The sequence below is a fragment of the Phyllobates terribilis genome, unplaced genomic scaffold, assembly GCF_046119375.1.
Source record: "Phyllobates terribilis strain yellow unplaced genomic scaffold, ASM4611937v1 Scaffold_11__3_contigs__length_659146591, whole genome shotgun sequence".
NCBI classification, from domain to species: Eukaryota; Metazoa; Chordata; class Amphibia; order Anura; family Dendrobatidae; genus Phyllobates; species Phyllobates terribilis.
In genome coordinates this window covers 539,811,304-539,954,852 of record NW_027362771.1, presented here as the reverse complement: position 1 = coordinate 539,954,852, position 143,549 = coordinate 539,811,304, and the positions used below count along the sequence as shown (strand labels likewise).

General features: G+C 47.5%; 2 protein-coding genes across 6 annotated transcripts; one reads left to right on the top strand and one right to left on the bottom strand.

Annotated features, from left to right (window-relative positions):
• Nucleotides 1-24,848: 24,848 nt before the first annotated feature.
• On the top strand, nucleotides 24,849-92,045 carry EVI5L (ecotropic viral integration site 5 like). Of its 5 annotated transcripts, XM_073653875.1 has the most exons (20): nucleotides 24,849-24,972; nucleotides 31,314-31,474; nucleotides 40,420-40,585; nucleotides 43,212-43,436; nucleotides 45,548-45,622; nucleotides 45,720-45,845; nucleotides 47,049-47,192; nucleotides 47,301-47,390; nucleotides 51,325-51,422; nucleotides 51,506-51,566; nucleotides 55,209-55,262; nucleotides 55,820-55,852; nucleotides 74,503-74,643; nucleotides 81,901-82,029; nucleotides 83,161-83,301; nucleotides 83,399-83,563; nucleotides 86,429-86,575; nucleotides 88,929-89,024; nucleotides 89,145-89,240; nucleotides 90,984-92,042. In XM_073653875.1, exons 2-20 carry the CDS (start codon nucleotides 31,314-31,316, stop codon nucleotides 91,269-91,271), a joined length of 2,436 nt encoding a protein of 811 aa, XP_073509976.1. In that variant the 5' UTR covers nucleotides 24,849-24,972; the 3' UTR covers nucleotides 91,272-92,042. The 5 variants fall into 5 exon arrangements, with proteins under 5 accessions (XP_073509976.1, XP_073509978.1, XP_073509977.1 ...); XM_073653877.1 differs by lacking the exon at nucleotides 83,399-83,563 and having other exon boundaries at nucleotides 90,984-92,045; XM_073653876.1 differs by lacking the exon at nucleotides 55,820-55,852.
• Nucleotides 92,046-98,637: 6,592 nt separating this feature from the next.
• TGFBR3L (transforming growth factor beta receptor 3 like) lies at nucleotides 98,638-139,676 on the bottom strand. Its single transcript, XM_073650894.1, has 9 exons — nucleotides 139,614-139,676; nucleotides 139,053-139,131; nucleotides 133,784-133,923; nucleotides 122,864-122,992; nucleotides 121,677-121,982; nucleotides 114,400-114,538; nucleotides 114,296-114,328; nucleotides 98,875-98,976; nucleotides 98,638-98,792 (listed from the first exon to the last, which is right to left on the bottom strand). Exons 2-9 carry the CDS (start codon nucleotides 139,096-139,098, stop codon nucleotides 98,761-98,763), a joined length of 927 nt encoding a protein of 308 aa, XP_073506995.1. The 5' UTR covers nucleotides 139,099-139,131; nucleotides 139,614-139,676; the 3' UTR covers nucleotides 98,638-98,760.
• Nucleotides 139,677-143,549: the final 3,873 nt, after the last annotated feature.

Here is a 143,549-nt window from a genome sequence, read left to right as displayed (position 1 = left end):
CTAGCTAAAAGCGTTGCCGCGCTAACCCGAACTGTGCAGTCTTTACAGGTTTCCACTCCAGGGAAGATCCAGCTGGCATCCGGACCGGAGGACATCCCGTGGCGACGACCAAGGAGGACCCCACCGGCCAGAGGAAGACCCAGCGACCGATACAACGAGGACGGACAACCCATCTGCCGCCGCTGCAATCAACCCGGACATATGGCAAGGTACTGTCCTTTAAACTGGCACAACCTGGGGTAGAGGGCCAAACCCCAGGAAAAAGATCATCAGGCCCATCGAACTGGTGCGACAAATATGTGGGAGGACGTCCAGTCTTGCCCGTGGTACTGGATGGCATCCCCATGAGTGCCCTACTGGACACCGGGTCACAGGTTACCACTATCCCGTACGTGCTCTTCAAGCAGTACTGGAATGACTCGGATATCACCCGCTACCCTGACGACGACTTGAGTATCATCGCCAGCAATGGTCAGCCCGTGCCACAGATTGGATTTAAAGAGGTGACCATTAAAATCGGTAGAGTCGAATTGGCGGCACAGGGACTGATCATTGTAGACATTGACAAGCGCTAGAGTCACCCAAAGATAACTCTAGGAACTAATGTAATTGAAAATTGTCTTGCAGAGGTGATTTTCCTTTTACAGCAGGTTGCCAAGAACGCCAGCTCCGGCCAGCAGCGAGTGCTCCAGAAAGAGATCCGGGCACTGATGCGACGGCAACAGATAGAACTCTCCGGTGGTGAGATTGGTAGCGTAAGAATGTGTGACCCTTTTCCTATTGCCATACCCCCAAAAAGTGAAATGATGATTTGGTGCCGGGCAGCTATTGGTCTGAGAGGTAGAGATTACCAGGCAATGGTAGAACCAGTTTACTCAGACAGTAGGCCCACCATTTTGACAGCACGGGGGGTGGTCAATGTACGCCATGGGAGGGTGCCCGTTCGCATAATAAATATCGGGAAGAGGGAAGTGTACCTGCCCCAGTATGCCACGCTAGCCAAATTGTATACCATCAATCAAAATTCCATACAGTCCGTAGAACCCTTGCCTCCATCTTCCCCGGAGGAAAGTAACAGCTCTAAGGAAACAATGGAGGACTGGTGTCAGCAACTACATTTGGGTACTGACTCCACTCCCTCACACCAGAGACAGGGAGTCTATCGGGTGGTTCAAGAGTACGAGAGAGTGTTTAGTAAACACCCGTTAGACTTCGGGCGAGTCAAGGGGGTAGAACACCACATCCCCACGGGAGACCATCTTCCCATAAAAGAGAGGTATCGACCCGTACCCCCTGCACACTACCAACACGCCAAGGGGATGCTTAGGGACATGAAGGAGGCTGGGGTGATCAGGGATAGCTGTAGCCCCTGGGCAGCTCCACTAGTCTTAGTCAAAAAGAAAGACAACACCATGAGGATGTGTGTAGATTACCGGAAAATCAACCGTATCACACACAAGGATGCGTACCCCTTACCAAGGATAGAGGAGTCTTTGGCTGCTTTAAGATCTGCTAACTTCTTCTCTACCTTGGATCTCACTAGCGGGTACTGGCAGGTTCCTGTAGCAGAGGCGGACCGGGAGAAGACCGCATTCACCACCCCGATGGGACTTAGCGAGTTTACCTGCATGCCGTTCGGACTCTGTAACGCACCAGGAACCTTTCAACGATTAATGGAGTGCTGTCTGGGCCACAGAAACTTCGAAACGGTCCTGTTGTACCTGGACGATGTCATCGTATATTCCAAGACTTATGAGGACCACCTGAAACACCTGGCGGAAGTGTTCGAAGCTCTGGCAAACTACGGTCTAAAGGTAAAACCCTCCAAGTGTCACCTCCTAAAACCAAAGGTGCAGTACCTGGGACACGTGGTGAGCGCTGACGGAGTGGCTCCCGACCCTGATAAGATCACCGCAATTAAGGAATGGCCAAGTCCCTCCAGTGTAAAGGAAGTGCGGCAGTTCCTCGGGTTGGTAGGCTATTACCGCAGATTCATCCCCGGTTTCACCAAAAAGGCAGCTCCTATGCAGGACCTCCTGATAGGCCAGTCCCGGAAGGCCAAGAACCAGAAGCCGCCCTTCAAATGGGAGAAGTTAGAAGAAGAGTCCTTCCGCCAGCTGAAGATGGCCCTCACGGGGGATGAAATCCTGGCGTACCCTGATTACAGCCAGCCCTTTATCCTCTACACCGACGCAAGCAACATCGGGCTAGGAGCCGTACTGTCCCAGATCCAGCAGGGGAAAGAACGAGTAATCGCTTACACCAGTCGAAAACTGCGACCCACCGAAAGAAACCCTGAGAATTACAGCTCATTTAAGCTAGAGTTCCTGGCAGTGGTGTGGGCAGTCACCGAACGCTTTAAGCACTACCTCGCTTCTTCCCGGTTCACCGTGTACACGGATAACAACCCGTTGACACACCTGGACACGGCAAGACTCGGTGTCCTAGAGCAGAGATGGATGGCCCGTCTGTCCAACTACGAGTTCACAATCAAATACCGGGCAGGACGCTCCAATACCAACGCGGACGCCCTGTCCAGGATGCCAAACCTACCGGACGTAGGAGAAGATCCAGTGGGATTGGAAGAAGTCGAACTCCCCGCGTTCCACCGTCATGGGACTATCCAGTATTCCCATCGGGTAAGGAGTAAGCAAGCCGCTACGTTTAACCCCTTGCCTCACTACAACTGGGAGGAAACGCAAGACAGTGACCCTGCCGTCCGACTGGTGAAGGAGATGCTCACTCAGCCAGATGCCCGCCTTGACCCAGACGCTCCGGAGGAAGCCAAACAACTGTGGGCTGAGAAGAGTCGACTGTTCCTTTACAAGGGGAAGTTGTGCCGCAGAATGGTTAACTCCCGGACGCATGAACTAATCTGGCAAGTAGTGGTGCCACGAAGAGACGCAGCCATGGTGATGGAGGCATACCACGACGGGGCTGGACACTTCGGATGGAAGAAGCTGGAGTTCCTGCTGCGCGGGCGGTTCCACTGGGTAGGCATGAGGGGAACCATCGAGAGGTGGTGCAGAGACTGTGGCCCGTGCAACCTAAGAAGGAAGGACCGTGCCAGCCAGAAGACCCCCCTTCAGTCCATTGTCACCAAGCAGCCGTTGGAACTGGTAGCCTTGGATCATGTAAAACTGACCCCAAGCAGAGGTGGCTACGTCTACGCGTTAACCATTGTGGATCATTACTCCCGGTTCTTGGTTGTCGTCCCCGTTAAGGACTTAACAGCTCAAACAGCAGCTAGAGCCTTCCAGCAGCACTTCTGCCGTCCACACGGGTACCCGGACCAAGTGCTGACGGACCAGGGACCTGCCTTTGAAGCGGAGGTCTTCCAGGAATTCTGCAATCTGTATGGCTGCCGGAAGATAAGGACGACACCCTATCATCCGCAAACTAATGGACTTTGTGAGAAAATGAACCAGGTGGTAATGGATCTTCTGAAAACGTTGCCCCTGGAAGAACGCAGTCTGTGGCCTGAGAAGCTGCCCGACCTGGTGGACCTATATAACTACATCCCTGTAGGTTCCACCAACTGTACCCCGGCTTACCTAATGAGGGCAAGGCCTGGTAAGCTACCTGTTGACCTGGAGATGGGAGTCCTGACACCCGAGGACACTTCACCGGAAGCAGACTGGGACACAGAGAGGCAGCAGCAGTACCGGAAAGTACAGGAGAGCGTGGAGCGAAGTCTCTGTCTCGCTAGGGAAAGACAAGAGAAAAATTACAACCAGTATGCTCCCGCTGTTCCCCTGGTACCCGGAGAGCAGGTCTTGAAGAGGAAGAGACGGCTCCACAAGTTGGACGACCAGTGGGAGAAGGACCCGTACACCGTGCTGCCCTCAAGCCACGACAACCCAAAGGTTTGTACCATCAGTAAAGACGGAGGGGAAACCACAGCCATTGTATCCCGGGATCACCTGAAGAAGTGTCCCGAACAGCTACGGAACCCAGAAGGAGAGCAAGAAGACCCTCGACCCGTAGAGGAAAGGGAAGATATGGTTAGTACTGTGCTCGGAGACTTCCCTCGATCCTGGACTCAAGTCAATGGTGCAGTTGTGGTACCCGTCCTCACGTTCCTCCAACCAGCATCCCAAGTGCCTACGGAGCAACAGGTAGAGCTGGAAGAGCAGCCGGTCCAGGAGGCAGCAGACTCCACACAAGCAGAACAGGAGGATCAACCCTCTGCTCATAGTGAGCCTGCCGTACCCCTAGTGAGCCAAAGAGCCCGTAGACAGCTGCCCAGTTTACCCTTGACAGCTCCTACACCCTGTAGTTCAGGGCCAGACAGTCAACTCCGTAGGTCCACTAGGGCCACTAGAGGCCAGTTACCCGCACGTTGGAGGATTTGAAGTGTTTAAATTGTTTTATTTGTGGTCACCTGTCTGTTACTTGTAAATAATTATGTGTTTCTAGTTATTTTTAGGAGTCCTTGGTGGATTTACCGGGAATCCTTGTACAATTGGTTGGAGCGTAACCCAGGAATGGACTAAAAGACTGTTAAGGACTCGGGGCAGGACAGACCCCTACCTGGTTACGTCTCCCTGTTTTGGTGAAATGGACACCTTTGTTTTCTTCAAAGACTGCACCCGGTTGCGGACACGCCGTAACCATCTTTATGTGTTTTTCTTATTGTATTATTATTGTTTATACCTTGTTATGTTTTTCTAAAAATATGTTTAGTCCCGGAGTACTAAATTTCACTAGGGGGGAATGTGGCACCCCAGGGGTCTGGTTTCCACAGTAACAGCAATGTTATGTCTGAGAGCAGGTGGGAGGTCTCTTGGTCAGGGATCCTGTGCATGCCACACCTCCTGCCCAGTCCTGGGAGGGGAAGAACTTCCCCTATATAAACCTAGGGCTGAGGCAGGGTTAGAGAGTAGAGAAGAAGTAGAGACAGAGAAGAGAAGCAGATCTAGGAAAAGAACATCAGGAGCTCTGTGGGAGCAGTGCTATAAGGAGTCAGGGGCTGGCAGCTGCAGAGCTCGCCCTGACTGAGAAGCTATCACCGGACCCGGAGTCCGAGGCTGTGGGGACTAACCTTTACCCAGCAGCAGAAACCGCCCGGCAGGGGATTTCAGGTCCTCTGGCCAAGAAACCCGAAGGCACGGTCACACGCGTGGGACCAGCACCGCCGTCGTGGAGCGGACGCCACTAGAAGGCCCCGAGTCACCGGCCATACGGGTGAGCACCACACGGTACACTCAGGGACGTGGGCTACTTATACCCGCCTCTAGTAGCAAGGTAGCCAGAAGAGTACAGTCAGTTTGGGAGGCCTACAACTCTGCCTGGCCAGGGGAGATCCCATCTGCTCAAGGACTGACCAGGCCCCGATCGCTAGCCAGTACTCCGGGAGGGTCTATCTTTATCCCCAGTAAAGACCCTGAATTACACCGCATCGTCTCTGAGTGATTCCTGCTACCCCCATCATCCACGTCGGCTGCCCTGAGGCCATACCCCTCCCGTTGGGGGTGATACTATCACGCTGCACAATCCTACCACCGGCCTCAGCGGTCTGCCCTGCAGCGGCAGCTCCTTCGCTGCATTCAACGGGTGGCGTAGTCGTCCAACATCTACCGCTAATACATCGCCGCTCAGTTTGACTCCCTGGGCACGGACCGGGTCACCGCCACGAGACTACAACCCTCAACAGATCCGGCTCCGGGTAAGCTCCCGTGCGCGCGATGCCGCGCGACGAAGGCCCAGGGGTGCGTCACTTGTATATAAGGCAAAATAAATAACCCCCCAAAAAAATGCTCCTCCACACCTTGGGCTATGTTCACACGTAGTGTTTTTGCACTTTTGCATTGCTTTCAATGGTGAAAAATACCTTCACCGGTAAATGTCATTTTAACATTTTACTACCTTATCTGGCCATGTGGTGTGTGAGACATCATCAGACACATCCATACAGTGCTGAAAAGACATGGGAACAGCATGGGGAAGACCCCTGGAAGTATCTCTGACTCCCACGGCACTGTCTAAAACCGAGGTCATCAGACATGATCCTATATTACTGCGGTAATAATACAGACATTTTTGGCAATGTGACAAATATTAAACTCCATTTAAAATGGGCAAGGCTGGTGGCAAGGAACCGGGAAGTGAACGTAATGGTGATAGTATACGCAGAGGCAGAGGCCGTGGGCAAGATGAAACTGTGCCTGCTGAGGGAGCACAACAAGCACACACATCATGTCAACCTAGCTTCCTTTCCACTTTCTAGGGGGCCGCGGAACACCATTATTGAAGCCAAAGCAGTGTGAAAAGGTTATTGGTTGGATAGCAGATAAATAAATAATGCTTCCAGTCAGTTTGCAGCCACCACTCTTCTATCTTCCACACAGTCCAGTCTCAGTAGCCGTGAGTCTGGACCACATTATTATTATTATTATTATTATTTGTTATTAGAGCGCTTTACATGTGAAAAAGGGGTATACATAGCAAAAACAATTACAATAATCTTGAACAAAAACGTGACGGCGACTGGTACTGGAGGAGAGAGGACTCTGCTCGCAATGGCCCACAGTCTACAAGGGATGGGTGAGGAATAGGATACAGTAGGTGAGGGTAGAGCTGGTCGTGCAGCAATATGGTGGAGCAAGGGTTACTGCAGGTTGTACGCTTGTCAGAAGAGGAGGGTCTTCAGGTTCCTTTTGAAGGTTTCCACGGTAGACGAGAGTCTGATATGTTGAGGTAGAGAGTTCCAGAGTAGGGGGGATGCACGGGAGAAATCTTGTATGCGATTGTGGGAAGAGATAAGAATGGAGTAGAGAAGAGGATCTTGTGAGGATCGGAGGTTGCGTGCAGGTAAGTACCCAGAGACTAGGTCACGGATGTATGGAGGAGACAGGTTGTGGATGGCTTTGTATGCCAAGGTTAAGGTTTTGAACTGGAGTCTCTGGGCAATGGGGAGGCAGTGAAGGGATTGACAGAGAGGAGAGGCCGGGGAATAGCGGGGGGACAGGTGGATTAGTCGGGCAGCAGAGTTTAGGATAGATTGGAGGGGTGCGAGAGTGTTAGAAGGGAGGCCACAGAGCAGGAAGCGGCAGTAGTCGAGGCAGGAGATGATGGGGGTATGCACTAGTGTTTTTGCAGATTCTTGTTTGAGGAATGCGCGGATCCGGGAGATTTTTTTTACTTGGAGTCGGCATATTCCTCTCCCTGATCCTCCTTACTCCCACCATGCTGAGTGCCCAGAGACAACTCATCTCACACTTTATAGATTCTGACCTGTGGCTCAGTCTGCTTCAAGCGGGGCAACAGAATATCGCATGTACCTATGCCCAAATATTTGAGCAGCCATGGTCACCCAAAGGTGACGGTGGGAAAGTGCATTTACTGTCACAAGAGGTGGATGATGATGAGACACAATGTACAGAAAGGCAGGAGGAGAACCAGGGTGCAGAAGTGTAAGACGAGCTGGTAGACGATGAAGTTGATGGGCCGAACGCCAGGGTCCAGAAACAGTGTCTGACACCACTGCCTCTTCCCCTGTTGTACGTGCACGTTAAGCCTCTGTCCATGATGCAGGCAAAGATGCCTCCCACCCTGCACCTTTCGTTGCACACTTGCAACCATCACCACCAGCAACCACGTCCACGTCCTTGTCCCAGCACAGCATTCAGTTGTCCCTACCCCAGTCCTTGGAACGCAAGCGCAAATATGCAGCCACCCACCCACCCACAGGCCACAATACTAAACTGCCACATTTCTTAACTGCTTGCACTAGAAATTTTGCCTTTTTGGCTCGTGGAGGCGGAAGCTTTCCAAAACCTCATGGCGGCGGCTGTCCCTTGTTACTCGGTCCCCAGCCACCACTATTTCTCCGGGTGTGGCATCCCCACCTTACACAAGCACGTGTCCCAGAACATTTCCCATGCCCTCACCAACGCAGTTACTGGGAAGGACCACCTAACCACAAACACATGGACAAGTGCTTGTGACCAGGGACGGTACATCTCACTGACGGCACACTAGGATAATACTGTGGAAGCTGGGACAGAGTCAGAACCTGGGACAGAACAAGCCCTCCTGACGCAGAGGATTGCGGGTCCTGGATCAATCAGGGTTGCCCCCACATTCTACAGCTCCTGCACCCCCTCCTCCTCCTCTTCAGCCTCCATCTCCATCACTTGATTCATTTTTTCAGGAGATATTACAGATTATGTACTTAAACTTTATGGGTGCTGTAAGGCGGCGGTGTACACACCGTGCAGTAACTGAGGCAGTGACCCAAGCAAGTCCAACATAAGCAGCTTTTGTTCAGCAACTCACGGTTAAACAGAAAGTCCTCCGGTTCGCAGCCGGGTTAACATGAGTCCATAAACAACGGTTGCCGGGGACAACGGCCGCGCCGGGCCTCTCAGAGCCTGACAGGTGCAGAGCCTTCCTAGGCGTGGGTTCAGCCACACTCAGTCCTGCTGAGCTTCCCTGCTATGCTCCTAGCAGATTGCAACATAGAACAACACTAATCCTTAGTGAAGGAGTTTTAAAGGACCTGTGGCAAAAGCCACTGGAAAATCCGGGTTGGAGGGAGGAGGCCGCCCCACTGCCTCCTGTGACCTCCTCCAAGAAATAAAGGCCCTGCCAGGTTTTACTTAATCTGCCTTAGCCAGGTAGCCTGACCAGGTGATTGCTCACCTTCATTCCTGCATTGCAGCTGCAGGTGTGTCTGAGACTGCAATGCACTCCAATGGATTTAATAGGTCTCTGTACACATTCTGGGGGATATATAACGTCCCTCGTATACGATTCCGGTCACTGCCTCACATATCCCCCCTCTCTGTTGAAACTTGTGGGGTTGAACATTTGCCACCATACAGGGTGCCCGGGACAGGGCATCCGCGTTTCCCTGCGACTTCCCAGGGCGATGTTCTACCGAGAAACTGAAATTTTGCAGTGACAGGAACCACCTGGTGACTCGCGCATTCCTGTCCTTGCCATTTCTCATCCATACCAAGGGTAAGTGGTCCGTCACCAAGCGGAACTGACGCCCGAGTAAATAATAGCGTAGTGATTCCAAGGCCCACTTAATAGCCAAACACTCCTTCTCTACCACGCTATAGTTTTTCTCTGCCGGGACAAGTTTTCAAGTCAAGTAGGTGACCGGGTGCTCTTCACCATTCACTTTTTGTAACAATACCGCTCCTAGGCCTACCTCCGAGGCATCTGTCTGTACAATGAAGGTTTCCTTGAAGTTGGGGCTGATGAGGACCGGTTGTCCACACAGGGCCAACTTCATGGACTGAAAAGCTTCCTCTGCCTTAGGGTTCCACTGAACCATTACCGATTTTTTTCCTTTCAAGAGATCAGTCAGGGCTCCCGTTCGCCCAGCAAAATTAGGTATAAACCGGCGGTAATACCCAAGGATGCCAAGGAACGCCCTCACCTGCTTTGTACTTGACGGTTTAGGCCAGTTTTTTATGGCCTCAACTTTATTGATTTGGGGCTTAATAGCTCCTCGGCCTATCACATACCCCAAGTATCGGGCTTCCTCTAGCCCTATCGCACATTTTTTTGGATTTGCCGTTAACCCCGCAGCTCTGAGAGAATCCAGAACCGCTTGTACCTGGGATAGGTGCGTATGCCAGTCAGTGTTAAAGATGATAATGTCATCTAAATAGGCCGACGCGTACTCCTGATGGGGCTTAAGCACTATGTCCTTCAACCTCTGGAATGTAGCCGGGGCCCCATATAACCCAAAAGGTAAGACCACATAGTGGTATAGACCCTCTGGAGTTACGAAGGCGGTCTTTTCCTTCGCCGAATCTGTGAGGGGTACCTGCCAGTAACCCTTGGTGAGATCGAGCGTGGTAAAGTACTGGGCCTGCCTCAGTCTCTCAATCAGCTCGTCCACCCTGGGCATTGGATAAAGGTCAAACTTTGACACTTCATTCAATTTCCGGAAATCGTTACAGAAGCGTAATGATCCGTCGGGTTTTGGAATCAATACGATGGGGCTAGCCCACTCACTCCGTGACTCCTCTATGACGCCTAGCTGAAGCATTTGTTTTACCTCAGCCGTGATGGCTTGCCTCCGTGCCTCGGTTACCCGGTACGGTCTTATTCGTACCCTTACGCCAGGTTCGGTGACAATGTCATGTTGAATAACCGTAGTCCTACCTGGTAGCTCTGAGAACACGTCGTTATTGTGCTGTACCAGCGAGCGAGCCTCCCGTCGCTGCTGTTTAGTGAGAGCATCACTTATCCTGACCTCCCCCTCGGAGGCTTCCCTGGCTAAAGGTAGAGAACTCTCTGGTGATATGCGCGGAGTGACGTCTGTAACTAAACACTCTCGATCTTTCCAAGGTTTTAACAGGTTTACATGGTAAAGCTGCTCAGGTTTCCTCCTTCCGGGCTGATACACCCGGTAATTTACCTCCCCCACTTTTTCTCGAATCTCATATGGTCCTTGCCACTTGGCCATGAACTTACTCTCGGCTGTGGGTACCAGTACTAACACCCGATCACCCTTGTTAGAAGTTCTGACTCTGGCTCTTTTATTATATGTGCGCCTCTGAGCTGCCTGGGCATCTAACAGATGCTCTTTCACGATGGGCATGACCGCCGCGATCCGGTCCTGCATACTAGCCACGTGTTCAATTATACTCCTATGTGGAGTCGGCTCTTGTTCCCATGTCTCTTTGGCTACGTCCAACAGACCCCTAGGGTGTCTGCCGTACAATAACTCAAAGGGAGAGAACCCTGTGGAAGCCTGGGGTACCTCACGGACGGCGAACATCAAATAGGGTAACAACATGTCCCATTCCCTTCCATCCTTAGAAACCACCTTTTTTAACATGGACTTGAGGGTTTTATTGAACCGTTCTACTAGCCCGTCGGTTTGAGGGTGGTACACCGAGGTGCGCAATTGTTTAATTTTTAGCAATTTGCATAGTTCCCTTGTCACTTTGGACATAAAGGGGGTCCCCTCATCCGTCAGGATCTCCTTGGGGAGTCCAAGGCAACAGAACATGGCAAACAGCTCCCGTGCAATCAGCTTTGCCGAGGTGTGGCATAGTGGTATAGCTTCCGGGTACCGAGTGGCATAGTCGACGACTACCAGTATATGTTGGTGTCCACGGGCGGATTTTACAATGGGTCCAACCAAATCCATTGCAATCCGTTCAAAAGGCACCCCTATCACAGGCAGAGGTACCAATGGGCTACGGAAACTTGCAGTGGGTGAGGTCAACTGACATTCGGGGCAGGATTCGCAATACCTTTTGACTTCCGCGTAAACCCCAGGCCAAAAGAACCGCTGTAAGATATGGTCTAGCGTCTTTTTCACCCCTAAGTGTCCACCCAACAGGTGTGAGTGTGCCATCTCCAGAATCTCTCGACGGTACGACTGAGGTGCCACTAACTGTTCTACAATCTCGTCCCTGATCTTATCTGTCCTGTAGAGTAACTCACCGTTGATTACCATGCGTGGAAATACAGTATCTGCACCGGGCTGTTGAGCTACGCCATTTATCTCTAACACGCTTTCCCGCGCCTGAGTCAGGGTGGGATCCCGTAGCTGAGCTGTCCCAAACGTGCCCCGTGACACTTTCAGCTCGGGGATCGATTGGGTGTCCTCGACCTCTCCTGCCAACACCTATAAGGGAAACCTATCGGGGTCACACTCTGTCCCTAGGTTTGACACCCCTACGGCAGGTTCATCGGGCGCAGGGTCGGAAATACATTTTACCGGGGGAGAGTGGATTTTGTTTTTCCACAGAGTCCAGAACAGGGGCAAGTCTCTTCCCAACACAGTCCCATAGGGAAGAGTTTTTACCACTCCCACCACATGTTTTATGTCTCCACATGGCGTGGACAAAACTATCTCTGCAGTTGGGTACTCTCGGAGGTCCCCATGGATACACACAACCCCGACTGGCCGTCCACTGGGGTTGTCTCTTGCCACCAGCGACCCATGTACCAGAGTCACGAGGCTCCCTGAGTCGAGGAGGGCCTCTGTGGGGTACCCATTAACCAGTACCTGGCATAGTTGGAGTTCACTGTCCCGGGATTCGGCGCTCGCTGTGCAGACGGTCTGGGCGTACATTGAGACCCGGCGGCTATATCCGCAGTCCATGGGTTCCGTAGTCAGGGGACAATTAGCAATCACATGTCCCAGCCCCTGACACCGCCAGCACCTAAGGGTGGTGGTACTGTTAGGTCTTATGACAGATTGGGAGGGAACCGGTCTCCTGCCACTCTCACTCCGGGGTTCCCTTTCAGCACGGGTACGGTGCTGACTGTCCCCAGCAGAGGGACGCGACCCCTTTCCCGACTCCTGGGTTGGCAGGGATCGGCGTGACAGCCGAGAGGGGGCGGAGTCTCGAATGAAGTCCTGAGTAGCCGAGTAGCGCTCGACCAAACTGACCACCTGGTCGAGGGTGCCGGGGTCCCCTTGCCCCACCCAACGTTGGATAGCGACTGGCAGAGTCCTCACCAGCCGGTCAACCACCACCCTCTCCACTATCTGGGCTGGGGACAAAGTCTCAGGTTGGAGCCACCTCTTTACCAGCTGCAGGAGGTCATAAGCCTGAGACCGGGCAGGTCGGGTCTCCACATAGGCCCACGAAAACACACGCTGAGCCCTCACGTATGTATTGACCCCCAGCCGGGCAAGTATCTCACCTTTGAGCCTCTGGTAGTCCCGGGCGTCCTCCTGACTGAGGTCGAAACAGGCCTTCTGGGCATCGCCAACCAAAAACGGAGCCACCACTTCCGCCCACTGGTCGGCTGGTAGGTTTTCCTGCTCTGCTGTGCATTCGTAGATGGTAAGGAAGGCTTCCACGTCGTCCTCCGGTCCCTTCTTCCTCAACGCTGATCGAACCTTGTCCCGGGCGTCTCGACGTTCCGGGGCTGATGCGGTCGGTGTCTCCCGCAGGGCAGCAATCTGTTGCATCATCAGTTCATTTGTTTTTTGCTGCTGCTGGTACAGTAGCTGCTGCTGCTGATTGTGCTGCTGTTCCCGCTTCTGCTGTTGCCGTTGGAGACTCAGGTGCTGCTCCTGCTGTTGCCGCTGGAGACTCAGGTGCTGCTCCTGCTGTTGCCGCTGAGACTGCAGCAGCTGCTGCTGGGCGAGTGCGAGCTGCTTTAATAGCTCCTCCATTTTGTCCATGGGGTGGAACTGAAAGGTGGCAGGCCGGATTGTGGTCATGCAGCGGCTGGTGGGGTATGCCTCAGTCACTATGCCCGCATTCTCCACCAAGCTGTAAGGCGGCGGTGTACACACCGTGCAGTAACTGAGGCAGTGACCCAAGCAAGTCCAACATAAGCAGCTTTTATTCAGCAACTCACGGTTAAACAGAAAGTCCTCCGGTTCGCAGCCGGGTTAACATGAGGCCATAAACAACGGTTGCCGGGGACAACGGCCATGCCAGGCCTCTCAGAGCCTGACAGGTGCAGAGCCTTCCTAGGCGGTGGTTCAGCCACACTCAGTCCTGCTGAGCTATCCTGCTATGCTCCTAGCAGGTTGCAACATAGAACAACACTAAACCTTAGTGAAGGAGTTTTAAAGGACCTGTGGCAAGAGCCACTGGAAAATCCGGGTTGGAGGGAGGAGGCCGCCCCACTGCCTCCTGTGACCTCCTCCAAGAAATGAAGGCCCTGCCTGGTTTTACTTAATCTGCCTTAGCCAGGTAGCCTGACCAGGTGATTGCTCACCTTCATTCCTGCATTGCAGCCGCAGCTGTGTCTGTGACTGCAATGCACTCCAATGGATTTAATAGGTCTCTGTACACATTCTGGGGGATATATAACGTCCCTTGTATACGATTCCGGTCACTGCCTCACAGTGCCAATAACAATGAGCAGTACTGTACGCTTAGTTGCCAAACTGCACACCCCTGCAGAGTTGTTGAAAGCTGTAACAGAGAAGGCAGATCTGTGGCTCTCATCGCTGAACCTACAGCCAGGCATGGTCGTGTGTGGCAATGGCCAGAACCTGGTGGCGGCTCTGAAGCTAGGCAAGCTTGCACACGTACTATGCCTGGCCCATGTGCTCAACTTAGTGGTTCTGCGATTTCTCAAAACCTAACCAGATCTGCCAGAGTGGCTTGTGAAAGTACGCCGCGTCTGTGCCCATTTCAGAAAGTCAGCTACAACTTCCGCCACCCTGGCAGTGCTTCAGCAGCGTTTGCAGCTTCCAGCTCACCGACTTGTGTGCGATGTGACAACGCATTGGAAATCAACGCAGCATATGTTTGGAATGATTTGTGAGCAGCAGAGGGCAGTTGTTGAGTACCAGCTTCAACACGCCCATCGGAATTCAGGTCAGCCTCCGCACATAAGAGCTGATGAGTGGGCATGGATGTCTGACATCTGTGCCATCTTCCAAAACTTTGAGGACTCCACCAAGATGGTGAGTGGCGATGATTGGAGACGGTGGTGTGAGGTTCGGATTAAGGAGGATGTTAGTCTTAGATCAGCTGCAGAACGAAGGGCACGGGAGGGGTGACATACAGAAATGAGGGATGAGACATAGGGCGGTGCAGAACTGTGGAGAGCTTGGTGGGTGAGAGAGGTGAGTTTGTATTGTATTCTGTAGTGACTGTTTAACCTAAGCAGTGCAATGACTGGCACAGGGTAGAAGCGTTGGTGAAGCGGCTTGATAGAAATACGACCCTGGCTGCTGCATTCAGAATGGATTGGAGAAGAGAGATTGTTTATAGGGAGACCGATTAGAAGAGAGTTGCAGTAGCGAATAAGAGCGACAGTAAGAGTTTTTGCAATTTCAAAGGTGAGAAAAGGTCGGATTTTGGAGATATTTTTAAGGTGCAGGTGACATGAGAGAGTGAGCGATTTTCCATGGGGAATAAAGGAAAGTTGTGTGCGTTATGGTGGCACCACCTAAAGGAAATTGCAAAGTCAGATATAGGTAGGTTAGTAAAAGTCAGATATAAGTAGGTTAGTAAAAGTCAGGTATAGGTAGGTTAGTAAAAGTCAGATATAGGTAAGTTAGTAAAAGTCAGGTATAGGTAGGTTAGTAAAAGTCAGGTATAGGGAGGTTAGTAGAGGGAGGAATCAGAAGGAGTTCATTTTTGGAGATATTCAGTTTAGGCCCTTGCTGAAGAATTATAAAAAAAAATTCCCATCTGACAATGCTGGTGGCAGAGGTCACAGACAGTTCATTGGACAACCAAGGAGTACAGGCGAGGGAGACACAGGCCAAATGCGTCAGAGGCAGGGGAATGCTGTCAAAGGTCTGGGACAGTTTTCTCAGACCCTCCCAGCGCCGAGGCCCTGATAGATCAGAGACTGGGATTGCCTACTCCCCTACCTGCTAGTCTCGATTAGGTAAGTTCCCTAGGCCTCTACAGGGTTCTTGTCGTTCAAGCTGTCATATGGACGGCACCCTCGGGAACTTCTGGACATTGCAAAGGAGACCTGGAAAGCCAAGGTATAAACCACCGGAGCATCATCAAGCATGTGGCGCAGATGCAAGCCCAGATCGCGAGGGTGATGCCGATTGTGAGGGAGAGCCTCCTTCAAGTACAAGTGGCCCTGGCAAGGGTCTTCAATCGGTCAGTATACCTTTCCCTTTAGGACCCTGAAATATCCTCACCTTACTGCTGTTAATCAGCACTTCCTTGCGGTGTCCTTAAATACACTCAAATCCTCAGAGAGTTGCTGGTGATAGCGTGTTTTACCTATTCAGGCCTGGGATTCTAGTAGTCGACTAGAATTAACTTGGAGTTCCATTGTGGATTGTTGCCGTGCTTTCTCTGGTGTAATCTTGGAGCTAAGTGTATTCCTCTGTATTCCCCTGTTTGTTTTCCCTGTGTATGCTTTAGTTTGTAGTGGGGCTGACTTAGTGCTCCCACTCCCTCCCGCTCCCTACCTAGGGCGTAGCCTTAGGGTCAGCTATGGTTTTCTGCTCGGCGATAGGTGCAGAACCTATTTAGGGTCTATAGGGGAGTTAGGGTTTGTCGTTAGATCTGTTTAGGGGTCTCCACTCTCCTTTCCTTAGTTGTAAAGCTCCCTCCCCTTTTCCCGTCGTTATACGCTGGGTTCTCCCCATACCTAGCTTGACACTGGGTGAGCCAAAAGCCGTATTGGATTCCCAAAGCCTGCTGCAAGGTGATTTCCAAGAAGGTAAGGAGAATGCTGAGCCTGGGCATCATCGAGGAGTCAAAAAGCGGCTGGTCCAGCCCCATTGTCCTTGTGCCAAAGCCGGATGGAGAGTGGCGTTTCCGTAAAGACTACAGGAAGCTGAATGAGGTGTCCAAGTTCAACCCATATCCGATGACCCGGGTCAATGAGCTCATTGAGAGGCTAGGGACAACCAGATAAATCACCACCCTGGACCTAACGAAAGGGTACTGGCAAATTTTCCTGTCCCCAAGTGCCAAGGATAATATGGCCTTCTCCACTCCTGACGGGTGCTTTCAGTACACCAGGATGGCGTTCGGTCTGTAAGGAACCCCAGCTACCTTCCAAAAAGCCATGGAATAGAAATCCTAGCCTCTCACAAAAGGTACGCCACAGCTTACCTAGATGACATTGTGATCTTCAATCCAGATTGGGGAAGTCATCTACAGAAGGTCCAGGCGGTACTGGAAGGCAGGGTTTACCATAAACCACTGAACACTGGGAAAAATGAAAGGTACTCCATAAGTAATACAAATATCCTGCAAAAACACAGGAGTGATATGCCAAGAATAAAAAATCAATCCTTTATTACATCAATATACACACATATAAATATAAGAACAAATAAAAAATGAATATACAAGCAGAAAGTGCCCTGAAACATCAGTAGCTAGAGGATATCTATATACACTGCTCAAAAAAAATAAAGGGAACACTCAAATAACACATCCTAGATTTGAATGCATGAAATATTCTCATTGAATACTTTGTTCTGTACAAAACTGAATGTGCTGACAACAAAATCACACAAAAATCATCAATGGAAATCAAATTTATTAACCAATGGAGGCCTGGATTTGGAGTCACCCCCAAAATTAAAGTGGAAAAACACTCTACAGGTTGATCCAACTTTAATGTAATGTCCTTAAAATAAGTCAAAATGAGTCTCAGTATTGTGTGTGGCCTCCACGTTCCTGTATGACCTCCCTACAACGCCTGGGCATGCTCCTGATGAGGTTGCGGATGGTCTCCTGTGGGATCTCCTCCCAGACCTGGACTAAAGCATCCGCCAACTCCTGGACAGTCTGTGGTGAAACGTGACGTTGGTGGATGGAGAGAGACATGATGTCCCAGATTTGCTCAATCGGATTGAGGTCTGGGGAACAGGCGGGCCAGTCCATAGCTTCAATGCCTTCATCTTGCAGGAACTGCTGACACACTCCAGCCACATAAGGTCTGGCATTGTCCTGCATTAGGAGGAACCCAGGGCCAACCGCACCAGCATATGGTCTCACAAGGGGTCTGAGGATCTCATCTCGGTACCTAATGGCAGTCAGGCTACCTCTGGCGAGCACATGGAGGGCTGAGGGCCCTCCAAAGAAATGCCACCCCACACCATTTCTGACCCACTCCCAAACCAGTCATGCTGAAGGATGTTGCAGGCAGCAGATCGCTCTCCACAGAGTCTACAGACTCTCTCACGTCTGTCACATGTGCTCAGTGTGAACCTGCTTTCATCAGTGAAGAGCACAGGGCGCCAGTGGCAATTTTGCCAATCCTGGTGTTCTGTGGCAAATGCCAAGCGTCCTGCACAGTGTTGGGCTGTGAGCACAACCCCCATCTGTGGACATCGGGCCCTCATACCACCCTTATGGAGTCGGTTTCAAACCGTTTGTGCAGACACATGCACATTTGTGGCCTGCTGGAGGTCATTTTGCAGGGCTCTGGCAGTGCTCCTCCTGTTCCTCCTTGCACAAAGGCGGAGGAAGCAGTCCTGCTGCTGGGTTGGTGCCCTCCTACGGCCCCCTCTACGTCTCCTGGTGTACTGGCCTGTCTCCTGGTAGCGCCTCCAGCCTCTGAACACTACACTGACAGACACAGCAAACCTTCTTGCCACAGCTCGCATTGATGTGCCATCCTGGATGAGCTGCACTACCTGAGCAACTTCTGTGGGTTGTAGAGCCCATCCCATGCTACAACGAGTGTGAAAGCACAACCAACATTCAAAAGTGACCAAAATATCAGCCAGAAAGCATTGGTACTGAGATGTGGTCTGTGGTCCCCACCTGCAGAACCACTCCTTTATTGAGGGTGTCTTGATAATTGCCAATAATTTCCATCTATTGTCTATTCCATTTGCACAGCATGTGAAATTGATTGTCAATCAGTGTTGCTTCCTAAGTGGACAGTTTGATTTCACAGAAGTTTGATTTACTTGGAGCTATATTCTGTTGATTAAGCAGTGTATATATGTCAGCTAATTAGCGGATACTTAGCCGATACTTAGGCTACTTACCTGACATATACATATAGATATCCTCTAGCTACTGATGTTTCAGGGCACCTTCTGCTTGTATATTCATTTTTTATTTGTTCTTATATTTATATGTGTGTATATTGAAGTAATAAAGGATTGATTTTTTATTCTTGGCATATCACTCCTGTGTTTTTGTAGGATATTTGTAGGTTTTACCATAAACTCAAAGAAGTGAACCATGGGAAAAGAAGAGGCAAAATACTTGGGCTACATCATCAGAAGGGGCGAAAAAAAACTGCAAGTAAATTAGGTGGAGGCTATCCAAAATTGTACGGAACCGAACTCCAAAAAGCAACTTCGGGCATTTCTGGGAATTGTAGGATACTATATTTATCTGAATTTCGCCATGATAACCACCCCCCTGACTGATCTTCTTAAGGGCTCAAAGACATCGATGGCCAAATAGTCGGGAACCAGAGATGGTGTTCCAGTAGTTGAAGCTCACCCTATGTAAACAGCGGGTCTTGGTCGCACCTGACTTCACTAAGGAGTTTGTGATTCAGACGGACACCTCCGAGGTCGGTTTAGGAGCTGTGTTGTCCCAGGAAATAGATGGGGATGAACATCCAGTCCTATTCCTGAGTAGGAAACTTTCCTCCTGTGAAAAGAAATATGCCATCGTAGAGAAGGAGTGCTGGGCAATTGACACGCTGAGGTACTACCTGTGAGGCCAGAAGTTCAGGCTAGTGTCAGATCATGCGCCCCTGAGATGGATGAGGGAAAAGAAGGGGAAGAATGCCCGAGTGACTAGGTGGTTTCTAGCGCTCCAAGACTTTAGATTTCATGTGGAGCACAGGCCAGGGAAGCTACATGGTAACGCAGATGCCCTGCCCAGACTTCACTGTTTAGTGAGTGAAGGTTCCAAAACCCCCGGCTTTGGGCAGAAGAGGGGGATATGTGACAAAAGTCACTGGCAAAGTGCTGGAGGGGAGATATGTTTCACTGAGGCTATTAGCTTCAGTGATTTGAAACCCAGAAATTTTTCTCCAGCACACTAAGTGTTGTGAGGGGTTAAGCAGCCATTTTAAGGCTGAGTTTTTGAGAACAACCATAGAGCAGGTAGGAGGTTGTTCTCCATATCTCCACACCAGGGTGTGGTCTGGGGTTTAAATAGACGGCCTGCTGAGGCATCCAGTGTTCAGTATGTCTGGAGAGGCTAGCACCAGAGAGGTGGTGTTATACTACCGTTTGCTAAACCCTGAGTGGGAGGATGCCAACTACCACAAGGACTGTGCTCCAGACTACAACTCCAGACTGCTGTTATAGGGGGGCTCCAGACTACACATCCAGACTGCTGTTATAGGGGGGCTCCAGACTACACATCCAGACTGCTGTTATAGGGGGGCTCCAGACTACACATCCAGACTGCTGTTATAGGGGGCTCCAGACTACATATCCAGACTGCTGTTACAGGGGGTCTCCAGACTACATATCCAGACTGATGTTATAGGGGGCTCTAGACTACATACCCAGGAGAGGAACTAGTGGGAAAGTCTAGGAACACTCTGGTGCAGGGGGTCCTGATTGATGCACCCGAACTACCCAGAGTGTGCTGAACCCCTTCCTGGTGGCCGCAGCGCGCCGTGAGGAGCAAGGAGAAGCCTTGCAGCTGACACCTAACAACGTGAGTAAAGCTTGGAAGACTGCATCCATTGCCTCCGGTTCCTCATTTCAGCGCGACACCACACCGCACCACCCACTACAACCCCCCCTGATCCGTCTTCTCTGCCCTGAGGCCCTGCTCCGCCTGTGGGGAGTAGTTCCATCTTCTGCTGCCATGACATCCCGCCTCAGAGGACTGCCGCAGTGCTGGTGGCGAATCACCAGGCACCACAGGTGGCGTAGTCATTACATCCATTCGATTACCACCGTCCCTCCTGGCCCTTATTTTTACTGTGACGACCCTGGGCACGGGCCGGGCCTAGGCCACGACTGCATCCACCGTACACCAGGAGGCCCGGTTCCGAGTACCCCCATCTCTCAGGGTAGGGCCAGCGAGCGGGAGCGAGGCGTCACAGACCTGGCGTAGTCGGCAGGATTGCGTACCCGCAGCAACGGAAGAAGTTGTCCCCATTGCTACCGGGTACTGCGTGCCTTTACTGAAAGACTGTCGTTTCACATTCCATGTGGCGTCCGCCCAAGAAGAACGGATGCCATTATGTGCAGAAAGGACAGCAACCCAGCACCTCCCATCGTGGGCCTGGCTCTCTAATGGCGCCAAAAGTGCAGACCGCCCCCTGCAGTGGAGACACTCCGCAAGGTAATGTCCGTCAAAGCGGATGGGATGTCCCTGGGAGTGCCCGTCAGCCAGCCGCCCTGGAGCCGCCCCGAAAGGAGGAGGAGACGAAAGCAACAACGAGGTGTGGCCGCAACAATCCCAGACTCACCGCACCCTGCAGCAGTGATGGACGCCGCTGAGGAGAGTCGTTTTAAGCCCTCCAACGCTGGTCCACAAGATGCCACCTTCTGTGGAATGGAAGGGATCCACTTGACCCCGGAGGAGGCCGAGTTCCTCCGTGGAGAAATGAAGGACCTGATACGGAGGGCCGAAGAGTCCGCAGCCCAGGCGGAGGAAGCCCAGGAGGCACCGTGCAGCCCCGGAGCGGGTAAGGAGAAAACCCCTATCCCGGGCGTGGGACGCAACGTGGCCCTCCTGGATCTCATGCCGGCACCCCCATCCCCGGGCCCTATCCTGGGAGCAGTTATTCGCCCCGGATCCTGAGGCCCAAGCCGCCGCAGCCTCCGGAAGCCTGCTATGACTTCCGACTCCCGGTTCAGAGGATCCCACGTTTTTTTTTTGGGGTGACCATCTGCCCCAACCCGGACTGGTCCGCACAAAGTGGAGGACCAACAGCGGCCCCCGTTGGCACCGTTGCCAGTGCCCCCAATTGCTTGCCCAGGAGGAGGGGAGTGTGGACGGGACAACCGGGGGGGGGGGATCTGTTTTATAAGCCCAACGTTTGACCTCAGAAGTAAAACCTGTCTGGAGTGGCTCTCTTGGAGGTCCAACTCAGGATCTCCATGCCCTGCAGCCACCCCAGGGCCTACATTGAGGGTTTGGGACAGGTCCCTCTTGCTGCTGAACTGACTCTTTTTCTATTTTTCTACTGAACTGTCTACGTGCATAATGTCTTTTAATGTTTTATATATTTTATATGTCTTGCAACGTTTAAGAAAGTACCTCCCATAAAGGGAAGATAGTTATACTGTTATGCAAAAATTTAAAAAGTCTGTACCAATGCTTTGCTCTCTTTTCCGCCCGTGGACGTGCTGTGTTTCACCAGGGGGGAATGTGGCGCCCCTGAGGGTTCATTCGCCACAGGGGTACTGCACCTCAGACTGAGGTGTGGTATCTCCTCTCCGAGGTAAGGTGGAGCACCTCTCAGGACTCAGCCATCCATTCAACACTACACCACTCCTGTCCTGAGGGGGGCTTTAAGGCATCATAGTGCTGCCCCAGCCGGGATAGAGGAGATGGGGGGAACCAAAGATAGGGGGAACCATGTAGTGGGTGAGGGTGGAGGATGCACCTTTAGGTTACACTCATCCAATTCATATTTAACCAGCGGCCATCTTAAGTTCAGGGTCTTTGGTTGTGGGTCTTCGGCTGGAAGGCAGCGCAGGGCCTCATCTGGCTGGAGGCTTACGGTCCTCGGTCTCAGGCCTCGAGACAAGGAGCGGGGTGGAGTGATCGGCGGTGGAGTATTGGCGCCTCCACCCCGGCCAGGGTCCCAGAAGCAAGAAGGCCAAGGCAGGGAGCAGAGGAGGAAGCTCCGTAGGCGGGGAGCAGAGGAGAAAAGCTCCGTAAGAGGGGTACCGGCCCCCGATATCTGACTCTGCTACTTCATGTCCTAGTCAGAAAAGCCCGGAGGCTTAGAGGATCCCACCGGGTAACGGATGGAGCGGAGTCGCCACCCGTACCCTTGTTCTGTTTATAGCCAGAGTGAGACCCAGCCTTGTAACACGCACCACATACGGACAGGAGAGGACCTAGTGGGAAAGTCTAGGAACACTCTGGTGCAGGGGGTCCTGATTGATGCACTCGAACTACCCGGAGTGTGCTGAACCCCTTCCTGGTGGCCGCAGCGCGGCGTGAGGAGCAAGGAGAAGCCTTGCAGCTGACACCTAATAACGTGAGTAAAGCTTGGAAGACTGCATCCATTGCCTCCGGTTCCTCATTTCAGCGTGACACCACACTGCACCACCCACTACGACCCCCCCTGATCCGTCTTCTCTGCCCTGAGTCCCTGCTCCGCCTGTGGGGAGTAGTACCATCTTCTGCTGCCACGACATCCCGCCTCAGAGGACTGCCGCAGCGCTGGTGGCGAATCACCAGACTCCACAGGTGGCGTAGTCATTACATCCACTCGATTATCACCGTCCCTCCTGGCCCTTATTTTTACTGTGACGAGCCTGGGCACGGGCCTGGGCACTGCATCCACCGTACACCAGGAGGCCCGGTTCAGAGTACCCCCCCATCTCCCCCCATCTCTCAGGGTAGGGCCAGCGAGCGGGAGCGAGGCGTCACACACCTCCAGACTGCTGTTAGAGGGGGGCTCCAGACTACACATCCAGACTGCTGTTATACGGGGCTCAAGACTACATCTCCAGACTGCTGTTATAAGGGGGCTCCAGATTACACATCCAGACTGCTGTTATAGGGGGGCTCCAGACTACACATCCAGGCTGCTGTTATAGGGGTCTCCACACTAGACATCCAGACTGCTCTTATTGGGGGCTCCAGACTATACACCCAGACAGCTGTTATAGGGGGCTCCAGACTACACCTCCAGACTGCTGTTATAGGGGGGCTCCAGACTACACATCCAGACTGCTGTTATAGGGGGGCTCCAGACTACACATCCAGACTGCTGTTATACGGGGCTCAAGACTACATCTCCAGACTGCTGTTATAAGGGGGCTCCAGATTACACATCCAGACTGCTGTTATAGGGGGGCTCCAGACTACACATCCAGGCTGCTGTTATAGGGGTCTCCACACTAGACATCCAGACTGCTGTTATTGGGGGCTCCAGACTATACACCCAGACAGCTGTTATAGGGGGCTCCAGACTACACCTCCAGACTGCTGTTATAGGGGGGCTCCAGACTACACATCCAGACTGCTGTTATAGGGGGGCTCCAGAGTACACCTCCCGAATGCTGTTATAGGGGGGCTCCAGACTGCTGTTATAAGGGGGCTCCAGACTACATCTCCAGACTGCTGTTATAGGGGGCTCCACACTACTCGCCCAGACTGCTGTTATAGGGGGCTCCAGACTACACATCCAGACTGCTGTTATACGGGGCTCAAGACTACATCTCCAGACTGCTGTTATACGGGGGCTCCAGATTACACATCCAGACTGCTGTTATAGGGGGGCTCTAGACTACACATCCAGGCTGCTGTTATAGGGGTCTCCACACTACACATCCGGACTGCTGTTATTGGGGGCTCCAGACTGTACACCCAGACAGCTGTTATAGGGGGCTCCAGACTACACCTCCAGACTGCTGTTATAGGGGGGCTCCAGACTACACATCCAGACTGCTGTTATAGGGGGGCTCCAGAGTACACCTCCAGACTGCTGTTATAGGGGGGCTCCAGACTACACCTCCCGACTGCTGTTATAGGGTGCTCCACACTACTCGCCCAGACTGCTGTTATAGGGGGCTCCAGACTACACATCCAGACTGCTGTTATAGGGGGCTCCAGACTACACATCCAGACTGCTGTTATACGGGGCTCAAGACTACACCTCCAGACTGATGTTATAGGGGGCTCTAGACTACACATCCAGACTGCTGTTATAGGGGGGCTCCAGACTACACCTCCCGACTGCTGTTATAGGGGGGCTCCAGACTGCTGTTATAAGGGGGCTCCAGACTACATCTCCAGACTGCTGTTATAGGGGGCTCCACACTACTCGCCCAGACTGCTGTTATAGGGGGCTCCTGACTACACATCCAGACTGCTGTTATAGGGGGCTCCACTCTACACGCCCAGACTGCTTTATAGGGGGGCTCCAGACTGCTTTATAGGGGTAGGTTTATGTCTGTTGTGCACTAAGCAGAGACACATCCTGCACATACCATGCACTTGTTTGACGCTGATTATTATTATAGCTAAAGTGAAATATTTTCATCTCGCTTCCCTATTGGTCCACTTATCTGCAAATAAGAAAAATATCTATTATCCTATTGGCTATATACATCGCCTAGCTCTGCCTTCTTCAGGAAGGTAAGCTGCTAGTAACACACTTATCAAGTCCCACCCCGCTGTCATTTTCTCGCTTTCTGATTGGTCATTTTCTCGCTGTCTGTTTCTCGGATTGGCTACACCTCATTACCATAGTTACTAGCTAGCTCCGCCCCACTGTCACCGGTTCAGTCACTGATTGGCTGCGGCGTAAGTCAATCATCTGAAGGTCGAAACCCCATTGCCTGGGTCTGTGTTGGCGTAGGAAAGAAGGCGGGACTATGTCCTGTGTCTGATTTCTCAGCCGTTCGGTGCTGGAGAGCCCCGGGGAGGGAGGAGCAGCGTGACAGCGCCGGGGCCTGAGGTGAGAGCTTGCTGTACGGTACATGTCGCACTGCTATGTAACGTAATGAAGGCATTTGCCTTCTGGGGTGATACTGGACGTCACGGTGACCCCGTAGAGGGCGTGTCCCTGGTGCTGGTGACATCATCATAGGATCAGGTGCTGCAGGCAGATATGTGTGCGGGATAGACGCAGTGTCGTTACCTCATTCATTAATGAGGTCATGAATCATCTCGAGATTCCTCCTGCTGACGTCACTACGTATCCACCTGTCCATCATCACCCCACCTGGCCCCGAGCCCCCTCCCTGCAGCCAGACGTGGTGCTCTGTGGCCAGTACTACTCCCCCCATCCTCTCCTCCCTTATTCTCTCCCAGTGTCCAGTACTACTCCCCCATCCTCTTCCTGTGTCCACTACTACTCTCATCTTCTCCCTTATTCTCTCCCAGTGTCCAGCACTACTCCCCCATCCTCTTCCTGTGTCCACTACTACTCTCATCTTCTCCCTTATTCTCTCCCAGTGTCCAGCACTACTCCCCCATCCTCTTCCTGTGTCCACTACTACTCTCATCTTCTCCTTATTCTCTCCCAGTGTCCAGCACTACTCCCCCATCCTCTTCCTGTGTCCACTACTACTCTCATCTTCTCCCTTATTCTCTCCCAATGTCCAGCACTACTCCCCCATCCTCTTCCTGTGTCCACTACTACTCTCATCTTCTCCCTTATTCTCTCCCAGTGTCCAGCACTACTCCCCCTGTCCTCTCTCCTATGTCCAGTACTACGCCGCCCCATCCTCTATTCCATGTCCTGTACTACTCTCCCCTCCTCTCCTCTGTGTCCAGTACTGCTCCCCCAGATCCTCTGCTCTCCCAGTGTCCAGTACTAATCTCCTCATCCTCTCTCTAGTCCTCTTACTGTGTCCAGTACTACTCTCCCCATCCTCTCCCCCCATGTCCAGCACTACTCTCCCCATCCTCTCCCCCCATGTCCAGCACTACTCTCCTCATCCTCTCCCCCCATGTCCAGTACTACTCTCCCCATCCTCTCCCCCCATGTCCAGTACTACTCTCCCCATGCTCTCCCCCCATGTCCAGTACTACTCTCTCCATCCTCTCCCCCCATGTCCAGTACTACTCTCTCCATCCTCTCCCCCATGTCCAGTACTACTCTCTCCATCCTCTCCCCCCATGTCCAGTACTACTCTCTCCATCCTCTCCCCCCATGTCCAGTACTTCTCTCCCCATCCTCCCCCCCCCATGTCCAGTACTACTCTCTCCATCCTCTCCCCCCCCATGTCCAGTACTACTTTCTCCATCCTCTCCCCCCCCATGTCCAGTACTACTCTCTCCATCCTCCCCCCCCCCATGTCCAGTACTACTCTCTCCATCCTCTCCCCCCCCATGTCCAGTACTACTCTCTCCATCCTCTCCCCCCCATGTCCAGTACTACTCTCTCCATCCTCTCCCCCCCATGTCCAGTACTACTCTCTCCATCCTCTCCCCCCATGTCCATTACTACTCTCTCCATCCTCTCCCCCCCATGTCCAGTACTACTCTCTCCATCCTCTTCCCCCATGTCCAGTACTACTCTCTCCATCCTCTCCCCCCCCATGTCCAGTACTACTCTCTCCATCCTCTCCCCCCCATGTCCAGTACTACTCTCTCCATCCTCCTCCCCCCCATGTCCAGTACTACTCTCTCCATCCTCTCCCCCCCATGTCCGTACTACTCTCTCCATCCTCTCCCCCCCATGTCCCAGTACTACTCTCTCCATCCTTCCCCCCCCCCCCAGGTCCAGTACTACTCTCTCCATCCTCTCCCCCCCCATGTCCAGTACTACTCTCTCCATCCTCTCCCCCCCTATGTCCAGTACTACTCTCTCCATCCTCTCCCCCCCATGTCCAGTACTACTCTCTCCATCCTCTCCCCCCCCCCCCATGTCCAGTACTACTCTCTCCATCCTCTCCCCCCCCCATGTCCAGTACTACTCTCTCCATCCTCTCCCCCCCCATGTCCAGTACTACTCTCTCCATCCTCTCCCCCCCCATGTCCAGTACTACTCTCTCCATCCTCTCCCCCCCCATGTCCAGTACTACTCTCTCCATCCTCCCCCCCCCCATGTCCAGTACTACTCTCCCCATCCTCTCCCCCCATGTCCAGTACTACTCTCTCCATCCTCTCCTCTCCTGTCTGTGTCCATTACTACTCTCCCCATCCTCTCCCCCCATGTCCAGTACTACTCTCCCCATCATCTCCCCCCATGTCCAGTACTACTCTCCGCATCCTCTCCTGAAATCTCAGTTTCTGGTCTCAGTTACTGATGTGATGGACTCATTGACTTCTTCGGAAAATGTGATGAACGTGTTGTTAGTTTTGTGCGTTCTGCAATGTAATGAGTCACGTCTGGCTGATGGCTGGGGGAGCCGACACTCCGGTCCTGGGAAGACATTTAGGCTAAATCCTCTATAGGAACATTAGATAGATTAACCCCTTGTGTGTGTATCCTATTGTGTAACTGCGGCTAAGGAACAAGTCCCAATGCATCGTCATCATCACAACCGAGCCCAGGAATCAGAAATGCTGCACAGGTCTTTATCCAAAAGTCCATTAGACCCAGAACACACAGCAGGGAGGGTTTCGCACCTGCTTTGTCTGTGTTTTCCACCCCAGATGGTGCAGGTGTGAAACTCCCGTTGGTTCTGCCTGCCCTGAGTGGGTGAAACCTGATTCTTCAGGGCTGTAATATCTTTTTTTTATATATGTTTCAGTGGCTTAAAAAATTCTGCACTTTGTAAAAAGAAATTGGCCTGTGTCAGCCATTTATTGAGACCCATAACTTTTTTTATTTTCTCACCACTGGAGCTGTGAGGGCTCGCTTGTGAGTGCTGAGCTGTAGATTGTATTGAGACCACTTTGGGGTATATTCAGTGGGGTGATTGCTCTTTAGTGGAGAGGCGGCGACTGAAAAACGCCCAATGTTGGTGTTTTTACTTTTGCTGCTTATATTTTGGGATCTGATTGGCCGTGGATCTAGTACCTGCACCGCACTGGTGGATTGCTGCTGCCTCTTTGCTGTTTGTTTTTCCGTTCTATCATGTAGATTTTTTTATTTCCTTTGTTTACAGTAAAAAAATGTATAATTTCATAGATCCGGGTTTGATGGACGCGACAACACCAAATATATGTTTATTTTATCATTTCTCTACCTTTAGATTAGAAGGTTTGGAGGGGGGAGTAGTTTTTTTTTTTTTTTTCAATATTTTTATAAACTTTTTTTTTTTTTGTACTTAACCACCTTTTTTTAGTCCCTTTAGGGGACTTCTTTAAATTATATACTGCAGTGCTTGAGTATTGAACATGAAGTCCAACCTAAATGCCGCCGTCAGCGAGTGGTTAAACAGCCGCGATTGGAACTGAAGGAAAATGTTGGCTGTATAACACAGGCCCGCTCCTTACCCGGGCATCCGCCCGCTCCTTAGCCCAGCACCCACCTATTCCTTATCTCGGTACCCACTCACTCCTTACCCCAGCACCCGCTCCTTACCCCAGCACCCACCCGCTCCTTACCCGGGCATCCGCCCGCTCCTTAGCCCAGCACCCACCTATTCCTTATCTCGGTACCCACTCACTCCTTACCCCAGCACCCACCCGCTCCTTACCCCGGCACGCGCCTATTCCTTACCCCAGCACCCACCTATTCATTATCTCGGTACCCACTCACTCCTTACTCCAGCACCTGCTCCTTACACCTCAGCACCCGCTCCTTACCCCAGCACCCACCCGCTCCTTACCCCGGCACCCGCCTATTCCTTGCCTCGGACCCCCAGGAATCGATAGAAAGTTAATGCACACACTTTAACTTTGGCCAAACTTACTGATTTTGGAAGAGCTGGACCACCATTTATGTGTTGGGGGAGTCCACCTCCCGAGTCTTCCCCGGAAGAAAGATTGCACTTGTTGACTTTTAACACCCTTTTTTTTTGTTTTGTTTTCCCTGGGGTTTCTGGTAGTAATTTACGCCCCTGTTCAGAGCATGTCCATTCTCAGCCAAATTGATCATGCATGTGTATAGGTGGCCCTGAGGAATAGTCATCAGCAAACCGTACAATCAGCCAACAGCTTAAAGGGAATCTGTCAGCAGAGGTTTGTTATGTAATCTGAGAGCAGCATGATGTAGGAGTTGAGCCCCTGATTCCAGCGATGTGTCACTTATCAGGCTGTGTTGTTTATTTCAATAAAATCAGTGTTTTATCAGCAGGAGATTATCACTACAGGTCTAGGTGTCTTGTGCCTCCTGGTCCAACCTCGCCCCCACCACTGATTGGCTGCTTTCTGTCTACACAGACAGAAAGCAGCCAATCAGTCGTGTGGGAGGAGTCATACAGGGCGCGACATTCAGAGCTCTGCTAGGTCTGCAGCAGAGAAAACAGGGATTCTATGAAAACGACACCAAGCAGCCCAGCAAGTGATACATCACTGGAATCAGGCTCTCTGCCCCTACATCGTGCTGTTCTCAGATTAAATAGCAAGAAAACAGTGACAAATTCCTTTTAACTATATGTTCATCTTTATAGAGAAGCCAGAAAAAAGTGGAAGTAGAGTGATAAATACATGAAGTGACCAGATAATGACTGGTTCACTACAGATCAGTAAAGTATAGGGTCTTCTCGCGATAGTGACTCAAAAATGCATGGGGGTCCCACTTTTTGGATACCTATCATCTGGCTATTATGATTTGGCTGATCAATTTTATTAGAGAGCAGCCCCTTTAAGTGACCCTCATCTTTTCGACTGCTCTAATGATCATATTGTTATGGGAGGGATTTAAAGTTAAACTTTAGCCTAAAGTTATTTTCCGGACTATGCTAGGAATTCACTTAAGTATCACTTTTAGGTTGTCCAAGGCGGTAACAAGCCACCCATACAGGCTATTACTGCGCTTCTGCAGGCCTCCGATTTTACATGGGGTCTGTTTTAGTCGGATTTCATAGGAATCTAAAAAAAACATTTAATGATGTTCTATAACTGGAGGTTATTAATGTCTGCATTCAACTGGAGGGACCAAAATGTAGGCCGTGCTATATCTTTAGCCTTTCTGATATTTCCTCACTTTGTTGTCATTTTTTTTCTCACTTGTTGCCTTATGGAAACAATCAGCAAGCAGGATTACTGCTGTTAACGGATCTTATTCTGGACTTGGTGCAGGATGTACTTCTACAGGATGAATTAAAGCCAGGTCTCTAAAAATAGGACTCGATGGGTGATCATTTGACTCCTAGGAACTCCCATAAGTGCCGTCTGTGGTCCCTTCTTTGTGCTCACGAATCTGTTCATTCTCTTTTTTTTTTTTTTTTTGACCCCGTACCTCTATTTATCTTGAACATTCATATTTTAGTGCAAATATCAGGCAATTGTTAAAGGGAATCTGTCAGCAGGTTTTTGCTACCCCATCTGAGAGCAGCATGATATAGAGGCAAAGACCCTGATTCCAGCAATGTGTCACTTACTGGGCTTCTTGATCCAGTGTTAATAGAATCACAGTTTAACCACAGTTTGTCCTCCTGCTTTTTTTAGGATTGACCACAGGTTTTGAATGGGATTGAGATCTGAGAAGTTTCTTGGCCAGGGACCCAAAATGTCAATGTTGCTTGTTCACCGAAACATTTAGTTATCACTTTTTCCTTGTGACCTGGTTTCCATCATACTGGAGAAAGCATTGTTCATTACCAAATTGCTCCTGGATGATTGGGAGAAGTTGCTCTTGGAGGATGATTAGATCCCATTCTTCATTCATGGCAAAATTGTGAGTGAGCCCCCTCCATGGATGAAAAGCCCCCCACACACGGATGGTGTCAGGATGCTTTACTGTTGACTCATGGTGGTCCTCACCTTTTGTCCTCTGGACATTCATTCTTCTAGATGTCCAAAATGGTCTAAAAGAGGTTTCACAAAAGAAAATAACTTTGCCGCGATTCCTCTGCAGTCCAATCCCTATACTTTCTGCAGAATTATTTTCTCTGATGAAGCCCCCTTTGTTTCCCTACACAAAGACTCCCTTAAACGTGAACCCCTACTCTGAAGATTTGTGGTGACGCCACCTCTGAGGAAATCATAAAGTGCTTTAATAGTGGGATTTATGAATTTTGGAGATTTATTAAAACAAGTACATGGGGATGGAGTGGTTGCCCATGGAAGCCAATCAGATGTGAGCTCTTATAATCAAGAAGACCTTTGGAAAATGAAAGCAGTGAGCTGATTGGTTGCAAATTGCTCCATTGTGCTCTTTCCATGAAGTCATAGTATTGTGTAAATGAAGTTAAGCTGTCTCTACACCCATCGTGACTCACCGTTTTATTGTTTCAGATGAGCACTCTGGCCCCCCTCCATCTCGCAGACATGGCCAGCCCGGCTCTTAGTCCCGATGATTCGTCCCTGTCGGCGGCTGTGAGCATCTCGCCCTCGGACTCTGAGAACCTCAGTCCGGATGAACTGGAGCTGCTCAGCAAGCTGGAGGAGCAGAACAGGTATGCGGCGTATAATGCTGGATACATATAGTGTGCATAAGGCCATTTATGTCAGTGAGATTACACCTTTGATATGGAATAAATTTGTTTAATTGCCTTTAGTTTATAAAAATGCAGTAAGTTTGATTCTTCAATCTTCACCCAATAAGCAGACTGATCCGAGTTTCATATTTTGGGTGTCAGATCTGTGTGCATCCGGGGAAAATTAGGTCTTCATTAGCTTCTATATCAGCACAGCTTCTATCCTGCACCTATTTCCTCTTCATGTGCTTTCCTCCTTGTCTACAACTAGTCTTCTCTGCCCTCTCAGAGACTGTACATGCTTTCTTCCATGTTCACATTTTGGAGATCTGTATATAATCTCTTATTTCTACCTGCTGCTGTCTCTAACACTGAAATAAAGGAGAAGGGGAGCAGAGAGAACTGTCAGGAGTATCAGCTCTTACAGATTTGCATCTTGTTTTGCTGGTCTTTTAGCTAGATAAGACTTCCAGGCACTCTGCTGCAGCAATATGGACTATTCAGAAAGTTTACTAAGTTAGGGAACAAATAAAAAAGCAAAATAAAATTCTGTGTGAAGGTGTACATAGCCCGTAATGAGACAACCGCCTTAAAGGGTTGTCTAATTAAGGCAACTAAAGTCGTATCTTTTTAGGGCACACAGTGGGGTCAGCCAATTGCAACCCCCCTCTGAAAAAAAACAGAGAATGGCTCTATACAAGCAGCTTTCCTTAATGGAGGACTTGCAACAGAATGTTTGTGTCGGCCTCTAGCTCCTCCCTCTCCATTGAATTTAATGAGCACTAACTGTCATATCCTATCTCAGTAATATGAATATATGTGCTCACCAAAAATAGATTTTACAGCTTTTACCCATTATTTGAGAGTGAAATATTAGACCAGGTGGAGGAAGGAGATTTTTCTAATAAGATATATTACAAAGTTGCTTATTTTCATGACTATTATTGATTTAAACCATAAAAATGAAAACGACGTTTACCCCTTTAAGCCATCCTTGTATTACATGGATGACCAGTTGTCTAAATGGCTGCCATTTTATACTAAAGGAGATTTCTCTAATAAAATATATTACAAAGTTGCTTATTTTCATGTCTGCTATTGATTTATGACATAAAAATAAATAAAAATGAAAATGACGTTTACCCCTTTAAGCCGTCCTTGTATTACATGGATGACTAGTTGTCTAAATGGCTGCCATTTTATACAGCATTTCCCCTACAGCAGGGAAAATGCCTGCCCGCAGCAACTTTCCCCACCACAATGAGCTGTTCGGCAGGAACGGTGGGTAATGGCACCTGGTGCAATCAGTTGATCACCCCAATCATCCCTAAGAGAATAACTGACCTTGTTGTCCATAGCAACCAATCAGAGCTCAGCTTTCCTGTCTTAAACTGCTTTGGTAAGATGAAAGCTGCGCTGTGATTGGTTGCTATGGGTGACAAGGCTAGTGGGCTTTTTGGATAAATGAGGTCCATTGATTTTCTCACGGTAAAAAAAAAATCTGAACGATTTACAGCGAGGGGATTATGAGAAATCAATGATAAAGCCGGGGTTTTCCTCTTTATGCATCGTCTGATGTGTTTCAGTTACTGGACAACGCGGGAATCAATTTCTCTGCTCTTAGCTTAATCTCAGGGGTTTTTTTTCATTCTTCTGTTTAAGAAGGGAACAGTGTGAAGTGAGGTGACATTTTAAAGAGCCCCCTCCCAACCTTAAAATCTCAAGTAAATAAGTCCTTAAAGGGGTTTTCCCACGAACAAAGTTAATTTTAATTAATAAATCTTATAATAATAATAATAATAATAAGTTCCACAATTGGATGTGTTTAAATAAAATGTTCCTGTGCTGAGATAATCTTATAAATGTGCCCTGCTGTGTACTGTGTAATGGCTGTGTCTGACTGTACAGGAATATGGTCTGATCATACCACAGCTCCTGGGCAAGGGAGGAAGCAAAAGAGTATACAGACAGGACAGCACGGGATCACAGCTGCTGCTTTCTGTGAGGTAAAACATGTTTTTAAACAGGCAGGGAAATGTTTTACCTCACAGAAAGCATCAGCTGTGATCCCCTGCTGTCCTGTCTGTATACTCTTTTTCTTCCTCCCCTGCCCAGGAGCTGTGGTATGATCAGACCAGGTTCCTGTACGGTCAGGATAAGATTATCTCAGCACAGGAACATTTTTTTAAACGCATCCAATTGTGGAAGTTATTATTATTCCCAGTGCTGTGAAGTGGAAGTCGTGGAGTCGGTGCTCATTTTGGTGGAGTCGGTATAAAATGGACCGACTCCTAAAATATATAATAAATTGGGTGCAGTAGATCAATGCAGTTTGTGGGGAATATTTTTTCATAGGAATTTGGGAAAGTTATGAAATGTCCTATAAATAGGTGTTCTATTCCTGATCTAAGGCTACATTCACACACAGCGTTTTTGCCGCGTTTTTTTGAGGATACGTTTTTCAGCTGCAAAAGCAGATCAGCTTTTTAAAAAACCGCATCACCTGAAAGGTTTTTGAGCTCATAGATAATGTTTTCAATAGCAAAAGCAGATTAGAAAAACGCCGAACAAACTGACATGCTCATTCTTTGTGAGGATCCGTTTTTGAGCCCAAAAACGGATCCTCACAAAACGATGTGTCTGAATGTCATATCTTGAAACCCATTGACTTTGCTGGGATGCCCAGAGACACTGCATTTTACTGCAAAAACAGACCCCCCCCCCCCTAGAAGCAGGGGCACGCACCTATCAAAACTCACTTGTATGCTGCAGTGCTCCCGTCCTGCACTGGCTCCAGACTGCCGGGGGCAATCTCCCCTCCTCCGTCCTGTCTACTGCTGTCTTCACCAGAGAGAGGGGGGGGGGGTGCCTGCCCTGCATAGGATCCGATTCCTGGGCCCCGAGCTGGAGAAAGTGAAAGTACTACTGCTCATCTCTGTCACAGAAAGGTAACTAATGCTAATATCGTAGGTGATTATTATGTGCTCTCTGTACAATGTGTGTGAACTATATGTGCGATATGTGCAATGTACTATTTGCTGTCTGTATCTGTCATCTGTCTATCCCTCTATCTATCTATCCATCCCTCTATCTATCTATCCATTGTATATTGTATCATAAAAATGATTAAATGTCTGATGTTCACATTGTACTACAATAAATTTTTCACTTAAATATAAGCAATATATGTGGGAGTCGGAGTCGGTGTAAGGGAAATTGAGGAGTCGGAGTCGCAGGTTTGGCTTACCAACTCCACAGCCCTGATTATTCCAAGATCTATTGATTAAAATTAACTTTGTTTGTGGGAAAACCCCTTTAAGTGATGTTATTAATGGGGTTGACTCAAGAAGACAACAGTCCTGATTCATTATTGCCTTTGCGCCTGTTTTCTGTTGATCTTCTAGTGTTTTCCATCTTTTTTTTTTTTGTTTCGCCTTGTTCACCTTTCCATTTGCGCCTTTTTTTAAGTCTATTTTCTATGTGTGTCGCCTGTTTTGGTTTTTTTTTTATACTCCGCCACTGTGCGTTTGGTTTAGGTCTCCACATATTTTCTCCTGATCTATCATTTATGACTTTTCAAAAAGTCGCCAAAATTGTTGCAAACGTACTCCAGTCCCTCTATCCTCCCACCCCCAAAGTGATTTTATGCAGACCAGATACTTTTGCCTAAAAAAAAAATGATAATTTTGTGCTAAAAAGTCGCAGGAAAGGTTAAAAACGAAAATAATAGCCGTTTTTATTTTTGTGGAAAAATTCACAAACTCCGTGATCCCTTTTGAACAATTTGCTATACCAAAAAAAACAGGAAATGAATATCACCAGAAAAAAAAAAGAAAAGTGACTTAAAAAATAAACCGCAAGTGATGGCTCAGGCTGAATGTCTTCTGGAGAAGAAGCCGCTGGTCGGACTGATGTTCTTGCGGAGGCTCAGATTGGACGTCATCCACTGTAGGGAAAATGTAGTACTGCCATGTAATGTACAACTGGCCAGGTCTGCTCTTAAAGGGGTTGCCTGCTTCTGAAATTTCCAAATCGAGAGCGCTGCAGCCAATCAGCCACTGCTGACCTACGCATTGATGGAATGTTAATGAGCTGCAGCCGATCAGCAGCCGATTGTTCTGTCACGTGAGTGCTGCAGTCAAGGCTGGGAGAGTCCGCAACGACCGCTGCAATGATGCTGATGTTGGGATATATGGTCCAGAAACGCGTTGAATGTACAGCATCTCACAAAGAATAAAATCATACATTCATCCATTTTGGAAAGCAATGTCATCTGTCATCCCGATTTACAAAGATGGAGACCATCACAGCACTTATGAATCGTGAACATGGTCATGGGAAACCCTGAAGACCCGAGCAGAAGAGAAGACTTTGTGGAGAGACCCTCATCGTAGTCCCCAGCTCGAATGGACAAAATACTGTCGGTTTTTAGAGGACGGTCAGACCATTGTAGGTGATAACTGGATTGGGTAGAAGTTAACACCTAAGTCGTTGATCAGTGGGACCCCTGAACTCGGCAGTCCCGTAGAGAATGAATGGAGGGCACATGTCCAGCCATCGCTTCATATACACTGCAGAGCCCCATTATCGGGATCGGTGGGAGTCTCACCCATTGGACCCCCAACAATTAGCAGGTTATAGCCTATCCTTATAAAGATGATAATAACACCTTAAAAGGGTTGTCCATCTTTGGGGAAAATTATTTCTCTTGGGGCTAAAAAAAAAAAAAAAAACAATATTTTGCAATTGGGTTTCCTTAATAATCTTGCACAGTCTGCCTTCTGTAGCCTCTGTGCTGCACTGTCTATTGCTGGCTGCAGAATGAGTTAACTGAGAATCTGTCAGTCAGCCCACTATAACTGGGAGTGTATAACTCTTTTATCTATCTGTTTCTGAGCACCTTTCATCTGATTTATGACCACAAACCACATCAAAATTGAATGTGCCGGGAAACAAAGAGCCTGTAGATGCCTAACGGTGCAACGTTTTTTTAATGAAACCCAATTGTAAAAAATTGCTTAAGAAGGATATGGATGACCTTATCTTTTGCAGAGGCTCCGTTCTCTCTGGGACTGTCGGAGATAGCTGAGCTCTGTGCCAACTTAATGATACCAGTGTCACCCGCACCGTCTGTGGGTATCGAGTACACGTATCATAGGTCAGCGAGTAATGTTAATAGAAGTAGAATGGCGGGTGACCGTTCTGCAGGATGGTACATTGCGGTAGGAATTACCCATGTGCCATGAAGCTGGTACACTGCGATGAGCTCGCCCCTAGCTGGTATGAGTGATATGTTTGATCATTTCTGCACAGAGCTCATTAAAATGTGCCGAGACCCCCGCTCTGAAAAAAGCCCTCCATGCGTGTCTGGGAAAGTCAGCTGCAATTCTCACAGCAGGACAATGCAGCATAGATAGCGGAGCCAGGCGGCTTTCATCCTCCGTACAATGGTCTCTTTCAGACGCACGGGGCCGGGTGAATAGCGCAGACTGGCTTCTTTTCCGATTTAATTCACACCAATTAAATCTAGCATTCATTACCGCGTACGAGGCAGAATGGGGGATAGAAATCCACGAGCCGTATATGTAACACATAGGATGGAAATCGCACATGGCGGCAGGGTATACTCCATTACCAAAGTGAAAATACTGCTCTCCTAAAAAGGTTAATACCACTTGCCAAAGGTTACCGGCCGCCTCTGCACTGTATCAGAAGTGGCTGGTTTCCTAGGCAAGGAGGGAAGTGCTTTGCTTTAGAGTTTGTAAGCGCTGCTCTGAAGCTGGCCGGGTCTGACCACTTCTGCTTCGATGCTGCAGAGGGAAAGCTGCCTCCTATTGAAGTATTGGAAAGACAATGGTGCTAGCGGGAACCGTCGCTCTTCAGGAGTACACCCGCAAGCAAGAAGCTGGGAGGCAGGGGAGCGGCGTGCTCCTGATGAGAAAAAGACTTTAAGAGGAATCATAGAATCATAGAATGGTAGAGTTGGAAGGGACCTCCTGGGTCATCTGGTCCAACCCCCTGCTCAAAGCAGGATTCACTAGATCATCTCAGACAGATGTCTGTCCAGCCTCTGTTTGAAGACGTCCATTGAAGGGGAACTCACCACCTCTCGTGGCAGCCTGTTCCACTCATTAATCACCCTAACTGTCAAAAAGTTTTTTCTAATATCTAATCTGTGTCTCCTCCCATTTAGTTTCATCCCATTGCTTCTAGTCTTTCCTTGTGCAAATGAGAATAAAGATGATCCTTCTACAATGTGACAGCCCTTGACATATTTGTAGACAGCTATTAAGTCTCCTCTCAGTCTTCTTTTTTGCAAGCTAAACATTCCCAAATCCTGCAACCGTTCCTCATAGGACATGGTTTGCAGACCAGTCACCATTCTGGTCGCTCTTCTCTGAACTTGCTCCAGTTTGTCTATGTCTTTTTTAAAATGTGGTGCCCAAAACTGTACACAGTATTCCAGATGAGGTCTGACCAAAGAGGAGTAAAGACCGATAATGACTTTGCGTGATCTAGACTGTATGCTTCTGTTAATACATCCCAGAATTGTATTTGCCTTTTTTGCTGCTGCATCACACTGTTGACTCATGTTCAGTCTATGATCTATTAGTATACCTAAGTCTTTTTCACATGTACTGTTGCTTAGCTCTATTCCTCCCATTCTGTATATGCTTTTTTCATTTTTATTGCCCAGATGTAGTACTTTGCATTTTTCCCTGTTAAAAACCATTCTGTTGGTTGCTGCCCACTGCTCCAGTTTATTTAGGTCTTTTTGAATCCTCTCTCTCTCTTCTCTAGTATTAGCTATCCCTCCTAGCTTTGTGTCATCAGCAAATTTAATCAGTTTACCCTCAATTCCTTCATCTAAATCATTGATAAAGATGTTGAACAATACAGGTCCCAGGACGGAGCCCTGTGGTACCCCACTTGAGACATTCATCCAGCTGGATGTGAAGCCATTTACAACCACCCTTTGAGTCCGATCACTAAGCCAGTTATGAATCCACCTAACAGTTGCCTGGTCCATTGCATACTTGGTCATTTTTTCAATAAGGATGGTGTGAGATACTTTGTCAAATGCTTTGCTGAAGTCAAGATATACTATATCTACAGCATTTCCCTGATCCACCCAGTCAGTGATTCTGTCATAGAAGGAAATTAAGTTAGTCTGACATGACTTGTTAGTTACAAACCCATGCTGACTCTGGTTAATCACTTCATTCTTATCCATGTACTTACATACATGTTGTTTAATAATTTTTTCAAAGATCTTTCCTGGTATAGAAGTCAGACTCACCGGCCTATAGTTCCCTGGGTCCACCTTCTTCCCCTTTTTGAAGATAGGAACAACATTTGCTCTTCTCCAGTCTTCTGGGACTTCTCCTGTTCTCCAAGAATTTTCAAAGATTATGGAGAGTGGTTCTAAAATTTCTTCTACGATCTCCTTCAGTACTCTGGGGTGTATTTCATCTGGACCTGGAGACTTGAACTCATTTATGTTAGCTAAATATTCCCTCACAATCTTTCTGTTTACAGATAACTTGGATTCCTCTATTCCTTTAAAAGGACAGTGAAGATCAGTTGATGTTACATTTTCTTTCTGAGAGAAAACAGATGCAAAATAGGAATTAAAAAGTTCGGCCTTCTCAACATCCTCTCTTACCATTTCTCCATTTTCATCCTGTAAAAATCCTATAGCATCTTTGACTTTTCTTTTACTTTTGACATACCCCCAAAATCCTTTTTTATTGCTTTTGACATCTCTTGCAAGCCTTAATTCATTGTCAGCTTTAGCTAACCTGATACGTGCCCTGCAGGATCTGCAGACTGCATTATAATCTTCTTTAGATATGCCTCCCTCTTTCCATTTAATAAACATTTCTTTCTTTCTTTTTAGCATGTGTTTAAGTTCTGTGTTCATCCATCCTGGTTTCCTTAAATGCTTCCCATTCTTCCTACTTTTCGGGATTGTTAACGATTGTGCTTTGAGAATCTCATTTTTAAAAATTTCCCATCCTTCCTGGACATTTTTGTCCTTAAGGACACCCAGCCATTGGATCCCTCCTATTCTCTTTCTGAGTCTCTTAAAATCTGCCTTTCTAAAATCTAACCTTGAAGTTTGAGTCTTCACATGTCTTCCTCCTCTAGTTATCCAAAATTCTAGAATAGCATGATCGCTGCCTCCTAGGAGGTTGCCTTCTTGAGACGTCCAATCTTAGCAAGATATTGGGATAGGTGATGACTGTCCCATCACTAGGAAAGAGGTTCTGCAGTTCACCATGTAGTGACGTGATGGCCATGAATATGTAGCCATAGCTTCATTCAAATGGAGCCCTGTACTAAGGATCACTGGTGGTCCCCACAGCAGTGGGACCCCCTATGGCAGGATTGGAAAGACCATGGTGCTAGCCGGAACGGTCGATCTTCAGGAGCGCACTGTTTCCCGGCAAGCAAGAAGCTGGGAGGCAGGGGAGCAGCGTACTCCTGATGAAAAAAAAAAAAAGAGAAAAAGCCTTTAAGAAGAGGTTTGCCTTCATGAGACGTCCAATCTGAGCAAGACGTTGGGATAGGTGATAAGACATTGATTGATGGCTGTCCCACCACTAGGAGAGAGGTTCTGTAGTTCCCCATGTAGTGGAGTGATGGGAACTTTACAGCCCTGTACTAAGGATCACCGGTGGTCCACACAGGGATGGGACTCCCCACAGTTATCATCAATTCCTCATTTGTAGGCTGATCCCTGCCATGTTTACCCCTTTAAGTCTCATGCTTATCTATTGCCAGACGCCATGTCCATGATCCCGATCATGACACCCCAGGTGCTCGGTGCTCCTCAGCATACTCCCATCACAGCACAAAGTGTGGTTGGAGCATTTCTTTAAGGTTGCCTTTGTCTGATGTGTGTGGTCTTCCTATCGCAGGCTCCTGGAAGCAGACTCTAAATCCCTACGCAGTGTTTCCGGATCCTGCAGGACCAGTGTCACCTCCCCGGGGCCACCACCTCTGGACCAGGATAGCTGGGAGCTTTGGGGACGCATTGTCACTCACTGGGAGGAATGGACCAGGAGGAAGGAGAAGCTTCTGAAGGTCAGTGACGATGAAGAGGAGCTTAGGTATGACCACGCGGGGTCAGGTTACCGGCCTCTAGAAGGAAGAGGCTCCATGATGTTCTGTTCTCTGGGTATATTACATTACAGGACAATGTATTACACTGCTGGCAATCATTAACGCTGATTGTCCTATTACTGAGCAGACGGACGGCTGCTCGCACTTCATCAGCTGAAACCCTATCTGCTTCTTCCTGTGTTAATGGTTACCTCTGCTGGTGCCGGATTGTAAAAGCTCAGGCTCAGCTCCCCGCATGTGACAGCTGCTCTGCCGGCCATACCTTCACATGCTTGTGTACACTCTTGTAATTATCTAGTGACTTTTGCTGTCACTTGCTAAGTATCTCACATTTGCCAGGTTTTTAAGCTGGCAGGTATGCAAATTAGCCGGAAGAATAAAGCTGGTTCTCTAATGCCACCTACGGGAGGAAGCCATCATATTAGTCTGTGTCAACCCTGTAAAGGAAATCTGACAGTAGGTTTTTGTTAAGGAATCTGAGAGCCGCAGGATGTGGGGGCAGAGTGCCTGATTCCAGCAATGTATCACGTATTGGACTTCTTGGTGTAGTTTTAATAGAATCATAGTTTTCTCCGCTGTAGATCTAACAGTGCTCAGAATGCTGAGCTGTCTATAACTACACCCACACCACTGATTGGCAGCTGACTGTGTACATTCTCAGCAAGCAGCCTATCAGTGGTGGGGGCGGGGTTCCACAGTTTAACTGGACTGCCTTGCACAGGACACCTAGTCCTGCAGTGATAATCTCCTGCTGATAAAACACTGATCGTACTGAAACTATAGTAAGTTGCTGAGCCAGTGACATATCCTTGGAATCAGTGTCTCAGCCCCTACCTCATGCTGCTTTCAGATTAAATAGCAAAAACCTGCTGATAGATTCCTTTTAAAGAAAATCCGTTGGCAAGTTCACCCCCACCCCCTTTTAACCATCTATATGCTCATGTAGGTCATTAAAACCATTGATACTTTTCAATTTGCTGTCTGTTGCATTATTGCAATATGCAAATTGTCTCTTCAGACAAGAAGAGGAGTAGAACTCTAGCGCCACCTATTGGAAGCAGCGATCCTAGAAGCCACCATCAACTCCAATATAGGTGCTGTGGGTGAGATGAATTTGTAGGCTTTCATCCCCGGAGAAGCATGTAAAGTTAGGGCCCCGTCAAAGGGGTACGCCTTGTCGCGGCTGATGGGCTGTCACGAGTTGGCCAGTTTGTGTGTTAAGCACTTTCAACATATTTTCTGTAGCAATAACGCAGCTCCAATGTCATAAGTGACGTGACTGCTTACTCCTGTTCACACTTTGGAGGTGCTGGTCATTTTTTTTTCATTTTTGCTGACATCAGGTGCTTTTTGCTTTTGGCATTTCCCTGTTGGTATTTTTCCGGGTGTACAGCATCGATAGGCATCGCATGCGCAGTGGCACGATGAAGCCAGTGCCCTCAAAAGGGCACCCTACAGTGCTGGCGCGAGGACTACGGTGATGTGAGCTGGTGTGATATGCTGCCCAGCGTCTGATGTCAGTGCATCAGCCAGCGCTAAGGATGTAAGTGACCCGCGGATGCAGGCTTTCGTTAAGTGCTCTTTAAGGGGCGAAGCACCGAACGCCTCTTTTACATATTTTTAAAATCTAGGATTTTAGACAGTAAATGGAAAGGTATCGGCGTATTTAGCTTTGTGACCTACATGAGCATATAAACGGTTAAAAGGGGGGTGGGATAAACTTGCTGACAGTTTCCCTTTTTAAAATACCTTGTCACATGAGGTTCAGCCGGTGTCGGACTGGGGTGCCAAGAGCCCACCAGTAACCAACTCCAGGGCCCCACTTTTCAGCTACATACGAATGTGACATTATCCTCAATCACAAATTTATATAACAATGAACTGGGTAGATTGGTAAATGAATAAGATGCTGCCTCTGTCTGTACATAGTTATTAAAGTGTATAGTGCCAAGTACTGCTCATATAAGAGGGGGGTGGCCCACCGGAGGATTCTCCTGCTCTGCTGTGGGCCAGTCCAAGCCTGGAAAAGATCTCCATCTGTAGACAAATGTCTCTGCGTTCTTGTCCCTCGTCCGAGCAAAGTAGGTTACTAGTTGCCCCGGTCAGAGATCTTCAGCAGAGGTCTAAGAGGTGAGTTTTTTCCTAGAGGAAGGTGCTAAGATGGCGTAGAGAGACTTTTAAGCCAAGCAATGCTCCTACTGTGCACTGACCAGAAGCAATAACCTGGGTACATCTCAGCAAATGGAGGCTTTTTCCTTTTTGGAGAAGACACTGGTTTGGCTGAATTTCCCAAAGTCGTGGCAATGATCAGAATAGGGTCACCATTGACTTATAGGGTAGCTATCTCCGGTATGTGGCACGAGGGTGAAGTTTTATGGAAAATGGCTAACTTGCATAGCTTTTTGTCAGGCATATAAGTCTCCCTATGCCAGCTTGGCTCCCTATGGCATATAAGTCTCCCTATGGCGCGCCATGTTTTTGGCGCACTTGCCCCCTAGATCTTAGATGCCGGTACATGTTGTTAGCGGCACTTGCACTTCTTAAAGACTTCTCCCGTTTGTCACCTGCTTTCTCGTGTGTCCCGCAGGAGCTCATACGGAAGGGGATCCCTCACCACTTTCGCGCCATAGTATGGCAGATGCTGTGCAACGCTACAGACATGCCAGTGAAAAAGCAATATGCCGATCTCCTAAAGATGTCCTCACCCTGTGAGAAGCTGATCCGGAGGGACATCGCTCGGACCTACCCCGAGCACGACTTCTTCAGGGGTCAGGACAGCATGGGGCAGGAGGGACTGTTTAATGTCATGAAGGTAAAAAAAAAGTCAATATGGGGGGATTACATAATCATGGAGGCATGAATGAATAAACCAATGAATGAAAGTCACCGTGCCAGCAGCATGGAGGGTCTTGAGAAATGTAATCCTGCCATTCAATTCCCAGTTAAAGGATATAACTTTTGACATGTCAGACATTGTGATCGGTGAGGGTCCTGGTGCCTCCACTGATCACTTACAAGTAGGAGCAGAGCCCCTCAGCTAAGTGCTGTGCCCCTTTATTTCTGACCGGTTTTCCTCTGAGTGTGGCACAGATGGTGTAAGGATCTATTTAGGGTACGTGCACCCGTTAAGGATTTGCTGCATTTTTTCCAAGTTATTGGAATGGGTGAAAAATGCTAAAAAACCCTAACATGCTGCAGATCTGAAACTGCTTCAAAATCTGCAAGGAAAAAATAAGCTTCATAACTCTCATTCACTTTGCTGGGACAGGTAAATTCTGCGTTTTTGGCAGAAAAATTGCTCCGGGGGAAAAAACACGGCAAAAACACAAAAGTGGGCACATACGCTAAAGATCTCAGCACCTGGGTCCCAAATGTAGGTTTATTAAAGGGCCCCTATCCGAGATAAGCGAATTGATTTGTAACCAATCGGATTCATCAAGAATTTCATAGAAAATTCAGATTTGGACTCTAGTCCAAATCTTTTGTGATCCAGCAACATGGCAGCCAGCTGGTCACCAGTTTGCGGGATTTTTTTTGGACTCTGGCAACAGCGTTAAAAAATAATAAAATATTATACTCCCGTGTCTAAAGCCCACCCCCTCCACTGTCCTACCACCGCTCCTCCCCGCCCGCTCCTTCTGTCTTTGAGATTTCCAGCGCTGACTAGGCCTCATGTCACTGACCGGTTTGATTCATCTGAGTCGGAGAAAAAAGAAACTGTCCCGAAAAGATGTTTATTATGTTCTGAGGTCTCTCCAGACTCTGAAGTATAATAAAAGGAGGCAAGGGAAGAGGATAGAATATAATAGAAGGTCGTCCAGCGCTGAGGAGGCCTCACATCTCTGACGCTTGCCCCACGTAATACCATGAAGCCTACTGAGCACTTTGAGACCTAAGGACCTACTGAGCACTTGGAGACCTAAGGACCTACTGAGCACTTGGAGACCTAAGGACCTACTGAGCACTTGGAGACCTTAAGACCTAAGGACCTGTAGTGAAGACCAGACCTAAGAGAAGGGGAGTATAATCTTGTGTTATTTTTTAACCCCTCCCGGACTTTATTATACTTCAGAGTCTGGAGAGACCTCAGAACACAATAATCGTCTTTTCTTGGCACTTTCGATTTGGGTGCGAATCAAATTTATTTTGCGGATTTAGACGAATCAAACCCAGACAGAATGTTAAAGGGGTTATCCAGGACTATTAATTTTTAACTTCGGGCCTAAATATAAACAGGCAGGTACATGCTATCTACCTGCCTGTTGTGCCCGGCACAGAACGGTCACAGACCGCTTCTGCCAGCGATTCTGCGGCTTCCACTGACGTCACGTCGACAGAGCAGCGGCTTCAACTCCGCTCTGCTGATGAGGTATGACTGCTGACATGATGCTGATTGACAGCCGGTTCCCCGCTACCTAACTGCAGGACGCTGGCTGTCAATCAGTATGACGTCAGCAGTCACGCCCTGTCGAGTAACAGGAGTGGATGGTGACCGCTCTGAGCCGGCGCCGGATAGAACCAGCCTGATAGTTCTTTTGGCTCATAGTAAAAAAAAATAATATAGTTCTGGATAACGCCTTTAAAAATTTTACTCATCTCTGGTACCTTTCGATTTAAAAAATATTCGACATGTCGTAGCGAGACTTCTCAATCCTTCTACTTGGTGCTTACCCACCAATCACATTCATCACCTGATACATGTCTGACTTCCGCCTTGTCCTCCACCAATCGCTAGAGGTTCCTCCTGGCTGCGGATGTTGGCCGTACATAAGATCTGCCTCTTCATTCATTGTCTATGGGACTGACCGAGATGGCCGAGGCTTCATCATCATCAGCGCCCGGCTGTCTCCGTCAGCTCCATGGAGGATGGATGGAGACGCCGTCCTCCTTGTATTACACAGAGCTTCGTCTCTCCCACCCCAGGCATACTCGCTGATAGACCGAGAGGTGGGCTACTGTCAGGGCAGCGCTTTCATTGTGGGCCTTCTTCTCATGCAGGTGAGTCGCTTCCTATACGTCTTGTCTCGTATACCCTCACCATTATTATAGGGCCGTGCCGTTCTTATACTGTGTCCATTGCTCTCTGCCCCATTAGATGCCAGAGGAGGAAGCCTTCTGCGTGTTTGTGCGGCTGATGCAGGAGTACCGGTTACGAGAGCTCTTTAAGCCCAGTATGGCGGAGCTCGGCTTATGTATATACCAGCTGGAGTATATGTTACAGGTACGTCGCCCTCCGCGGGGCTTTCTAATTGTCATCTAGGTTATTAGATATTATTATTATCCAATTTCCGATGACATCGGCTAGACGTGTAAATGGTGGGAGGCTTAGGAGGGGGACAGGCCGTCCTGGACCCTTCATTACTTTGGCTTTACCATTCAGTTACATTAAAGGGGTCGACTACTGCTTAGTCAAACCTGAGTAAAATAAGAAACGTTTATTCTCACCACCTCCAACAGTGCCGTTCCAGTGATATTACTCCCGTCTCTCACATGTGATTGTTATGTCAAGTGAGAGCTGCAGTCAATCACCAACAGCTGGCTGCGGCACTCACATGACTTAAAGGTGTATTCCCATCTCCAAAATCCTATCCTAATATGTAGTAGGTATAATAATATTAGAAAATACCTCCAATTAGAAATGTAGTATAGTTCTCCTGATTCACTATGTCGCTTACCCCATGTGCAGGGCATTGCAGTAGCTTGGGTATCCATGGTTACAGGTACTCATATAGTGACAGTTAGTGGTTAGTGGTCGTAACCATGGATTCCTAAGCTGCTGCAATGCCCTGCACATGGGGTAAAGTGATATAGCGAATCAGAAAAACTATACTACATTTATAATTGGAGGTATTTGCTAATATTTTTATTATTACACCTACTATATATTGGGATAGGATCTGGGAGATGAGAATACCCCTTTAATATCACAACACCCACTGGGAACAGCAGCGCCAACATAGACGGAATGGCGCCGCTGCAGAGTAGCTATTGTTTTTATTTTCTATAGGGCACTGAATTGATTAGACAGGAGTTGTTGAGTAGTGGACTAGCCCTTTAAACGAGAAAGGCCATTGTAATCTATGGGTCACAGTTCAGTTTCCTATTCTGCTGCTTGAAGTTACAGGCCCCACAGCTGCAGGCGCTTTGCTGCTGGGGCCCCATGACAACCCTTCCCGTCTTAATTCTGCCCTATCATGGGCACAAATTATGGACTAATACCAAAGTCACAGTTCACATGCATAGAAGTATCACTGTCCCAGCCAGTTATTATGACTGGCATCCATAAAAACACTCCTGTGACGAGGCCGACAAGGTAAGAAGTGCTGTCATGAGGTCTGATATAATGATAACTAAGCACGTATTACCCAACAAAGTATCGGTATGGGAAAGATTTCAGCATAAACGCCTGATGTTCCCTTTTCAGGACCAGCTCCCAGAGTTAAACCTCCACTTTCGCTCTCACTGCTTCCACACGTCTATGTACGCCTCGTCCTGGTTTTTGACCCTTTTTCTCACGACGTTCCCATTGCCTATAGCTACTCGTGTGTTCGATATCTTCATTTACGAGGTGAGTGGCGGCAGCGGTCTCTGTGCTGCCGATGTCTGCGGTCTCTGTGCTGCCGATTGCCGCAGTCCTGGCCGTGAATGCTACCATCTCTCTGCTGTCACCTTCCAGGGGCTGGAAGTCATATTCCGAGTAGGGATGGCCCTGCTGACCGTGAACCAGACCGAGCTGATGCAGCTGGATATGGAAGGCATGTCTCAGGTAAGAAATATGGCCGCCGTCTATGGTGACCATTCATAACCATGTCCATAATCAGCAGCAAGCAAGGCTAAACCATGTGCTGTCGGCCTGGAGTCGCGGGAGCTGAGCAGTGTAAGGATGGTCCCTTATAAATACTCGGGGTACACATAATTGATCTTTTTTTTTTGGGGGGGGGGGAGTGGGAAGGGTCACAATTAATTTTTTTGCTTTTTCTCACTCTATACAGTGGAGTAAGTATAATAAGTTCGATTTTATTCTACAGGTCACAATGGCCGCAGCAGTACCAAATATTTTTTTGGTATATTAAAAGGGTAATTTTTTTTTTTTTGGGGGGGGGGGGGTCGGAAAGACTTTTTAATATATATATTCTAGGTTCTTCAAAGTAGCCGCCTTTTGCTTTGATGACTGCTTTACACACTCTTGGCATTCTCTTGATGAGCTTCAAGAGGTAGTCACCGGAAATGGCTTTCACTTCACAGGTGTGCCCTGTCAGGTTTAATAAGTGGGATTTCTTGCCTTATAAATGGGGTTGGGACCATCAGTTGTGTTGTGCAGCAGTCTGGTGGATACACAGCTGATAGTCCTACTGAATAGACTGTTAGAATTTGTATTATGGCAAGAAAAAAGCAGCTAAGTAAAGAAAAACTAGTGGCCATCATTACTTTAAGAAATGAAGATTAGTCAGTCCGAAAAATTGGGCAAACTTTGAAAGTGTCCCCAAGTGCAGTTGCAAAAACCATCAAGCGCTACAAAGAAACTGGCTCACATGAGGACCGCCCCAGGAAAGGAAGACCAAGAGTCACCTCTGCTTCTGAGGATAAGTTTATCCAAGTCACCAGCCTCAGAAATCGCAGGTTAACAGCATCTCAGATTAGAGATCAGGTCAATGCCACACAGAGTTCTAGCAGCAGACACATCTCTTCAACAACTGTTAAGAGGAGACTTTGTGCAGCAGACCTTCATGGTAAAATAGCTGCTAGAAAACCACTGCTAAGGACAGGCAACAAGCAGAAGAGACTTGTTTGAGCTAAAGAACACAAGGAATGGACATTACACCAGTGGAAATCTGTGCTTTGGTCTGATGAGTCCAAATTTGAGATCTTTGGTTCCAACCACCGTGTCTTTGTGCGACGCAGGAAAGGTGAACGGATGGACTGGTTCCCACTGTGAAGCATGGAGGAGGAGGTGTGATGGTGTGGGGGTGCTTTGCTGGTGACACTGTTGGGGATTTATTCAAAATTGAAGGCATAATGAACCAGCATGGCTACCACAGCATATTGCAGCGGCATGCTATTCCATCCGGTTTGCGTTTAGTTGGACCATCATTTATTTTTCTACAGGACAATGATCCCAAACACACCTCCAGGCTGTGTAAGGGCTATTTGACCAAGAACGAGAGTGATGGGGTGCTACGCCAGATGACCTGGCCTCCACAGTCACCAGACCTGAACCCAATCGAGATGGTTTGGGGTGAGCTGGACCGCAGAGTGAAGGCAAAAGGGCCAACAAGTGCTAAGCATCTCTGGGAACTCCTTCAAGATTGTTGGAAGACCATTTCCGGTGACTACCTCTTGAAGCTCATCGAGAGAATGCCAAGAGTGTACAAAGCAGTCATCAAAGCAAAAGGTGGCTACTTTGAAGAACCTAGAATATAAGACATATTTTCAGTAGTTTCACACTTTTTTGTTAAGTATATAATTCCACATGTGTTAATTCATAGTTTTGATGCCTTCAGTGTGAATGTACAATTTTCATAGTCATGAAAATACAGAAAAATCTTTTTTAATGAGGTGTGTCCAAACTTTTGGTCTGTACTATATTTATATATATATATATATATATATATATATATATATATATATATATATATATATATATATATTGTAAATATATTATAAATATGTATTATTATTTTTATTATATATATTTATATACAATGAAGGAAATAATTATTTGATCCCCTGCTGTTTTTGTAAGTTTGCCCACTGACAAAGACATGAACAGTCTATAATTTTAAGGGTAGGTTAATTTTAACATTGAGAGATAGAATATCCCCGCCCAAAAAATCAAGAAATCACATTGTATAAATCAGATAGATTTATTTGCATTTTGCAGTGAGAAATAAGTATTTGATTCCTCTGGCAAACAACACTTAATACTTGGTGGCAAAACCCATGTTGGCAAGCACAGCAGTCAGACATTTTTTGTAGTTGATGATGAGGGTTGTGCACATGTTAGGAGGAGTTTTGGTCTACTCCTCTTTGCAGATCATCTCTAAATCATTAAGATTTTGAGGCTGTCGCTTGTCAACTCGGAGCTTCAACTCCCTCCATAAGTTTTCTATGGGATTAAGGTCTGGAGACTGGCTAGGCCACTCCATGACTTTAATGTGCTTATTTTTGAGCCACTCCTTTGTCGCCTTGGCTGTATGTTTTGGGTCATTGTCTTGCTGGAAGACCCCGCCACGACCCATTTTTAATGTCCTGGCGGAGGGAAGGATGTTGTTACTCAGGATTTTACGGTACATGGCTCCATCCATTCTCCCATTGATGCGGTGAAGTAGTCCTGTGCCCTTAGCAGAGAAACACCCCCAAAACATAATGTTTCCACCTCCATGCTTGACAGTGGGGATGGTGTTCTTTGGGTCATAGGCTGCATTTCTCTTCCTCTAAACACGGCAAGTTGCTTTAATGCCAAAGAGCTAAATTTTTGTCTCATCTGACCACAGCACCTTCTCCCAATAACTCACAGAATCATCCAGGTGTTCAATGGCAAACTACAGACGGGCCTGCACATGTGCCTTCTTGAGCAGGGGGACCTTGCAGGTACTGCAGGATTTTAAACTTTAAAGGCGTAATGTGTTACCAATGGTTTTCTTGGTGACTGTGGTCCCATCTGCCTTGAGATCATAAACAAGTTCCCCCAGTGTAGTTTTAGGCTGATCTCTCACCTTCCTCATGATCATCAACAGGTGGATATGGCAGAAGAAAGGTGTATAGATATCCGCGCTCCTCCGTGTGAAAGGATGATCCAGGGATCAAAGGGTTAATGGAAATATTTTTTTATTAATAAACTACATTCATACGCGTTTCACGGACATCCTGTCTCCTTCCTGAGTGAGTAGCTGATACACAGATGTTCCTAGTATCCCTTATATACAGGCAATCAAGAGGAAAAAAAAAAAATGTTCCCAAGGCACCAATTCTTTGCATTTGGTATAAAAGCAAATCGATATACATATGTTCAAAATATGTTAACAAGTCTTATGTTGTAATCCAATATAAATGAATTAAAATGAATAAAAAATCTGAAAGTTGTTAAATTGTGTCTTCATGCCGCTCACCCATGTGTCAGAGGAGCAAGGGCAGGAGACATCACGTATAGATAGCATCCCGCACGTATCGCCAGGACGCGAGATGCAGTCATAATCATAATTTTTACATTATTTCTCAATGTGAAAATAAATAAATAAAATAGGGGGAAAAAAATGTAAAAAATTAAAAAAAAATTAAAAAAAATAAATAATAATAAAAAAACATAGAGGGGAAATTCACAAATGTGGTAAGAAGAGTTGCCTATGCTGCAACTCCATTAAACATGAAACACACAAACCGCGCATTACTCATCCTCCCCAGGTCCAGCAGTGGGTCTCTGCCACTGCTCCCGGTATCTTATATGAAGTCCCATTGTCATCAAATGGAGCAACAAAATGCACAAAGGACCACCGTTCCATTCAATCTCGGCCCCACATTTTTCACCTATCCTCCGGATGTATGATTTTTTTTTTCTGGGATCACCATTTAAATGTCCAAGATTGGAGACAACTCTGATCCAGGCTTTTGCAGCGGAGTGTCATTGCTTCTGCAGTCATTTGGTCACAGTCTTGTTCCCGGAGACCTCTGTTTAGTGATATGTCTGTACTGGCATTTCTCAGTATTTTCAGAAGGTGATCCCTCATCAGTTTGACAGCTGCCCGGATAAGCTGATCCATAAGGCATATCAAGTCAAGTACAACCCCAAGAGGATGAAACGGTATGAAGAATCCCATCGCTTTCTCCTCTAAGGATCACTGTGCCACTTTCATGCTGAGACATGTTGATGGTTTTCTCTTTTAGATTGGAAAAAGAATACGCTGCCATTAAGAGCAAAGAGATGGAAGAACAAATCGAAATCAAGGTGAGCACAGTGAACGGTGTCTGACAACCATGAGCTTCTATGGTGAGGCGAAGCTAAACATAAAAGTTAGAGAGTAAAGTTTCTTCTTTTCTTTTTAACTATTTAGCAAGCACTTTAAACGCCTGAGACCCTTACCAATTGCTCAATAGATCCTTGAACAGTGCAGCAGACAGGAGCTCATGAGCTAGATGCTCCTGTCTGCTGATCTATGAGCTCCTGTCTGCTGCACTGTTCAAGGATCTATTGAGTAATTGGTAGGGGTCTCTGAGCACGCACATAGGCTACGATACCTAGGCTCGTTACTGAATCCATACCCGCTCTGTATGCACGCTCAGGAGGAGCCTCTGCACTCCTGTCTGCTGGGCTGACCATTCTTTGGAGGTCTATTGACTGATGGGTCAGTGCCTCACCACCCACCAATCTGCAGGCAATTAAAGTGCAATACAGGAAAAAGTTTAGATACTCTTTAAAGTGTAAAGGGGCTGGCAACAGCAAGGGAGGTCTTTTTTTTTTTTTTTTTTTAGAAAGGAAAGTAGTAACACCCCTGAGGTCACTTTGCTAAATGGCCAAATTAGCTGTTGACCTAGATGTACTGATAATTCTGTTCTTGGTGCTAAAACTGTTTTTTTTGGGGGTTTTCTATTTTTTGGGGAAAATCAATAGTTTTAGAAATTATTTTGCAAATTTCATGTCGGATAGAAAAATAAAATAAAGCACCAGACCAGTCATTATTCCTATTCACTGTCATAGCGAGAAAAAAAACTGAGTTCTTCTATAATTTTATAATATATATAATATTTTAATTTAATTTTATTAAATTATTAATTTTTATTTTATTACATTATTAAATGTATTTAATTTCATTTTAATATTCTAAGAATTCTATGTTCCCCTCTTTTCTCTGTAATTCCCGAGTTAAAGGGGTTGCGACATAAACAACATAAATCACTTACCCACAGGATAGATTATCTAGCAATGATTTGCGGAGGTGCCATTGGCTGACAGCCCCCATTGATTCTGAGAATGAGGGCCCAAAGTCCCCTGTGTGAATGGAGGGTTATGAGCATGTCCCTGCTCCCTTCACTGTCTGTGGTTCCACGTGCTCACTTCACACTGGGGACTTTGGGCTCTCCCTATTCTCTGGATCGGTGAGAGAAAACATTTATCATCCATCCTGTGGATATACAATATATATGTTATTTATGGGACAACTCCATTAAAGGGGTCGTCCAGCCTTAGGCTACAAGTCTCCTGTCACTCTTTGTGACTACAGACTTGTGAATTCTCATATTTTGCGCACTGTGAGGAATCTCCGGTGCCGGGAGCGAGCTGTCATGTGACCGTAGTATGTGATTTGCATACTTCTGGACACATTCCGACTAGATGTGTCCAGCCTCGGCCACTCAAGTCTAGTCGGCATGTGACTGCATGTATGCAAATCACATACTACGGTCACATGGACGCAGCTCCCAGCGCTGGCATCGGAGAATCCTTACAGTACCCAGTGCACACAATGTGAGGATTCACAAGTCTGCAGTCACACAGAGTGACAGGAGACTTGTAGCCCAAGGCTGGACAATCCCTTTAAGTGCATGTGAAAATAGGTTTGAGGCAGCTTTTAATCTGCTTTATCTCAGCCATTCACATCAAGCATGTCTGCCCCTTTTGTTATGCAACAGGTTATTCCTATCTTAGACATTTATGGCATATTCACACATATCTCCAGAATGATGGACCCTGGACCCCACATTTGACCTGGTGAGGAGGGCACCAACGAGTCCCATTCTGGAGATGGGTGCGGGTCACTATGATGAGCTGGGCTTTTATCAGTCATTTGTAGCATTTACAGTGGGAAAAAAAAGTATTTAGTCAGCCACCAATTGTGCAAGTTCTCCCACTTAAAAAGATGAGAGAGGCCTGTAACTGACATCATAGGTAGACCTCAACTATGAGAGACAAAATGAGAAAGCAAATCCTGAAAATCACATTGTCTGATTTGGAAAGAAATTTTTTTTCAAATTTTGGAAGAAAATAAGTATTTGGTCAATTACAAAAGTTCATCTCAATACTTTGTTATATATCCTTTGCTGGCAATGACAGAGGTCACACGTTTTCTGTAAGTCTTCACAAGGTTGGCACACACTGTTGCTGGTATGTTGGCCTATTCCTCCATGCAGATCTCCTCTAGAGCAGTGATGTTTTGGGGCTGTCGCTGGGCAACACGGACTTTCAACTCCCTCCAAAGGTTTTCTATAGGGTTTAGATCTGGACACTGGCTAGGCCACTATAGGACCTTGAAATGCTTCTTACGAAGTCGCTCCTTCATTGCCCTGGCGGTGTGCTTGGGATCATTGTCATGCTGAAAGACCCAGCCATGTTTCATCTTTAATGCCCTTGCTGATGGAAGGAGGTTTGCACTCAAAATCTCACGATACATGGCCCCATTCATTTTTTTCGTGTACACGGATCAGCCGTCCTGGTCCTTTGGCAGAGAAACAGCCCAAACGCATGATGTTGCCACCCCCATGCTTCACAGTAGGTATGATTTTCTTTGGATGCAACTCAGCATTCTTTCTCCCCCAAACACGACGAGTAGTGTTTCTACCAAACAGTTCTACTTTGGTTTCATCTGACCATATGACATTCTCCCAATACTCTTCTGGATCATCCAAACGATCTCTAGCAAACATCAGACAGGCCCGGACATGTAATGGCTTAAGCAGGGGGACACATCTGGCTCTGCAGGATCTGAGTCCCTGGCGGCGTAGTGTGTTACTGATGGTAGCCTGTGTAACGTTGGTCCCAGCTCTCTGCAGGTTATTCACTAGGTCCCCCCGTGTGGTTCTGGTATTTTTGCTCACCGTTCTTGAGAACATTTTGACCCCACGGGGTGAGATCTTGTGTGGAGCCCCAGATGGATGGAGATTATCAGTGGTCTTGTATGTCTTCCATTTTCTAATTATTGCTCCCACAGTTGATTTCTTCACACCAAGTTGCTTGCCTATTGCAGATTCAGTCTTCCCAGCCTGGTGCGGGGCTACAATTTTGTTTCTGGTGTCCTTCAACAGCTCTTTGGTCTTCACCATAGTGGAGTTTGGAGTGTGACTGTTTGAGGCTGTGGACAGGTGTCTTTTATACTGATAACAAGTTCAAACAGGTGCCAGTACTACAGGTAATGAGTGGAGGACAGAGGAGCCTCTTAAAGAAGAAGTTACAGGTCTGTGAGAGCCAGAAATCTTGCTTGTTTCTAATTGACCAAAAACTTATTTTCCACCAAAATTCGAAAAAAAATGTCTTTCCAAATCAGACAATGTGATTTTCAGGATTTGTTTTCTCATTTTGTCTCTCATAGTTGAGGTCCACCTATGATGTCAGTTACAGGCCGACCTCATCTCTTTAAGTGGGAGAACTTGCACAATTGGTGGCTGACTAAATATTTTTTTTCCCCACTGTATAAAGCTGATGTCCAGGAGATTGTTAGTATGTGGCTGCTTTACTGTGAGATTGTGCTCACTGACGTATGGGACGACACTGCACATACAGGTAGTGACTACTACTGGGGGCATTGTAAGTGAAGACCCCGCTATTCTACTCCTGCGGGTTGTTCATTGTATCTCACTTTTCTCACAATCTTTTATGCAGCGGTTACGAACCGAAAACAGACTTCTGAAGCAACGCATCGAAACACTAGAAAAGGTAAGATATGTCCAATGTCTAAAGTTATCACCCCCATCTTCTCATCTATAGATCCATTCCTTTTTTCCTATGCAGGAGGGTTAAAGATGGCTGCCTTGTTTCCTATTCTAGTACTGTAACCATGCTCCAGCACCACATATCAGTTGCAGAGGATAAAGCATGCTCCAGCACTGCACATGTCAGTTGCAGAGGATAAAGCATGCTCCAGCATCACACATGTCAGTTGCAGAGGATAAAGCATGCTCCAGCACCGCACATGTCAGTTGCAGAGGATAAAGCGTTCTCCAGCACCGCACATGTCAGTTGTAAAGGTTATCTGACGTAGTGGACATTGAGCTTATGCATTGGCAGCCATTTTTCTCTCCTCTTTGGGTAATTTCTTGCTATAGAAGTTATGTAATTTATAAAGCCTGTGCAATTCTGTCCTGCCTCTTGTAGTGCGGTGGTGGTTACCTTTTTCTTTCTCTCCCCCTCTCCTTCCTGCTCTTTCTTTGTTTCTCTCGCTCTCTGTCTCTTTATCTCGTCCTGTCCCTTCGTCTTTGTGGACCTCCTCATAGGAAAGCGCTGCGTTAGCGGACAGGCTCATCCAGGTACAGTCACCTATCTTCTTGCTTTATTTGTCTTCAGGATCATTCCTAGTCTTTTCCTGTTGTATTTTTCCTATCACATTGTAACTGAGAGGAGCTAGAGGGAGGACAGAAGGGTTGTCAGAGGAGGAAATCAAAGGGGTTATTCGCTTTTGGGTACTTTTTTTTTCTATCTCAGATGCATCTATTAGGGGCTAAAAATTAAATTTTCCTATTCAGTTCCATTATACATTCTGCACGGTTTGGCTTTTACAGGCTCTTTGTTTTCCTGTGTATTGACTGTCAGAACATGCTCACTGACCGATCCTCAGTTAACTCATTCTGCAGTCAGCAATTGACAGTGCAATATAGAGGCTAAACACTGTGTGCAGAATTGTTAGGCAAGTGAGTATTTTAACTATACCATCATTTTATGTGTATTGCTCAGTGGTGGTCAGGCTCAGCCTCCTCACCTCGGCCGTGTCTCTGAACACCTTGTACTTCTGTGTCTTGCTCAGTGGTGGTCGGGCTCAGCCTCCTCACCTCAGCCTCCTCACCTCAGCCATGTCTCTGAGCACTGAACACCTTGTATTTCTGTGTCTTGCGCAGTGGTGGTCGGGCTCAGCCTCCTCACCTCGGCCGTGTGTCTGAGCACTGAACACCTTGTACTTCTGTGTCTTGCTCAGTGGTGGTCGTGCTCAGCCTCCTCACCTTGGCCGTGTCTCTGAACACCTTGCACTTCTGTGTCTTGCTCAGTGGTGGTCGGGCTCAGCCTCCTCACCTCGGCCATGTCTCTGAGCACTGAACACCTTGTACTTCTGTGTCTTGCTCAGTGGTGGTCGTGCTCAGCCTCCTCACCTCGGCCGTGTCTCTGAACACCTTGTACTTCTGTGTCTTGCTCAGTGGTGGTCGGGCTCAGCCTCCTCACTTCGGCCGTGTCTCTGAGCACTGAACACCTTGTATTTCTGTGTCTTGCTCAGTGGTGGTCGGGCTCAGCCTCCTCACCTTGGCCATGTCTCTGAGCACCTTGTACTTCTGTGTCTTGCTCAGTGCTGGTCGGTGTCAGCCTCCTCACCTTGGCCGTGTCTCTGAGCACTGAACACCTTGTACTTCTGTGTCTTGCTCAGTGGTGGTCGGGCTCAGCCTCCTTACCTCGGCCATATCTCTGAGCACTGAACACCTTGTACTTCTGTGTCTTGCTCAGTGGTGGTCGGGCTCAGCCTCCTCACCTCGGCCATATCTCTGAGCACTGAACACCTTGTACTTCTGTGTCTTGCTCAGTGGTGGTCGGTCTCAGCCTCCTTACCTCGGCCGTGTCTCTGAGCACTGAACACCTTGTACTTCTGTGTCTTGCTCAGTGGTGGTCGGGCTCAGCCTCCTTACCTCGGCCATATCTCTGAGCACTGAACAACTTGTACTTCTGTGTCTTGCTCAGTGGTGGTCGGGCTCAGCCTCCTCACCTCAGCCGTGTCTCTGAGCACTGAACACCTTGTACTTCTGTGTCTTGCTCAGTGGTGGTCGGTCTTAGCCTCCTCACCTCGGCCGTGTCTCTGAGCACTGAACACCTTGTACTTCTGGGCCTCCAGGGAGGCTGCAGCTCTGGAATATGACAGCACTGGAGGATAATGGCTTCCTGGTCGCTTCACGTTTGATTCTTCTCAAATCTTTTGCAGATAATCGGCGTCTTTTTTTTTTTCCAACACATAATGTATTTTTGTATTTTGCTCCCTGCTGACTATTTGCAGTAAAACCTTTGATGGTTCTGTGATCGCCCCAATATCTTGGCAATTTCCAGACTGCTGCTCCTTCTGTAAGACTTTTACCCGATTCTGAAAAGTCAAAATTGTTAAATCTCTTTAATCTGCCTCCTCATTGGGGGACACAGGACCATGGGTGTTATGCTGCTGTCCACTAGGAGGCGACACTATGCATAATCTGAAAAAGATTAACCGTGGCTCCTCCTCTGCAGTATACACCCCTGGACGGCATCAGCCTTCTCCAGTTTTTGCTTAGTGTCGCATAGGAGGCACACCTAAAACTTTTACTCCGTTTTCATCGACCGGATTACAGATGAAGAAAAGTGGGTTTACTGCGAGACTCCCGGCATGGCTCCTTCCTCGGCCCCTTATTATGGGGTGCACGGTTGAAGTCGAGATGGCTATTCCCCATGTCGCTCCTTCCCCAGACCCTCGGGTGCTGGTTCGAAGTCAAGACCCCCCTCCTTCCCCAATTCCTTTTGGTTTCTGGGTTGAGGTCGAGGCGAGGACATAGCCCCCTGATGGTGACAACAGCACTTCCCTAATCCCCCCCCCCCGGGGGGTATTAGGTTGAAACGCCTGAGGTAGGGCCTGTACAGGCAGCTCCCAGCTGCCAGCACACTACGGCTGAATCCAGGGACCCCAGCCCTGCTGCAGGCTCCTGGCGGGGCCGGGGGGAGTGCAGGCAGAACAATACAGAGACACAGGCCTCCCTGCGCCCTGTTTCTGCGGCAACACCAGCTCTACGGTGCCTCAGGGGGACTTTTCACAGGGCCCCCCCCTTTCCGCTTATACCCCACTGCTATCCTGCCTTTAAATCCGGGGGTGTCTGGTTCATATCCGGCCCCCTCCCGGACTTCCGTGCCGGCCTGCAGTCCCTTTGGGCATCAGGCATCTAATTTAGGCCGCCACCTCCTCTCCCCGGTCCACCCCCCCCGGATGACAAATATGACACTCTACAGTGTCATAGAGGGGGCGGATCGAGACTGAAAGGGCGCGATTTCACAGTTCTGCCGCCCTTTTCAGCTCTCCGCCCCCCTTCTTTCTTAACTTTACTCCGGCGGCCATTATCTGCTGCAGGATAAGGGAAGACCAGCCAGTCTCCGGGGGGCACAGGACTGTGGATCTTCGGCGCTGAACCTAGGGGCACACTGGTGGGATAAGATCACAGCTGGAGTTCTTACTCGGCTGTGAGTCCATTATTCCTTATACGCTCCTCTGCAAGCCACCCCTGTAGGCCCCTCTGCATAGCCACCCCACTGCACTATGCCAGGCTCAAGGTCCAAGAGAACCAGGCAGGACTGCTATTATGCACTCTGTACAGCCTGGAGTTATACTCTCCAAAGTGGCAGCACTTACCCGCACTGCCAGGACTGCATCCAGACTACTGTGCCAGAGCCCCAAGAAGCCCCTGCCAATGCTTCGGTGTCTAATGCCACGCCGGAATGGGTCACTCAGATGTCGCAATCTATGACGCAGTCTATAGATAACCTAACCTCCACATTGCTTCAGGCTCTGCAGAGTCATGCCTCGGCTATGAATGCTACCCAGCAAAGGGAAGGCTCGACTCAGGGACATGACGACCCGGGCTCATCCACGTCTAGGTCAGGACGCAAGCGGACCCACAGGTCACATTCATCTGCATCATCCCATAGCACACGGTCATCCCCTTCTAGGGAGAGACACCGTAGTTCCAGGGCATCTAGACCGTCCCCTACCAGGGACAGATATTGCAGTTCTCCGCAGCGATCCCCGACCAGAGAAGGCCTCCACCCTGGTTCACCCAGCAGGAGACTCCTTAGCGATACACAGGATTCGGAAGGCATCTGTGATTCCGACTGAGACAAGGAAGCTGAAGGGTCTCTGATCCCAATCCCCCCTAGCAATACAGCGCTAGTTGAGGACGTAATCTCGTCCATCCATCGGGTGCTGGACATTTCTGATCGACCCCCGGAGGCACCACAACACAAGATTTCCTTTGAAGGAGTTCTGAAACCGACTAAGGTCTTATTTGACCACCTAGAGTTTAACTCAATCCTTAAAAAGCAGTTCTCACAGCCGGAGAAGAAGTTTACCAATCGCAAATATCTGGAGTACCCCTTCCCACAGGAGACCACCAAGGAATGGACAGATCCACCCGAAGTGGATCCCCCAGTCTCTAGGCTAGCAGGCTAGCAGCACAATCACTCCTTTCACTGCCAGATAGCTCAACCCTCAGGGACACAGCAGACCGGCAGGTAGAACGCATGGCTCGTTCAATTTTCGAGGCCGCAGGGGCCTCCCTCGCTCCCGCGTTCACTTCAGTTTGGGCTGCCAAGGCCATCCTGGCTTGGGCCCAAAACTTACAAGTTGGCCTCCAAGTATCTGCTCCTGAGCTCTCGGACCAAGCGGTTCAAATTGCAGTTGTAGCAGATTACATGCTTCATGCAGCTCCGGATTCTGCAAGGGGTGCAGCGAGGATAGCATCAAACGCCATCACGATTCGGCATATCCTCTGGCTGCGGGAATGGAAAGCAAACGCCGCCTCAAAGAAGTCCCTCATGCACCTCCCGTACCTCAGTGATCGACTTTTTGGTGAACAGTTGGACACGATGATATCCAACGCCATCGGGGGTAAGAGTACTGTGATGAAAGCCGGCCGGTGGGTGCAGCTCTCTGGAATGTGATGAAAGCCGGCCGGTGGGTGCAGCTCTCTGGCGCCCCCTTACCTCTCAGGTCAGTCAAGGTACTGCACCTAGAGAAAGTAGTGCCAGGAAGCTGCAACCAGCGCAGGGAACACGGTAGTGTGTTATCCCTTCAACGTCACTAAACCGTAACGTCACTACACAGCACAACTCGCTAGCGCCCTCTTAGCCTCAGGTCAGTCAAGGAACTGCACCTAGGATAAGCGGTCGCCAGGGAGACTGTCCTGTAACCTACTGGGTATCGGGGCCCTCTGTAGTGAGGGCGGTATATATATCTTCCTTGGCCGCGCCAGGAATATATATATCTGAACCTCCGACCGTCACTACCAGCCTTCCCCAATCCCCAGTTGGTATGCTGCCACCAGTCCCTATTTTAGATATACGCCCAGTCCGTGAATGGGCCTATATCGGGTCAGGAACCAACCCTGGGTAGCGTTTTTGGCTTGAGCCGAGCTCACACGGACGTGCGTTCGTTATGCAGAATAAAAGGCAGGCCCACAATTACTTGAGGTAATTGATTATAATAATACACTAGATACACGATATACAACTAAATATACACAGGTATAAGGTCAGGCTAAACTATACAACAATGGAATACAACACACAGAATCACCACAGCATATCAGTTACCGGTTTCTTGATTTTCTTGTGACGCAGGGAGAGGATTCTGCGGTCGCAGGCACGGTTCTTTGTTACAGGCTGAGGCCTACCACCGCATGGTCAAACTGCTCCTCCCCTTGGTGGCCTCAGCTGGTGCTCAGATGTTCAGCACCCCACTCTTGGGTCAAGACTGACTTGTCTCTTGTCTGTCCTGCTATCTTACCTGCCCCGTCCCGCCCACTGCTGGTGAGGTCAGCTGGCTCAGTCTCCACCCTCAGGTCTAACTTCGATCAGAAGCCCAAATTCTATGGAACCCAATAACTTCTTCTGGGATGGTCTCATGATACCCCCAGGGGTTCCCATGGATTCGGGCCGCCGTAACCGACCTTTTGATATCAATTATGATACCATACGGTCCTCAGGAATGGCTCCGCGCTATATCTTGGCTTCCAGAGCACGTACAAACGTCTACCGCGGAGGCTTGTGTGCGCAATGGCTCCGGGACGCCGTGATATTTTTTTATTGGCCCATCCCATGCAACATGCGTGTACTTTTCATGTTTCTATATCTTATGCCTCCATGCTTGTGACAGACAAAGAAACTAGTCCTATGGGACAAATGGTCAGGTACAGATAGACGAAGCACCCCCCCCTGCTGGCTGTGTTTCCTCTCGAAGTCTTTGAAGCTCCTAGCATTCAAGTGTTAAGTAGGCTTCTTATCTTACAGGAGCCTGGATGGGGGGAAACTATCTAGTTGACGTTTTAACAGAAGGTCCCAAGGGTGGGGGCTGCTGAAGTGTGGCCATCCCTGGATATGATTTATCATTACCAAGATGGCGGCTACAGGTTCATCACACCTCCCCCTATACGAGGGCGCGAGGGGGTAGCACATTCCTGTGTTCCCCCGTGCGTCCTTCTGCACCCTCCCCTTGCCGGGATAACCCGTCAGCGTTACCGTGGTCACGGCCTCTTCTGTGGCGAATGGAGAAGTGGTACTGCTGGAGAGCGAGGCTCCAGCGTAGCAACCTGCCATTCGACCCAGAGACCGTGTGTAACCAGCTGAGGGGGTTGTGGTCCGTCTCCACGGTGAAATGGCTCCCGTACAAGTAGGGCTGCAGACGCTGCAGGGCCCATACAATTGCCAGGCATTCTTTTTCCACCGTGGAGTAAGCCACCTCCCGGGGCAGTAGCTTCCTGCTCAGGTACAAGACAGGATGTTCCTGGCCTGTCGTGTTGACCTGACTTAGCACAGCACCGAGGCCAAAGTCACTGGCGTCGGTCTGTACCACAAACGGCCGGTCGAAGTCGGCAGCTTGCAGTACAGGGGAGCTACTTAGGGCGGCCTTGAGTGCCCCGAAAGCTGTCTCGCAGGCGACTGTCCAGTCGACTGCGACGGGCAGCTTCTTCTTGGTGAGGTCCGTCAGGGGCTTGGCCAGGGTGCTATAGTGTGGGACGAACCTCCTATAGTACCCGGCGGTCCCCAAGAAGGACATCACCTGCCTTTTGGTCCTAGGAGTGGGCCAGGATGCGATGGCATCCACTTTCCCTGGTTCTGGCTTCAGAACCCCCCCGCCTACCCGGTGACCCAGGTAGAGGACCTCACTCATGCCCAGCTGGCACTTTTCCGGCTTGATGGTCAAGCCTGCCCGGTGGATCCGACCGAGCACCTGCCGCAGGTGCTCTAGGTGATCCTCCCAAGTGGGACTGAAGACTGCAATATCGTCCAAGTACGCAGCCGCGTACCCTTCAAGTCCCTCAAGCAGCGTATTGACCATCCGCTGAAAAGTGGCAGGGGCATTCTTCATGCCGAATGGCATCACTGTGGACTCGTACAGTCCAAAAGGGGTGATAAAGGCAGAGCGTTCCCTTGCCGCGGGGGTCAGAGGAATCTGCCAGTACCCCCGGCTCAGATCCATGATGGTCAGGTACTTAGCCCCGGCCATCCGATCGAGCAGGTCATCGATGCGTGGTATGGGGAACGCATCGGTGGCCGTTACAGCGTTGAGCCCCCGGTAGTCCACGCAGAACCGTGTAGTTCGGTCCTTCTTTGGTACGAGGACTACAGGCGAGGCCCACGCGCTGCTGGATGCCTGGATCACCCCCAGCTTCAGCATCTCGTCTATCTCTTGGCGCATGTTTCCCTGCACCTCGAAAGAGACCCGATATGCTGAACGCCGGATCGGCGGGTGATCGCCAGTGTCCACGTCGTGGACAGCCATCTCAGTCCTTCCGGGCAGGCTGCTGAACAGCCCCCGGAAGGGGTGCAGGGTGGTCCCCAGCTGGGACCGTTGGTCCTCCGTGAGCTGGTGGCCAACCCCCACATCCTCGATGGACCCACCCGCCTTGGCTTGGGTGAGCAGATCCAGGAGGGTTTCTACCTCTCCTTCCTCGGGAAGGTTGCACACTGGGTGGGCAGTCGCTTCCCGCTCATGATGAGCCTTCATCATGTTCACGTGGAAGGCCTTCCTCCTTCCACGGGCGTGATCCAGGGTGACCAGATAGGTGACGGCATTGAGTTTCTGGTGCACGAAGTAGGGACCTTCCCAGGCTGCCTGAAGCTTGTTCTGTGGTACGGGGACCAGTACCCACACCTTTTGACCCACCTGGTAGGTCCTCTCACAAGCATTCTGGTCGTACCACCGCTTCTGGTCGGCCTGGGCCTGGGCCATATTGTCCTGCACCAGCTTTGCCAAGGCCATCATCCTGTCCCGGTGGCGCACGACATACTCGATGACCGACACCTCGGGGGTGGCCAAATCCCCTTCCCATGCTTCCTTCACCAGAGCCAGGGGGCCCCGTACCCGTCGCCCGTACAGGAGCTCAAAGGGGGAGAACCCCGTTGAGGCCTGCGGAACCTCCCGGTAAGCAAATAGGAGGTGTGGGAGGTAACGCTCCCAGTCTCTCCCGTGGGAGTCGACCAACATCTTAAGCATCTGCTTTAAGGTGCCATTGAACCGCTCACACAGGCCATTAGTCTGTGGGTGATACGGGCTGGCCACCAGATGTTGCACCTGCATTTGCTTACAGAGGGACTCCATCAGCCGCGACATGAACTGGGTCCCTCGGTCGGTGAGCATTTCTTGGGGGAAACCCACTCTGGAGAAGATCTCCAGTAAGGCGGTAGCCACCTTGTCGGCCCGAATGGACGACAAAGCTACCGCTTCCGGGTACCGGGTGGCATAGTCCACTACCGTGAGTATGAAGCATTTCCCGGAGTGGCTGGGAGTGGACAGAGGTCCAATAAGATCCACAGCGACCCTCGAGAAAGGCTCTTCGATGATTGGCAGAGTTACCAGTGGGGCTTTGGGGCGCGGCCCCGCCTTCCCCACCCTCTGACAGGTGTCACACGAACGGCAGTAGGCACCCACCGCGGCTCCCATCCCAGGCCAGTAGAAATGCTGAGCTATCCTGGCCTTGGTTTTAGCGATCCCTAGGTGTCCGGCCATCGGAATCTCGTGTGCGATCCGCAACAATTCCGCCCTGAACGGATAGGGTACCACTAACTGTCGGTCCCTGGGCCACGCCTCCGGTGAACCCTGCTGGACCGTTACCCGGTACAGCCGTCCCTGGTCCCAGACCACACGCTCGCAGTCTGACTCCATGGGAGGCTGTGCCGCCTGTTCCTTGAGAGCTTTCAGGCTGTCGTCTGCTTCCAACGCAGCCTGAAATTCCTGACTTGATGTGGCCAGAATCGACGAAACTGCCACATCCTCCGTCAGCCCCTCCGGGCATGTCACCTGGCCGCTGTCTGACCCGGCAGACACTTGGTCAGAAGTGGGGAAGCCGTCGGACCTCTGCAAGGCTCCTTGGGCTCCGGCGCTCCCACTCCTGGTGACAGCGGCTATGACCGCTGTGACCGTGGGTAGTGCCTGCTTCCCCTCTGTTTCTGACCAAGCCGCCCGATCAGGCAGGCTTCCTAGGCCTTTGGACATCTCGGATGTGGGGAACTCCTGCCCTGGGGTCTTACCTGGCGGCTCCTCTCTTGGGACACCCCCACCTCCCATGGCCTGTTCCTCCCCCTGCAGTGGGCCTATACTCAGCAGCCTGGATACCCCTGGGAGCCCTACACTGCCGGTAGCTGCCCCCCTCTCCATCCCTGAGCTTCCCTCTACAGAATCCTGCCCGCCCCCTCCCTCACCGGAGGACAAGAGGTCACGGCACGCCGGCTGAGCACCTCTGCGGGCATCCCCACACTCCCCACCTGCTTTCACTAACCCTGTTTGTGTTGTGTCTGTGCAGGTGTTACCCTCAGGTTTCACTCCCTCCTCCTCAGCAGGACACACACTACATACAACATGGTTGGCATTAGCAGCAGACAAATCAATACACTCTTGGGGGGCCGAACTTGGGGGTTCAGAGGGTACATACTGCGATACTAGACGCCCCAAGTCGGTCCCTAATAAAACATTTGCGGGAATATTTGGCGTTACTCCCACCTCCCGCATCCCCCTTCCGGCACCCCAGTCCAAATACACCATGGCAACGGGAAGTGCCGGCTCCACGCCTCCAACCCCGGAGACGGAAAGAGTCTTTCCTGGTACCAAGTCCTGGGGGGACACCACCTCAGGCCGTACCAGTGTTCGTTCAGCGCCCGTGTCCCGCAGTCCCATGACCGCAGAACGGCCTATGGTGACGGGTTGGATGTTGTCCAGGGACCTACCACCACCCCCTCCCACACACAAAACATTGGGCGCTCTCTGGGACTGGGATGGGGTCTTTTGGCGCTGGGGACACTCAGCCCTAAAGTGTCCTGGTTTGTTGCATAGATGACAACGTCTTACGTCTGGTCCTTGCCTGGAGAGGGCAACAGGGGGATACACCCCTTGTGTTCTAGGGGCCGGGGAAACAGGGGCATGACTGGGCTTACCCCCTCTCCAGGTGCTGCTGGCAGACTTCTTCAGCTCAGGCGCCCTGTTATTGGCATACTCGTCTGCCAGGGCGGCTGTAGCAGAAGCCCCTGTTGGTTTTCGGTCACGGAGGAACTGTCGGAGGTCCTCTGGGCAGTTCCACAAGAACTGCTCCGTGACGAACAGTTCCTGGACCTCCTGGCGGGTAGTAAGCGCTAGACCCGAGGTCCAGTGCTCTGCGGCTCTCAACAGCGCCCGCATATGATCGGTCCAGGTGTCCTTGGGGCCACGCAGCAGGCTCCGGAACTTCTGGCGGTACGACTCGGGAGTGAGGTTGTACTGCCGGATCAGGGCCCGCTTGATGCAGTCGTAGTTCTGTACCTCCCCGGCAGGTAAGTCCCCCAAGGCATCCAGGGACTTACCCCTCAAACGGGGGGTCAGGTATCTGGCCCACTGATCCCGGGCCAGATGGTGCTGAAGACAGGTCCGTTCAAATGCCACCAGAAAGGAGTCCAGGTCCCCATCCTTCTCCAGTAGAGGGAAGTCCTCAGCTCGGACTTTGGACGACTTGGTCTCCTGATGGGTTGGTTGCTCTAGCGGAAGCCCCCGCTGGGCCAGGTCCAGTTGGTGCTGGCGCTCCGCAGCTCGCTCTGCACGCTCTGCAGCTTCACGCTCCGCAGCCTCCCGGCGCTCTGCAGCCCGCTCTGCACGCTCCGCAGCCTCCCGACGCTCCGCAGCTTCGCGCTCCTCCTCCGCTGCCTTCTCTGATGCTGCCAGGAGGGTTTTGTAGACGGCATCGCCATGAGACTGGAGACTTGCCATAGCCGCTTGTAAAAGGGCTTGTGATCTGGACAGGCTGGGCTGGGTAGGTGGTGGGCAGCCCACTGCGGGACCGTATACTGGGGACTGGCTCCCTGAGGTGCCCGGGCTGGACTCCTCCTCGCCATGAGTAACAATGTCCTCCCCTCCTGCCACACGGACCGTAGCATTAGCCTCTTGCAGGGTCTTGCTCCTGGTGCCGTCTGCCATCTTGGTAACCGACACCGCTGCAACCCTGAGTTTGCACACACCTTGTTATACTTTTAGCCTGACCGTCTAACGTTGGGCTGACCTTAAGACTCCAGCAGTGGAAGTTACCACTGGCAGTCTTTAGTGCCTGGGAGTAGGGGTCCCACAACACTATTATTCTGCAATCCCACCGCTGCCACCAATGTGATGAAAGCCGGCCGGTGGGTGCAGCTCTCTGGAATGTGATGAAAGCCGGCCGGTGGGTGCAGCTCTCTGGCGCCCCCTTACCTCTCAGGTCAGTCAAGGTACTGCACCTAGAGAAAGTAGTGCCAGGAAGCTGCAACCAGCGCAGGGAACACGGTAGTGTGTTATCCCTTCAACGTCACTAAACCGTAACGTCACTACACAGCACAACTCGCTAGCGCCCTCTTAGCCTCAGGTCAGTCAAGGAACTGCACCTAGGATAAGCGGTCGCCAGGGAGACTGTCCTGTAACCTACTGGGTATCGGGGCCCTCTGTAGTGAGGGCGGTATATATATCTTCCTTGGCCGCGCCAGGAATATATATATCTGAACCTCCGACCGTCACTACCAGCCTTCCCCAATCCCCAGTTGGTATGCTGCCACCAGTCCCTATTTTAGATATACGCCCAGTCCGTGAATGGGCCTATATCGGGTCAGGAACCAACCCTGGGTAGCGTTTTTGGCTTGAGCCGAGCTCACACGGACGTGCGTTCGTTATGCAGAATAAAAGGCAGGCCCACAATTACTTGAGGTAATTGATTATAATAATACACTAGATACACGATATACAACTAAATATACACAGGTATAAGGTCAGGCTAAACTATACAACAATGGAATACAACACACAGAATCACCACAGCATATCAGTTACCGGTTTCTTGATTTTCTTGTGACGCAGGGAGAGGATTCTGCGGTCGCAGGCACGGTTCTTTGTTACAGGCTGAGGCCTACCACCGCATGGTCAAACTGCTCCTCCCCTTGGTGGCCTCAGCTGGTGCTCAGATGTTCAGCACCCCACTCTTGGGTCAAGACTGACTTGTCTCTTGTCTGTCCTGCTATCTTACCTGCCCCGTCCCGCCCACTGCTGGTGAGGTCAGCTGGCTCAGTCTCCACCCTCAGGTCTAACTTCGATCAGAAGCCCAAATTCTATGGAACCCAATAACTTCTTCTGGGATGGTCTCATGATACCCCCAGGGGTTCCCATGGATTCGGGCCGCCGTAACCGACCTTTTGATATCAATTATGATACCATACGGTCCTCAGGAATGGCTCCGCGCTATATCTTGGCTTCCAGAGCACGTACAAACGTCTACCGCGGAGGCTTGTGTGCGCAATGGCTCCGGGACGCCGTGATATTTTTTTATTGGCCCATCCCATGCAACATGCGTGTACTTTTCATGTTTCTATATCTTATGCCTCCATGCTTGTGACAGACAAAGAAACTAGTCCTATGGGACAAATGGTCAGGTACAGATAGACGAAGCACCCCCCCCTGCTGGCTGTGTTTCCTCTCGAAGTCTTTGAAGCTCCTAGCATTCAAGTGTTAAGTAGGCTTCTTATCTTACAGGAGCCTGGATGGGGGGAAACTATCTAGTTGACGTTTTAACAGAAGGTCCCAAGGGTGGGGGCTGCTGAAGTGTGGCCATCCCTGGATATGATTTATCATTACCAAGATGGCGGCTACAGGTTCATCACAAGTACCTCTCTCCCCCAACTGAAACCCAAACGCACTTAACCAAAGAAGCGTAACCAAACTCGATTCCGATCCTTCCGGAACTCTTCGGGCTGGTCCGTCTCACGGCCAGCACAAAATAGCAACCGCTCTCTACGCAGGGACAACTTGCGGTCGACGCAAAAGTCAGACAAGACCTGGCAGTCAAAGGCAGGCCAGTCAAAGTTTAAAGGAGGAAAATCTCAGACTTCCTCCTCATCATGACTCACGGACTCCGGAAGACACCCCACCTGTAGGCGGCCGACTTTTGCTCTTTCATCAAGTCTGGCTGTCTATTACAGAAGACAGGTGGGCCAGGGAACTAGTGTCTTCGGGATACAAGATAGAGTTCACTTCCAACCCACCAAACAGACTCTTTCTTTCTGTTCCCCCAAAACCGCCAGACAAGGCTTGTGTCTTCCGCCAAGCTGTCTTCTCACTTCTTCAAGCAGGAGTCATGGTACCGGTCCCCACGGCCGAGCACTTCCGAGGGTTCTACTCCAATTTATTCGTAGTCCCCAAGAAAGGAGGCGGCGTACGGCCCATACTGGACCTAAAACAGCTCAACAAATATGTACGGGTACGTCACTTCCGCATGGAGTCCCTTCGGTCCATCATTGTGTCCATGGAAAAGGGAGAATTTCCCTCCTCCATAGACTTACAAGACGCATACCTGCATATACCAATTGCACCCGCCCATCAGAGATTTCTCAGGTTCGCAATCGACCAGGACCACTACCAGTTCGTGGCTCTCCCGTTCGGACTCGCCACGGCTCCCAGAGTGTTTACCAAAGTCATGGCAGCCACCATGGACGTCCTGCACTCCAGAGGCATAGTAGTCGTTCCATACCTGGACGATCTCCTTATCAAGGCTCCCACCTTCAAGGACTGCGAGCTCAGTGTCTCAATCACAATCGACATTCTGAGTCGCCTAGGCTGGTTAGTCAACCTACAGAAGTCATCACCAACCCCGAGTCAGTCTTTGACCTTCCTGGGAATGTTATTCAACACCTTCAGGGGTCTAGTGCTCCTTCCCAAGGGCAAGGCACTGCCTCTCCGTCTAGGAGTTTGCACTCTCCTCAGCAAACCCCCTCGATCTCTCCGGTTTTTCATGAGAGTCCTCGGCAGGATGGTGGCCGCAATAGAAGCGGTCCCATTTGCCCAGCTTCACCTCAGGCCTCTCCAACTAGCCATCCTCAAGTCATGGGACAGGAACCCTTTTTCTCTTGACAGGGAGTTCCAGCTGACGTTGTCAACCAGGAGGTCCCTGCACTGGTGGCTCAAGCCAACCTCACTAACAAAGGGGAAATACTTTTTCACGGGTCAATGGAAGGTTCTGACCACTGACGCGAGCCTGACTGGTTGGGGTGCGGTACACCTACACCACAGAGCACAGGGCAAGTGGTCCCCAGCGGAAGCGACCATGCCCATCAACATCTTGGAAATTCGTGCCATCCTCCTGGCATTGAGAGACTTCCATCACTTACTGGCAGCCTCTCACATCAGAGTACAGTCGGACAATGCTACGGCTGTGGCATATGTGAATCACCAAGGGGGGACCCGCAGTGCCCAGGCGATGCGAGAAGTGACACACATTCTCCACTGGGTGGAAGACACAGGTTCAGTTCTCTCTGCGGTCCACATTCCGGGTGTGGACAACTGGGAAGCAGACTTCCTCAGCCGGCAAGGAATGGACTCGGGAGAGTGGTCTCTCCATCCCGAAGTTTTTAGACAGATCTGCCATCGCTGGGGGACTCCGGACGTAGACCTAATGGCATCCCACTTCAATGCCAAGGTCTCCAACTTCATGGCCAGAACTCACAACCCATGGGCGCTAGGAGCGGACGCCCTGGTTCAGGACTGGACCCAGTTCCAGCTCCTGTACATTTTTCCACCTCTCCCCCTGATATGCAGAGTGGTGAGGAAGATCAAGCAAGAGGGAGTTCCAACCATCCTAATCGCACCGGACTGGCCCAGACGTACATGGTACGCCGACATCATACAGTTCACAGCAGACGTCCCCTGGCGTCTCCCCGACCGCCCGGATCTTCTGTCACAAGGCCCGTTCTACCACCAGAACTCAGGGGCCCTCAATTTGACGGCGTGGCCATTGAGACCTGGGTTCTAACCCAGTCAGGGTTCTCGCCTGACGTCATTGGAACCATGATCAGGGCATGGAAGCCAACCTCTGCTAAGATTTATTACCGTACCTGGAAAGCCTTCTTTACCTGGTGCGAATCTCATGGCCAGACCCCATTCCCTTATTCCCTCCCCAGGGTACTTGGGTTTCTCCAATCGGGCCTGGAGGCCAGACTGTCCCTGGCCTCCCTTAAGAGCCAGGTGTCAGCTCTCTCAGTGCTTTTTCAGAGGTGCATTGCTAACAAGCCGCAAGTAAGGACATTTCTTCAAGGGGTTTCCTGATTGGTTCCTCCCTACAGACGACCACTAGAAACGTGGGATCTCAACCTGGTCCTGACAGCATTGCAGGAAACACCCTTTGAACCCCTTAGGGAAGTCCTTCTCCGTCTTCTATCCCAGAAAGTGGTTTTCCTGGTCGCAATCACCTCGCTACGCAGGGTGTCTAAACTGACTGCACTCTCCTGCAGACGGCCCTTCCTGGCTTTTTACCAGGACAAGGTAGTTCTCCGTACGGTCCCATCCTTCCTTCCGAAGGTTGTGTCCAACTTCCACCTCAATGAGGAAATTTCACTGCCATCCCTCTGTTCGGTCCCGGTTCATAGAGTGGAGAAGGCTCTGCATACGCTTGACCTTGTCAGGGCATTGCGTATCTATGTGTCTAGGACTGCGCCCTTCCGGGAGTCTGATTCTCTTTTCCTTCTTCCGGAAGGTGGCCGCAAGGGTCTACCAGCTTCCAAAGCTACCCTTGCCAGGTGGATCAAATCCACCATACAAGAGGCCTACCGCCTCAAAAATTCTCCTCTTCCAGCAGGTATTACCGCACACTCTACACGTGCGGTAGGGGCCTCCTGGGCCTTTCGGCACCAGGCTTCGACACAACAAGTGTGTAAGGCAGCCACCTGGACTAGCCTACACACGTTTACCAAACACTACAGGGTTCATACTCAGTCCTCAGCAGACGCGAGCCTGGGTAGACGTGTTCTGCAGGCGGCGGTACCCCAATTATAGGGGCCTGTCTACACAATATTCGTCCATTGCTTCCTACCCAGGGACTCTTTTGGGACGTCCCATGGTCCTGTGTCCCCCAATGAGGCGACAGAGTAAAGGAGATTTTTGTGTACTCACTGTAAAATCTCTTTCTCTTAGCCTCTAATTGGGGGACACAGCTCCCACCCTGTCGCCCGTTCCGGGCTGTTATGTTGAGTTCTCATATTGTTTTTTTTTTTTGAGCTCGTACATAGTTGCCTTCTTATAGGCATGGTTATGTTATCCATGTTACGTTCCTCCTAATGCTTTTGCACAAAACTGGAGATGGCTGATGCCGTCCAGGGGTGTATACTGCAGAGGAGGAGCCACGGTTAATCTTTTTCAGATTATGCATAGTGTCGCCTCCTAGTGGACAGCAGCATAACACCCATGGTCCTGTGTCCCCCAATGAGGAGACAGATTAAAGAGATTTTACGGTGAGTACACAAAAATCTCCTTTTTTGGTACATTTTCCCTAAGGAAACAAGCTGCCTAATAATTCTGCGCACCCTGATAAAGAGCGTTGTATCCTTAGGCCTCATACTCATCATTACACAAATACACATCAGCTGATCTGCTCCATCCAATAAGCATTCACGTTTATACAGAGCGGAGATGGAATTATGCATAAAAATGATTATATAGTCAAAATACTCACTTGCCTAATAATTCTGCACACGGTGTAGAAAGAAAATGGTGAAAAGTTGTTAATGAAACTTAATTACAAAAATGTTTTTTTTAGCCAAAAATACACGCATTTAAGTAAGAAAAAAAATGTCCCCAAAAGTGGACAACCCCTCTAAGACAGGAAATATTATGTCAGGTCACTGACTCTTCATGCTCAGCTGTTTCAAAAGTCTCTAGAATACGATAGCCATCCCGATACACATATATTCCTAACTCTATAGTAGTGTGAATGTTTATATGTGTATATACAGCCGGTGAAATAAGTATTGAACACATCACCAGTTTTCTAAATAAAAATATTTCTAAAGGTGCTATTGATAAGACATTCTCACCAGATGTCGGTAACAGCCCATCCAATCCACACAGGCAAAGAAACCAAACCATAGATGTCCATACAATAAGTTATGTGTAATAATGAGAAATGACACCGGAAAAAAAGTATTACACACCTGAAGAAAGAGGTGTAAAAAGCCATGGAAAGTCATGACACCAGATGAAATCTATCAGTAGAAAGTAATGCTGCCACTTACTGAAAAATAGTATCAGCTGGTTCAACTGATGGCCTATAAAAGGTGTTTCATTACCAAGGTGCCACACAAGAAACATCTCATCATGGGTAAAACCTGTGAGCTATCTCAAGACCTTCGCAACCTTATTGTTGTAAAACATACTGATGGCATTGGTTACTGAAGAATTTCTAAACTACTGAAGATTCAAGTGAGCTATAATCCTGAAGTGGAAAGAACATAATTTCACCATAAACCGGCCACGACCGTGTGCTGCCTGTAAGATTTCCGACAGAGGAATGAAAAGAATTATCTGAAGAGTTGTCCAAGGACCACCTGTGGAGAGCTACAGAAAGACCTGGAATCAGCAGGTACAATTGTTTCAAAGAAAACTAAGTAATAATCTCAATTTCCATAGTTTGCATGTACACTCGCCACGTAAGACTCCATTGCTGAACAAAAAGCCATGTTCGAGCACATTTAAAGTTTGCTCAACAACATTTGGACAAGCCTGTGAAATACTGGGAGAATATAGTCTGGTCAGATGAGACCAAAATTGAACTCTTTGGATGCCATAATACACACCATGTTTGGAGACCAAAAGGCACTGCATATCTCCCCAAAAACACCATACCAACAGTGAAGTTTGGAGGTGGCAGCATCATGTTTTTCAGCATACGGCACTGGTAAACTTCATGTGATTTGAAGGAAGTATGAATGGACAAATATACCGAGACATTCTTGCTAAAAATCTGCTGCCATCTACCAGGATGATGAAGATGAAACGAGGGAGGACATTTCACCAAGACAATGATCCCAAACACACAGCCAAGGAAACTCTCAGTTGATTTCAGAGAGCGAAAATAAAGCTGCTAGAATGGCCCAGCCAATCACCGGACCTGAATCTAATAGAAAATGTATGGAAATAACTAAAGCTCACAGTTCATAGAAGGAGAACACGGGACCTTCAGGACGTGAATAATGTTTATGTGGAAGAATGGGCCAAAATCACACCTGAGCAATGCCTGCGACTAGTTTCTCCATACAGGAGGCGTCTTGAAGCTTTATCACCTGCAAAAGCTTTTGTACGAAGTATTAAATAGATGTCAGTAAGCGTGTTCAATACTTTTTCCCTGTGTCATTTCTCATTATTACACATAAACTGATTTATGGACATCTATGGTTTGATTTCTTTGCCTGAGTGGATTGGATGGGTTGTTACTGACATCTGGTAAGAATTTCATGGCAATAGCCCCTTTAGAAATATATTTGCTTAGAAAATTAGCATTTTGTTCACCCACTTTGTGTGTGTGTGTGTATATACTGTATTATGACACCTGGGCGTTACCATTTACCTTGTCAATGGGGCCTGTCTGTACACAGTCTAAGAGTATCCAATCGGTGATGCCTGTGTCTGACACGCCCTCTCATTAAAGAGCAGTACCTCAGTTGACATTGTATTCATGCATTACCAGAAGGAATAACAGAGGGGCAGCACCGTGCATACAATATTTTCCAGAGTTGTTATCTTATGAGGAATGCAGTTATTCAATAAACCAGTCAGGAGAGTTTCCATATACCTGTATTTGCAACCCCTGAGTAGGGAAAACCACTCGGGCCATTACTTGGCAGTAAGGCAGGAGCCAGATGATAGAAATTGTTTCTTGGCCTCTCACCTTAGGGTCAGGTGACACGGGCCCAAGAAGCAGAAGAAAACTACGCCATAAAAAGAGAGCTGGCTGTAGTAAAACAGCAATACTACACGGCGACCGAGAATCTGCAGAGCGCCCAAAATCTCATCCGCCAGCTGCAAGATAAGCAGGTAAGCTCCCTGCCCGGGCTCCGGAGGCTCGTCACACAAGGTGTAGCGGCATCCGTACTTTGCCTTTAAGGGAAATTGTCGGTGTAGGGTTAAAAATATTTTGCAGGACTTAGCTTGACCACATATAAAATGTTCTCCCGTTTCTTTGTAACGCGTGACGGCCCTTACACTACCACCAGTAATCAGCTGATTGATCGCTTTTACAGGTGGTTATTAAAGGGATATTTCCTTCTCGTACATTTATGTCATATACAAGGGATATGCCATAAATACATATCACTAATGGGACCTGCATCCACGTGTCAGGGCCCTGTCCTCAAAATAAATGCTGCTCCCATTGGTGGGATCAACATCGACTATACATCTACAGAATATCCATAAATGTACGATATGGGATCATCCTTATAAGGCTGTGTGCCCATGATGCGTTTTTCAAGCATTTCCGCAGCGGCAATTCCGCTGCAGAAACACTTAAAAAACGCATGGTAGAAGGTCTGCCATGGTCCCCAATGATAATCCGCATGTGCTGTGCACATGCTGCGGAAATTTCGGCTGCGGATTATCATTGCGGAAAAATATGCAGCACTACCAATTATTTTGCGGAAGCGCTGCGTTTTCGCCGCCATTGACTTACATTGGAACGCATGGAATCCGCATCACTGCATCTGTACATGCGGAATCCATGCGTTTCAATGTGCGGTTGGTACCCAGGTGTGGAGGAGAGGAGACTCTCCTCCGGACCCGGGTACCATAGAACCTGTAAAAAAAAGAATAAAATAAAAAATATACATTATACTCACCTTCTGATGGCCCCCGGTGTCTTTGTCCTGGCTTGCCGGCAGATCGCAGTGGACTCAAGGACCTGCGGTGACTTAATTTAGTCATGTGACTGGTCACGAGACCGCCGACATCCTTTAGTGTACCGCGAGCTGCTGGCAAGCCGAGACGCATCGGATAAAGACACCGGGGGCCATCAGAAGGGGAGTATAGTATTTATTTTTTTATTTTTTACCATTCTTTCGGTCACACTATATAAATCCATGGATTTATATAGTGTGACCAAGTTGTCAAGCACTTTCCAAGTGATGCTAAAATCGCTTGGAAAGCGCTTGTCAACCTGCATGCGGAAATGCATGTGAAGAACGCTTCACATCAGCAAGTCCCTGGCAGGAAAAACGCATGTACAATCCGCATGTACAATCCACATGCGTTTTTTCTGCCAGGGAGATGCAGAAACGCTCAGGAAAAAATCCGGAGCATTTCCGCATCGTGGGCACATAGCCTAAGGGTCACTAGTAATTTCTCCTAGCACCAGAATTTCCATAATATGACATTTTTTTTAATTCTCTTCACTACCACTTCAAGAGAACGTTTGTTTCCGTTTTTACTTATGTAGCGGCCGTCTTCTTACTGTTGAGGCGGATGTAACGGCCGTCATCTCAATAGCTGAGGCTGACGTAGCGGCCGTCTTCTTACTGTTGAGGCGGATGTAGCGGCCGTCCTCTTAATGGCTGAGGCCGATGTAGCGGCCGTTATCTCAATAGCTGAGGCTTACGTAGCGGCCGTCTTCTTACTGTTGAGGCAGATGTAGCGGCCGTCATCTTAATGGCTGAAGCGGATGTAGCCGCCGTCCTCTTAATGGCTGAGGCAGATGTAGCGGCCGTCATCTCAATAGCTGAGGCTTACGTAGCGGCCGTCTTCTTACTGTTGAGGCGGATGTAGCGGCCGTCATCTTAATGGCTGAAGCGGATGTAGCCGCCGTCTTCTTAATGGCTGAGGTGGATATAGCGGCCATCTTCTCACTGTTGAAGCCGATGTAGCGGCCATCTTCTTACTGTTGAGGCGGATGTAGCGGCTGTCTTAATGGCTGAGGCGGATGTAGCGGCCATCTTCTTACTGTTGAGGCGGATGTAGCGGCCGTCTTCTTAATGGCTGAGGCGGATGTAGCGGCCGTCTTCTTAATGGCTGAGGTGGATATAGCGGCCATCTTCTTACTGTTGAGGCGGATGTAGCGGCTGTCTTAATGGCTGAGGCGGATGTAGCGGCCGTCCTCTTAATGGCTGAGGCAGATGTAGCGGCCGTCCTCTTAATGGCTGAGGCAGATGTAGCGGCCGTCCTCTTAATGGCTGAGGCAGATGTAGCGGCCGTCATCTCAACAGCTGAGGCTGACGTAGCGGCCGTCCTCTTAATGGCTGAAGAGGATGTAGCTGCTGTCTACTTAATGGCTGAGCTGGATGTAGCGGCCGTCTTCTCACTGTTGAAGCCGATGTAGCGGCCATCTTCTTACTGTTGAGGCGGATGTAGTGGCTGTCTTAATGGCTGAGGCGGATGTAGCGGCCATCTTCTTACTGTTGAGGCGGATGTAGCGGCCGTCTTCTTATTGGCTGAGGCGGATGTAGCGGCCGTCTTTTTAATGGCTGAGGTGGATGTAGCCGCCGTTTTCTTAATGGCTGAGGCGGATGTAGCCGCCGTCTTCTTAATGGCTGAGGCGGATGTAGCCGCCGTCTTCTTAATGGCTGAGGCGGATGTAGCCGCCGTCTTCTTAATGGCTGAGGCGGATGTAACCGCCGTCTTCTTAATGGCTGAGGCGGATGTAGCCGCCGTCTTCTTAATGGCTGAGGCGGATGTAGCCGCCGTCTTCTTAATGGCTGAGGCGGATGTAGCCGCCGTCTTCTTAATGGCTGAGGCGGATGTAGCCGCCGTCTTCTTAATGGCTGAGGCGGATGTAGCCGCCGTCTTCTTAATGGCTGAGGCGGATGTAGCCGCCGTCTTCTTAATGGCTGAGGCGGATGTAGCCGCCGTCTTCTTAATGGCTGAGGCGGATGTAGCCGCCGTCTTCTTATTGGCTGAGGCGGATGTAGCGGCCGTCTTTTTAATGGCTGAGGTGGATGTAGCCGCCGTCTTCTTAATGGCTGAGGCGGATGTAGAGGCCGTCTTCTTAATGGCTGAGGCGGATGTAGCCGCTGTCTTCTTATTGGCTGAGGCGGATGTAGCCGCCGTCTTCTTATTGGCTGAGGCGGATGTAGCCGCCGTCTTCTTAATGGCTGAGGCGGATGTAGCCGCCGTCTTCTTAATGGCTGAGGCGGATGTAGAGGCCGTCTTCTTAATGGCTGAGGCAGATGTAGCGGCCGTCATCTCAATAGCTGAGGCTTACGTAGCGGTCGTCTTCTTACTGTTGAGGCGGATGTAGCCGCCGTCTTCTTAATGGCTGAGGTGGATATAGCGGCCATCTTCTCACTGTTGAAGCCGATGTAGCGGCCATCTTCTTACTGTTGAGGCGGATGTAGTGGCTGTCTTAATGGCTGAGGCGGATGTAGCGGCCATCTTCTTACTGTTGAGGCGGATGTAGCGGCCGTCTTCTTAATGGCTGAGGCAGATGTAGCGGCCGTCTTCTTAATGGCTGAGGCGGATGTAGCCGCCGTCTTCTTAATGGCTGAGGCGGATGTAGCGGCCGGCTTCTTACTGTTGAGGCGGATGTAGCCGCCGTCTTCTTAATGGCTGAGGCGGATGTAGCCGCCGTCTTCTTAATGGCTGAGGCGGATGTAGCCGCCGTCTTCTTAATGGCTGAGGCGGATGTAGCCGCCGTCTTCTTAATGGCTGAGGCGGATGTAGCCGCCGGCTTCTTAATGGCTGAGGCGGATGTAGCCGCCGTCTTCTTAATGGCTGAGGCGGATGTAGCCGCCGTCTTCTTAATGGCTGAGGCGGATGTAGCCGCCGTCTTCTTAATGGCTGAGGCGGATGTAGCCGCCGTCTTCTTAATGGCTGAGGCGGATGTAGCCGCCGTCTTCTTAATGGCTGAGGCGGATGTAGCCGCCGTCTTCTTAATGGCTGAGGCGGATGTAGCCGCCGTCTTCTTAATGGCTGAGGCGGTTGTAGCCGCCGTCTTCTTAATGGCTGAGGCGGTTGTAGCCGCCGTCTTCTTAATGGCTGAGGCGGATGTAGCCGCCGTCTTCTTAATGGCTGAGGCGGATGTAGCCGCCGTCTTCTTAATGGCTGAGGCGGATGTAGCCGCCGTCTTCTTAATGGCTGAGGCGGATGTAGCCGCCGTCTTCTTAATGGCTGAGGCGGATGTAGCCGCCGTCTTCTTAATGGCTGAGGCGGATGTAGCCGCCGTCTTCTTAATGGCTGAGTCGGATGTAGCCGCCGTCTTCTTAATGGCTGAGGCGGATGTAGCCGCCGTCTTCTTAATGGCTGAGGCGGATGTAGCCGCCGTCTTCTTAATGGCTGAGGCGGATGTAGCCGCCGTCTTCTTAATGGCTGAGGCGGATGTAGCCGCCGTCTTCTTAATGGCTGAGGTGGATGTAGCCGCCGTCTTCTTAATGGCTGAGGCGGATGTAGAGGCCGTCTTCTTAATGGCTGAGGCGGATCATAGAATCATAGAATGGTAGAGTTGGAAGGGACCTCCTGGGTCATCTGGTCCAACCCCCTGCTCAAAGCAGGATTCACTAGATCATCTCAGACAGATGTCTGTCCAGCCTCTGTTTGAAGACGTCCATTGAAGGGGAACTCACCACCTCTCGTGGCAGCCTGTTCCACTCATTGATCACCCCAACTGTCAAAAAGTTTTTTCTAATATCTAATCTGTGTCTCCTCCCATTTAGTTTCATCCCATTGCTTCTAGTCTTTCCTTGTGCAAATGAGAATAAAGATGATCCTTCTACAATGTGACAGCCCTTGACATATTTGTAGACAGTTATTAAGTCTCCTCTCAGTTTTCTTTTTTGCAAGCTAAACATTCCCAAATCCTGCAACCGTTCCTCATAGGACATGGTTTGCAGACCAGTCACCATTCTGGTCGCTCTTCTCTGAACTTGCTCCAGTTTGCCTATGTCTTTTTTAAAATGTGGTGCCCAAAACTGTACACAGTATTCCAGATGAGGTCTGACCAAAGAGGAGTAAAGACCGATAATGACTTCACGTGATCTAGACTGTATGCTTCTGTTAATACATCCCAGAATTGTATTTGCCTTTTTTGCTGCTGCATCACACTGTTGACTCATGTTCAGTCTATGATCTATTAGTATACCTGTCTTTTTCACATGTACTGTTGCTTAGCTCTATTCCTCCCATTCTGTATATGCTTTTTTCATTTTTATTGCCCAGATGTAGTACTTTGCATTTTCCCTGTTAAAAACCATTCTGTTGGTTGCTGCCCACTGCTCCAGTTTATTTAGGTCTTTTTGAATCCTCTCTCTCACTTCTCTAGTATTAGCTATCCCTCCTAGCTTTGTGTCATCAGCAAATTTAATCAGTTTACCCTCAATTCCTTCATCTAAATCATTGATAAAGATGTTGAACAATACAGGTCCCAGGACGGAGCCCTGTGGTACCCCACTTGAGACATTCATCCAGCTGGATGTGAAGCCATTTACAACCACCCTTTGAGTCCGATCACTAAGCCAGTTATGAATCCACCTAACAGTTGCCTGGTCCATTGCATACTTGGTCATTTTTTCAATAAGGATGGTGTGAGATACTTTGTCAAATGCTTTGCTGAAGTCAAGATATACTATATCTACAGCATTTCCCTGATCCACCCAGTCAGTGATTCTGTCATAGAAGGAAATTAAGTTAGTCTGACATGACTTGTTAGTTACAAACCCATGCTGACTCTGGTTAATCACTTCATTCTTATCCATGTACTTACATACATGTTGTTTAATAATTTGTTCAAAGATCTTTCCTGGTATAGAAGTCAGACTCACCGGCCTATAGTTCCCTGGGTCCACCTTCTTCCCCTTTTTGAAGATAGGAACAACATTTGCTCTTCTCCAGTCTTCTGGGACTTCTCCTGTTCTCCAAGAATTTTCAAAGATTATGGAGAGTGGTTCTAAAATTTCTTCTACGATCTCCTTCAGTACTCTGGGGTGTAATTCATCTGGACCTGGAGACTTGAACTCATTTATGTTAGCTAAATATTCCCTCACAATCTTTCTGTTTACAGATAACTTGGATTCTTCTATTCCTTTAATAGGACAGTGAAGATCAGTTGATGTTACATTTTCTTTCTGAGAGAAAACAGGTGCAAAATAGGAATTAAAAAGTTCCGGATGTAGACGGATGTAGAGGCCGTCTTCTTAATGGCTGAGGCGGATGTAGAGGCAGTCTTCTTAATGGCTGAGGCGGATGTAGAGGCCGTCTTCTTAATGGCTGAGGCGGATGTAGAGGCCGTCTTCTTAATGGCTGAGGCGGATGTAGAGGCCGTCTTCTTAATGGCTGAGGCGGATGTAGCCGCCGTCTTCTTATTGGCTGAAGCGGATGTAGCGGCTGTCTTCTTAATGGCTGAGGCGGATGTAGCCGCCGTCTTCTTAATGGCTGAGGCGGATGTAGAGGCCGTCTTCTTAATGGCTGAGGCGGATGTAGAGGCCGTCTTCTTAATGGCTGAGGCGGATGTAGAGGCCGTCTTCTTAATGGCTGAGGCGGATGTAGCCGCCGTCTTCTTATTGGCTGAAGCGGATGTAGCGGCTGTCTTCTTATTGGCTGAAGCGGATGTAGCGGCTGCCTTCTTATTGGCTGAGGCGGATGTAGCCGCCATATTCTTAATGGCTGAATCGGATGTAGCTTATTGGCTGAGGCGGATGTAGCCGCCATCTTCTTAATGGCTGAGGCGGATGTAGTGGCCGTCTTCTTACTGTTGAGGCGGATGTAGCGGCTCTCTTCTTACTGTTGAGGCGGATGTAGCGGTCCTCTTCTTAATGACTGAGGCTCGCTGGTAGCAGAGGGCATCTGCACTGTTTGCATGGCGGTCTGCCTATTAGAATTGATTTGGGAAGGATTGGACCATATGTCTCCCCCCCCCCCCCCACCTCTTGAGACCCCGATATTAGTAACTCTCGTCTGCAAAAACAGGTGTCTTGGACCTGATGAAGCTGGGACACTAACTTTGAAAGTCCACATCAGAATGGCTGTAAAATTCTCATGTAAACATGAACATTTTAATGCTTAGTAGGGACAATTTGAAAAGGGGTTCTACAGCTGTTCTTATATGGATGTCCAACGTAAGTACACCAGCCTCATCAGCTTTCAAAGATCTATTTAATAATGTATACTGTTTCTGTTGTGAAATCTGGTGACAGATCCACTTTTATTGGCTGCCATGTAATCCTACATATCTTCTGTATAGAGGCCACCGCAGGGGAAATGTAGAGCCAGCTATAGTTTCCAGGAGCCTGATTTATGCCAATAGTCTGACAACCAAAGTGGAGGTCTCCCGTGTTCTCCATGCAGACCATCCATCCATCACGTCTTTTCTTGCAGAACGATCCACATGCCACAGAAGAGATGGTCAGTCACCTCGAGTCCGAACTTGAACGGTCACGCCTTAGAGAAACGGAGACATTGGGGGCCTTAAAGGAAATGCAAGATAAAGTAGTCGAGTTGGAAAAGGTGAGTGTCAGCCATGGTCCTCATCTGCCAGAGTAGAAGAAAAGCTGCAAAGGAGATAATGAAAGGGGTTTTTCGGAACACAACGACATTTGAGTCATTTACTGCAATGATGATGAGCTGTAATACCAGATACAACCCATGGACAAGGGTGGCGCTGTTTCTAAGAGAAAATGAACTCTTTGTCTTAGTCTTGTAGAAAGGTAGTAGAACCAGGGCTGTTGGAGACTGCTGCACGGAGTAAAGACCCCTTATTAGATATGGGCTGGATTGTTTTTTTTACTGTTTGAGCCGAAAACAATTATTTACTGCAGTGTAAAAATTGTAATGCACACATGACAGGTGATCACTGTGCTTCCGAGAACCCCACTGATCATGAGATCAGGGGTCCCAAATTCCTCTCTGTATATAGCGGTAGTGAGCATGTGCGACCACCAGCCCTTTAGGAACTTCTCTGAGCAGTGGTCACACATGCTCACTATCATTTCATTCACACAGGAGACTTAAAGGGGTATTCCCATCTCCAAGATCCTATCCCAATATGTAGTAGCAAATATTAGTAAATACCTCCAATTAGAAATGTACTATAGTTCTTCTGATTCACCCTGTCTCTTTCCTCATGTGCAGGCATTGCAGGACCTTAGGTATCCATGGTTATGACCACTGATACAGTGACAGTTTAGCTAGTTGCTAGTGGTTGTAACCATGGATACCTAAGGTCCTACAATGCCTGCACATGAGGAAAGAGACAGAGCGAATCAGAAAAACTATACTACATTTCTAATTGGAGGTATTTACTAATAATATTATTATTCAACCTACCACATATTGGGATAGGATCTTGGAGATGGGAGTACCCCTTTAATCCCTTAATCGGCCGATAGCTTTCGGCCTCTGTACTCTGGATCATCGGGGATCTCAGCAGCTGGACCCCCAGCAATCTTACATTTATCATCTATTCCGTATATAGGGGATACATGTTGTTTATGGGAAAAATCCTTTAACGAGTGCATTCGGGTTCCCAGAAGTGACTGGGGTACCGTCAAACATATGGAAAATGAAAAGGACTATACCGTAATTCTCCATGTGAGTAGGCAAGAAGAGGTTAATGGACCGGTTTCTCATTCTTCTTAGAGAAACAGTTCTCTCCCCGATGAAAGCAATGTCGCCCTCCTCCAGGAAGAGCTTCTGTCTCTGCGGAAGAGAGAATCTCACGCTCTGCAGGTTATGCGGGAAGGTCAGAAGCAAGTGACAGAGCTGAGTGACCGCTGGCAGGTAAGAGCCACATGTTAAGCTTACATTCCTTTGCCTGTTATTTATCTAGGCTATCCGGCACTTGTAGTAACGATCCATCCTATCTTTCATTATGTAGTCCTTGTCTTCCCGGGGTGGAGGTGGAGGTATTTGGAAAGACTCGCCTCGTAAGAGTGCAACTGGGGACCTACAGGACGAGGTCATGTCTTGTCGGTTACGAGAAGTCATGGCTCAAAGCGAAACACGTGAACTTCGGCAGAGGGTTCTTATTCTGGAAAGTCAGGTGTACTTTCCATCTGTGATTGTCTTCTGTGTTGTATATTGAGTGGTAGATTCTAGATTCTTGGACTTCAGATCGATCGGTCAGACCTATATACCATGGCCAGGAAGAACTGGGCTCAACTGTCATCACTAAAGCTGGATCTGCTCCTTCCTATGCCCCCGAGGCCTGTCTGATTATTGACATCTATAAGATGCTGTCATCGGGTTTCCCCCTTCTATACGGTTGCCATCCTATTGCTTTTTCTTTAAAGAGGACCTGTCAAGAAGTCAAAAGTGGTCAGTATTCCATTTTTTTCATTTTTTAAAGGGAATCTGTCATGGTTTTTCCTACTTCATCTGAGACCAGGAAAATGTAGGGAAAGAGACCCTGATTCCAGCGATGTATCACTTAGTTTACTGGTTGCAGTAGTTGTAATACAATTAGAGTTTTTAGATGTAGCAGAGTTCAGAAAGCTAACCCCGCCCACACCACACTTTCTGTGTACATCGTATATTGACAGTGAGCTGCTAATCAGTGCTGGGGGCGGAGTTGGACCAGGATGCAGAGCTGTAGTTCTGTAGTGTTCATCTCCTGCTGATAAAACCCTCATTGTATTGTGACAACAGTACACAGCCTAATAAGTGACATATCCCTGAAATCAGTGTCTCAGACCCTACCTCATTCTGGCCTCAGATTACATAGCAAAAACCTGCTGACAGATTTCCTTTAAAAATCTGCCATACCATTCCGAAGATATGGGTCTTTTTATTAAGTGCTAATTTTTAAGGTCTTTATCAAGGGGGCGTAGCTCACAGGATCCTCTGGGGCGTGACCTTAGGCTCATCTGCCTTATTACTCTGTGAGCCACACCCCCTTGTAAAGACCATAAAAATTAGCACAAAATAAAAAGGCCTAATATCTCCAGCACTATATGGCGGATTTTAAAAAAAGAAGAAATTGACTCTTTAAGGGAGCACCAGAAATAAAATTAGAGCCCAAATTCTTCACTTTTAACTCATTGACTGATCCTCTTTAAGTAAGTTTATAATTGTTTGCATTTCTCCCCCCCAGTCGTTCATACTTAATATAATTCATTTTTTTTTTACTTCTCCCGTACCATAAATATATGAAACTTATGAAAAATGATGTTCAATACTTATGTACACAGATATATAAAAACAATCTTTATTCATCCATACATGAAGGAGAAACCTTTGTTTTAAGTTTTATATTATGAATCAATAGTACACATGAAAATAAGAGAATTTGTAATAGATTTTATCAGAGAAATCTGCTTCTTTCTCCTTCTGAACGCATCTGAATCCAGATTTTCCCATTACTGAGATAGGAGATGGCAGTTAATGCTCACAAAGTTCTATAGAGAACTGTAACTTATTTCAGGAGAACTTGTTGCGGAATGTCTGTGTTCCTCTAGCTCCGCCTCCTTTATAGAATTTTAAAAACACCAACTGCCATCTCCTATCTCAGTAATGGGAAAATCTGTCTTCACTGAATACAGATTTTACCCATCAATTGAGAATGAAAGATCAGTCCAGGAGGAGAAAGAAGCAGATTTCTCTGATAAGATATATTACAAAGTTGCTTATTTTTACTTGTACTATTGATTTATGACATAAAAATGAGATGGTTACTCTTTAAAAAACACAACAGTATACAGCAACAGACACAGAGGAATCTACAGAAATGATCCTTGCGATCTACCCGTTGTTGGATTACACACAAGGGTTTTGCGGTACTCTATTGACAAACTTTGGCTGTAACACTTTTTGCATTGCTGCACCTATTTTTCCTTATTTCTGAATAAAGATTGTTTTTTATATATCTGTATATAATTATTATAGCGCCATTTATTCCATGCCCTGCATTATGCCCTACCTTGGGTAACATTTGTAGGATTTATTCTCCCTTATCACATTCAGTCTGAAATGCTGGCCCAGACCAGAATCCAGCTTTTTTTGCCTCTTATTGATGTGGATAGCGCCCCCTATGTCATCCACATTGAGTTGTCTCTTGCTGTTACCATTGAGCTAATGCCCGACGCCTGCACATAGGACAGTTGTTTCCAGGGTAGTGGACAATAAGCATTTGCTGATCTTCAGCTCAACGCGAGATGGCTCGGTGGGTATGACACAGAAGACATCATCCATCTTAATCATCGGCAAAGGGGCTGAATTTTGAGACTGAGAGCAGACGGCGAGGCAGATCCATCGGACCAATCGGCACAGATGTGTTTATAACACGGGGATCAGTAATAAGTGGATTTTATCAGTTTTGTTGGACTGCGGGGGCGTAATGAACACTCAGATATCTTAGAGTTTAGAAGAGGGAAGCAGGATAACAGGTTCCTTTTACACTAGTGGGTGCTAATAGTTCCCACAGTATAGTTCCTAGAAGCAGCATTCAACTGAAAAGGACATTTGGGAGGAGAATTGTGAGCTGACGTCTGTCCACTGCTCTCAGCCAATCAGTATCACTAGGATTATTCTTAGTCATTCTGATTGGTTGAGAGTAGATACAGCAGCTCTCAGTTCTTCTCCCGAATGTCCTTTCCAGCTGGATGTCAGGCATGTTATACCCTCCCACCTAAATCTGCTTCTGGGAACTAAATAGTGTGAGCTTTTCACTTGCGTTAGTTTGATCCAACCATATAGCTGCCTGTGTGTAGTGTGAGAGGACGGCATGCACCATCTACGTGAGGCCCAGAATCGTCAGGGTCTGACAACAGAATGTGTTTTTATTACAGGTCAGTGGACTTGTTATAATGATGCACGTTAGATAGAAGAGTGATGTAGAGCAGCCTGTATAACCTGTGCGTCCAGGGCTAGTTTGGGGGAATCCAGTACATTGAAGCTTTGTTTCCTCCAGGAAGTGATGCATGAGAAGCAGCTGTCTCGTCTGGAGAAAGAGTGCAAGGAGCTGAGAGACCGCCTGCAGAGCGAGACCGCCCAGTACAAGGCCCTGCAGTCTCAGATGAGTGAAGATAAGCGGCGGCACGCAGTGACCGAATGTAAGGTGAGGGGCACGCGTCTGTGACAAGCAGCAGAAAGTGATTGCCATTACCTCTGTCCAAATAAAACACAGAAACGGACCTCCAGAAATGAATAGTGATCATTCTACGCATCGTCATAAGACACTGTAATGCAGCCATTCCCAAGCCTGCTCATAATCGTAACACGGCATCTTTTCAATCAATAATGCTTTTTAGCATTTTTTCAAATAATTTTTTACATGGCGGTAAGTAAAAACATGATTGCACAACCACCGTATTCCCCCTAGTGATGAGATACACAAGTCCGGTGTAGGCGATCCTCCTCGCTCAGCCCGAGCCGAAAATATGAAGAGCAGAGATGCTGTGTGACCCTGAAGGAGGAGTCCCAACCTGTGGCGACGTTTCAAGGATCCTTCGCTTTTTCAAGCGCATCATATATCGATTCTTTTCCTTCCTTTTTAAAGGATTTGCCACGTGACAACCTCCACCAATCACTTACACTAATATAAAAACAGAAATCCCTATAAATGACCCATAGTACAGGTGGATACTCCTAACAGAATGAAAACCTACAAGATACACAAATGGAGTAATACTGACAAAATATCAAAAATTCAAATCTTTATTGATTGTATAATAAAAAGACAAATAAAATGATTACACGATAGAAGGAAACATCACGCAAAAAGCAAGCACCATACAGGTAGACAGCAATTGTTAATATGTCTAACAGGGATGAAAACCAAACCCTGAGTAAATACTATCATAATGCACCAAATAGAGAAGTTCCTATTAAGTGTTTAATAAACAAATGTATAAAAATGTAGTTCATACTAGTAAAATGGACAATGTCCTATATCAATTTGTATGAAGGATACAGAAATACATTTAAGCAGTGGTATTGTAATCCTACCAAATACCATCACTACATATATGGACACATTAAACAATAGTCCTGCTGAGTGCTATATAAACACTACATGTGCCTCCACAAATGGAAAGAAGGATAAACAGAAAATGCACATTTGATATAGAGCATACAAAGTGAAAGGATACCAAGACCTGTATGGAACCAAAGAACCCCGACGCGCGTTTCGCGTGTTGCTTCTTCCAGGGGGTGTGGAATATAAAAACAGGTATGATCATTATGATCGCTGTTACTACAATTATATAGTGGACAGATCTACATGTTAGATTTTTTGGGTTCTTCATCCTGTCCCCATAAAGTCTAATGGCATTTATTTTTGGAGAAAAGGATGAAGAATCCCCCTCCAAAAAAAAAAAATGGGGAGAAAGATGACGAGAAAAAAAAAAGGTTTTGAATAAGAAGTTTGGGGGGAACCACTGTTGCAAGATGTTTCTGGGAATGTAGAAATAGAAGGTTATCATGGAAGATAGTAGAAGGATTCAAAATAAATTGGAAAAATTCTAAAAAGGATTATTGATTGATTAAAATGATGTCGTCTGCATGCCATGTTATTTGATTTACCATTATCTCGGTGACATTCCAATAATCTGGTATCTAAAGTGCTAAGCAGGTGCTGGAATCTGGATTATTGGAGTACATTATAAATACATTTCGGGTTGAGATTCTTTCAACTGAGTGACAATTACTGTGGGATCACCAGATTCCACAATAAAGGGATATTATAAAGGGCTTGTCACTCACCATAAATATATCCTTTTTTACCTGGTGTAAATGCCGCTGTTCTCATGAATTCGGGGTAATGTTTCTTTTGCTCCTGTGCTTCTTTGTTCCTGAAATATGGCCTCCCGTGTTCTGTATATAAATCTACTCTAGTTAGCCAAGTGGGTGTTGTCATTGACCATATATGGGTGCTTACTTATGGACCATGCCCCTTTGGCTAATGAGACCAAAATTGCAAACAGGGAAGAGGAGGCCATATCTCAGGAATGGAGAGGCGCAGGAACAAAAGAAAAACAGCGCCGGATTCAGGAGAACAGCGGCATTTATACCAAGTGAAAAATATTACATATTTATGGAAAGTGACAGGTCCTCTTTAAAGGGATTATCCCACCAACAACATTTATCACCTATCCACACCATAAACAATGTATGATTGTGAGGATCAAACTGTTGGGACCCTTACAGATCACCATCACATCGGTCATGAGACTGCCGCATGAATGGAACGGTACTGCACATGTGGTGGTCGCACATGCTCAGTTCTGCTCATGTAAACCCATACAAGTGAATGGTGCATAGGACTTACATACACATGACCGCTTCATTAACACTGAGTTGTGGAACCCCTGTTCTCATGACCGGTAGGGGACTCAGATGTCGGACCGCCAGCGACAATTCATTTATCAGTTATCAGCCTGACAATGATAGATCTATTTCCTCGCTCACAGAATAAAGAAGAGGTGATGGCAGTGCGGCTGAGAGAAGCAGACAGTATGGCAGCTGTGGCTGAAATGCGTCAGAGAATCGCAGAACTGGAGATACAGGTGAAATACTTACTGTGTGTGGACCTCCTAGATTCCTGTGCATCTCCACCAACCTCTATATGATCTGTCACATTCACAGATGTCACATTCTTAGGATTGAGCTTTATTTCTCCCACTTAGAAAGAAGAGGGGGTAATAAAAGGGAAATTGAATGATTCCGATTCTTCCCAGTACATCCGGGAACTGAAGGACCAGATCGAAGAACTGAGGCAGGAGGTAAGTCCCTTACCTGGAGAACCAATCTACAGTCCTGGCTCAAAAGTTCTGACACACATTTTGGTTTTCACAATTTGGTCCTTCAGTGTTTTTAGATCTTTTAGTCGGATGTTTCTATGGTTACTGGAGTACAATTATCAGCATTTCATAAGTTTTTACACTTTTATTGACAAGTTTATGGAAAGACTCTCAATACTTACAGTGTTGACCCTTATTTTTCAAGACTTCTGCCCTCCGCACCGGCAGCTGGATATCCGCTTCTGGGCAAAATCCTGACTGATGACCCATTCTTCCCTAATCGGTGCTTAGAGTTTATCACAATTTCTGCAATATTCTTTGTCCACCCGCTTTTTGAGGATTGACCCTAGGTTCTCAAAGGGAGTTTCTAGGCCATGAACCCAAAATGTCAATTTTTTATTGCCAGTTGGTTATCACCTTTGCCCTGTGACACGGTCTCCATCATGCTGGAGAAATCATTGCTCATCACCAAATTGCTACTGGATGGAAGTTGTTCTTGGAGGAGGTTTAAATCCCATTCTTTATTCATGGCCATGTTCTTAGGCAAAATTGTGAGTGAGACCCCTCCATGATGAAAGCCCCCTCACATGAATGGTGTCAGGATGCTTTTCTGCTGGCATGACACATGCCTTATGGTAGAGTTCACCTTTCCTTCTCCGGACAGTCATTCTTCCAGATGTCCTAAACAGTCTGAAGGAGGCTTCATCAGAGAAAGTAACTTTACTCCAGCCCTTTGCAGTCCAATCCCTGTACTTCCTGCAGAATGTCTGTTTTTCTTGGAGAGAAGTGTTTGTTTGTTTTTTCTGCGCTTAAGAGCCATCCCCTCACTGTGCTCTGATACCTGCCTGCTGCCATTTCTGAGCAAGCTCTGCACTGTGGTTGACCTGATCCCATAGCTGGATCCTCTTTAGGAGACTTGTCACTTGGACTGTCTTGGGTGCTCTGAAGCCTTTTTAACAGCAATTGAACCTCTCTCCCAAATCTTTGGTCTTTCTGAAAACTTTTGGCCACAAGTAAACCCAGTATATTTACAGTTAACATTGAGTAAGTTACTAAGCTCACAGCCAAAGCTGCATTACTTAGTAGTACCCCAGGCTGCATGAACTAATTAATTTTTTTAGTGTTTGTAGAGACTGGAAAAATTAAGAACACAGTAAGCGGGGCATCTGCCCCAATGCTGAGTGCCAGGGGGAGCTAACAAACTATTTTGCCTTTGCCGGGAAATTTACAGATAGGGCTCAATTTGCTGCCTTTACAGCACATGCGGATTATAATTGGGGACCATTGCAGACCTATTTAGCAAGCGTTTTTTAAGCATTTCTGCGGCGGAAATTACGCTGCAGAAACGCTTAAAAAACGCATAGTGGGCACGTAGCCAAATGATGACTCGGCCAATCATTCGGCAAACAGCCGTCTAATCCGTACACAGGAGCACTGGCTCGGGTGATCGGTCCTATGTTCTCTGAGAAAGCCGCCAGTAGAAACGTCCGGCTCCTACTTATCTCCAAGAAAACAAAGCAATTGGCAGTCCAAAATCAGACATGCTGGATCAACATCTCGCTTAACGATCAGTCTGCTGGTGCCCCATACACATTAGAGGATCGGAGCAAATTTTAACCTCTATAGATAAATTTTGTAAAACTTCTCATTTTGAGGTTGTGTTTCTCCAGTGTGATTGGTGTCATATTTTCACACTTTCTTTCTTTTTCTCCCACATTTCCAAAGATCCTCATCATTCGAGGTCATAAACCGTACTCCGATCCCATCTCCTTTGACGGACTGGACCTCTCTTCCCGATCAGGGCAAGAAGATGAAGACTCGCTTCCGTCTTCAGATGAAGAGCTTCTGTCCCGACCCCTCGGAGCCTTACAGGATGCCCTGTACCCTCACTCCCCGCACCAGGCTTGCTTCCTGCGGCCTCTCAGAAGTTCTGCCAGCTCTGACAGTGAAGAAGGAGTTGAAACCAATGGAGCCACATCCGATACACCCCCAGAACCGGCAGAGGAGGAATAGCACAGGGTGCGAGGAGACTGAAGCAGAGCAGCACTGAATAATTCATGGTACCTATAGGATGAAACTACTTAACAGCTTCAGTTTCCTCTTTCAGAATCTTGTGGTACGTAATGGGTGCTTAAACTGCTCCTACTTACCCCAAAGAGGAGCGAATATGAACCACGTGACGCACGCTTGTGCCGGTCGGTAGGAGCATCGAACAAGACTCTTGTGTGAAGTCAAAATGAAGCCGTTCTCATGATCAAATGTAGTTTATAATACTAATCTGAAGGTCAAGGCTACATCTACAAGCTTTACCCCTGCCTAACAGTCACACCTCTGAGGAGTCAAGGGGAAATAGAGCAATGTACAGTCCCATATCAAATCCCCTACTTGCTCTACATGGACGAAAGGAGCCCCACAATTTTTGAAAAATTAGTCTGTGACCCATTTACCGTTTTCTAAGTGTAATTCAGTATTCCTGACACCTTTATACAGTATTTAGCAGGTTTCTCTACATCTTCTATTCACAGAAATGATAACATGCTTTTTTATGTCTTAAAAGCATCTCCTAATGACAGCGAGCAGCCATTACATGGATGACCATCTTTTTCGTGTCACTTATTTTCAGGGTTCTCCTAGTGATCACAGATGTACATTGTGGACCAATTCATACCAGATAGATTGGGTTCATGGATACCACTCTGTCACCAGTGCGATCAACATTGCCAGGACCAGTACATATGGTTTAAAGGGAATGTGTCACCCCCCTGGGTAATATCAGACCCCTACTATGGCCATACAGGTGATAGAAAAGTAACTCTATACCTACCTGTATGGCCCATAGCAGAGGTCTGATTGCAGAGAAATCTGGTTTTATAAAGTCTGTTTTCCAGAGGCTTGGCATCCGGGGGACACCAAACAAACCCCTCCTATCTGCTTACTATTCCCCTAAATCGCCACCTCTGTTATAAATTACCATATTCCCCCCTCCCCTGCACGTGACAGGGCCCTGTGACGTGCCCTGCTCTGCCTCCCCTCCCGCACTCCCATGGAGCGTGCTTTGTTTCCCTCCGGCCTCGTTTGGCTGCGTACTGTGCCGCAGCCTTGTATTGCGCAAGCAGCGGTGAGTCACTGAGACTTCCGCTCCGCTGGCAGTACACAGCCAAACGGGACCGGAGGGAAGCAAAGCGCGCTCCATGGGAGCGCGGGAGGGGAGGCTGAGCAGGGCACGTAACAGGGCCTGTCACAGGTCACATGGTAATTTAGCACAGAGGCGGCGATTTTGGGGAATAGTAAGCTGATAGGAGGGGTTTGTTTGGTGTCCCCCGGACACCAAGCCTCTGAAGAACAGACTTTATAAAACCAGATTTCTCTGCAATCAGACCTCTGCTATGGGCCATACAGGTAAGTATAGATTTACTTTTCTATCATCTGTATGGCCATAGTAGAGGTCTGATATTGCCCAGGGGGTGACAGATTCCCTTTAAAGCTTTATTCATAATAACCAGGAAAACCCCTTTAACAAGTGACCCTTTTAAAAATGGCAGCATCCACTGTTTGCTCCGTGAAGTGCCTCTGTCACAATCTGTGATCCTTCTCAAGCCCTGGTAATGACTGCCCCTAGACCACTAGTAACAAGATTGCAGAATATACCTCTATATATGTCATGGGGACCCTTCTGATAAGCTTAATAATATTTAGTATTACTTACCTTAAAGTGACCCTCCACCTCACAATAAAACTCACAATAAATAGATAATATGTAGGTAAAATACCTGGTGGCCTCATTTTTATTTTTTTCCAACACTATTCCTCTAATTCCTGGGCCTCTTTTCATATATATCTAATGGTTGCCAGTTTCCTTTATGACTACTGTGCTCTGGAAGACTTGAGACACTCCCCTTCCTCTGGGCTGGTCCACTCAAGATCAGGGGAGGGGGTGCCTCAGGCTAGATTATTCACACTGTTGTTTGGTAGTATGACACACTCCCCTCCTCTGCACTTAGATGGACCAGTCCAAAACAGGGAGGAGTGCCTCAAGGTAGATTATGCTCACTATTGTGGCAGTAGGAGATACTCCCCTCTGCACTTACATGGACCAACCCAGAGCAGAGGGAGTGGCTCAGACTTCCAGCACACAGTGCTCATAGAGGAAGAGGAAAGGGGACTGGGAATCACAAGGACTGTGCCGGAAAGAATAAAAATGAGAGCACAAGGTATTTTAACTTTGCATTATGCATTTATTGTGATTTTTTAAGAGGTGGAGTGTCACTTTATCTGGCATTTCAGACTCTCCCTTTTAAGGGAACCCACATGGTTAGTATTGATTGCTGTGGGAATGAGCAAAGCTGGTCCTGATCTGTCCTGACACTACAACTACATCTGCCCCATCAGGCCCTGCACTACTTATAAAGACAGTTCCTTCGTTTCCACCCAGAGTTCTCCTTCAGACAATTCCCAAAAATGGGATTCTTGGGGGTTTTTAACCCAAATTAATAATGACCATTGTATTCATATGATGTTTTCCCTCTACAGCCGATCTCAGGGGCTCCTTTCCGGGAACCCACCTCTTATAGTCTGACCTCAGGGCTGTACATTGGGTCTCATGGTTAACTAAAAAAAGGGAATATGACCAAGGGTTGTCTAAAAAGTTGACACCACCATCCATTTTTGGAACAATTTGGCTTCCCCTTTTCTATAGAGTATACACATTCAGAAATGGCAGCTGACATATGAACCGGGTGCCTCGAAGAGTTTACCAAACTCTGCCAAGAAAGCCTTATGGCTGCACCCGCTAACCAGCCCATTCTATGTCCTCCTCCTCCCTGCAGTATTCCTGACGCTACAGGACAAGCCGCGTTACAGTGTACATACTTCTATATGACTATTTTGGTTATTGTAAAAGCCTCGGACCGATCACACGAGCGGATCTATGGCTTGTTTTATATTCTCAAGGAGTCTGAGATATATGAAATTTACACTAGCCTTATGTTTAATGTCAGTAGTCACATTGTTACAGACGTCTGATGTATTGTATAAAATGTAGAGAGGTCTCTTTAATTGTTGGGAAACTAATGGCCTTCATATTGCTCAGTTGATGTTTTTTTACAGTGTCAAAAAAGTGGAGTCACTTGATAAATGCACTACAATACTTAGCTTGTGGTGACCCTAATACTTCAGAGCTGCATTCACAATTCTGCTGCTTGTTATTGGAAGGTCCATTACAACTAAACTTAGATGTTAGTTCTACTACTTTTGTTTTTTTATATACATTTATTAGTTTTTTTCCCTACATCTTTTTATTGTAGAGTGTCTAGCATAAAAAAACGACTTTTTTTGCCAAAAGGACAAATAAGCAGCGCAGACACCGAGTCAGCGGGGAAATACTCGGAGATGTAAAGTCAGAAGTCTGCAGAATGTGAACCGGGCTCTAGTGCAGGCCCTTACATACGGAGCCATGTTCGCTTTACAGATCCTATACCTCCTTATGAATATCAGTTTATCAATTTACAGAAATAATTACATGAAAAGTTTGAGTAAACTACACAAGCATTTCTTAATACACCATGGACCGAACCTGAACTACAGTCTGTGTTCTAATCCAGAGCTGTATTCATAATTCTGCAGAGTTCTTATGCCCCCAGCCATCCCTGAGAGAGAGCGCACTGCTGGGCATCGGGAGAGCGCACTGCTGGGCATCGGGGGAGCGCACTGCTGGGCATCGGGGGAGCGCACTGCTGGGCATCGGGAGAGCGCACTGCTGGGCATCGGGAGAGCGCACTGCTCGGCATCGGGAGAGCGCAGCAGGAAGCCTGTAGATAAGGCAGATAAGGTGCGCTCCAGAAAACCCACAGTAGGAGTAACCATATAAAGGGAATTTGTCAGCCAGTTTGTGCTATGTAATCTGAGATCACCATAATGTAGTGGCAGAGACCCTGATTCCAGTGCTGTGTTTTGCTGTTTCAGTAAAATCAGTGTTTTATCAGCAGATCATAATTACAGGACTAGGTGTCTCGTGCCTTCTAGTCCAACCCCGCCCCCACCACGGATTAGCAGCTATCAGTCACTATACAATGTACACAGAAAGCAGCCAATCAGTGGTGTGGGCAGGGTTATAGAGGGCTTAGCATTCTGAGCTCTCCTACATTTGCAGCAGAGAAAACAAGGATGCTGCACCCAGTAAATGAAGTGATAAATCGCTGGAATCAGGGTCTCTGCCCTTACACCTTGCTGATGTCAGATTACACTGCAAAAATCTGCTGACTGATTTCCTTTAACAAGTTCTGTTCGTCTATATACAAGTCGTTCAGCGTTTGCTTATTTGCCCAAAATGATGAGGAAAAACAATCGTTAATACAATCTGTCTACACACAGCGCCATGTTACTGGCAGCGCCTCCTCTGGTTACACCGGGCGATGTGCTGCCAATAACGATGATTTTTGTACCGGGATAAACAATGTGATCACCAGACGAACGAGCATTTTGCACTCAATGATGATTAAGAACGAGCGTTTCTTTCGGTCTATCAGATGATTGTTTTCAATGACAACCAGCAGAATTGTGAATGCAGCTCTGGAGTATAATACACACTAACAGGATCAGAACTTGACAAGTGCTAGAGATGTATATATGAAAGTTTATCAACACTTCTAAGTGCATTACATGTAAAATGTTGATGTTCATATGTGTTAATTTTTACGGTTCGAAGCAACATGGGCGGCTTGTAGCCACCCGAAGGGGTGACATGACGGAAGACTGAGGCCTTGATCCTTCTAGAGTCAAAGTATTGAAAATGTATAAAGTCTATAAAGTACAGATATATATATATATATATATATATATTGTTGACTTCACGTGCAATAAGCCTCCCCGCCACGGCTCTCCGCAAAGCTTCATTTACACTGTTTTTTTTATATTCCACGGGCAGATTACGGGATTCTGTCCGACATCTCGTCCGCCGGCTGCAAGGAGCTTTGTACAGCGTCGGACACTGCAGCGGACGGACCTTATCCCGGCGTTATTGTGAAGAGTGCACTGTGTCCCGTTCAGGGAGCGGCTCGCACGCCCGTTGTTTATATGTGTATAGTGTGTAAATACAACTAAATGTTTATGTCTCATGTTACGAGTGCCAAATGCATAAGGGGCGACAGCGGTGCGATAAAGGCTGGTGGTTCTCTGTCTGTGTTCTGGAAGTATGCCGGCATCGGACTTGTGTGAGTGCAAGTGTGAGAATAGAGTGATGCTCTGCAGGAAAATGAGGCATTATGTGACTAGAGTGCAGGAAAATGCTCTGCAGGAAAATAAGGCTTTTGGGTGACTAGAGTGATGCTCTGCATCACCTTTAGGCATTATGCGAATAGAGTGATGCTCTGCAGGAACACAAGACATTGTACAAGTAGTGTGATGCTATGAAGCATTGTGCTGCTAAAGTGATGCTCTGCAGGGAACGTGAGACATTGTGGAAGAGATGCACTGCTCTGCTGGCGTGTGAGGCATTGTGAGTTACACTCCATGGATTTCCTTTGGTTCTTTGCTGTACACAAGAATGAAGTGTGATCTTCAGCCATAAGAAGAGTTGTATGGAGGGGGTGACTAGTATTAGGATGACCTTCTGCTGCCATATATTGGTTGGTTGGTGAGACGCAATGGTCTGCAGACAGTGATTTAACACTTTGCACCTTTTTAGTTTTGCTTTGTATTACTGAACGGATTCCCAGAGTCCTCTGTGGTTCTGTCGACTTCTACCTGTCGTGTTATAATAGTGCCATACACCGCACCCATTCTGCACTTTTCCCCCTGGTTAATATGACCCGTGCGGCTGGAGGATCCAGTCTCGGTGGGGGATCATTGTAGTGACCCCTGGGGGCCACAGCTTCACTGTATTCAATAAATACATTTACATTGATACTAATAAACTCTGTTTTCTTCTCTATATGCTGCTCACTGCCAGGGATACATTAACCTGCATGGGGCAGAACCAGCTGTATGACCGAGCCTGGGATGGGTCAGGCCCTGAGCTACCTCATACTCCACTTTGATGAGGTCATAGTTACCCGTACCCGCTCCACCAAGTCTACAAGTGTTACACTGTGAGCATACTACACTAGAGAAGTAGGCACTTCATGGGTCTCCGTATGGTGCCCTCACTTGCCACCATATTACTTTCAAGGACAAAGCCTCCATAGCGGACCCTCACTGACAACCTGTTTGTCTGTAAAGAGTGGGAAAAAATTAGATAGAGTTCCTGTCACACATGACTTATGACTACAGCAACAGATAGTCCATATGTCAAAACAATAAGGTTGTGACTACACAGCAACTTTGACCTCGACACAGTTCATGTGGCCAAAAATCACCCAATGCCGCTGCGACATCACACAGTAATGCAGGTAAATGGGATTGGACTGCGACCGACACGGTAACATCGCAACTAGCAAGTTGTAAGAAATCAAAATCCGTTTGATTTTTTTCGACTTGCTTGTCACCGCGATACCTTGTGAGCAGCAATGAGACCCCATTCTCCTGCCTTAAAGGGGTTTTCCCATGAACAAAGTACATTTTAATCAATAGATCTTGGAATAATAATAATTTACACAATTGGATGTATTTTAAGAAACATCCCTGTGCTGAGATAATCTTATAAATGTGCCCCTGCTGTGTAATGGCTGTGTCTGACTGTACAGAAAAAGGGCGAGCACATACCGCTGCAAAAGAGTATACAGACAAGACAGTTGGGGATCACTGCTGCTGTTTTGTGTGAGGTAAAACATTTTCCTGCTTGTTTAAAAGCAATGTTTTACCTCACAGAAAAAATGTTTTACCTCACAAAAAAATAGCTGCTGTCCTGACTGTATACCCTTTTTTCCCCTGCCCAGTAGGTATGGTCAGACACAGCCATTACACAGTACACAGCAGGGACACATTTATAAGATTATCTCAGCACAGGAACATTTTATTTAAACACATCCAATTGTGGAAGTTATTATAATTCCATTATCTATTAATTAAAATGTACTTTGTTCATGGGACAACCCCTTTAAGCTGCCAATGTATCAGCAGCATAGTGATGTTAGAGTAATAAATTCTGATGATCAGGTGTAGATTTGTGCTGTAATTTCTGCCAATTATCTAGCGATCTGATGACTCTGTGTGCTGCTGCGAGTAAGTAATGGCGCTGTTTTCATTCTGAGCTTCAACGTCTCGAGATAACTAGAAGGATCTTGTGGTTTTAGCTCTGTTTGCCGCCAAAGATTATTGCAAAGTGCCCGGGGCATTCTGGACATGTGGGTCAGTGAAGCCATTAGCAGTCTCCCCCCTTTTTGTATTTCATTTTTTTTAATTACTTTAAATTTTGGATTTTTTTAAATAAAACAAAACACGAAGGTTCATGTTCTCTGAAATAGATGATCTGCTTTATTCTATAGCTACAAGGGAAGGAGCATTGCAGTATTATTACAGAGAGCCAAATCCGATCATTGCTAGAAGTCCTACAGAAATCCTGATGTCCTCACGAGGTCTGAGTCACCTGAGTGATGGGAGCTGCAGAGAAGACACAAGATGGTCAGACATGAAAGCACCTGGATGGATATATACAGAAGGAAATTATAGTCACCTGTCCTACCATGAATACACCACAGTCCAGCTGTCAATATCACCCCAACAAAGAAGGAGCTGAGGGTGACGCCAACCGCTGCTGCTATTCCGACCCCATGTACCGCAGATTCTGTAAGAATATTGGCTCTCGATTAATTCAGATTATAGGATGAATGTGACACTCCTGCACCTAAAGGGGTTATCCAGGACTATATACATTTTTTTACTTTGGACCTAAGAACTAACAGGCAGGTAGTTAGCAACTTGGCCAGCTCAGAACAGATCTCTGCCACCACAGAGCAGTCACTGACCTCTCCTGCCAGCTTCAAGTGACAGTCAAATCGACAGACCATCAGCTTCTCTTCCGCTCTGCTCTGTTGATGAGGTGTGACTGCCGACGTCATGCTGTGTGTTACGCTCGCGCCCGGACTGACTGGCGTGAGCGTAATTAGTGATCCCACTGTACCATGAACCGAGGAGTGCCTGGAGGGGCGTAACTAAGTATCAACCCGATTCGACCAAGGTCGCACGACTGTTCAGTCGACTCCGTGAACCAAGGAGGAACCAAGCAGAGGGACCAGGTGCTACTCCAGGTCAGACCCCGGTCACAGCTGTTGGCCCACACTGAGGAATGCAGGAACAGGCAGGTTAGACTGGCATACAGACAGGTGGGTATTGGCAGGCACGGCTGGTATGCAGATAGGTGGATACTGGTAAGCACGGCTGGTATGCAGACAGGTGGGTACTGGCAAGCACGGCAGGTATGCACACAGGTGGGCACTGGCAAGCTCGGCTGGTATGCAGACAGGTGGGCACTGGCAAGCATGGCTGGTATGCACACAGGTGGATACTGGCAAGCACGGCTGGGGAGCAGACAGGGAGATACTGGCAAGCACAGCTGGGGAGCAGACAGGGAGGTACTAGCAGGTTGGAGCGCAGGCTGGATAGGGTCCAGTACAGACTAGGAGTCAGGAACAGAGCCGCAGATGCGGTAGACAAGCAGAGTAAAGCGAAACCGCCGGAGCGGAGGACAAGGTAGAGCAGAGCAGAACCGCCGGAGCAGTGGACAAGGCAGAGCAGAGAGGAACCGCCGGTGCGGTGAGCAAGCAGAGCGAAACCGCAGGTGCGGTGGACAAGGCAGAGCAGAGCAAAACCACCTGAGCGGTGAACTAGGCAGAGCGGAGAGGAACCGCTAGTGCGGTGAGCAAGACAGAGCAGAGGGAAACCGCTGACATGGTGAGCAAGCGGAGCGGAGCAAAACCGCAGGTGCGGTGGACAAGGCAGAGCAGAGAGGAACCGCCGGAGCAGTGGGCAAGACAGCAGAGGGAAACTGCTGACGCGGTGAGCAAGCAGAGCGGAGCGAAACCGCAGGTGCGGTGGACAAGGCAAAGCAGAACAGGGCTGAAGGTGCAGGCTGAGAGGACAGGGCTCTATTCACATGGAACAGACTGGAAAATGCAGGAAGATGGCTAGAACACAGGAGGTAGATACAGAGGAAGGGAAAAGGGACAAGCAGAACCAGATACACACAAGGTACTTACTATGAAGTAGTGAGTGGACACAAAACTCACAAACAGAAGTACAGAGACAACGAGTTGGAGTTAGGTGCAGTTTCAGATACTGCAGGAAAAGGGAAGGTACGGACATACAGACAAACAGGTAACAGGCTAGGATACGGTTCAGACAGGAACTGCTGCTGCAACGAGATGCAAGAACGAGCCAGGGTATACTGCCCCCAGAGTGGCGGAAACAGACTAGAAGTCAGAGATAACAGGTCTGGGTATGCAGCCCCCCAGAGTGGCGGAAACAGACTAGAAGTCAGGGATAACAGGCCTGGGTATGCAGCCCCCAGGGTGGCAGAAACAGACAAGATATAGGACAGGACCTGTCAATTCAGTTGCAAAGACAAACTGAGTGAAGGTGTTGCTCAGGCCCCTCCTTCTGGGTGGAGGGGGTTTAAATATCCAGTGACTCACAGCAATAGGCTGGGGACGCATTAGGAGTGCGCCCACAGCAGTTATAAGAATCAGGAAGCAACCGGGCCGCCGCCCTAAGTAATCAAGCAAGAGAAATGCACACAGCATGAACTGGAGCAAGGTTTGCAGGCTGGACTGACAGGTAAGATTGCGTTCTTGCATAGTGGGAGGTGGTGCACTATGCAAGTGTGACGCTCGCAGCCCTGCCCTGAGAGATGGGGGTACTCGGAGCCGGGTCAGATGTTTGGTGGGTTGTAGCCGTGGCCTGGACCCGTTCCGTGCCCAGGGCCGTCACATTAAAAAGGGTGTAATGGGCTTTCAGAGTTGGTGTTAATCGAGTGGTTGTATTTGACTACGCCACCTGTGGTGTCTGGGGATTCCCCACCAGCGCTGCGTTCAGTCCTCTGAGGCGGGATGTAGTGGCAGCCGGAGATGATACTACTCCCCACAGGCGGAGAAGGGCCTCAGGGCAGAGAGAACATTCTACTGCTTTGAGCAGGGGGTTGGACCAGATGACCCAGGAGGTCCCTTCCAACTCTACCATTCTATGATTCTATGATTCTAGGATTCTACTCACGGTAGAATGCACAGCTGCAAGGCTTTTCCCTGCTCCTCACGGCGCGCTGCAGCCACCAGGATCGGGGGTCCGACAACCTCCGAGTAGTTCAGGTGCTTTGGTCAGGACCCCGCACCAGAGTGTTTCTAGACTTTCCCCACTAGGTCCTCTCCTGTCCGTATGTGGTGCGTGGACTAAGGCCAGGTCTCCCTCTGGACTATGCACAGAACAAGGGTACGGGTGGCGACTCCGCTCCTTCCGTTACCCGGTGGGATCCACTGAGCCTCCGGGCTTCTCCGACTAAGACGTTAAGTGACAGAGTCAGATATCGGGGGCCGGTACCCCTCTTGCAGAAGGAATCCCCCTGACTAGGCCAGAATAGTGAGGACAGGTGGCGTATGCCGCTCCATCTGCATCCCCCTGGGATCCTTTTGCCTGTGGAGCTTTACTCCTCCGCTCCCCTCCAGGCCTTCTTGGGTAGGGACCTTGACCGGGTAGAGACAGCGGTTAACTCTAGCCCGCTCCTCGACTCAAGGCCAGAGTACGAGGACCGTGTCCCCATCAACTGCAGGTTCACACAGAAAGCTACGTTCAGTGATGAAGATCACAATCAAAAGACCATGAGCCCAAGATGGCTGGTTATTAAATATGAATTTTTGTTGTGCAACCTCTAAGTGTGTCCTCCACCCTCACCCACTACTAGGTTCCCCTATCTTTTGGTTCCTCCATCTCCACTTATCCCGGCTGGGGCAGCACCCTGGTGCATATAAGCCCCCCTTAGGTGGGAGAGGTGTAGTGTTGGATGCAGACAGCTGCACCATCCTTACCTCGAAGGAGAGATACCACATCTCATTAAAGAGATGCAGTACCCCTGTGGCGACCGAACCCCCATCGGCGCCACACAAGCACTCCGCCAGGGATGTTACAGTACACCCCCTTCACGCCCCCTCTTCTTCAAGCCTGCAAGGGTCTTCTGCAGAGAATTTGGAGACCAATCCTTCTCTTCAAGAGGATCACCTCTTCTGTCCATTAGAGGAAAGGAAACTGATCTCATCATCTTGGTGACTAGGATGCTTCCTCCTATCAAGCCATCCTCAGCAACAGATGAAGTGGGTGAAGTACCAGGAACAGCACACAGGAAAGTCTCTCTCCATTTGTTATCAGGTAGCACCCTGGTGGATTCAGGAGACAACTGGAGGTCCTCCGCCTGGTTGGAGGGGTGCAGAGACTCGGGGGTAACCACCGCCTTGACGTACACTTTGCCAAGCTTACTGGATGAAGTGGGCGGCGTACCGGGTGTAGGAAAGTCTCTCTCCGTTTATCAGGTAGCACCCCGGGAAATTCAGGAGACAACTGGAGGTCCTCCGCCTGGTTGGAGGGGTGCAGAGACTCGGGGGTAATCACTGCTTTGAAGTACATTTTGCCAAGCTTACTGGAAGAAGTGGGCGGCGTACCAGGTACCGGGTGTAGGAAAGTCTCTCTCCGTTTAACAGGTAGCACCCCGGGGAATTCAGGAGATATCTGGAGGTCCTCCGCCTGGTTGGAGGGGTGCAGAGACTCGGGGGTAATCACTGCTTCGATGTACACTTTGCCAAACTTACTGGATGAAGTGGGCGAAGTACCAGGTACAGGGTGTAGGAAAGTCTCTCTCCCTTTATCAGGTAGCACCCCGGAGGATTCAGGAGACAACTGGAGGTCCTCCGCCTGGTTGGAGGGGTGCAGAGACTCGGGGGTAAACACCGCCTTGATGGACGTAGGACCAGATTTATTAGAGACGGAGGGTCCTTGCTTTAGGACCATCTTCAGACTGGTTTCAGAGATGACTTGTCTGTAAGGCGGGATGGTACCTGAAGCCAGATCATTGGTACAATCGGCGAGACTGTGTGGGGACATCGCCTCTGCTTCTCTTCCTTCTTCGGAGACTTCAGCGCACAGCGAGTCAGCGGCTAGCAGATCTGGTGAAGAAGAAGAAACTGCTGACTGTCCTGAAGATGTGGGGACTGGACACCCCTTGTACCTTAGCAGTCCCCCAGGATACACCATGCAGGATCTCCAGACCTGAGCGGGCACTAGATCTCTCGGCTCTGGACGACCTGTGGGTAAGCCAGTCAGCACCTGGAATGTGAACTTCATGTGTAATGCTCCAATCTGGAGCTTAATTTGTACAGACATATTTTGACTGTTTCTGAGTAGGACTCATCCTTCTGCTGACAATGCCCAAACCGGCTTCTGGAGTTGTCGGACGGGAATCAGACACCGACTCTTCAAGGCTTTAAGCCCGAAACTTCCGGTTAATCCGAGGCCTTCACTTGCCACGGAGACAGTCATGGTCATCTGTGGAGAGGAAACACTAACGCCAAGGGCAGCCTCTCCTACAGGCCTAATGTCTTGGGATTCTCCAACCTTCGCTGGACAAAGACCGTCAGGAGGTCCCAAACCACCGCAGCGGGACCGCAATCCGATTTTGTGACTGAGTTCTGGCTTCTGCTTTGCCTAACGAACATAGTCATCCTTCATGGATTCTGTGCGAAAAGCTGCCTCTACAGGCTGGGGAACAGGAGGTCTTTGGGAGGACAGAACCTGGCGTGACGGTTTACCTCTACGCCTTGCACGTTTGGACTGCCTCTTGAGGTTGGGAAGAGAAGTATTCTGTGGAGCATAGTCATCCTGTGTGGATTGTGGGTGGGCAGCAGTCTCTTCGGGCTGGAGGACTGGTAGGCTACCTACACATATTACCCATCGGGGCTGCTCTGGGATATTGGGAAGGGAAGCTTTAGCAGAGGCTTCAGGATTAGGGTCATCGAAGACCATTAGAAAGGCCACCAGGAAGGCCTGCAGGTCAAAGATGATAGGATCCCATGCTTGCCATAGGGGGGTGATCCATTTCAAGGCGTCACCCGCTAGGTAGGACATCATAAATGCCACTTTAACCCGATCGGTAGGAAAATAGTGAGCATAGAACTTGAAATGCAGCATGCATTGCTCCACAAATGCACGGCTTCGTTTTGGATCCCCATAGTACCGTGGTGGATCCGCAGGAACGAGTGCTGATAGATCCATTTGGGCTGGTGCGTTAATCGCCTGGGCCATAGCTTGAGAAAAAAAAATTTCTTGGTGCACGTATTCGCCAGACAAGGATTCAAAATGTCTCTGAGAGCGAAAGGCCGTGGGGCTCAACGGGAACCATGACCTGAGCAAACTGTTATGCTCGTGCCCGGACTGACTGGCATGAGCGTGATTAGTGATCCCACTGTACCATGAGCCGAGGAGTGCCTGGAGGGGCATAACTAAGTATCAACCCGATCTGACCAAGGTCGCACGGCGGCTCAGTTGACTCCGTGAACGAAGGAGGAACCGAGCAGAGGGACCAGGTGCTACTCCAGGTTAGACCCCCGTCACAGCTGTTGGCCCACACCGGGGAATGCAGGAACAGGCAGGTTAGACTGGCATACAGACAGGTGGGTATTGGCAGGCACGGCTGGTATGCAGACAGGTTGATACTGGTAAGCACGGCTGGTATGCAGACAGGTGGGTACTGGCAAGCACGGCTGGTATGCACACAGGTGGGCACTGGCAAGCTTGGCTGGTATGCAGATAGGTGGGCACTGGCAAGCTCGGCTGGTATGCAGACAGGTGGGCACTGGCAAGCGCGGCTGGTATGCAGACAGGTGGGTACTGGCAAGCACGGCTGGAGTGCAGACAGGGAGATACTGGCAAGCACGGCTGGGGAGCAGACAGGGAGGTACTAGCAGGTTGGAGCGCAGGCTAGATAGGGTCCAGTACAGACTAGGAGACAGGAACAGAGCCGCGGATGCGGTAGACAAGCAGAGTAAAGCAAAACCGCCGGAGTGGAGGACAAGGCAGAGCAGAGCGAAACCGCCGGAGCGGTGAACAAGGCAGAGTCGAGAGGAACCGCTAGTGTGGTGAGCAAGACAGAGCAGAGGGAAACCGCTGACGCGGTGAGCAAGCGGAGCGGAGCGAAACCGCAGGTGTGGTGGACAAGGCAGAGCAGAGAGGAACCGCCGGAGCGGTGGGCAAGACAGAGCAGAGGGAAACCGCTGACGCAGTGAGCAAGCAGAGTGGAGCAAAACCGCAGGTGCGGTGGACAAGGCAGAGCAGAGATGAACCGCCGGAGCGGTGGGCAAGACAGAGCAGAGGGAAACTGCTGACGCGGTGAGCAAGCAGAGCGGAGCGAAACCGCAGGTGCAGTGGACAAGGCAGAGCAGAACAGGGCTGAAGGTGCAGGCAGAGAGGACAGGGCTCTGTTCACATGGAACAGACTGGAAAATGCAGGAAGATGGCTAGAACACAGGAGGTAGATACGGAGGAAGGGAAAAGGGACAAGCAGAACCAGATACACACAAGGTACCTTCTATGAAGTAGCGAGTGGACACAAAACTCACAAACAGGTGTACAGAGACAACGAGTTGGAGTTAGGTGCAGGTTCAGATACTGCAGGAAAAGGGAAGGTACGGACATAGAGACAAACAGGTAACAGGCTAGGATACAGTTCAGACAGGAACTGCTGCTGCAGCGAGATGCAAGAACGAGCCTGGGTATACAGCCCCCAGAGTGGTGGAAACAGACTAGAAGTCAGAGATAACAGGTCTGGGTATGCAGCCCCCAGAGTGTCGGAAACAGACTAGAAGTCAGAGATAACTGGTCTGGGTATGCAGCCCCCAGAGTGGCGGAAACAGACTAGAAGTCAGTGATAACAGGCTTGGGTATGCAGCCCCCAGGGTGGCAGAAACAGACAAGATACAGGACAGGACCTTTCAATTCAGTTGCAAAGACAAACTGAGTGAAGGTGTTGCTCAGGCCCCTCCTTCTGGGTGGAGGGGGTTTAAATATCCAGTGACTCACAGCAATAGGCTGGGGACGCATTAGGAGTGCGCCCACAGCAGCTATAAGAATCAGGAAGTAACCGGGCCGCCGCCCAAAGCAATCAGACAAGAGACATGCACACAGCATGAACTGGAGCAAGGTTTGCAGGCTGGACTGACAGGTAAGATTGCTGTCTTGCATAGTGGGAGGTGGTGCACTATGCAAGCATGCCGCCAGGGATGTTACACTGTGTAAGGCGGCGGTGTTCCCACCGTGCAGTAACTGAGGCAGTGACCCAAGCAAGTCCAACATAAACCGCTTTTATTTAGCAACTCACGGGTAAACAGAAAGTCCTCCGGTTCGCAGCCGGGTTAACATAAGTCCATAAATAACGGTTGCCGTGGGCAACGGCCGCGCCAGGCCGCTTAGAGCCTGACGGGTGCAGAGCTTTCCCAGGCGTGGGTTCAGCTACACACAGGCCCGCCGAGCTTTTCTGCTATGCTCCTAGCAGGTCCCGACACTGAACAACACTAATCCTTAATGCAGCGTTATTAAAGGACCTGTGGCAAGAGCCACTGGAAAACCCGGGTTGGAGGGAGGAGGCCGCCCCACTGCCTTCCTGTAGCCTCCTCCAAGAAATGAAGGCCCTGCCGAGTTTTACTGATCTGCCTTAGCCAGATAGCCTGACCAGGTCCATGCTCACCTTCATTCCTGCATTGCAGCCTCAGGTGTGTCTGTGACTGCAATGCACTCCAATGGGTTTAATAGGTCTCTGTACACATTCTGGGGATATATAATGTCCCTCGTATACGATCCCAGTCACTGCCTCACATATCCTCCCCTCTGTTCAAACTTGTGGGGTTGAACATTTGTCACCATACAGCGTGCCCGGGACAGGGCATCCGTGTTTGCCTGCGACTTCTACAGAGAGACTGAAATTTTGCAGTGACAGAAACCGCCTGGTGACTCGCGCATTCCTCGATAACTCCTAACTGGAGCATTTGTTTTACCTCAGCCATGCCGGCTTGCCTCTGGGCTTCGGGTACCCAGTACGGTCTCATTCGTACCCTTACCCCAGGTTCGGTGACAATGTCATGTTAGAGAACCGCAGTCCTACCCGGTAGCTCTGAGAACACGTCGGTATTCCGCTGCACCAGCGAGTGAGCCTCCCGTCGCTGCTGTTTAGTGAGAGCATCACTTATCCTGACCTCTCCCCCGGACGCACCCCTGGCTGAGGGTACACGTACTACCACCCGATCGTCCTTGTTAAAAGACCTGACTCTGGCCCTTTTATTATATGTGCGCCTGCGTGCAGCCTGGGCATCTAACAGATGTTTTTTCACAATGGGCATGACCACCGCGATCCAGTCCTGCATACTAGCCACATGTTCAATTATACTCCTATGTGGAGTCGGCTCTTGTCACCACGTCTCTTTGGCTACGTCCAACAGACCCCTAGAGTGTCTGCCGTACAATAACTCAGGGAGAGAATCCTGTGGAAGCCTGGGGTACCTCACGGACGGCGAACATCAAATAGGGTAATAACATGTCCCAATCTCTTCCGTCCTTAGAAACCACCTTTTTTAACATGAACTTGAGGGTTTTATTGAACCGTTCTACTAGCCCGTCTGTTTGAGGGTGGTACGTCGAGGTGCGCATTTTTAGCAGTTTGCACAGTTCTCTCGTCACCTTGGACATAAAAGGGGTCCCTTGATCCGTCAGCATCTCCTTAGGTAGTCCAAGGCGACAGAACATGGCAAACAGCTCCCATGCAATCAGTTTCGCCGAGGTGTGGCGTAGCGGTATAGCCTCCGGGTACCGGGTGGCACAGTCGACAACCACAAGTATATGTTGGTGGCCACGAGCGGATTTTACAATGGGCCCTACCAAGTCTATTGCAATCCGTTCAAAAGGTACCTCTATCACTGGCGGAGGTACCAATGAGCTACGGAAGCTTGCGGTGGGTGTGGTCAGCTGAAACTCGGGGCAGGATTCGCAGTACTTTTGAACCTCCTCGTAAATCCTCGGCCAAAATAACCGCTGCAATATACGCTCTTGCGTATTTTTAACCCCTAAGTGTCCACCCAGCAGGTGTGTGTGTGCCATCTCCAGAACCGCCCGACGGTAAGACTGAGGTACCACTAACTGCTCCACGACCTCGTCCTTGATTTTGTCCACCCTATAGAGCAACTCACCATTGACCATCATGCGTGGAATCACAGCATCTACACCGCGCTGTTGAGCTACACCATTTACTTCTAACACCCTTTTCCGTGCCCGAGTCAGGGTGGGATCCTGTAGCTGAGCTGTCCCAAATGTGCCCCGGAACACCTCCAGCTCAGGGATCAATGGGGTCTCCTCGACCTCTCCTGCCAGCACCTCTAGCGGAAACCTATGAGGGTTACACTCTGTCCCTCGGTTGGACACCCCTACGGCAGGTACCCCTGACTCGGGTTCTTCGGAACAGCGCCCGTAATAAATTTTACCGGGGAAGAGTGGTTTTTGTTTTTCCACAGAGTCCAGAACAGGGGCAAGTCTCTTCCCAACACAGTCCCATAGGGAATAGTTTTTACCACCCCCACCACATGTTTCATGTCCCCACATAGCGTGGACAACAATACCTCCGCGGTTGGGTATTCTTGGAGGTCTGCATGGATACACACAACCTCGACGGTCCATCCTCTGGGGTTGTCTCCTGCCACCACTTCCGCCCACTGGCCAGCTGGTAGGTTTTCCCGCTCTGCTGTGCGTTCGTAGATGGTCAGGAAGGCTTCCACGTCGTCCTCCGGTCCCATCTTCCTCAACACTGAGCGAACCTTGTCCCGGGCCTCTCGATGTTCCGGAATCGGTGCTGTGGCTGTTTCCCGCAGGGCAGCAATGTGTTGCAGCAACAGTTCATTTGTTTTTTGCTGCTGCTGCTGGTACAGTAGCTGCTGCTGATTGTGCAGCTGTTCCCGCTCCTGCTGCTGCCACTGAGACTGCAGCTGCTGCTGATTGTGCTGCTGTTCCCAATCCTGCTGTTGCCGTTGGAGACTCTGGTGCTGCTCCTGCAGTTGCCGCTGGGACTGCAGCTGCTGCTGCTGGGTGAGTACCAGCTGCTTTAACAGCTCCTCCATTTTGTCCACAGGGTGGGGCTGAAAGGTGGCAGGCCGGATTGTGGTCATGCAGCGGCCGGTGGGGTATGCCTCAGTCACACTGCCCGCATTCTCCAACAAGCTGTAAGTCCAACATAAGCAGCTTTTATTCAGCAACTTACGGGTAAACAGAAAGTCCTCCGGTTCGCAGCATGGGTTAATATAAGTCCATAAATAAGGGTTGCTGTGGCCAACGGCCGCGCTGGGCCGCTTTGAGCCTGACGGGTATAGAGCCTTCCCAGGCGTAGGTTCAGCTACACGCAGGCCAGCAGAGCTTTCCTTCTGTGCTCCTAGCAGGTCCCAACACTGAACAACACTAATCCTTAATGCAAGGTTTTTAAAGGACCTGTGGCAAGAGCCACTGGAAAACCCGGGTTGGAGGGAGGATTCCGCCCCACTGCCTTCCTGAAGCCTCCTCCAAGAAATAAAGGCCCTGCCGGGTTTTACTAATCTGCCTTAGCCAGATAGCCTGACCAGGTCCATGCTCACCTTCATTCCTGCATTGCAGCGGCAGCTGTGTCTGTAACTGCAACGCACTCCAATGGATTTAATAGGTCTCTGTACACATTCTGGGGATATATAATGTCCCTCGTATACGATCCCAGTCACTGCCTCACAGCTGATTGATAGCTGGCTCCCTGCCTTCTAACTGCGGGAAGCAAGCTGTCAAACAGCATGACATCAGCTGTCACGTTCCATCAACAGCTGCTCTGTTAACGTGGACAAAACCCAAGACAGAAACAAAATATACCCTCCTGTAAGTAAAAGCAATAATGCATATAAATAAATAGGGTACTTAGTAAACACCGTTTTTGATCAAAAAAAGCGTAAAACCCATCACACCAGCGTCAAGGTGTAGCCAAATCGGGGTGGTCCTAACCTCTAGTATTAAAACCTTAGTGCAGGTAACAGTGTGGCCTCCCTTTGAGCTGGGCATTATGTTTATATAGCTTCCATTGCTAGGCCTTTATTCACACAGGCGTCACTATGACGCATGGTGAGGTTTTAATACTAGATGTTAGGACCATCCCGATTTGGGTACATGTTACACGCACACCGCTAGGTTCAGCTAGGGCGAGATGGGTTTCATGAATTCTTTGGAATCCTGGGGGAACCGTTACGCAGGGCGACCATAGGCTGCAGCTTCTCTCAGGCACACTATAGATTCAATTGCTGACCAGACACATCTGACAGGAGTCTTTTTCAATAGTTTAACAGTGGAATTTAATCTGAAGCACGGCCAGTGCAATTCAGGGATATTACAGCAACAATCTTCATTACAGTACAGTCTGAGTTTCTTGAGCAACCGGCTCCAGTAACATTACAGTAGTTTCTTCACAAGACTCAGTATTACAGTCTCTTCAGTAGCATAATTCAGAATAGATTATATCTCTTAGCAGCACACTTCTATGCATGCACAACAGTCTTTTCCTTCACAAGGACACATTAGTACACAGCATTCTTGATCCTGCATGGAGATGGAGGGGGGAGGGTTTGATGAGGGAGATGATCCCTGTGACACAATTCCTTCCAGTCCTTATCTTCCTGCCCGATAATGCTCTGCATTGTTAGTTCAGGGAGTTTCTCCTGATCTGAATCCTGTTCAGTTGCCTTCTGTCAGATCCAGATAACACAACACCTCTCTCTTCGGCTTCAGCCAGACTACAATAACAGGTTCCCCACAATCCCCCTGGGGCTCTGCTAAAACACTCCCTGTCTCCTGTGACTGTGATAGCCCCTCTAGTTGCTGGATGATTCTGAAGCGCAGCACTTCCTGTCTCTTGTGCTATCAAAAACTATGCTTACTAAGTACCCTATGTTATTAATATGTACTATTGCGTTTACTTACTTACAGTGGGGTATGTGTTCATTTTGTTTCGGTCTTGGGTTTTGTCTGTTTAATGGCCAGTGTGAACATGCTTCTATTTTGCATTCATACCAACTTATACTCCAGTTCATTTTTTTCGGCTCTGTTGACGTGGAGCAGCTGAATCGCCGGCAGGAAAAGTCAGTGTCTGCTCTGAGTTGGAACCGGGTAGAAAAGGCAGGTAATAATTAACTGCCTGTATGTTTTTTGGCTCATAGTAAAAAAAATTAATTTAGTCCTGGATTAATTTTATGAACTCTTTCAGACGTCTGTTTTTCACATATATGGTTTTGACAGGTCCACAAACACATAAAAAATATCTGTTTTTGGGCTACGGTCAGACAGCAGTATATTCTTTCGTCCAAGAGAAGCAGGCCGATTATGCAAATGACACTCGGCTCAAACTCTGTCAGAATTTGATCAGTGTCAGCACAGCGTGATCTGATTCTCTCGGATGAGAGACACGTAGCACAGGGGCTAAGAAGCTGGAGAACAAAATTTCCCCATTGTGGGAGTCCGCGGAAATCGAACCACAGTCAGATGTCATCCGAGTGCAGTCGGATTTCTACGTACCCATAGAACAGAATGGGCAAGTCTTGTCCGATTTACGCTGCAAATCAGATTTTTTTTTTATCTCACGCCGAATCAGTATGAGAAAAAAACATTGATCGGCACTGCCCCCTAGTATAACATTGGTCTGAGTCCCATCCGCTAAAACATCGGATAGCACTTGTCCAATTAATACGGTGGTGTGAGCGAGCTCTTAATCAGATTTGCTGACCAAATGGCCCATGCAAGTGAAACGGATAGCACTCATGCCATTCATGTGTACTCCAATACTATCCTTTTTTTAACTGTTCATTGGGTAAAAGAAATCTAGAATGTGTTTTGGTTTTCTTTGCATACAAGAAAAACAGATGTCACGCTGCTAGTAAGAACGGATGCAAAGGCCAAAAATGAATGAAAATCAGATTCAGTGAGCTGCTGAAAATGTTAACTTTTTTATCATACTCAAAAATACTACCATGTAAATGTGTAAATGAAGCCATAATGTGAAGTGGGTTTTAAGAGAACACTCCAGGCAAAATATAATATGCTGGGTAGTGTTTGACGAGTGAGATTCCTGTGTCTTCGCCAGGTCTGCTTTAGACAGTAAGAGTAAATCGGTAGACTTAGGGACAGACTTTCTGCCACCACTAGAGGGAGCTCACTGCATACAATTTTTTTTTTTAGCTCAAGATTTTTCCAACAGCAGGTTATGGCACATCTCAAAGATATGTCTTCGAGGGAAGATGTCAGAAACTTTATCACCCCTTTCCAGAATTATTGTAGCCATTTAAAATAAAAGCCAGTTGATCCATTTATGACCTCAAAGTGCTATTCCAGCAGCAAAAAGAAAATCGCAAATTGTGTCTGGAAGTGCATTGGGGTGTGACGGTGCACTTACAGCTTCTCAGCCTCACACTATTTCCTACCTAGCTGCTCCCTCCCTTTGTTGATTGATAGGTAGTTTGCACTGGTACACAACCAACGACCTGTCAATCAACAAGGGGAGGGTTCTGCTAGGTAAGAAATACAGTGTGAGGCCGAGAAGCTGTAAGTGCATCCACACGCCCCAATGCACCTTCAGACACAACTTCAATACACAATTTTTGACACAGCACTTTTGGGTTATAAAGGGATGAAATGACTTATCTTATTAAGGGCTATACAGTCATATAAATGATTTGGGGGAGGTGATACGTTTTTAACAGGTTCCCTTTAAAGGGAATTTGTCTGCAGGTTTTTGCTATAATCTGAGAGCAGCATGATGTAGGGGCTGCGACCCTGATTCCAGTGATTTATCACTTACTGGGCTGCGTTTTGCTGTTTTAATATAATCAGTGCTTTATCGGCAGGATATTATCACTACAGGACTAGTTGTCTCGTGCCTCCTGGTCCAACCACACCCCCAGCACTGATTGGCAGCTTTCTGTCAATATACAGTGTACACAGAAAGCAGCCAATCAGTGGTGTGGGCGGGGTTATACAGGGCTCAGCATTCCGAGCTCTGCTGGTTCTGCAGCAGAGAAAACTGTGATTCTATCACAACTGCGGCAGCCATTAAACTAAGTGATACATCGCTGTAATCGGTGTCTCTGTCCCTACATCATGCTGCTGTCATATTACATAGCAAAAACCTGCTGACATATTCACTTTAAGCCCTTGGAAACGCGCGATAACAAAAAATCAAATACATACATCAAAACTATACAAAAAAACAGCCCTCATATGGCTCCATCAATGGAAAAATAAAAGTTATGCATTTTAGAATATCAAGACATAAATTTCTATTTCTAGTATTTTTGATTTTAATGCATCAAAAACTAAAAAAAAAAAATCTAAAAAATTGGTATTACTGGTAGGATAAGCAATGCATTTTTTTCTGACGCTTTTTATCAGCAAGCGTCCGCACCAAAATGCACAATAGCAATCTTCTCTGATTGTGTTTTTTCTGTTTATTCTTCTTTAATTGATGCCTTTTTTTCAGCTTTGATGAGCACTTTTTCATGCTTTTATTTTTAGTACAGAAACGTTTTGATCTTGCCCTTAAAAACACAGCTGCTTTATTTACATGCGGTTTCTCAGGCTCCCCATAGAAGCCTATAGAGAAAAACAATGCACCTTTCAAAAAAGTGGACCCCCCCCCACACCACCACCAAAAAAAATGGCTGTGGTGCAATAAACACATGAGGTTCAAGGAGTGTTTTGTTGTCCACAGATCCCCTGATCAAACTGGCCCTTGACCAACAAAACACTTGTTTTTCCCCCTATATAGACCAGTGGGTGTCAACAGGTGGCTCGTGGGCTCCAAAATGTGGCTCGTGGGCCCCTACATGTGGCTGCTCAGTTGGTGGCAGCTCTAAATACTTTTATGCACTAATAGCACCAAGGATATTGTCCTATATGTCAGAATATACGAGTCCCACCCTCAAACCACTAAGAAATACCCCAAACGCCTATATTTTTACACATTTGCTTTGCCCGTCTACCTTTTGTGGTCAGATTCATTCTCCGACCAAACTACGTCCGCTTTTGTTGTCTGTTCTTACCTTGATGTTCGGGAACGGGGACTTTCTTATGACCTAAAATAAAGACAAGAATTGAGTGTGCAGCATTTTCAGTTATGCTTTTATTATTGGGGGGCATTACTGACCTGTACTGGACAGGACCAGGGGACGGGTGGGAGCAGAAATGGTGACCAGCAGAGGTTGCGTCACTGTGCGTTGGAGCTCAGGCCTCAGGAACAAGGGGGCAGCACTAATGCGGCTGCAGAGGTCCTCAGTACTGTGACACTGAAAGTATGGAGAGAGGAATAAGAATGATGCAGAGATATATACAGTACAGGCCAAAAGTTTGGACACACCTTCTCATTTAAAGATTTTTCTGTATTTTCAGGACTATGAAAATTGTACATTCACACTGAAGGCATCAAAACTATGAATTAACACATGTGGAATTATATACTTAACAAAAAAGTGTGAAACAACTGAAAATATTTCTTATATTCTAGGTTCTTCAAAGTAGCCACCTTTTGCTTTGATGACCGCTTTGCACACTCTTGGCATTCTCTTGATGAGCTTCAAGAGGTAGTCACCGGAAATGGTTTTCACTTCACAGGTGTGCCCTGTCAGGTTTAATAAGTGGGATTTCTTGCCTTATAAATGGGGTTGGGACCATCAGTTGTGTTGTGCAGAAGTCAGGTGGATACACAGCTGATAGTCCTACTGAATAGACTGTTAGCTGCTTTTTTCTTGCCATAATACAAATTCTAAGTAAAGAAACACGAGTGGCCATCATTACTTTAAGAAATGAAGGTCAGTCAGTCCGAAAAATTTGGAAAACTTTGAAAGTGTCCCCAAGTGCAGTTGCAAAAACTATCAAGCGCTACAAAGAAACTGGCTCACATGAGGACCACCCCAGGAAAGGAAGACCAAGAGTCACCTCTGCTTCTGAGGATAAGTTTATCCTAGTCACCAGCCTCAGAAATCGCAAGTTAACAGCAGCTCAGATTAGAGACCAGGTCAATGCCACACAGAGTTCTAGCAGCAGACACATCTCTACAACAACTGTTAAGAGGAGACTTTGTGCAGCACGCCTTCATGGTAAAATAGCTGCTAGGAAACCACTACTAAGGACAGGCAACAAGCAGAAGAGACTTGTTTGGGCTAAAGAACACAAGGAATGGACATTAGACCAGTGGAAATCTGTGCTTTGGTCTGATGAGTCCAAATTTGAGATCCAACCACCGTGTCTTTGTGCGACGCAGAAAAGGTGAGCGGATGGACTCTACATGCCTGGTTCCCACCGTGAAGCATGGAGGAGGTGTGATGGTGTGGGGGTGCTTTGCTGGTGACACTGTTGGGGGTTTATTCAAAATTGAAGGCATACTGAAACAGCATGGCTACCACAGCATCTTGCAGCGGCATGCTATTCCATCCGGTTTGCGTTTAGTTGGACCATCATTTATTTTTCAACAGGACAATGACCCCAAACACACCTCCAGGCTGTGTAAGGGCTATTTGACCAAGCATGAGAGTGATGGAGTGCCACGCCAGATGACCTGCCTCCACAGTCACCAGACCTGAACTCAATCGAAATGGTTTGGGGTGAGCTGGACCGCAGAGTGAAGGCAAAAGGGCCAACAAGTGCTAAGCATCTCTGGGAGCTCCTTCAAGATTGTTGGAAGACCATTTCCGGTGACTACCTCTTGAAGCTCATCAAGAGAATGCCAAGAGTGTGCAAAGCAGTCATCAAAGCAAAAGGTGTCTACTTTGAAGAACCTAGAATATAAGACATATTTTCAGTTGTTTCACACTTTTTTGTTAAGTATATAATTCCACATGTGTTAATTCATAGTTTTGATGCCTTCAGTGTGAATGTACAATTTTCATAGTAATGAAAATACAGAAAAATCTTTAAATGAGGGGTGTCCAAACTTTTGGTCTGTACTATATATATATATATATATATATATATATATATATATATATATATATATATATACAGTACAGACCAAAAGTTTGGACACACCTTCTCATTTAAAGATTTTTCTGTATTTTCAGGACTATGAAAATTGTACATTCACACTGAAGGCATCAAAACTATGAAGTAACACATGTGGAATTATATACTTAACAAAAAAGTGTGAAACAACTGAAAATATGTCTTATATTCTAGGTTCTTCAAAGCAGCCACCTTTTGCTTTGATGACTGCTTTGCACACTCTTGGCATTCTCTCGATGAGCTTCAAGAGGCAGTCACTGGAAATGGTCTTCCAACAATCTTGAAGGAGTTCCCAGAGATGCTTAGCACTTGTTGGCCCTTTTACCTTCACTTTGCGGTCCAGCTCACCCCAAACCATCTCGATTGGGTTCAGGTCTGGTGACTATGGAGGCCAGGTCATCTGGCGTAGCACCTCGTCACTCTCCTTCTTGGTCAAATAGCCCTTACACAGCGTGGAGGTGTGTTTGGAGTCATTGTCCCATTGAAAAATAAATGATAGTCCAGCTAAACGCAAACAGGATGGAATAGCATGCCGCTGCAAGATGCTGTGGTAGCCATGCTGGTTCATTATGCCTTCAATTTTGAATAAATCCCCAACAATGTCACCAGCAAAGCTACCCCACACCATCACACCTCCTCCTCCATGCTTCACGGAGGGAACCAGGCATGTAGAGTCCATCCGTTCACCTTTTATGCGTCGCACAAAGACACGGTGGTTGGAACCAAAGATCTCAAATTTGGACTCATCAGACCAAAGCACAGATTTCCACTGGTCTCATGTCCATTCCTTGTATTCTTTAGCCCAAACAAGTCTCTTCTGCTTGTTGCCTGTCCTTAGCAGTGGTTTCCTAGCAGCTATTTTACCATGAAGGCCTGTTGCACAAAGTCTCCTCTTAACAGTTGTTGTAGAGATGTGTCTGCTGCTAGAACTCTGTGTGGCATTGACTTGGTCTCTAATCTGAACTGCTGTTAACCTGCGATTTCTGAGGCTGGTGACTCGGATAAACTTATCCTCAGAAGCAGAGGTGACTCTTGGTCTTCCTTTCCTGGGGCGGTCCTCATGTGAGCCAGTTTCTTTGTAGCGCTTGATGGTTTTTGCAACTGCACTTGGGGACACTTTTAAAGTTTTCCCAGTTTTTCGCACTGACTGACCTTCATTTCTTAAAGTAATGATGGCCACACATTTTTCTTTACTTAGCTGCTTTTCTCTTGCCATAATACAAATTCTAACAGTCTATTCAGTAGGACTATCAGCTGTGTATCCACCTGACTTCTGCACAACACAACTGATGGTCCCAACCCCATTCATAAGGCAAGAAATCCCACTTCTTAATTCTGACAGGGCACACCTGTGAAGTGAAAATCATTTCCGGTGACTACCTCTTGAAGCTTATCAAGAGAATGCCAATAGTGTGCAAAGCAGTCATCAAAGGAAAAGGTGGCTACTTTGAAGAACCTAGAATATAAGACATATTTTCAGCTGTTTCACACTTTTTTGTTAAGTATATAATTCCACATGTGTTAATTCATAGTTTTGATGCCTTCAGTGTGAATGTACAATTTTCATAGTAATGAAAATACAGAAAAATCTTTAAATGAGGTGTGTCCAAACTTTTGGTCTGTACTATATATATATATATATATATATATATATATATATATACAGTACAGACCAAAAGTTTGGACACACCTTCTCATTTAAAGATTTTTCTGTATTTTCAGGACTATGAAAATTGTACATTCACACTGAAGGCATCAAAACTATGAAGTAACACATGTGGAATTATATACTTAACAAAAAAGTGTGAAACAACTGAAAATATGTCTTATATTCTAGGTTCTTCAAAGCAGCCACCTTTTGCTTTGATGACTGCTTTGCACACTCTTGGCATTCTCTCGATGAGCTTCAAGAGGCAGTCACTGGAAATGGTCTTCCAACAATCTTGAAGGAGTTCCCAGAGATGCTTAGCACTTGTTGGCCCTTTTGCCTTCACTTTGCGGTCCAGCTCACCCCAAACCATCTCGATTGGGTTCAGGTCTGGTGACTATGGAGGCCAGGTCATCTGGCGTAGCACCTCGTCACTCTCCTTCTTGGTCAAATAGCCCTTACACAGCGTGGAGGTGTGTTTGGAGTCATTGTCCCATTGAAAAATAAATGATAGTCCAGCTAAACGCAAACAGGATGGAATAGCATGCCGCTGCAAGATGCTGTGGTAGCCATGCTGGTTCATTATGCCTTCAATTTTGAATAAATCCCCAACAATGTCACCAGCAAAGCTACCCCACACCATCACACCTCCTCCTCCATGCTTCACGGAGGGAACCAGGCATGTAGAGTCCATCCGTTCACCTTTTATGCGTCGCACAAAGACACGGTGGTTGGAACCAAAGATCTCAAATTTGGACTCATCAGACCAAAGCACAGATTTCCACTGGTCTCATGTCCATTCCTTGTATTCTTTAGCCCAAACAAGTCTCTTCTGCTTGTTGCCTGTCCTTAGCAGTGGTTTCCTAGCAGCTATTTTACCATGAAGGCCTGTTGCACAAAGTCTCCTCTTAACAGTTGTTGTAGAGATGTGTCTGCTGCTAGAACTCTGTGTGGCATTGACCTGGTCTCTAATCTGAACTGCTGTTAACCTGCGATTTCTGAGGCTGGTGACTCGGATAAACTTATCCTCAGAAGCAGAGGTGACTCTTGGTCTTCCTTTCCTGGGGCGGTCCTCATGTGAGCCAGTTTCTTTGTAGCGCTTGATGGTTTTTGCAACTGCACTTGGGGACACTTTTAAAGTTTTCCCAGTTTTTCGCACTGACTGACCTTCATTTCTTAAAGTAATGATGGCCACACATTTTTCTTTACTTAGCTGCTTTTCTCTTGCCATAATACAAATTCTAACAGTCTATTCAGTAGGACTATCAGCTGTGTATCCACCTGACTTCTGCACAACACAACTGATGGTCCCAACCCCATTCATAAGGCAAGAAATCCCACTTCTTAATTCTGACAGGGCACACCTGTGAAGTGAAAATCATTTCCGGTGACTACCTCTTGAAGCTTATCAAGAGAATGCCAATAGTGTGCAAAGCAGTCATCAAAGGAAAAGGTGGCTACTTTGAAGAACCTAGAATATAAGACATATTTTCAGCTGTTTCACACTTTTTTGTTAAGTATTTAATTCCACATGTGTTAATTCATAGTTTTGATGCCTTCAGTGTGAATGTACAATTTTCATAGTCATGAAAATACAGAAAAATCTTTAAATGAGAAGGTGTATCCAAACTTTTGGTCTGTACTGTATATATATATATATATATATATATATATATATATATATATATATATATATATATACAAAAACTATGGAAGCAGCACTCCAATTCAGTGAAAAAGGTTGATTTTAATGGCCCATATGGCGACGTTTCGGTCTACAGTGGAGACCTTTCTCAAGCAGGTAACAAAGTGCATATGCATAGTACAGTATATAAGGCAGGCAAACCAATTACAAAAGTAATTTAGCAGCAATTATTCAAAAACAATGTGTTATGACATGCATATTATATATCATCCCATAGGATAATTAATATAGTGTAGAGCAAAAGTGACCATGTGCAAAAAGATACAATATACATAAAAATTACAATAGCAAACTTCATATTAATACATAGTGAGTCATTCAGTAACAGCTGTATATAATAAGTAGACAAAATGACTCACCCCATATTTCATTACAATCACGCCATCACACATCGACGTCTACATAGTACTAATGCGCACGTCTAGAGTGAATATACTTCCGCAATTGCACTATAGCACTAAGTATCAAATTTAAGGGCATTGCGCATGCGCAGTGTTCACCAGGGCCTTATACGCCATTTTTGAACTGGGAAACAATACAATGCGCATGCGCCATATGACATCAGTGCGCACTTGTGCATAGTATAGTTACTATGCACAAGCACGCACTGATGTCATATGGCGCTTGCGCATTGCATGCGCATTTTAAGGTGAGAATGATTCTGGGAAAGGTCATGAATCAGCCCAGAACTACACTGGAGGACCTGATCAAAGACCTGAAGAGAGCTGAGATCACAGTCTCAAACATTACCATTAGTAACATACTACGCTGTCATGGATTAAAATCCTGCAGGGCACGCAAGGTCCCCATGCTCACACCAGCACATGTCCAGGCCTGCCAGTGACCATCTAGATGATCCAGAGGAGGCATGGGAGAAGGTCATGTGGTCAGATGAGACCAAAATAGAACTTTTTGGTATCAACGCCACTCACCATGTTTGGAGGAACAAGAAGGATGAGTATAACCCCAAGAACATCGTCCCAACCATGAAGCGTGGGGGGGGAAACATCATACTTTTGGGGGTGTTTTTTCTGAAAAGGGGTAAGGACAACTGCACTGTATTGAAGGGAGTTATGTATTGCAAGATCTTGGCCAACAACCTCCTTCCCTCAGTAAGAGCATTGAAGATGGGTCGTGACTGGGTCTTCCAGCATGAAAATTACCGAAAACACACAGGCAGGGCTACTAAGGAGTGTCTCAGTAAAAAGAATTTGAAGGTCCTGGAGTGGCCTAGCCAGTCTCAAGATCTGAGCCCAATAGAAAATCTTTGGAGGGAGCTGAAACTCAATATTGCCCAGTGACAACCCCAAAACCTGAAAGATCTCAAGAAGATCTGTATGGAGAAGTGGACCAAAATCTCTGCTGCAGTGTGTGCAAGTGTGGTCAAGAACTACAGGAAACGTCTGACCTCTGTAATTGCAAACAAAGGTTTCTATACCAAATATTAAGTTCTGTTTTTCTACTGTATCAAATACTTATTTCATGCAAAAAAATGCTAATTAATTATATAAAATAACAAAACATTTGTCCTATATGGTGAACGCTGAAATGGCAAAAAAATTAAAACAAAAAAAAGATCAAAGTCGTATAGACACTAAAATGACACCAATAAAACTACAGCTCTTCCTGCAAAAAATCAACCCCTCATACAATGCTATTGACTGAAAAAAAAAATTAAAAAAATTACAGTTTTCAAAAAAGTGGCGACTAAAGCAAATTTGTATTTTTTTTATTTTTTTACAAGCTGACAGTGCGCTCTATTGCCGGGTCATCACTTCTCACCAGAGCTAGCAAGGGAGCGCACTGTCACTGTGCAGTAGTTTCTTATATATATATATATATATATAAATATATATATATATATATATATATATATATATATATATCAAAAAAGCAGTTAAGAGTAGTGAGGGAACGGTAGGGAGCTTTTAATTAAAGTATATAAGAAAAGATTACATTATTACATTAAATAGACAGACATTTAGGATTAAAATCATTGTTAGTTTCGGACGACCCCTTTAAGTCTCTTACAGCATATTGACAAAACTAGAAAGGATTCTGTAGACTCGCTCACCTCTGGAATATTTCTGGATCCCGCACGACCTCTGCACGATGCCTCCCTATAGCACAATTGGACTCTGCAGTGCAGAAATTGTATAGAGTGGTTGTAGAAGGGGGCGAGTTGGAAGCCGAAGGCCTTAGTCAGCAAGGCGTTGGTGCAAGGCAGGGGTGGGACCATTGTTAAGGACACACCCTCATCTGCTGGGCAGCCGTTCACAACAAGCAAAGTATGGGAATAATTATAAGGATCTGAAGATGGAGACAGAGAACACAGAGCCAAAGATAGACCAAGAGATGGCGGAGCAGCGGAGAGAGACACCTATGAGTAATTAATGGAGGAAATATTAAATATTACAGAAAATTGATTTATTATTAAGCTTGACATAGGTCAACATAGCGCTTCGGGAGCGCACTACTCCCCTGGCTTCTTGCTTGCTGGGAGCTGTTGTGCTCCTGATGACTGACAGTTTAGAACAGCGGCATGGTTAAGCCCATGCTGCAAGCAGAGGCAGTTTGTCTCAGCAGCATTGGAGGAGCACAGGGTCACCGATCAGCGCTTGTAAGCTCTGTAGCAAAGCTCTTGTAAGTGCTGCACTGACCACCATTGATAGACTGCAGAGGTGGCCGGTAACCTAGGCAATGAGCAGCAAACTATAAAATTAAACATCCACCCGTCCTTGAGAACGGATACGATTATTAATAAGAGGTAAAATGGAAAGTTCATTGCTTTTACAAGCACTTTGCAATTTTAACCATTGATGATGTGGAGAAAATCCCTTTAAAAAGAAGCTGTATACATTGCAACCTTTCCTAATCCAAACTTGAGTTGCTGTTACAGAATTTCAGCTCTACCATCAGTTATGCATATTGGCCACTTTTCCATGCAATTTTGAGCGTTGTTTGCCCCAAAAGAGGTTTCATTACATATGGAATGAGCTCCCCCTAGTGGTGGCTACAGTCAGACAGAATTTCATAGTGTAATAGTGTGACTGGGTACGGGTAACAAAAAATGGGTAAAAAAATGGGGTGCGCAGATTCAACAGGAAGACAGATATAAAAGTGCAAATTTATAATTTAAGCTCTGATGTTTTCATCATCTTCACTCCAATATCCCTATGACAACACTTCTTGTACTGTGCTTTAATGTTACTGTCTTACTATAGGGAAATTTCATAAAAGAGATGATATGAGTGACCTGACCTGTATTTGTAGCTTGCTTCCTACTTTCACGCTGCACATGCTGCCATGTTCACACTGCTTGTCTGGACCACGGACCACCAACTGGACAACCACAGAGTCCCACACGTTGTCCCCTGATGCACACGGGAACTAAAGTGATGGATAACAGAAAAATGCTCAATATACAAACTGATAAAAAAAATAGCTTCATTATGAAAATATAGCACAAAGGATTGTGGACCTAATTACAGTAAAATAAAAAGTGGCATCATTATTCTGACACTGTTTATAGGTACTCTGCCCCCCCCCCCCACACACACACACACACCCATCCCCCCAAAAAATACTGTAAAAACCCATTAGATATAAATCCAACCAATATAGTCCCATGGCAAAATATTATAAAATAAATTTGGGTCATTGTGGCCTTGGTCAGTCTGGTGAGTGGGTCAGATTCATACGTTTTTAAAGGAATGGTATCCCCAATGGAATGACACAGACCTAGTTTATCAACCAAGTGGCTAGATTTCTCTTCTCACAGAGAGGAGCAGCACTCTTGATGGTTACAGTCCAGAAAAAGTGGCATAATACATTTGGTGGTTACAACTTACAGCTGTAGAAGCTTTGGGCAGGGGCGGACATTAGAGATGAGCGTTGTTCGACTCGAACTGTTCGCCAATCTCAAATTCGAGCTGTTTTGGGCGGTGTTCGAGCCGTTCGGCGAACACGAACAATTTGAGAAAAATTCGGCTGTTCGAGGTTATGTTTGATAACTGTTCGTGCACCAAAATCATAACTGGATTTTTTCTCAGTAATGATGAAAATTAATGTTAATACGCAGTTTGAGTGTACAGCGGGGTGGGGGGAGGGGCAGGGGATGGATCTCTGCAGGAACAATGAAGATCTCCATTTTTTTTTCTCTTTCCCGCATTTACAGTGGGGAGGTGCAATCTGTCAGCCTATCAGCAGCGCACACACGGAGCAAAGTGCTTTTTTTCACACAAGCAAGGGCATGTGTGATTGGCAGTGTATGTCACATGTCCTTGCCCTATAAGACCAAGCCATTTTCCCTGTCGCCACCATTTTCTCACTGCTGCAGCTGCGTGTTAGACGGCACCTCTGTTTCTGTGAGCGCTATACTTTCAGTGTTAATTTCAAGCCAATTTTCTCTGAAATCTACAGATAGCTTGGGAGTAGGGAATAGTTGTGATTGCAGTCCTTTTAAGGACTAGGTTACAGCATTTCCTATGACTTTTATCAGGCAGGTCTGTGCTCTTAAATAGATAGGTTGAGGGAGTAAAGACTAATTGTAATTGCAGTCCTTTTGAGGACTATTTTACAGCATTTCCTAGGACTTTTTGCCAGGCAGGTCTGTGCCAGTGCTGTGCAAGTGTTTTTCACAGCTGTTGGCTAAATCTAGCTAAGCAAATCCTTTTTGGCCTCTTGCAGTGTGTGTTAGTCAGTGGAGTAGCCTATCTGTGTTGCAAGCTACACCACCTGTGTATAGAATACAATTTTTTTTACTGCACCTAGCCAAGTAAAACCTTTTGGGCATAGCATCATTCTATTAGGCCATCTATACTAAGCTCCACCAGCTTGCAAATTAGTAATAATTTTTACCTGCATCTAGCTCGGAAAATAATTTTGGTACTCATTCTATTAGGCCATCTATACTAAGCTCCACCAGCTTTCAAATTACTAATAATTTTTATCTGCATCTAGCTCGGAAAATAATTTTGGGCTTGTAGCAGTGTGTGGGACTTATTCTTAGTCCATCTATACTAAGCTCCTCCAGCTTGCAAATTACAAATAATTTTTATCTGCATCTAGCTCGGAAAATAATTTTGGGCTTGTAGCAGTGTGTGGGGCTCATTCTATTAGTCCATCTATACTAAGCTCCACCACCTGTGTATGTAATAAAATTGTTTTACTGCCAATCCTTTTGGGCTAATACCACAGTTTGGCCACTCAGCTCTGCTCGGTTCCCATCCATCGTTTTTTGTGCAAACAACTCCAGAGTTGTCAATTAGTTAACCACCAAAATGAGTGGAAAAAGGCCTGCTGCTGGTGGAAAGGGGAATAGGCGTGTTGGGAAGGGAAAAAAAGGTTGTGTCCGTGGGGTAGGTGTTAAAGCAACAGTAACATCTGCAGAAGAAAGACCATCTTCCAGCCAAACTAAGATGTCTACTTCTTTTAGTTGACAATGTGATACGATCCCTTTCTTACGCCCACGCCAAATTCCAGATGAGGCACAAAAACAGCAGGTGTTTCAACGGATATCAAGTGCTCCTTTAAGTGGGCTCTCCTCCACCTCAACTTCAACATCACAAATACTCCAGTCCTCAAAGGTGTCACCCCAATTGCACTTTCTTCCTCACAGCTCCCAAGTCTCCAGCTGCCCGTCTGAGTATGGGGTAGAACAGATAGTTGAGTCTGCAGAGCTGTTTACTCATACTATAGCCTGGGAATCAGAGGTCGGCTCCAGAGCTTCTGTGAATCCAGACGAGGAAATGATCTGCACTGATGCCCAGAATCTTTATGAGTCGGATCCAGGACCAGACGCAGAAGGTTCTGGCCATAATGTAGACCCTCGTTCCCAAACTGTAACTCCTGTTGGTGGAGACAATGAGGAAGACAATGATGAGACTCAAATACCTGATTGGAGCGACAACTTGAGTTTTTTGTCAGGGCAGGAAGAGGTTGGCTCTGAGGACGACGGGTGTGAGAACACACAGGGTGATGATGACGAGGTTGCAGATCCCACTTACTGTCAACCCACAGTCAGCCAGTCGATGATGTCAGCAGAGGAGGTGGAGGAGGATGCTAGTGACGACGAGGTCAGGTTGCGCCTTCCTGGACAGAGACGTAGTACTGGAAGCACGTCAACAACTGCATCCTCAAACACAACTCTGCCTCTGACCACAAGTCGTGGTGGCTCTTCAGGTCGCATGGGAGCTAAGCCTTGCATAGCCTGGGCATTTTTTCAGATCGATAAGGATGACCCAACTCGTGTTATCTGTAACATTTGTCACCAAAAGCTAAGTATAGGCCAAAAAATCCATAGTTTGAGTACTTCATGCATGAACCGTCACATGGATATGAAGCATAAGTTGCAGTGGGAAGCTCACTGTGCTACAATGCGGCATAGCGGGCCGGGCCAACCACTGACTGCCCCATCTTGTGCAACCGCGGCCTCTTCATCCTCTGTGACTGGGGGGACAGCAGTCACACCTGTTTTGGGACGCAGACCTGCCACCTCTTTACCCGCAACAGCCAGCGTGATTGGCAGGTCATCATTTTCTTTGGAGGTGGAAACACCAGCTGGTGTTGAGCGCTCTCCAACTTCGAGAGCACCACCTTTGGATCAAGGCAACCTAACATGTCCGCCTGCATCTTCCTCACAGACCGGCAGTTTGCCAGGGGACACCCTTCTCAACCCCGTCTAAGCACAACAGCCAGCCCTCGGTCCCTCAGATGTGGACAAGTAAAAGACCATTTCCTCCTTGCCATGAGAAAGCTAAGAGGTTGAATTTCACCATCTGCAAGCTCTTGGCTACAGAAATGCTGCCTTTCCGCCTGGTGGACACAGAGGATTTTCGAGACCTTATGTCCGTCGCAGTGCCCCAGTACCAGATGCCCAGTCGGCACTACTTCTCAAAGAAAGGTGTGCCTGCGCTCCACCAGCATGTCGCACACAACATCACCGCTTCTTTAAGAAACTCTGTGTGTGACAGGGTGCATTTCACCACAGACACTTGGACGAGTAGGCATGGACAGGGGCGTTACATGTCGCTGACTGGGCACTGGGTAACTATGGTGACAGCAGGACAAGGGGCTGCTGTCCAAGTCTTGCCGTCCCCATGAGTTGTGTGTCAATCCTCTTTATCTCGAAGTTCCTCCACTGCTTCTGCCTCCTCAACCTCCTCTCAGTCCTCCACCTGCACCCAAAGCCTGTCTTGTCATGCCACACGCTTTCTAACTGCGCAGAAGGGATCGTGCACACCTCCTTACTATGCTGGCAGCAGGGCTCAACGTCATCAGGCGGTTTTTACTTTGAACTGTCTGGGAAATGTGAGTCACACAGCTGAGGAGTTGTGGTCAGCTCTGGAGAACCAGTTTCATGAATGGTTGTCTCCACTGGACCTGAAACCAGGGAAGGCCGTGTGCAACAATGCTGCAAACCTCGGTGCGGCCCTTCGCCGGGGCAATGTCACACACGTGCCTTGTATGGCTCACGTGTTGAACCTGGTTGTCCAGCAATTTTTAGCCCACTATCCCGGACTAGATGGCCTTCTGCAGAGGGCACGGTCGCTGTGTGCTCACTTCCGCCGTTCGCATCCCGCAGCTCAGCGATTTACATCTCTACAGAAGTCGTTGGGCCTGCCACTTCACCGGCTAAAATGCGATGTGCCTACCCGGTGGAATTCAACTCTGCACATGTTGCAGCGACTGTGGCAGCACCGACAAGCCCTGGTGCGATACGTTCTGACGTATAGCCTGGGCCAAAGGGATCCAGAGATGGGGCAAATCACGCTGGAGGAGTGGTCTCAGATCAGGGACCTATGCATCCTTCTGCACAGTTTTGAAATGGCGACGAAGATGTTTAGTGCTGACGATGCCATTATCAGCATGATTATTCCAGTGATTTACATGCTGGAGCACATGTTAAACAGAATTCGGAGTCAGGTGGTGCGACAAGAGGAGGTGGAGGAAGTAGAGGAGGAGAAGTTGTATGCGGAAGGACTAACATCTGCAAGGTCCAGACGGTCGGCAGCACCAAGGCGGCAGGCATGTGAGGGTGGGGGAGATGGATTTACTAGGGCGCATGCTAGCAGCCAAACTAGTGAGGAAGGTGCAGGAGCCCAGGAAGAAGTGGAGGACGAACTGATGGAAGACTCATAAGATGAGGGAGACCTTGATCACATTTCTGTTGTGCGAGTTTGGGGGGAGAGGGCAGAGGAAGGAAGCATGATTGTTACCTCGCCACCAACACAACAGGGACTTGGTGCTCCTGGATGCGCAAGACACATGAGTGCCTTCTTGCTGCACTACCTGCAACATGACCCTCGAATTGTCAGAATTCGAAATAATCCTGACTACTGGGTTGCCACACTCTTAGATCCCCGGTACAAAAGTAAATTTGCAGAAATTATTCCTGCCATAGAAAGGGATGCACGCATGCAGGAGTATCAGCAGAGACTGTTGCAGAATCTTACATGTGGTTTTCCACAAAACACCAGTGGTGCATGTAGTGAATCTCACAGTTCTAACTTGCCAACCGTGGGACTGTCGAGTGTTCAGCACTCAAACCGTAACAGAACCACAGTATCTGCTGGTAACAGCAATTTTGCGGATTCATTTCACAGCTTTTTTAGCCCATCCTTTGCAAGGCCACAGGAGACAAGAAGTCTGACACATAGTCAACGCCTAGAGATGATGGTACAGGAGTATCTCCAAGTAAACATCGAAGCCATGACTGTGTCACTGGACCCTTGCTCTTTTTGGGCTTCCAATCTGGATAAATGGCCGGAGCTCGCCACTTACGCCTTGGAGATCTAGTCATGCCCCGCAGCCAGCGTTCTCTCTGAACGCGTGTTCAGCGCTGCTGGCGGTGTGCTGACAGATAAGCGCACGCGGCTCTCCACTGAGAATGTAGACAGACTCACGTTCATAAAGATGAACAAATCATGGATCCGCAAGGACTTTTCTACCCCTGTGTCATCCTGGGGAGAGTAAAAGCTTGAGGATTTCGTAAAATCACCTCACCAACCGTTTTAAGCTTTCAAATTACTAATAATTTTTAGCTGCATCTTGTCTGGAAAATAATTTTGGGCCTGTAGCAGTGTGTGGTACTCATTCTAACCAACCGTTTTAAGCAACTCTGGGGCAATTGATGCCACTTAAGTGGTGTCTGTGCCACAAATTTTTGGAAAAAATGGAGACTCTTTTTGGAGTCCCCTTTGCTTTGACGTTGCCATCGTCAATTAGAGGTGGGTTGGGTCTCCCCCCCCCCTTTTAACCGTAAGAAAATACATACACTATGGCTTGGGATAACACAGATGGTTGAGTCTGAAGAGCTGTTTACTCAGAGGTCTGCTCCAAAGCTTCAGTGTCTGCTAGTCAGCGTAGTAACCCAGCTGCGAAGCAAGCTACACCGCCTGTGTATCTAATAATGATTTTTAAATGCATCTAGCCTAGGCAGACTGTGGGGACCCCTAACCAAACCCAGCCGCTCAGCCCCCTAACGCCCCCCTTTCATTGACAATACAATCATGTAACTGTTACAAATGGATGGGTGAAGATCGGTCACAGCTTTATTAACTGTTTATACTCATTCCATTAGAAATGCATTTTATTTCTAAAATAATTCAGCTTGTTGCAGCATGCCCTGTGTCTCCAGTCTCCACAACGGCAAGTTGGCCAACAAGTGTAACTCTCCAACATGTCCTTTCTATTTCCAGGCCACGGAGGATCCTGCTTACTCGTATGCAGGACTCCGACCCCCATCCATCCCTCTTAATGCTTGTTCCACTCCGTCCTGGAGTCCTGACAGGAATATGTCCAGTCCAATATCCATTAAGTGAACACCGTCGGGTGGTATGAGGCCTGCTTTATCTCCTTCCAGTTGTCTGTGTCGTATCACTACACAGCCTCTGTCTCTTATAAATTTTGCCATCCAAATATTTATTACCTGCCTTGTCCGTTCGATGGCCGTGATGTCTCACGCACCTTGCCATACCGTTCTCCGCACAATCTCTGACCATACTATAGTTAGTTTTGTGAAAAATTCTCTGAAGCGCTCAGTGTCTAGTTTCATTATTGCCATTAGTTATGCGCTCTTGTGATAAGCTATGTTGTTTCCCCCGGCCCGTATAACTAAGATGACAGGACCTCTTGCCTCTCTCCCTACCTTGATTACCTCCATTAGTACCTGTGGCCATTGCAGGCCTCTAATACCTCTCCAGTTCAAATATGTGTTATGAAACTCCAATTTCCTCCCGCCTGGGCGGACTTTCACCCTTCTTTCTGCACAATATATATACGAGTTCTTAATCATTGCATAGCAAAAAAACAGCAAGGAAGTGGTATTTATATGTCATGTCCTGCTATGCACCTGTTCAAGGCTGAGTTAATCAGAAATTTAAACACACATACCATGTTAAAATCGTATAGCATAGAAACAATGCATATAAATGTAAATAAAGAAAAAGAAAAGAAGAAAAAAGGAACATATATAATAATAATCTATAAATGATCACTCATAATGATACATCAAATCATGTCTGATGTTTAAACCTGCTGGTACACATGTATTTAAAGTATAAATCCACCAACTTTCTCTATTCACCAATCGCCACGGCCCACGGAGGGGCCACCACATTCAGTGAATCCTTCCTTATTTAGTATAGAGTCTACCAATACTTTGGGCGTATTAGCCCAGCTGCGAAGCAAGCTGCACCTCCTGTGTATCTAATGAGAATTTTTAACTGCATCTAGCCTAGGCAGACTGTGGGGACCCCCAACCAAACCCAGACGCTCTGCATGTAACCCAGCCAATCATTTGATAGTATTGCTAGTAGCAGAGTCGCATGGGCTCTAAACCTTGCATAGCCTGTGCATTTTTTCCGATCGCTAAGGATGACCCAACTCGTGTTATCTGTAACATTTGTCACCAAAAACTAAGTAGAGGCCAAAAAATCCATAGTTTGAGCACTTCATGCATGAACCATCACATGGATATGAAGAATAAGTTGCAGTGCGAAGCTCACCGTGCTACAATGCGGCCTAGCGGGCCGGGACAACCACCATCAGCCCCACCTGTGTCATCCTGGGGAGACTAAAAGCTACTGCATAGTCTTTTCCAAAAATTTGAGGGAATTACCACGGGAATGGTTTGGAAGAGGTATAAGAGTTTAGGTAGGACGTTCATTTTTAGTATACTTATTCTGCCGAACCAGGAAAAATCCTTCACCGTCCAAGAAGTAAGATCTTTATGGAGTTGTTCAATAAAGGGCCCAAAATTAAGATAAAATAGACGGGAGAGGTCTCTATGAATACGAATTCCTAAGTATTTGATACCCTGTGAGGGCCAGGCAAAGGGAAAGTTGGACTGGATGGAATCCTGTATGGATTTGGGGAGGGAGACATCGAGGGCCTCAGACTTCGCTGCATTGATTTTAAAATTTGACCATGTAACAAAGTGATCTATTTCAGCCATAACAGCAGTGATGGATATATGTGGTTGAGTGATATATACTAGGACATCATCAGCAAATGCAGAGCACTTGTACTCGGTGCCTCCCACCTCAATCCACCTAATATTGGGGTTATCGCGAATTGATGAGAGCAGGTGCTCCATCACTAGGATGTATAAGAGAGGGGACAGAGGACATCCCTGCCTTGTCCCATTGGTGATTATGAAAGGTGATGAAAATGTTCCATTTATCTTCAGCCTAGCTGACGGATTGCGATACAGGGCCATGATTTTGGCTATAAAAGGGTCCCCTAGACCCCTACCCCAATCTTTTTAAGAGAATAATATATGGCGTGCCAGGAGACTCTATGGAATGCTTTCTCAGCATCCAACGAGAGTATCTAATTACACATTTTTAACTGCATCTAGCCTAGGCAATACTTTGGGCCTAGTAGCAGTGTCTGCTAGTCAGCGGAGTAGCCACCGCCTGTAGATCTAATTACAAATTTTAACTGCATCTAGCCCAGGAAATAATTTGGACCTAGTAGCAGTGTCTGATAGTCAGCGGATTATCCCACCTGTTAAGCAAGCTACACCACCTGTAGTTTGGACACTTAATTTTTCAAAGGAAATGCTTCGGGCCCCCGGGACACTCAGTGAAGAACATCAGGGAGGCACCCCAAGGCACAGGGGCTGGGACTGGCGGTAGGACGCCTTGCGGTGGACCGCCAAGCTCGATCCTTATAAAAGCTTTTCAACTGCAGCAGCTTTAGTGGACGCTACTGGAGCTGGAATTCCCGCGGCTGCTGGCATCAGACTTGCCCTCCAATAGATCCTTGTAAAAGGATTTAAAGTGTATTCATTCAAATTACAGAGACAATTTAAATTAAAAAGCTTAGACCTGTCTCCACCGCAGGGGGGCTCGCTCGACCCACCAACGGACCCACCAGGGGGGCTGGCCGCCAGGGTCCACCGCAGCTCTGGCACAAACCCGGCGACACGGAGGTCGCACGGGCAGGAACGGACTGACCGTGTCAGCTTCGCACTTTTTTGGTTTTAGAAGGGCATGACATGCCTATATCTGTGTCTCTCCCTCCTTTTACTCCTCCACCTCTTTTCTTTTCACATGACTATATGTACTTGTCACTTTTCCATTTGTTAGTTATGTCTTCTGAGCAGTTTGTCAGCTTTTGGACACATTTGAAGGTGTTTTCTATGTGTTTCTATGTGTTTTTGTTTGCCTGTCATTGGTTTTAACGGTGTTCGAAGGTGTTCGACGAATAGTTCGACGAACAGTTCGGCGAACATACGGGTGTTCGACGAACCGAACTGAACTCGAACACTACGGGGGTGGCTCAACTCTAGCGGACATACCATTGGTGCAACTTGTGCAGCCACACAGGGGCCTAAGAGGTAAGAGGGGCACATCCGCCTCCAAAGTAGGAGGAAGTTTGCATTATGATGAGCTAATGGACTGCAAAGGGCCCATGTATAGTTCTTGCACAAGGGCCCTCTTCTATCTGTGTCCGCTTCTGACTTTGGGGTAGCCTCATGACGTGGCTCGAAAGACCAAGAGGTGTGCCAGGAAATTCCCCAAACGTCAGCTTGTATCTAAACTTTGCTTCTGCCCATAACAACTGTGGCGGTATGGGTCTTTGTAAGACCTTCCTCCACACAGGCAATTCTTTTGGGGTTGCTATTAGTCAAGGCCGAAATAAGTATACTGAGCTGCTAGACCTCTAACTTTTGAAGAATTTACTTTGCTATTTCCGGCGGTCCCATAAACAATGGATGGAGCGGAGGACAATTAAGAGTGTCAGAGTGTGGGTCACGTGGTACAGCAGAGGACCAAGATGGCCTAAGTATGTGACTCTGCAGAGCTTTCATGGGCAGGTGTTGAAACAGGTTTTGGTTCTGCTCTGCGCCTGACTATTTTGAGATGTTGCGGCACATAGAGAGGTAAACTACAAGAGTTGGGGGCCATCCTGATTGGGTATACCTTGTCGCGGTGGGATGGCTATTACACTTTTTTGATAACAGGGTCAACTAAGCACCCTAAGTTATATACATGTACTGTTGCTATTTACTGCAGGGTATTTGCTCATTTGTTATTATCCTAAGGTTTGAATGAAGAATAGGTTGAACATGCATATATCCAATCCATTCATTGTACATGGGACTGTCGGAGATACGCTGTGCTCGGCTTTCTTATACAGTTCCATACACAAGGAGTGGAGTAGAGGTTGAGTGTGTGAACCTCCTTGAAGATAAGGCTCTGCATAGCCAATTTCCAGAGAAGTGTTCCCAGCTCCCTGTAGTCAGACCCGCAGCGATCAGTAACTTATCTCGAGTCCTATGGATAGGAATTACTTTACTATCTTGAGAATAACCCTTTAAGAACAGCTCCACCCGTACTGCTTTACTGCAGGAATACAGCGACATGGTAAATACTTCTCATGAACACGTTTTCACACCAAGATAACCACGTTACACAAGGTACTACCCCAACATCACTGGTAGGAAGAGGCGGGTACCCTTTGCTACCAATGTGTTGGCTTATCCTCCAAATATTCAGTAGCATTGTCCTCTTTCACGAGGACATGTCCTCAGTCTGGGTAGATATTTTCAGGCCTTGCCCCCCACCTCCGGGCAGCCAATCCTCACTATCTTCCTATTCTCCCTCTGGGCTGGCCCGTCCTTGGCCCGTAAATTCGGCCACAGGATGTATGCAGTCCTCTGTCACTTACCTCTCGCTCTTTCAAGATGGTGTCCATTTTGCCATTTGGATAGAGGCATGTGACCGGGATGGGAGCTGGAGATGAAGTCTGCGAAAGATGTTTTGAACGGAAGGCTCTGGAAACCTCAAGATTTAGCCAAGGCGGAGGACCTAAAACAGTAAAGAGTGATTGATATTCATGTATTAGTCAATTATATTAAATATATCTCTCTGGCCCACTTAAGGTCCTGTTCGCATCATGCTTTGGCCCCGCATTTGGCCGCAATGCCAGAATGTCTGACAGTATATATATTGAACATTGATAAATTTCAGTTTATAAGTCTGGAGGTATATGTCTGGAGATACTCCTAATGCACACCTCCAATGCAGAACTCTGATGTAATTTCCAGAAAGGCAGTAACATCTGTGTCTATGATATTTAATGGAAAATGTATGAAGGCAGTACTTTCTGAGCCTACACCATTTACTTGGAGAAGAGTGATGTAGTTGTATTTGGGCCTAATCATTGCAGGGAGAAAGAGTAATCCAATATGTTATGTGCTTACATCTTTGACAGGGAAAGAGAAGTGGTGCAGTACTCTCTGTGCCAATAATATTTAATGTAAAAGGCACGAAAGCAGAACTTTCTGTGCCTACATCATTTACAGGGAGAGACCATGATATAGGACTATTTGTCACCTTGGAAAATATATAATATGTAAGATTAACCTGCAGGTAAATAGCATTATAATGCTGGTCGGCTGCCTTACTGAAAGTTCGGCTACTAAGAGAAAATGAACTTATTTCCTCCAGGGAGCCGCCAGCTTTCAGTCATATGGGTTTTCTAAATATTTTAAAAATAGAAATCTTAAAATTGTGACATGCATTTGTATTCAGCCCCCTGTAGTCTGATACCCCTAAATAAAATCTTAAGTGACCAATCGCCTTCAGACAATTAGTAGATTGAATCCACTTGCGTGTAATTTATTTTCAGCTGTTCTGTGAAGGCCTCAGAGGTTTGTTTGAGAACATTAGGGATCAAACAGCATCATGAAAACCAAGGAACACACCAGACAGGTCAGGGATAAAGTTGAGTAAAGCAGGGTTAGGTTACAAAAAAATAGCCCAAGCTCTGAACATCTCACAAAGCACTATTCAACCCATCATCCAAAAAAATGGAAGGCGTATGGCACCGTTGCAAACTACCAAGTCATGGCCATCCACCTAAAGTGACATCCCAAGCAAGGAGAGCACTAATTAGAGAAGCAGCCAAGAGGCACATGGTCACTCTGGAAGAGCTGAAGAGATCCACAACTCAGGTAGGAGAATCTGTTCGCAGATCAACTATTAGTCGTATACTTCACAAATCTGGTCTTTATGGAAGAGTGGCAAGAAGAAAGTCATTTTTTTAAATCAAGCCATAAGACGTCCCATGTGCAGTTTGCAAAAAGCCATGTAGGAAACACAGCGAGCATGTGGAAGAAGGTGCTCTGGTCAGAGGATACCAAAGTAGAAATTTTTGGGCTAAATGCAAAACGCAATGTGTGGCAGAAAGCTAACTGTAAAAAGAAAGAGGAAAAAAAGAAGTATGCAAGAAACGGGATCACCATCAAATATTACAGTCATGGCCAAAAGTATTGAGAATGAGACAAATAGTAATTTTTCCAAAGTTTACTGCTTCATTTTTTGTAATGGCAATTTGCATATACTCCTGAATGTCAAAGAGTGATCAACTTAACAGCAATTACTGTACTTGCAAAGTCAATATTTGCCCAGAAAATGAACTTTAACCCCCAAAACACATTTCAACATCATTGCAGTCCTGCCTTAAAAGGAGCAGCTAACATCGCTTTAGTGATTGATCCATTAACACAGGTGTGGGTGTTGAGGACAGGGCTGGCGATCAATCAGTCATGATTAAGTAAGAATGACATCACTGGACACTTTAAAAGGAGGCTGGTTCTTGGTATCATTGTTTCTCTTCAGTTAACCATGGTTATCTCTAAAGAAACACGTGCAGCCATCATTGCGCTGCACAAAAATGGCCTAACAGGGAAGAGTATCGCAGCTACAAAGATTACACCTCAGTCAACAATCTATCGCATCATCAAGAACTTCAAGGAGAGAGCTTCCATTGTTGTCAAAAAGGCTCCAGGGCGCCCAAGAAAGACCAGCAAGCGCCTGGACCGTATCTTAAAACTGTTTCAGCTGCGGGATCGGACTACCAGCAGTGCCGAGCTTGCTCAGGAATGGCAGCAGGCTGGTGTGAGTGCTTCTGCATGCACTGTGAGGCGGAGACTCTTTGAGCAAGGGCTGGTTTCAAGGAGGGCAGCAAAGAAGCCACTTCTCTCCAGAAAAAACATCAGGGACCGACTGATATTCTGCAAAAGGTACAGGGAGTGGACTGCTGAGGACTGGGGCAAAGTCATTTTCTCTGATGAATCCCCTTTTCGATTGTTTGGGACATCTGGAAAACAGCTTATTTGGAGAAGAAGAGGTGAGCGCTACCACCAGTCTTGTCTCGTGCCAACTGTAAAGCATCCTGAAACCATTCATGTGTGGGGTTGCTTCTCAGCCAAGGGAATCGGCTCACTCACAGTCTTGCCTAAAAACACAGCCATGAATAAAGAATGGTACCAGAATGTCCTCCAAGAGCAACTTCTCCCAACCGTCCAAGAGCAGTTTGGCGCCCAAAAATGCCTTTTCCAGCATGATGGAGCACCTTGCCATAAAGGAAAGGTGATAACAAAATGGCTCATGTAACAAAACATAGAGATTTTGGGTCCATGGCCTGGAAACTCCCCAGATCTTAATCCTATTGAGAACTTGTGGTCAATCATCAAGAGACGGGTGGACAAACAAAAACCAACAAATTCTGGCAAAATGCAAGCATTGATTATGCAAGAATGGACTGCTATCAGTCAGGATTTGGTCCAAAAGTTGATTGAGAGCATGCCAGGGAGAATTACAGAGGTCTTGAAGAAGAAGGGGCAACACTGCAAATATTGACTTGCTGCATTAACTCATTCTAACTGTCAATATAACCTATTGGTACTCATAATATGATTGCAATTATATTTCTGTATGTGATATAAACATCAGACAAACACTAATAAAAACCAGAGGCCAGCAGATCATGTGAAAATATAATTTTGGTGTCATTCTCAAAACTTTTGGCCATGACTGTAGATAAATATTTATTAACATTTAATCAAAAGATATGCACATAAAAACAAGTAAAAAGTTATATATTTGAAACAGACAAAAAGCGTTTGATAAAGCTTAAGTCCACCCTAAATGGCAAATTTAAGAGAGAGCCTGCCGATAAATATTTCTGACCGAATGTAATGCAGTGCTGGTGTTTGGCAAAAAATACACAGCGACAAAACGCTAAACACCTAAATTGAATAGACACAGGGTGATCCCTTTTCATCTAGTGGTGCCCTCCATTTTTTGGGAAAACTAACAATGCACCTCACCATGAAAACACCATCCCCACCATCACACATGGTGGTGGCAGCATGATGCAGTCGGGAGGTTTTCCTTCGGCAGGGACAGGAAAGCTGGTCAGCATTGATGGGAAGATGGATTTAGCTAAATACAGGTGCAGACCTGGAGGAAAACCTATTAGAGACCGCAAAAGACTTGAGACTGAGGCGTAGGCTCACCTTCCAGCAGGACAAAGATCCTAAACATACTGCCAGAGCTACAATGGAGGGTTCAGATGAAAGCATAATCAGGTGTGTGAATGACCCAGTCACAGACCAGACCTAAATCCCATTGAGAATCTGCGACAAGACTTGTAAATTACTGATCACAGACGTCTCCATCCAATCTCACTGAGCGAGAGCGAGTGTGCAAAGAAGAAGAATGGGCAAAAATGTCACCTCTAGATGTGCAAAGCTGGTATACTTGCAGCAGTAATTGCAGGAAAGGTGGTCCTACACAGTATTGACTCAGGAGGGATTGAATACAAATGTATGTCACAATTTTCATTTTTTAAAATAGTTAGAAAACCTTGTATCATTTCCTTTACACGTCACAACTACTTGCTACTTTGTGTTGGTATATCACATAAAATCCCAATAAATTAAATTTAAGATGGTGGGTATAACGTGAAAAAACATGGAAAGTTCACAGGGTATGAATACTTTTTCAAAGCACTATACATCACATAGGATATACTGACGCTCTGCTGTATACAACAAATAGAATACACTGAGACTATTGTATATACATCACATAATCAAGATAGTGTAAACTAAGTACTCTCTGTTATTTAGATATACTACTGTTTGTTTTTCATTTACTGCAGGGTATTTGCTCATTGTTTTTCTCCTACATGTATATACATCACATAGGAGACATTGAGACTGGTGCATGCATCACATAGGAGACACAGAGACTGCTGGATACATCACATAGGAGACACTGAGACTGCTGTATATAAAATATATAGGACACACTGAGACTGGTGCATACATCACATAGGAGACACGGAGATTGCTGCATACATCACACAGGAGACATTGAGATGGGGTTATAAACATCACACAGGAAACACTGAGACTGTGGTATATATCACATAGGATACACTAAAACTGGTGTATATACACATCACATAGGAGACATTGATACTTCTGTGTATACATCACATTGGAGACACTAAGACTGCTGCTTACACCATATAGGAGACACTGAGACTGCTGTTTACACATCACATAGGAGATACTAAGTCTCAGTGTATTATATCACTTCCATTCACTTCATGGAAGAGCTGCAAAAGGATGGGGGCCCTGGACAAGTGTCCAGTTTGCACCCACAACCTTTACTTGGAGAGATTAGGTGTCTGTATTATCTGTACCTGCATCATTTAATAGGAGAGACAAGGAGGCAGCATTATCTGCTGTATCATATTTTCTAGTCGTGAAAGAGAGGGCGAAAGTACTATCTGTGACTACATCATTTAAAAGGACAAAAAGTAAGTAAGAACTATTTGCATCAACATCCTTTACTGGGAGAGACAGGGAGTCAGTGCTACCTGGTTCTACATGTGTCTACATCATTTCCAGGAAAGGAGGCAGTATACTTTTTGTACTGATATAATTTACACACCGCTTCAGACGTAAGCCCTAATGGAGGAACTAAGCTAAAACACAACGCGAACTTAGCTTAACCATTTATCAGTACAACATACTCCTAAAGGAATTTTAATTAGGTGTGCCCGTTATAGCTGCTGTTATATTCCACTCTGCTACATCTGCATCCATACACATATCTTGCTATAAAGAAAAGCATACCTTTTACTAGCCCGACACACAAGAACATGATGAGGAGGAACTGCATCGGTGGTGCTCCTCTGGAGTAAAAAATATTTCTCTGGGAGGATAAAGACAATACAATCTTGAAGAAATGTAAGTGTTGACGATCGGCAATAGACTCTTGAATCTTCTTGACATCACATTTTTCCAGGTCTCCAGTTAATTGTATCTTCTGATGTGTCAAAAACACAAGTCTTTGATTTTGGACTGTTACTGATTTCCAGAATGAAAAGTCTCTATAAAGTGCTCCAACTCCTTTGGTACTCCTCAGAGATTTCTGTTACTGAAAGGCACAATGGGGTCGATTTGAACAGATCTTTGTTTAGAATTTTGCGTTAAATTTCTAGTAACAGAAATCTCCGAGCGGTGCCAAAGGGGTCTATCTAGAAAGTCTATTCATTCTGGAAATCCATGGTGGTCAGAAATCACAGACTTCATCAAATGTGACGATTTTACCTGGACAGCCCCTTTAAATACTAAACCTATAGACTATCCATTAAATTGAATAGCAGATGGATATCCCATGATGCAGCTATTTACCTGGTAGCTGCAGACTATCACTCCCACACTGTAGACGTCTGACTGTCGGGCTAACCTAATTCTGTCACCAGGTCTATACTCAGCCCACGCCTACAGCTCCCTACCTGTGCCCCGTCCTTCATCCCCTTCCCCTTCTCCTCTTACTAACCATGTACTATTCAGTGGCCTTGTCCTGTATTTAGGCAGAAGACACAGACAAAACATAGTTAATCTACTTGTAAGCAAATGTAGGTACAAGCAGCACGGATCAGGTTCTTACATAGCGCAAAAAAAGCCGTCATTTCTGAAAATATGGAGTTAATAGTATACAGTCATATGAAAAAGTTTGGGCACCCCTATTAATCTTAAGCTTAATGTTTTATAAAAATTGGTGTTTTTGCAACAGCTATTTCAGTTTGATATATGTAATAACTGTTGGACACAGTAATGTTTCTGCCTTGAAATGAGGTTTATTGTGCTAACAGAAAATGTGCAATCTGCATTCAAACAAAATTTGACCGGTGCATAAGTATGGGCACCCTTATCATTTTCTTGTTTTAAATACTCCTGCCTACTTTTTACTGACTTACTAAAGCACTTTTTTTGGTTTTGTAACCTCATTGAGCTTTGAACTTTATAGTCAGGTGTATGCAATCATGAGAAAAGCTACTTAAAGTGGCCACTTGCAAGTTGTTCTCCTGTTTGAATCTCCTCTGAAGAGTGGCATCATGGGCTCCTCAAAACAACTGTCAAATGATCTGAAAACAAAGATTATTCAACATAGTTGTTCAGGGGAAGGATACAAAAAGCTGTCTCAGAGATTTAACCTGTCAGTTTCCACTGTGAGGAACATAGTAAGGAAATGGAAGAACATAGGGACAGTTCTTGTTAAGGCCAGAAGTGTCAGGACAAGAAAAACATCAGAAAGGCAGAGAAGAAGAATGGTGAGATCAGTCAAGGACAATCCTCAGACCACCTCCAGAGAGCTGCAGCATCAACTTGCTGCAGATGGTGTCACTGTGCATCGGTCAACTATACAACGCACTTTGCATAAGGAGAAGCTGTATGGGAGAGTGATGCGAAAGAAGCCGTTTCTGCAAGTACGCACAAACAGAGTCGGCTGAGGTATGCAAAAGCACATTTGAAGAAGCCTATTTCTTTTTGGAAGAAGGTCCTGTGGACTGATGAAACCAAGATTGAGTTGTTTGGTCATACAAAAAGGCGTTATGCATGGTGGCAAAAAACCACAGCATTCCAAGAAAAACACTTGCTACCCACAGTAAAATTTGGTGGAGGTTCCATCATGCTTTGGGGCTGTGTGGTCAATGCCGGCACTGGGAATCTTGTTAAAGTTGAGGGACGCATGGATTCCACTCAGTATCAGCAGATTCTTGGCAATAGTGTTCAAGAATCAGTGATAAAGTTGAAGTTACGCAGTGGATGGATCTTTCAGCAAGACAATGATCCAAAACACCGCTCCAAATCTACTCAGGCATTCATGCAGAGGAACAATTATAATGTTCTGGAATGGCCATCCCAGTCCCCAGACCTGAATATCATTGAACATCTGTGGGATCATTTGAAGAGGGCTGTCCATGCTCGGCGACCATCAAACTTAACTGAACTGGAATTGTTTTGTAAAGAGGAATGGTCAAAAATACCTTCATCCAGGATCCAGGAACTCATTAAAAGCTACAGGAAGCAACTAGAGGCTGTTATTTTTGCAAAAGGAGGATCTACTAAATATTAATGTCACTTTTCTGGTGAGGTGCCCATACTTATGCACCTGTCAAATTTTGTTTGAATGCAGATTGCACATTTTCTGTTAGTACAATAAACCTCATTTCAAGGCAGAAACATTACTGTGTCCAACAGTTATTACATATATCAAACTGAAATAGCTGTTGCAAAAACACCAATTTTTATAAAACATTAAGCTTAAGATTAATAGGGGTGCCCAAACTTTTTCATATGACTGTATAATAAGTGATATAGGTTAGAAACATCCACTTCTGTCAATTAGAAAATAAGAGGATGGGAACATCACACTTCATTACATATACAATCGGTGGCAACACAAAAAGCATGAGTCTATTCGGATGACGTAGGTAAAATCCATGCAACGAGCATCTTAAAAGGGAATCTGTCATCAGGATTTCACCTAACTATTTACATGTGCATGTAGCTTTTTCAAAGAAAAGTCCAGTAATACCTTTACATGACCAGTCCGTTCCTTCATTACTGAGAAATAGTCAATTTAATTGATATGTAAATGAGGCTGAAGAGCTACTTGTAGATCTGAAGCCTCTGTCACTCCAGCTCTATTTCCCACCCAGCGTCACCTCCTCCTACTTGGTTGACCACTCCGTTGCCTGAAATCACACAGCATAAAGGCTGTCAGTCAAGCAGGAGGAGACGCTGTTGGGCGGGGAATAGAGCCGGAGTGACAGAGGCTTCAGATTTACAAATAGCTCACAGTACACTATTTACAGTGTCAGATGTTGTGCTACACACACACACCACGCACTTCCAGCAACTCCTTTCCATTGTCTTCTACACAACTTGAACGTTTCTGATGAAGCTCCAGATATAGAATTAAAACATTAAATAATTCTGGGTTTTTGAAAAATTATTCAAAATTTTTGAATTGTAAATAAAATTCTTTTTTTCTGCAAAGTCACTCTAGTGCCAAGTTTTACATTACTTTTAAGATCTACAAAAAGATCTTCAGCCTCATTTGCAGATCAATACAAACAACGATTTCTCAGTAATGGAGGAAACGACTGCTCATGTAAAGGTATTGTGGGACTTGTCTTTGAAAAAGCTACATATAAATAGTTTGGGGTTGAAATCCTGCTGACAGATTCCCTTTAGAAAAGGCTCTAATTCATTTTTTGGGCCAAACTGCTGATGTGTGTGACGCGCCCCCTGGGCCGTGTGGGGAACCCGGAACCGGGCCTTTTGTGGGATGCTGGGGGTTGTAGTCTCCGCGTGGCGGTGACCCGGTCCCTGGCTCAGGGTGGTCAAACCAAGTGGCAGTCTATATGCTGAATGTCCGACTACGCCACCCGTGGATTGCGGTCAGAGTGAACCGCCGCTGCAGGGCAGACCGCTGAGGCTGGTGTTGTGGGTGTAGCAGAGGATAGTATAACTCCCCACGGGAGGAGTATAGCCTCAGGGCAGTAACTAGGGATGTTGGTGGTGATGGTGCACGGGAGCAGCAGTAACCACACGGAGTCTGTCATGCTATTCAGGGTCTTTACTGTTGGTGGTATTAAGGGACCCGTCCGGAATACAGGTTAACAATGGAGGCCTGGTCAGTCTGAGAGCAACTGGGAAATCCTGCTGGTCAGGGGGAGTTTGTAGGCCTACCGTGCTGACTTCACTCTTTCTTGGCTATCCTGCTGTAGTGTAGTGGTAGCCCACATCTCTGAGTGTACCGTGTTGTTCTCACCCGTATGACTGGCGACTCGGGCCTTCCGTACTTCTCACCCCTCCAGGGCAGTAGTGGTCCATCTCGTGTGGCTGAGCCTCCGGGCTTCCTTGGGCCAGAGGACTTGAAGTCCCCTGCGTGGTGGTTTTCTGCTGCTGGGCTTATAACCCTCACAGCCTCGGACTCCAGTGTCCGGCTTTGTAAGTCTCTAGCCAGGATGAGCTCTGCTAGCTCCCCTCCTGGCCTCGTGTTCCTCCTCTGCCTACAGGGACTCCTCAGCCTGCTGCTGACCTGTCCCTGTCTCTGGAACTAGACTCTAACTGGACTCTGGCTTGTCTCTCTAACCCCGCCCCAGATCCAGTTTATAAAGGGCAGGTTTCTCCCCTCCCTGGACTGAGACAGGAGGTGCTGCATGCTAATTGTCCCCAATCAGGGAACCTCCCACCTGCTCTCAGACATGACATTGCTGTCACTCTGGCGACCAGACCTGGGGTGCCACATGTGCATATGTGCACATTTGTCTG

Coding starts and splice junctions, on each gene's coding strand:
- TGFBR3L (XM_073650894.1), bottom strand. CDS start 139,098: ATGCAGTTCCTCCTCATCATGTTCTTGTGTGTCGGGCTAGTAAAAG. Junction 122,993..133,783: donor CCATCTTGAAAGAGCGAGAG/GTAAGTGACAGA, acceptor CCATCACTTTAG/TTCCCGTGTGCATCAGGGGA. Junction 98,977..114,295: donor CCCCGTTCCCGAACATCAAG/GTAAGAACAGAC, acceptor ATATTCTTACAG/AATCTGCGGTACATGGGGTC.
- EVI5L (XM_073653875.1), top strand. CDS start 31,314: ATGAGCACTCTGGCCCCCCTCCATCTCGCAGACATGGCCAGCCCGGCT. Junction 47,193..47,300: donor TCGATATCTTCATTTACGAG/GTGAGTGGCGGC, acceptor GTCACCTTCCAG/GGGCTGGAAGTCATATTCCG. Junction 47,391..51,324: donor ATATGGAAGGCATGTCTCAG/GTAAGAAATATG, acceptor GGCATTTCTCAG/TATTTTCAGAAGGTGATCCC.